Genomic DNA, 144,179 nt, shown 5'->3' on the forward strand with positions numbered 1-144,179 from the left:
AAACACACACCAACACACCAACACACACACACCAACACACACACACCAACACACACACACACCAACACACATCCCAACACACACACACACACCCCAACATACACACACACCAACACACACCAACACACACACGCCACCAACACACACACACAAAGAGAAATATAAATAAATAAGCGGAATAACCTCCCTCCCCCTTCCCACCACCTCCTGCTCCTCCTCCTGCTCCACCTCCTCCACCTCCGCTCCCCATTCACCCCTCGATCCACAGACCCAAGGTCCTCCCGCATATTACAAACGCTGCGCTTTGCTGCAGCCGCTGCTGCTGCTTTGTCGCCTTCTGTCGAGATTAAAACAACAACAACAACAACCGAGAAACCCGACGGATTCAGAGAGAGCATCATAGTTATTAAGGACGTCGTGAGCGTGGTGGTTTTTAATTTGAAAGCAGCTGTTTATAGGACGGCGGACGGAGAGAAAAGTGCCGGGGGGTGCTGGAGGAAAGGGGAAGACCAGAGCCGGCATCTCTCCCGCGAGAGAAAGAGGCAGAGAGAGGGAAGAGAGAGAGAATAAGGCACAAAAACCGGACCCCTCCACCCCCTTTGCGATTCCCAAATTAGCGTAACGTGCCAGCAATAGGACGCTGATGCTATTTTGTGTTGTTTTCTCTATTGACGTGTGTTCTGTAATCCGGCTGCGGTGGAAGGAGGAGGGGTGGGTGGTGGTGGTGGTGGTGGCAAGGGGTGGTGGATGGGGTAGGTGATTGTGTGATGCGGTCGTAATCGTGGTTGTCTGGCATTGGGGATTTAAAATTGTGGAGTATATAAATAATAGCCACCCCGATGCGTGGCCGTCCCAACTGCGTGCGGTGAAGAGATTTCAGATTCTGTCAGTATAGTGCGGTGTTGTGTGTGTGGTGTGTGTATACAACACACACAACACACACGTTGTGTGTGTGGGTTGTGTGTGACCACAAAACGCCACTGCCTCTCCGATCCTGTTGGCTTCTTCCTCTTCACAAGTCTGCGAGATCCAGCTGGTAACAACCATCTGCGTTGGTGGTAAGTCGAACATGAATCGTTTCGCATTCTTCGTGTGTGATTGTAATCCTCATCAGCAGCAGCAGCAGCATCATCAGTCGGAGCAGCAGCAGCAACATTTTAAAGCATTATTTGTGTGTTATAATCAGCATATTTGTCTTTTAGCATTCGTGTTTTCATCATCAGCAGTAACATCTGATCAGCAGCAGTAGTAGCATATTTTTGGAATTTCTGTGTGTGATCAGCATCATCAGCAGTCGCAATCTTTTAGAATTATTTACGTGCGACCATAATCATCATCAGCAGAATCATCATTATCAACATGGGTATATTTTAGCATTGTGTATGGGCGACTATGATCGGCAGCATAATCAACATCAGCAGCATCATCTCTTGCCATTCTCTCAGTGTGATAATCTTCATCAGCATCATCATCAGCAGTATAGCATCATGATTCCCAGCAGCAGCATACTTTTATCATTATTTGTGTGATTGTTATCAGCAGAAGCATCATCAGCAGCATCTTTTCGCATTGTTTATATGCGAGCATTACCATCATCAGCAGCATATTTCCATACTGTGTTAGCATCAGTAGCAGCGTCTTCTTACATCCTTTGTGATAATTCGGCATGATCATCATCAGCAGCTGATCGTGCTACTGATGGGGTACAAGTGATACATGTCACGGTGAACGCACATGGTTTTAGAGCATTACATAAAACATCAAATCCCGACTGCTTGCGTGAGTGAATCATGTGTGGAGGTATCCCCTCCACACTTTGCGTTTAAGAACTTCTACATACATTGTTTTTTTAATACAATTTGAACCTATCTACATGACTTTACCGAAAAACCACCTAAAGAATATACGTACATTCAAGGACGTGTTTGTGTGTATATATATTAGTGTGTGTGTGTATAGGTGCTTGCTAACAGAACTTGCCCTAACAGGGCATCCCCTAGGTCGACTCAGCCTCAAAATAAGTACCTGGTGTAAAAACATCGCCACTGGGAAGACAAAGGCGGCCGGGCGTGGTGCTGGCCACCCACACACGTGTGTGCCGTGCCGGCCTTAATAGGCGCTCGCAAACAGCACTTGGCCCCAAAAGTATGTTACGGCTATATGGGGGGTGGGGGGGTGGATCTTTGTGCCTTTGTTTTTGTATATATGTACGTCTTTATGCGTGGGTGTTCGTATGTGTGTGTGTTTGATTTGTATGAGTGTATGCGCGTGTCTCTGTGTTGTGCCTGTGTGTGTGTTCGTAATTGTGTCCTTATGCGTACGCTTGTGTTTCTCCGTTGTGTCTATGTTCATTTGTGATGTGTGTTTCTATGTATTGTGTACGAGTGCGTATGCGTGTTTCAGTGTCTGCCGATGTGATAATGTGTGTGTGTGGTATGTGTCTCTATGGGTACCGATGTGTAAGTCACTGGTATTGTCCAATCATATTTTGGTAGTGTGTGTACATATGTAGAGTCTACACATAATTGTGCGCATGTGTCTGCGGTGTGTGTGTACCTATGGGTGCGTATTTGCAATGTACTTGTCCTGACAGTTTTTGCTATCCATATGATCTTCGTCTTTGTGTGTGTGTGTTTGTGGCGTGTGTACAAATGTGTACGCGGTGCGTGTAGTTCGTGTCACCCACGTGTAGGGCTGAACGATTAATCGTTTTGAAATCGCAATTTGAAAGGATGCGATGAGCAAATCGGAAAGGTTGCGATTTTTTTGCGATTTGAAAAGTCATATTACTTAATTATTGGAATTGTTTTATTGTTTATTATTATAACTTTATATATTTAACTTAAAAATTGTTCTATGTTTGACTGTTCTATTTCAATTAAAACATTTTAATAAATACATGTTGGAAGCAATTCATATCTTTTAAGTTCTCATCCTTGCATTAGAATATAAGAGTTCATATTTTGAAGGCATCATGTGGTAATGCTCCATCACATGTTTTAAATCTATTACACAGTAAAAATTGAACTGAAGCTTGACTTAAAACAATTTAATTGCAAATCAAATCGCAATATCTGTCAGAAAAATCCCAATTAGATATTTTCCCCCAAATCGTCCACCCCCTACCCACGTGTGCACGTTGTAGCGTGTGCACATCCATGTGCGCGCATGTTCGAAGTGTTGTTGGTACCTGTGTGTGTGTGCGCGCGTGTATGAGTTACATGGCTGTGCTGTTCGTTTCTGCTCCAACCCACCCAACCCCATGCACCCAGCACATCCCATCTTAGCCCGGCTCTTTTGCCCTCTGGGTTTGCCCCCCATTGCCCAAGGGTTCAATGTCAAAGGCGTGTGGGGAGCGGATAATGAAATGATTGACACAGGGCGTTTGACCGGACCTAACGCCTTGAGAGAGATGGAGGTAGAAAGGGTTGTTGGCTATGGATGGATTTGATGGGGGACGAAGGGGTGGTGGGGGTGAGGGGGTTAAGAGTGGTGGGGGGGTTGGTGGTGGTGGTGTTGGGGACCCGGTCAGCTGCAGCACCTGAAAATCAATTCTGAGAATAGCTCTTTAACAACTGCCGCTTGAAATTTTAATGAAGTGCGGCAATTTTGGTGGTTTTGATGGTCTGGCTACCCTGCGCGTGGAATGGCTGAATGTAGGAAAGGCAGTGGGGGTATTGGGAGCTTAGGGCCAGGAAACCAAAGGGGGGTTTGGGGTGGGGTTGGGAGGGGTGGGGTGGAGGCAGCGAGACGCAATGTGTAGTTACATGGCAGTAATTCACATGCATAATACAGAAAACCAGTTTAAATGTTATTTGGATATGTTAAAATAGCATATGTAATGTCATTGTGGGTGGTCTGTAGATATTGTTTGTGGTGCATAGTTTGTTATATACACACACACAGTACGAGGAAGAGTCAGCCAATTTCTCCGGAGGGACTTTTTACTATTGGAGGCCCTTTTACCAGCAGTGGTGTGAAGAAAGCAATTGCAGGGCTGCACCTTTACCACAGCCATAGTACAGGTATGTGGTGCATAGAGTACGTGTGTGTGTATATACTTTTTCACTGCTGTAGGCTTTCCATGTTATCATGCAATGTGTAGAATCTGTGGACGTGCATGAACAATAGGCACAACTACAAGTGTATCAATTTACCAACACAGTACTCTGTGAACACATTTAGCAATATGCTTTCAAATTCGTTTACAGACGGCACAACATGCACTCTTGTATCGTAGTAAATAAATATTGCAGCCTTTCCAAGCATTCCCTGTACACTCTTTTCCCACAAAAGACGTTTATTATTGATGATGACGGTGATTAATTGGGCACGGGTTAGAAGCCATCGCATGTGTGCAGCAATTTAATTTGTTTATAATTTGTAACGTTAAATATTTTAAAACCTTACATTCGATTGTTATATATTGCCACGTTGATTTATTTTTCCCCAGTGTTTTTTATTGAACACAAAAATGTAATTTTTTTTATTCCCAGCCATTATAAACACGTTTTTGTTTGCATAATGTATTATACTGAATTGTAAACAATGCATTTCTGATTTGTAAATGCCACCAAGTGTCCTGGATCTGCATGTTGCGTCGCGGTGTTAATTTTCAACTGGGTTGTGAACCCCCATTTGATAATAAATTAAAACAAAACAAACTGATTTGCTAATGAAAGCACCTAATGGTATTATTTGTCAACCAGCAACAAAGCCCTCGTGGAATTAAACACCAGTCGGTTATTTTTTTTGCAGTTAAAAATCAGGATAGATAATTCCTGGGCCAAGCCTGCCACTTACTTAACCTTGTAAATGTAGGTCTGGCATATTGACATAATTTTAAATGATGCAGTGTTTGTAATGATGTTTAAATAGGGCAGGCTTGACCGATTGTTAACTGACGTAGATGAACTATTATCATTAGAGCGAATGTTAATCAGAAAGCTGCACTTGGCTACTATACAGGGCTACATTTTAACAGACACACATCCAGGATTGTGTGCATTTCTTTTTACACTTACCCCTGTTTAAAGGGCATCTGGTTATGTGCTTCATATAGCTGTGATATTAAACCGGGGTGATGATATTAGCAGGGTACGGGCACCCAATGTATTTCTTGTGTACATTTAATTTGGCCAAGATGGGGAGCATTGAATAGTCGGCTGAAGATTCCTTCCGAAGAGCACATACCATGCGCGGCATTATTCATCGCAGCAGTTATGTTGAGATTCATTGTGAGAAAAATACTCGGGCACATAACAAAAGGCAAGACGTCTGTAAACTTGCATTACATAATGTAGTATATTATGAAGCTCAAAACCAAATTTATCATCCAAGTTTGTGTTTTTTACGGATGCAATTTCCACAGTAAAAAATAACAACCGCGGCTACACGCGTCAACACGAGGCATCGTAAGATATGCTCTTAACAACGTACGTGCATCATTGAAGCGGCCTGCCTTTGCATTAAAGTTTAAGATCTTCCTAAGAAGGTATATGTAGCCCCAATGACTGTAGCCTATAGCAGCACTGTGACTTGCGCTCACTGTGTAAGCGTCCAGAAATTACAAATGGTAAACGGTGGTAATTCGAGTGCCTTCTAGCTTTTCCGGTAGGGAACGCTTGATATTTAATCTTACAATGGGAGGCGCATGAGGGGAGAGGAGTGGATTCCGTGACTGAGAGACTTTGCGGGGGGGTTTGCGTCCGAGATTTTTGTGTTGTTGCTCCTGCTGAAATGAGGCTTAAGCCATGCAGGGCTTTAGTGGGGCTGAAATAAATGTGAACCCTGAATGGAACGAAGCCCCATGGTTATTCGGCACACACTACGAGCCCAATGCAAAGCAAAACGCCAAGGAAATGATGTCAAAGAATTCAGGAGGCTTGCAAGTTAAGAGTTATACACGGGGGTTGGTGATCGCATGTACTGGTGCTAACGTCATTAACACTCTGTTATTATTTTTGTAGGGGGGGGTCATTTTGAAAAAAATGGGGTATGTGAATACTACTTTAAATGTGCTGGACGTTATCGTAAAACAATGTATTAAATCTAGATTTGAAGCTTTCGTGACTGCAAGGATTCATACTATTAATTCTTTCGGTAAATTCATGTAGGTACAAAATGAAATTAAAATTATTTTTATTAATTTTAATTTCATTTTTTACCTTCGTGACTTTACCGAAAGAACTAAGAGAATGTATTAAAAGCAAATCTGTCCCTCTGAAGGTGTTCATTGGCTATAATCGGCTGTGCAGGCTTGCACTGCAAGCTTGCATTCATAATGTAAATATATTCACTACCCACCCACCCACCCCTAGTTTTCTGTGGCTTTATCATATTTTCACCTAATGCAGTGAAATGGAAATTTTTCAGTCATGCTGAAGCTTTTTGTGTGTGTGTGTGTGCGCGAGCTTGCTTTTCTGAAGGTGTGCTGATAAATAGTGCCGAGAGAAATTGCTTGGTTGTTTGAGAACCCGTGTGCTTATCCAAAGGTGATGGGCCTGCGTGGGGGTAGGGGGGGGTGTTCTCGTGTGGAGTTTATGTGAATGGTTGTGCCTCTCTTTCCCTCCTATGTGCATTAACTGGCTCTCATTTTGGACACATCCCAGCCCCTAATTCCCACCCGCCGGGCCACATGCAGGACAGAGGGAGGCTTTGTGTGCACGGCCGGAAAGTACCTGAGCACTCATCTCTTGTGTTTTTTTTTCTAAGTGGGGGGGGCGGAGGGGGGTGAGGGAAATTTCCTCCAAGGAATTTATGGCTTAATAGCTGTCTGCCATTAAGTTCCATTTGTTGTGTAATTTAGCAGATCTGAAGTGGTCCCTTTTATAAAAGGGGCCATTCACATTCTTATTCTTTAAGTCAAGATTCACATTCTTGTTTGTAATTTACAAGCTTACTAAAAAATGTGTTCCATAGCGTTGTAACAAGAAGTAGAATATAAGACTGTTTGCAATTTACTACTTTCGTTTGAAAGATAAATTGCAGTACTTTACATGAAATTGTAGTGGAATTAGGGGATATTTTAGTCATATAAAATTTTAATTATTTATTTTAAATGTTCATGTTAATTTTATTTTTTGACGTTACAATTAATATATTTTTAATTCACGGAATTAAAAGACTTTAAAAGTTTGGAGAAACATTCAAAAATTATCATATGGTCTGTTATCCTAATTGAATTCAGAAAGAGTACCAAAAAAACTGGAACATCGCTTGCATTATTAATGGGAAATGACTGTGTATTTGTGGTAAATGTGGAAATTAGTATATATGTTGAGCGTCTGGTTTTTGCAAAATAGGACATATTTACACGCCTTATAGCGTCCAACCATTTGGGGTCCCTGTTTAAAGTGTGTGTAGCCCAGCCCAGCGCCAGACACGGGAACCAGCGCCTAAGCCCAATAAATGCATCTGGTTTTGAATTTCACTCTTGAGGATATTGGCATTTCTACTGAGCTGTGCATTTTTATATCACAGGGAGCAGTAAAGTTTAACTTAAAAAAGAATGTCTATGAACAATTCTTTATTCGAATACTGTTTGCTCTTTTGTGTCTTGCTTCAACCACTCAAATTTTAGAGCAATTGTTAATACGGTTTCTTTTTTATATCAACACAGCTTCTGTCATTTGTTCTTGTAAATGTACACGATGAAACATTCTGGTATTTTGAGAAACTTAACGTTTCGTAGACGTGGCACAGTTTCCTATTGTTTTCACAACAATGACAAAGGCGTTTGAGTTATCCGCTCCTAAGATATTTTCCCAATACGATATTTTTCTCAATTCAGCTATTTGTGTGCACACCACACACACACACCACAATAGGGTTTTGCTCGTGTGCAATCCTACTTTGGTCATTATTCAGCTTTAGCACAAATCACAGCCGTGAGTGATTATTGGGGTTACGTTGGCGGCAGATCATTTGTGGCAGTTTGCTCTGATTAGAAAGATGCTGCATCTCAAAGGCATTTGAACTGCGCTGGGGAATGGCTGTTTCATGCCTGGAGCCGTTATTGCGCCTTGATGTTTGCCGGGTAATGCATTATAACGTCATTCTAAGGTGAAGATGGCATGACTGATTATTTCCTTCATTTGGCCGCTTCGTCAACACAATATGTTTCGCGTAACAGCTGCAGAAAGCGTGTACGGGTTGACGCTTGGCAGTCTGTGCTTAGCGGCGCAGCGCCTGTGCACGGTGCCCATCCGTTGCAGATCGGTTCGTCTTAAATTAACTGTTCAATATGTTACAGACGTGGCCTGATATACAGCGGCCCTTTCCCCATAGTTTGAACATTCTTGATATTAATGGCCCGTGATTATTGACATTTTCACTTCGGGCCGACTAAGGACAATAGACCTTAATGTGCATGTTCATTTAAAGGACCTCAAGCCTTCCAAATGGATAAATGTGTGCTGTGCATGCCTCTTCTCTGAGGCCGTAAAGAATAGTGTTACTGGAGAAGAAGAAGAAAAATAATGACGCCAAACCGCTCGAGGTAATTTTTCAACAAAAGTGACAATTGGCAACGATAATGGGAGTTCACGTCTATCGCCGCAACACTTTTATAGGTTCACAATTATCACTCGGTAAAAAAATACTCAACTAGGCATTGGCCAAAAATCTCAAATAGAGTACTTTCCTAAACAAATATATGCATCTTTATTGTCAGTAAAACCAAAAGACCTGCAATTGGGCAGAGGACGACAAAAGATCGAGAGCCAATGCTTTCTCGGTATTTTGTGAATGCTGGCTCAAGATTTCTGCTACCTATGTGTTGCCATAAGTAGCTCACATTGCCCACAGGAGGAGTGGAGATCAAGGGAACGGTTGGTGGTGGCACTGGACCATTTGGAGGGTCCTAAATAGAAATTAACATTTTATAAACGTACGTTTAAGAAGCGTTCCATGTGTTTCACCCATGCTGTCTTAGCATTCTGTGACAACGTTGGTCACGTCTAACGATCCACGAGCGTGGACGACTGAGCAGTGCATCTGTGAGCCACAGCATACAGAATAACTCCTTTTCTTCTTGGTTCCTTCGGGAAAGTCACGTAGAAGGGAAATAATAAAATAATAAAAATGAAACCTAGTAAAATACAATTCTCACGACGTTTCGGCCACAACGCAAGCAGCCGTCCTCAGGTGAAGAACAGGTCTGTCGGAAAGACAGCGTCTGAATGTATTAAAAAAAAAATTTATGTTTTATTTTTATTATTTTATTATTTCCCTTCTATGTGACTTTACCGAAAGAACCAAGAAGATTAATCCCTGCAGTCACGAAAGCTTTAAATCGAAAAATAACTCCTCTGTTATCCGCCGTGATGTGAGGGACAAACATAAAGGATCCAGGATCCTATTATCCGTGATGTTCGCTGGGAATTTATTTCACTTGTCTGCAAAACAACCAGGAAGAATAGGGCCGCGGATAATAGGAGTTTTCATGGACCCTACAGCTCCCATAGATTATAGAAGTCGCGGGTAACTGGTTTGTAGATAAGAGGAGTTGTGTATAAAGCTTTCGTGACTGCAGGGATTCATCTTCTTGGTTCTTTCGGTAAAGTCATGTAGAAGGGAAGTAATAAAATAATAAAAATAAAACATAATAAAATAAAATAATTCTCACGACGTTTCGGCCACAACGCAAGCAGCCGTCTTCAGGTGAAGAATGAGACACTGCCAAACTAGGAGCTTATATATAAGCTGCGTTGGAGGTGGAAGAGCGCCTTATGCACATTCTTTTTGTTAAGGCGCTCTTCCACCTCCAACGCAGCTTATATATAAGCTCCTAGTTTGGTAGTGTCTCATTCTTCACCTGAAGACAGCTGCTTGCGTTGTGGCCGAAACGTCATGAGAATTATTTTATTTTATTATGTTTTATTTTTATTATTTTATTACTTCCCTTCTACGTGACTTTTCCGAAAGAACCAAGAAGAAGAGGAGTTGTGTAATTGATAGAAAGAACATAGTTTTGCCAAATGATTAACACTGAGCGTGTGTGAAGCCGGTTGAAAAGCGCAAGCCGATAAAACTGTTGTTGGGTTTCCAGTTCGCTCATTTCCCACCTTTATTTAAACCAGGTGACGGCCCTTAAAGACTCAAAATGCCTGCTCTTCAAGGAGGCCTGGGTAATGGAACATGATAATGCACATGCACGCGAACCATCGAAACGAAAGCACCACGAAACTGAGAACAAAGCTAAATTCTTGACAATTAGCGACAGTGTAGATATGTTTAAAATATACTTTAAGTCACAAAAATATACATTTTATATGTTTAGGGTAGAGTTTCCAATATCGTGTTTTTGTTGTTGCTGTGGTATAGGTATAGGGTACAAGGTAACGAGTAAACATTATTTGGGGCTGCTGCTATTGTTGCATTGGCAGTGGGGCACAAGTATAATCAACACTTTTGTCAATAACATTGTGGCCCTAAAGGGGAAAAAACATAATCGGAGAAGTTTTGGGAAATTGTCCTTCTTCATAGCGGAAAAAAAACAGAGGGCAGAGAGAGCGAGCGAATAATGGGTTGGAGACTGCACCAACAAATACGATTTCCCTTCAAAACCCGAATGGATAGGGAGTCGCCTTTTAAACACAAGATAGATGCAATGTTATCCCATGCACGAAGAACACCGTGACAAAAATATAAATGTCCAGGTTGAGTGTTCGCTCTTGGCATGTAAGATAGGGATTCTGAGGCACATATTAAATTACAAGGGGTTAAAGTCAGCATTCGTACACCAGATGGGCTTTGTGGTAACTTTTTAGTATGGTAGTTTACGCTTTAAAGATAAGCTTAAACCGATGCATAGCTGTTTGTGTTGATAATGGATCCATAGCCAGTTGTACTTTAGAGGTCACAATGATGGCCAAAGTGGTTCTTGCCTGCAACAAAGCAAAACTGAGTATCTTTAGCAAAGCCATATAAGTGGTATTCATTTGATAAAGATAGTTTTTTTCTAAAATCAATAGGATGAACACAAATGTATATGCGCTTCCAGAACAAGGGTACATCCAATGCACTAACAGGTTAAATATATATACGCACCATTTATATTTGTTTTAAATGCACGTAAGGTTACATTGAATGCATATAGTCCAAATAAGCTATGCGCGTGTCAGATTCAGTCCGATTGTAGACGGTTCATAAAACATTTCTGTAAAAACAACACGTAAATCACAGCACACGATGCCAATAGGCGGTGTCAGATGAAGAGACGAAACTATTCCGTTTTGTGAACAGTCCCTTACTCGACTCTGCACTCGCACGTTTTGCTTTGAACCATCCAAGTGTCACAGTCCCGCATTCGTATGGTCGTCTACCCTTCTAATTCCTTGTGCCTCTTAATTGAAACCCGGTACGTGGGAGTGGATGGCAGGTGGTACAATGCAATGGCAATGCATTGGCCCGCATGCGAGTGGAGAGAGAGTTGGTATACACGGTATGCAGTGACAACTACGACTGACTGTCCAGCGCCGCTTTCATCGGGTCGTCTGCCCTTCTATTTCATCGATCCTCTTCAGGAGTTAACTGAAACCCGGTGGAGGCAGCGGGGGGCAGGGGGCAGCTGGTGCAATGCATTGGCACCGCATTGTCCCGCTACGCGAGAGGGGAGAGAGAAGGGCAAGGCGCCGGGTACGACGACAATGACCGAGCGGGTCGGTGATCTTTTTGTCATTGCTGCTGTTGCTGCTTTGTCCTTAACAGGTGCGCGCGGCTGTTGAGCCTGGCGCTGTGATGCCCCAGCGGCGGGCGTTGCTGCCTCCCGGGTGCCAGAGGACGCGCCGCTGAGAGCGCTGTTTGGCGATAGCGGGGTGCTCCGGCCGGCCGGCGGCGTGGGGTGGGCGGGGAGCGGAGGCGGCGGGGGGGGGCGGCGGCCGCGGCGGCGGCGGGAGGAGGAGGAGGGGGGCCGCCCTTCGAGACCCAAGACGGTGCGCGGGATGGCGTACAGCCGGGCCGAGCTTGGCGCCATACAGGCGGGTGACGGCGAGGTGGAGGTGGATGAGTACAGCTCCAACCCGACGCAGGCGTTCACCTACTACAACATCAACCAGAGCCGCTTCCAGCCCCCCAACGTGCACATGTGAGCGACGCGCGCCGCACACGCACGCACCTCCATCTTCGCCGATGCCATCAGAAAGCCGTGCAAAAACGATGGATGTTTTGCAGCATATTGAGGACTTTTTAGATGCCCTCTTGACTGACGGTGCTCAGTTCCCTCCATCTGATCGACATATGGTGCAGAAGAAGTTCAACATGCATACATCTGGCTTTGGGCGCCACGTTAACTACGTCGCCTGGTATACAGGAGGTTGTGGGTTCGATCCCGACCCCCGACACCTGTATATTTGGAGTTTGCATGTTCTCCCTGTGGTCGCGGGGATTTTTCTCCGGCTCCACCGGTTTTTCCCTCCACATTTAGAAACATGTGTTTGGAGTATTTAGCTGCTATAAATTTCCACGTGATAAGCCACTTCGTTGAGAAATCATTTTGTGGCCAGGTTGCTTCTGAAAAAGAGCTATATAGCTCATTGGGCCTTACTTGGTAAAAGGTAAATGTGTTAGTTTAGTTTAAGGTTGATACCATGTGTTGTTCAGTATATGATGTTCGACATTTCGCTTCCACATGCTGGGAGCTTTTTCAAAACATCGATGCTGAACGGCACTCGATGTGGTACAACCCGGAACCACATCCGAGGACGATACCGCACGACCGTTGAAACCTACGCAGCACTATTCCATCTACAGGCTGTGGCCAGGTGCATCAAAATCAAATTGTTAATGCTCTCGCTTCTCTCTCTACATCACAATCTGTTTGCCAGCACTCTCTCGTGTCTGCCACGGAAGTCCATACGCAGAACTCGGGACCTCTTGTTTTATGCTTTAGAAATCCCCATTTCCCTCCTGGCCATCCCATCCAACTTAATCATTCATTCTTTATAAAGAAATCTTTTCAGACACTTTAATCCTTTTCAACTGGCCCATTGTCTCTCTCTCTCTCTCCTTGTCACTCCTTCCTGTTTACCACAGTGCTTAGAATAGCTTTTAAAGCAGCCTTCTTTTTTAAAGTCCCCAAGATTCTTATCTTGAGTTACACAAGGGTGTTGGCAGCTGGCTTCCAGGCTGTATTTTATTCTGATTAACCACATTAGCATTTGATTTTGTCTTGGAACAAGTATGTCTATATCTAGCGCACTTCAGAGCTGAAACAGCAAAGCCATATGAAGTCCATTGCGTTTCAAATGTAATTCAAATGTATATTAGAAACGCACTTTTTGTCTTTTCATTATATGTATATATATATTTACGACTCATGATTCTCTACCACAGCGTGCGATCAGTGTAGAACAGTTTTGCTGTGCTTGTGCTGAATGGGGCTTACACCTTTTTTTGGAGAGCTGGTCTTCTTCTCGAGAATGTCCAGCGATTTCAGCAGGATTTGCTTAATGGGACCGACTCTGCTGATGAGCCACTGGAGGTCGAAACCAGCCCAGAGCTTTCCTGCTTAAAACAAATGCTGCTGAAAAACATTTGTCCAGAAGGCCAACAGGCTGGTGGTCAAAAATACATGTAATGAGATGTTGGCAGACATTACTGCCTGTCTGTTCATTATACTTTGCTAATGGACTTCCTCTCCGTTTACTCTATATCCGTCACACATTTTGGTACGTTCAGGGTGTAAATCTTAACATAACACATTTTAACGTAATTTTTTTAAAGATTTAGCCATGTAGTTTGATTTAAAAAATATATATGTCCGAATTTTCTTGTTAACATTTTACTGGTGTGGTGTTTTTCCCTGGTCCAAGATTGCCTGCTTTGTTTATTTTTTACCACTTATTTTAACATTTCCTGTTGGCACAGTTGTGTACACTGCATGTTTTCACAGATCTGTGTTGGAAAAGGCACAGGCTGTCTCGATGGGCTGTCTGAGTTACAAATAAAGGTTTTCATTCATTCGTATTTATCGCCAGATCTACCGAAGAAATATGTAGAAATATTCTGGGGATTTAGGAAGATATATATTGCCAGCCATTTTATGACATTAATTCTTCGTCAGAACAAGCAAGCGCCTATTATTATGTCCAAATACAGACTGCTATATAAGGCTAAATATAAAAGGCAGGGGCATAGTTATCTGGCATGCGGGCGGCGCAACTTTTCCCCAAGTCCCACAGGCCAGGCGGGCCCAGGCCTGGGCCAGACTACAAAGTGAGATGGAAATAAACTTAACTGAACCATTTTTATTTAACAAGTAGGGCCCACTGAGCAATGTAGCTCTTTTCCAGAAGTGACCTGGCCACAAATTATAGCTCAACAAAGTGGCTTTTCACGTGGCAATTTATAGCAGCCAAATACTCTAAAAGCATGTTTCTAAATGCGGAGGAAAAAAACCAGAGGACCCGGAGAAAAATCCCCGCGACCACGGGGACAACATGCAAACTCCAAAAATACAGCAGGGGTCGGGTTCGAACCCACGACCTCCTCAATTCCAGGCGAGATAGTTAACATCTCACCACTGTGGTGACCTAATAGGACAGGGGGAAGGGCCCCCATTTCATTCCCTGCATCAGGGCCCGTGCCAACCACGCTACGCTACTGCCATAAAAGGGGGCTTGTATTTTGCTCGCACACATTCGTTGTACAGACCCAGAAGTGGAAATTGTGTGATCCTACGCCATGGAAGCAGTGTATCTGCCCCCCTGGCATAGGATTATTCCTTTGTCAAATGTGGTTAGTGGAGGTGTTGCTGGAGCTTGTACGGGGGAGGGGGATGCATTTGAGCGCTTTATTTACGCGAGATTGAAGGTAAAAGAGCGGTCCCGTAACTTCTTGGTCGCACCACTGCTGCCAGAAGGGCCTCCACTAGAGCAACCTCTGGAGAGAGCCCCTTTGAAGGATACATATTTGGGCTACTTTCTACATGCTGGCCAGACGTCTTGGAAAAGGTGGGAGCGCCCGCCCGTTACCCAATCACGCGCGACCTGGTTGATCTATCGACTAATCGTGGCATTACCCATTTATACTGCTCGGGGGGGCGGGGGGGGCTATTTAAGAAACTTGCCCAATGTTCAAACTGCCAGGACATATATACACCAAATATATGTCTAAGTAAAAACAGTTCATGCCATCTGTGTAACATTTCTGAAATCTATATTACAGCTTCTACCATTCCCATATTGGTGTTTTGTAGATGTCTTATGTATAAGTATGTCCTTTGGGATTTCTGGGGATTCAATAATGACTTGTGTCAAAACATCAATGTATTTAGTACGAGGAATATTGTGAATGCAGGTGTTGTTGCATAATAATTAATAAGATTCATGGCTTGGGTATTGTCATTTGTTTAGATATTGGCTGTTTGCTAATCCGTTAAGACTACTGCTGCATGTGTGACGCGTCCGATCCCAATTTTTTTTTTTGGCCGCTACTATTGCTCTGCGAGGTTGTTGTTGTCAACCGTTATATTTTCATGCCGTTGATGCCAGAAAACCCTGCACAAAATAATAATTGTAAGAAAAAAAAACCAGCGTGACAATTTACAGCATAGGGGATAAACATACATTTGTCATGCCACATTCTTTGCAAGTCCCAGACAAATGAGCTTTGAGGTTTCCGCAATAACAACTCCGAGAGCGGAATTTAATCAAGGTGAATGAAGAAACATGTATTTCTTCTTAATTTCCACGTTTGCTTAAAAATCGCAGAGCTGTTTGGTTTAATGAAGATTGATTGGGTGCAGTTTCTGTATGTCCATCTCATTGCAGTTCAGAGCGCAAGTCACTTCCTTTGGCAATACCGACTTGTTTGGTCTGTGCACAGCAAGCACTGCTGGGACTACCTGCCATTACTCACACAGAATATGGAATAGAGTTTTACAAAAGTTACAACCGGCAAAAAAAAAAATCAACTCGCGTCTGTTTTGTCAGTTGTGATTTAATTACTACATTAAATACCTTTTACTTGATTGAAATAATCCATTGCTTTTAAGTTGGAATTGAGCGAGTATGGATTTTGAATGACTGAAAATTTGTGATGGGTTAACTGTGCAAGATGCCAATGTGAGTGCTGTACCCGTTAATTAATTTGTCCTTCCGTAACCTCAAGCCATTTGCAGTTTTCACGATTGTCATTCAGGTTCCCCGGTTGCATGCGTAGCTCGAAACCCAATTGCACCACTCAGCCTTTAACGCACCTAGACTCAATTACTTTTCTGTCAACACGTTGATATAAAATACGGCATATGGTACTTTTTTTTTTGCAACGTTTGAAAAATGTAACATCCCATTGGTCCTAGTCAAGCATATATATATATTTGCAAGGGAAGTAAAGAATTTTGATTCTGCGTACATTTTATTTTTTTTCATAAAGTGTGCTCGCTGGTTGATTCCTGGAGGACGGCACTTCTTTCTTCTCGTGGGTTGTAATTTCGCGCTGCAAGTGATGTTCGCACCCTCCAGAGTCCATGCAGTTTGGACTTTCATTTATATACTTTCAAGTGGCGGTCGCGCACCCGCGATCAGAAGCGTTGCGACAATTTGAATGCAGCACGCGAACCGGAGAGTTTGCGGCAAACATCCCAAACGTTTGGCAGGGATGTGTTCGTGCTGCCGCTCGACAAACGGCATTGCCCCTTCCCCACCATCCATCCGCAGAGCTCTCGTAAAATGTTGGGCTTTGCCCCCCTCCCCGATGAGGCCAGCTCTCCACGTGTCAAGTGTATAATTTGCGCGTAAAAATGCACCGCTAAAGCATTTTGATGTATTCGAATTCTGCCTGCGCTGGCAGTGTACGGGGCGGGTGAGGCATAATTCTGCAGTCTTGGTTGGCGGCGCGGTAACAGATGGCACTGATTAGGCGAATTTGGATTTTTTTTTATCTGCAGGATGTTATGACTGCAGCAGCAGCAGCAAAACGCTTTGCAAGGGTCTTCTTGTGCAGGAGCACAGAGCAAAGCCAAAGGTTCCGCGGACAATATCGAGTAAATGTTTTAGGCTTTATTGGCTGCACCGTTATTGCTATCGTCATCTGTAATAATGTTTAACTGTATGCAAATAACATGTTATAGTAATCAACGGAATCGTGCAACCCGCCAGCATATGCACCCTGTGTAAGCATGACATGTACATCGTTGTTGGTATTCTTTACCTATGTGCAGTAGTTCCGTTGGCAGTTGCATAAAGCGAACATTTTTTTTATTGTTATCGTCTATAATGTTGAACTGTTATGCATAAAATGTCACCATAATTCACGTGAAATAACACACCTATTTTCACAATTTACATGCCGTGTAACAGGCATATTTGGTCGCCTATGTATTTGTGTTGGTGTTTTCGCTGAGAATAATACAACATGAGTAACTGGGATTGTAGCGGAGTACCCTAACCCATTCTACCTCTGCTCAAACACAGTTTACACAAACGTGCACACTAGAAATAAAACTATTAAAGTGTACTATTCCCTTTATAAGTCGATTCCCGAGACTCGAAGACAACACCGGTCACTCCTGCACCCAGGTCAATTTGTTAAACAAATGAAACGTAAACGAAGGACTCAATATTTTCGGGTTTACCGGTAGATTGGGGTATGCCTAGCAGTCAAGACGTGACTCGAAGCCACAGCCATTGCTAGAGCTCACTGGATGTGGTCTTACTGGGTGTGGAAATATTTTCTGGCTCGCTCACCTTCATGGATACGTTAACTTATAGACAATGTTGTTTGTTGTCGTTAGGGTGGCTTGGCACTGAGGGCCATGGACCCATTAGGAGAGAACAGAGGCCTCTCGGGGCCTACAGATGGACATAACCAAAACTAAACTAGCACCCTGCCATCATTTTGTTGTTGGCTAATGACAGTCCAATTCCACTTAGGCTTAGGTGGAGCTTTTCCAGATCTTTATTTAGACTGGATGAATCTGATCAGCTATGGCGCTCTTTTTCACAGATGTCCAGTCGCTGCAATTGCTTTAACCCGTGGTGCTAAGATAGCCCATGGCCTGCGTTCGATTCTTGGCCATGGCCAACGTCGAATGAGATTTGAACCGGTCGCTGGCCCCTCAATCAGCGTGAACCAGCGTGCTCTAAACGAGGTCGTACAATCCCCACGAGTGACACTGCGTGAGCGAGGCCTTCGTTCAGCTACAGTGGTTAGCACGCTGAGTTTTCAATGGTCGAACAGTCATATCTTTATAACTCCTATTGGCGCGGTTGGCTACGTACGGTGCGAAAGAACTTGAACATAATAACTCAACTTTTAATTTTACCAGGTAAGGCCCACTGAACTATATAGCTCGGTGGGCCTTACCTGGTTTGGACACGTATGCAGGATATACAACAGGAAAATTAAAAGTGTGTTATTCAGAAAAATGGAAGGAACCGGAATGAGAGGAAGACCTAACAGGGAATTGCTTGACGACATAAGAGATTAGTGCCTGGAAGATGTGGCACTACTTGAGCGTTTTGGCACAAGACGGAGGAAAATGGAAACAAATGATGAAATGTGCATGTATGTATGTTGAACTTATTTTGCACCGTACATAGCCAACCGTGCTAATTGGAAGTGCGGGGGAAGGACAACAAAACTAAACACAACAAGGAGTACTTGTGGACACCTACGGGCCATCTGCCCATGGATCGTGATGATGATGATCCCACCTCGGCTCAAGATGTTCTGTGGATCTCTAAAAAACAACAACAACCTTCGCCGCTTTCGATGGCGCCGATTTATTTTGCTACCGTTGTCGTCACCATGGCGTGTGGGCGCTGCCGCTGGGCTGTCTCTTTGAATTTTTCTCTTGTGCCCCCCCCCTCCACCCTCGGGGGGTGGAAGTGGGGGGGGGGGACAGCGAGGATTTGTGGCTCGGTTAGCAAAGTTTGCATACGGTAATTGCTTCATCTCTCATTGTACTGTGGCAAGGTAGCGTTAACCCGTTTCTTTTTGCCCGCGGTGTTCCTCGAAGCGAGAGCGTGGCAGGGTAAGGGTCTCCCGAGCTCTGCGGTCGTTGGCGTCACGCAGTTTAGCTCCGTCGCATTCGGGGGTGGATTAGACTTGGGAAGGGCTCCTTCCTTCTCCCCACTCCCGCCTTGCCCCCTCCCCCTACAGCTGATTCTCAGCTCCCCTTTTAAGTTATTGTAATCAAGTCAAACTCTATTGGTTCCTAGTTGTAATGAGCGCTCACACACACCGACTCGACCTGCTGCGGTATCCTTACCGCTGATTTTGCGAGCTTCATTCGTGATGAACAAACTGCCTGCATTTGTTGTAGTAGGTTTTTACCCTTTCAACTGGTACAAAACTGACACCTTTATACAAGGCATCATGTTTGCAATAACCGCAACACAAGCAGTCAAAATTCAAACAAAAACTTCAAGGACAGTGCATATTATTACCATTATCAGAGTTGTTTCTTTTTGTTTGCATTTTGACTGCTTGTGTTGCGGTTATTGCAAACATGATGCCTTGTATAAAGGTGTCAGTTTTGTACCAGCTTTGTACCAGTTTAAAGGGTAAAAACCTACTACTATATTTTGCCACTGGTAAAGGAGGTCTCATAGTGCCTGCATTTGGTTTAACACATAATGTGTTTTCACAACCAATATCCATAATAGAGTTTTTTTGTGGGTTAGATTGGTTAAATATAAATGTGTTGTTAAACCCGCCACCACCCGACAGCCAATTAGTAAGGTTTGCCACGTAAACAAAACATGCTCATTACTAGTCTAACACACCGGTGTGTTGGAGAGTAGACCCACAACATTTACAAATTCGAGTGCGACGTTTCTCCGGTAATTACAACTAACGTCATCAGAATTGTGGAGAAATCCCCCTGTCTCTTCCTTAGTTGGAGGGCGCTGCAGAAAATGGCGGAAAAAAAAAGATCGTACAATTAAACGATGGGTGTTTGGCAACCTCTCCTCGTGTACATAGAGGGGGGGTGAGATCTAGTTCAGAATGTGCGAGAGACAAAGAGCAGATCTTATCGTTACTCAATACGATTAGCGTTTACAAATTTTGTTTAAAGCTCTCGTTACAAGTGGCCGTTATATCCTCCTGAGTTTTTGCATGCCCCTTGCCCCCCCGCCCCCGCTCTAAGCGAGGGCTTGCTAATCTGCGATGCATGCGGCGTCGGGCTCGTCGAACAATTGTGGGAAATTATCGCGAGGAAACCTCTCTCCCCGAGGAGCGTGGCACCACATCGAAAGCTTTTTCTCCCCACTGAGTGGCTTTGACCTTTTCTCAGACCTCGGCTTGCCACCGTGCGGTGCAGGAGCCAGGGTTTCTGGTCCGAAAATCAAGTTCGATTGAGCGGTGTGCGCCAGACGGCAGCCGGGGCCAGCGCTAACTGCCCGCGTGTGGGCTCGGCAGGGTCAGGACCCTGTCATGCGACAGACTTCTGGTTATTTGTACGCTGATTGGATTTCGCTTCAATGATTGCACCAACAATTGTTGACTTCCCTTTTGTTGTGTACGTAGATATATATTTTTTTTCGAGGTGGAGGGATTCTTTTTTCTATCACCAATTATGTCCCATTTGCACTGTTGGTGTCAAGGCGTGAAGTGGAGATGGGTTTTTTTTGGCGTGCAAAGCAGAGCATCGCAAAACGTGGAGAGGACTAATCCTGGACAGGAAACAATTGCAGTTTTGCTTGTCTCTATAAAATACGTATATCTCTGTTGCCAGTCAATTGCCGTGCACGTCGGGACCAGCCGAATAGAGATGAGTAGAAAAAAAGAGAAATTCACGTGAGCGTATGGCAAGCAGTCGTACATTATACGTTCCGGTTTAAGTTTGTGAGCCATGTGTTAGCTTCAGTAGTCGCACGGCAAATGCTGTCCAGCCCACCAAATGAGAGGGCGTCAACTCAGAATCACAATATCTGCTTATGCTGGAGGAGGAATCTGATGGGCTATAAAGCTCTTTTTCACAGATGCGCAGTAGGGGCACGGGGCCAGAACGATACAACAGCAAACAATAAGTATAGGAAAGCTAAACAAATTCCTTTAAAATATATATATAAAAAACTAAACATTTTTTGATCTTACCAGGAAAAGGCCACTGAGCTATTCACTTATTTTTGAGAAGCGACCTGGCAGCAAATAATAGCTGAACACACAGTGGCTTATCGTGAGGAAATGTATCGCAGCAAAATAATCGAAATAATCCAAATGCATCTACTTGGTTCTTTCGGTAAAGTCACGTAGAAGGGAAATAATAAAATAATAAAAATAAAACGTAATAAAATAAAAATTCTCACGACGTTTCGGCCACAACACAAGCAGCCGTCCCTCGGGTGAAGAAACAGGGCTGTCGGAAAGACAGCGTCCCAATGAACTACGCTGAACTACGCTGTCTTTCCGACAGCTCTGTTTCCTCACCTTAGGGACGGCTGCTTGTGTTGTGGCCGAAACGTCGTGAGAATTTTTATTTTATTACGTTTTATTTTTATTATTTTATTATTTCCCTTCTACGTGACTTTAACGAAAGAACCAAGATGATGAATCCCTGCAGTCACGAAAGCTTTAAATCGAAATTTAATCTAAATGCAGTTGTTACCGATGTGGTCCATGGTTTGGTTCGGGTGGCCGCAGCCACTGCGATGTGGGAAGGAGGTGTACGCGGCTGCGACCGGTCACTGAATCGCGGTTGGTGGAACGTTTTCTTGGCAGATCAAAGCCATGGGGCGACTGAGCCGAGGCCGTTGTCGTCATCTTGCTACCACACACGAGGATCTGGTGCAATAATATTACGCGAGAGAATTAGCGGGCTCAAAAAGAGGGTCATCGTTCAGGCGGAACTTTCTTAACACGTTCGAAGATGTTGGCGATCGTTAGCACAATCGTGAGCTGCCTCTTTTGTTACCTACTCGGGTTATCGTATGTCATTCAATTAGCACCGTAATTCGGATTCAAATTATTTCTCCACCTTCCTCGATAACGGAGAACCGCTCATTAAATAATGCGGTGTCAAACGTACCCGAACGAGAGGCGGCTTTTCCCACCTATGCTGGGATGGAGATATGGTGCATTCACAGTTACCGTTGGCTCCTTTGCCATAAATCATTCGTATGATTGCTGCTAACAATAGGTAGCCAACTGCCTTAAAATTTGACATCCCCGTACATAGTATTAAGATGATTTTGAAATTTCGACCGAGGGTTGCCTTTTTGTGAAACTGCTCACAGGGAATCTCATGAATACTGCCTTCGTTGCGCTTAAATGCGTGGATTACAGCCCATGCTACCAGCCCTGCTGACTTTGTAATATTATTATTACCACGTGATTTCTACTCGTATTTCCGATAGTGACTATGGTGTGCAAAACACGGGCGCTTAATTCATCGATCGGAAGTATCCCAAAGGGTTGGCGCAGCCAGCGTTTTTTAAAATACACAAACAAAGGAAATTCCGCTTGGTGAATGTGTTAAAGGCAACACACACACACACAAAACTACGGAGGCATGTATAGTTCATCACTAGCCTGTGACAGTTTCCATTACAGAGACAAAGAGTGTTCCAATGATGCTCTCGGAAAATTCATTTGTTCGACCCCAGTAATTTTACATAATTAGTCACGTACGGATGACTGACCTACACGCTGCCGCCGGAACAATGAAACCTGCCGGTCCATTTTACACCCCCCCACCTCCTTCCTCACCTTCTCCCTTGCTTGTTCCTGGCCACAATTAGATTTTTTTACGACTAAGTACCCCTTTTGCTTTCAGACATCCGAAGGAACGCGCGCGCGGTAAAAACATTTTTTGCAAATATTTACATTGCATTAAACGAGTCGTAAAAGAGGTGTTGTTTATGCGGCGCCACGAATTAATGGGAGAAACCTGTGCAAGAATTTATTTTTTCATGCAGAAATAGTGTTTCTTCGTAATGTACAACATTTTTATTGCTATTTAAAGTTGTTTGTAATTTTCTTCTCAAATTTACACCGTTTGCCGCGCTGTAAATTGCACGTTACATATCACCGAACTGCGCGTGTTAGCACGTTTATTCCGTTGTTGTTTAGTATGGATTTTATACTTTGTACCCTCGCATCTGCATTCACTTTTCCCCCCCCCATGCGGTATCTTTCAGACCTCTCGCAAACACATATCTCTTCATCTCGACGAGTTCTCTCCTGGCCTAAATAAAGTTTACAGACTCTGCACGTACTTGTCCTTAGCACGTGTACGTTTTAGAACAAGAGGGTTTTATCTTTCTCTCTCTCAATGCAATACCAAGCCTGCATATCGCCCCACACTCCTGTGCACACCGTTTCAATCTGTGCTCCATTTTTTTGTTTTCGTAATCTATCTTCAAACCGTTAAGCAAGTGGGCTTGGGGCAGGACACGTCGCTGTGAAGGATGATGCTCAATGCTCAATGCTCAAAAGTAACGTGGGAGTGGTAGCCAACGGAGGGGAATGTATATGTATATTGAACTTCTTTCAGGATACATGCATAGATGTTGAAATTTCTTTCGCAGCGTACTTAGCCAACCGCGCTAATTGGAGGTGCGAGGGAAGGACAACAAAACTAAACACAAAAAACAGTTCTTAAGAAATGAGTTTTCAATCTAGATTTAAAATCGTAAAGCTCCAGTGGCTTCCTAACATCGGAAGAGCGTTCCAGACGGCCGCAGAAGCGCATCTGAAAGCGCGCGATGCGGTCACCATCTTTGTTCGATGGCTGGCCAAAAGCCGCCGTGAGGATGACCGGAGTTTGCGTGACGGCTTATGCTTGACGATACCAGGTTCCGATTTAAAGCTTTCGTGACTGCAGGGATTCATCTTCTTGGTTCTTTCGGTAAAGTCACGTAGAAGGGAGATAATAAAATAAAATAATACAATTATCACGACGTTTCGGCCACAACACAAGCAGTCGTCCTCAGGTGAAGAACAGGTCTGTCGGAAAGACAGCGTCTTCTTCATTCAGACGCTGTCTTACGAGAATTGTATTATTTTATTACGTTTTATTTTTATTATTTTATTATCTCCCTTCTACGTGACTTTACCGAAAGAACCAAGAAGATGATACCAGCTTCGTGTGCCGGTGCGAGGCGGATTGTTACATTGCAGCGTAGTGACGGATAGTGACGGCTTTGAGGCATTTATCCAGCAGTGGATAGATTGTGCCTGCTGCTGCTGATGACGATGGCGATGTCTACCTAAATGTATACCTCACAGAGTTGAGCAGCGGCAGGGGAGAAGGCGGGGGTGGGCTGTGGGGCAGGGTGGTTGGAGGAACCTAATTTGTAATGGCAGGTGTGTTTAAAGTTTAGAAAAAGCTTGAGGGATTCCGCTTGTAATTTGAAACACGGCGCGAGACAGGTCGCTGCACACGCGGACGCGGGAAATGTAGTGTGTGGTGCATGGCCCTCACCTGGCCCCGTCGCTGAGATTTATTGGAAGGATTTTCCGAGATTGTAAAGCAAGGAGAGATACGGCTCAAGCTTCCTACTCTGTCGAGTCAAAGTCCGAAAGTTTTTTCACCTTCTCCTCGGGATCGTTTTGTAATAACAGGCGAGCGGTTGAACATTCTTGGTCGGTGCCTTTTTTTTTTTGTGCGGTTAAGTACACGGATCTCTTTTTTTTGTGTCTTCGGGCCGCTTTTTTTTTTTTGAAACCCCCGATACTTTTTCACTGAACAGTCAAAAGAGCATGACTCAAGTCTACTTGCGAAATGAAAATAGTTGCAGCAGTTTCATTCGGCATTACACTTGGCCTGACGAGTGCACGTCTTCGGGCCCCTTTTTTATTCATGGAAAGCGTTCCTTTTTTCCTTGTGCACAGCTTAGTACAAACGTTTAAATAGTAATAAAAGCATTGCACTCACAATCGCCATCAAAAAATAACTGCTGCTCTCTCTAAACGAAAGCAACATGAAGGGTCCAGCGCGGCCGGCCTTTCAGCTCGTTTCATATCCCGCCCGATCTCGTCGCGGCCACATTTTTTTGCTCGTTAATAAATAAGCGTAAATAAATAATGAAGCTCAAATAAATCAAAACCCGCGTCTATTTCACAACCGACCTATTAGCTCCTGCTCGCCCCGTCGTCCTTTGAAGCCCGCTTCTCTTATCCGCCGCCGCGTTTTAACCAAGGGCCCCTCCCGATGTCTGTAATTATTATGTCTTGCCCCCCCCCCATCCGTCTCCGCGTTCCCCATCCCCGTCTGCCAGGGTGGACCCGATCCCAGTTTGACACGCCCAAGCCCCCGGGTCACACGCGCTTTGTGTGCGTCTCCGACACCCACTCGCGCACCGACGGCCTGCAGATGCCGTACGGCGATGTCCTCCTGCACGCCGGTGACTTCACCGAGCTCGGCCTGCCCAGCGAGCTGCGCAAATTCAACGAGTGGCTCGGTGAGTGCCTCTACCCTGACGGTCCGGCAACAGAGGAGGAGGGGGGGGGTGCCCCTCGCCCACGCCACTGCTGGGGGCGACGGCCTCTCCTCTGCGCCATTGTCGGTCGTGCGACCATACTTCGCCTAATTCGCTCGCTTGCCTATAGAAGGATGGGACGTGCCACTCCACTGCTGGATGAAGGGCTCCTGCACGCGCCGTGATGGTCGTAGGTCACCAACCCGCACCGGCCAGCGTGTTTAGTGCGGGTTTGGCGAAGGGGGTCGCAGGCCCGGGACCGGTTCGGCACTGGCGATAGCCGTGGCCACTGCGCCACCACCCCACCCCAACCATCTTAGCCGTGTACACAATCCATGCGCTGCCCCATTGGAACAGATGCAATGTGTGGCAGAGGCCAGTGATGCCACGTCGCTGAGACCCCTGGGAAGCGAGCGGGCTTGGCCCATGTCCCCATGTCATTCTCACCAGGGTTGGCCTCCGAAAATGACTTTAGATGAGCATGGCCTAACCTGATACTTGCCTACATTCACCTGAAACCATTGGTGGGGGGGGGGGGCGGAGTGGTGGGGGGGGGGAGGTGGTGGGATGTAAAAATGCAGTGTTTACTGCATTAAAACGGTGGATTCTCGTGCGAATGTGAGACGGGAGGTAATCGCTCGTGCTGGCGGGAGAGCACGACGAGACGCACGCCGGATGGGTGAGAAATTCCCTCGTGGTCTGGGACTCCTTTCCTCCAGCAATTCCTGTTGCTATATCCCTGCCCCGGCTCAAGTCCATACCCAAGACCTTTCCTTTTGTTTTCTCTACCCATGGCTGATTGCCCTCTCTTGAAAAATAACAAAGCGAAAAAACAACCCCGATATTTCTGTAGGAAGTCTTCAGATTTGGTTCACATTTCCATGCTACATTATATTAATCCAAATTGCATGGGACTGTATTGTGCTTGAGATGTCGAGTTCAAGTTTATTTTGTTTAACCAGGTCAGAATTCTGGAGACGAGGATACGTCTCATTTACACCGAAAAGACAACATCCAAAAACAAATAGGATGATGTGCAGCAACGAAGAAAGAGAAATCGGTAAAAAAAAACACTCGTGCAAGACGCCCGGTTACCTGTTCCCAACAACTGGTCTCGCGTAGCAAATAAGAGGCAGCTCCTGAGGGGTGGGGGGGGGACACGCAGAGCTTCGTTAGCTCATTGGCTGACTTGTGACCGTCGTTTGCCGTTGCGCAATTGCTTGCAGCACCGCAATGTTGTCGCGGCTGGGCGTTTACGAGCGGCAACGGCATCAAAACCTCCACTCCGCAGAGTGCGCGACTGCGGCGGTGCGGCAACCGGCTCTGCGTGGCCGCCCGCCGGCGGACGTGCGATCGCAAGTCGCGACTCTGTGAGCCAGCAAGAGGATTCGGCGGAATAAGCCGATGGTGTGTGTAGGGGCGCCACGGTGGCGACATGTTAACCGTCTCGCCTGGCATGCAGGAGGTCGTGGGTTCGGTCCCGATCCTGACACCTGCTGTATATTTGTAGTTTGCATGTCTCTCTCCTTGTGGTCGCGTGGGTTTTTCCTCCGGGTCCTCTGGTTTCTCCCTCCAGAAATGTGCGTTTAGAATTTTTGGTTGCTATAAATGCACTTTGTTCAATTATCATTAGTAGGCCTTACCTGGTAAAATAAAAAAAAATTGTTTGTTAATTGTTAGTGGTTAGGTTTTCCCATCCATGAACCATAGCAAAGGACAGTACGAGGGGCCCAAAGTGGCGTTGCGAACGAGTTACAGCGGGTCAGGATTGGCGACTTGGGTGCGGTGCGCTTTCATCGTTGCGGATTGTGACCTGATCACGACTTTGTTATTCGTCATCATCGTCAGCCATGGTCAATCCGCTGCTGAATGAAGGCCTACTCAAGCCGTCACAATCGCTCGCAGTCCTCCGGTGTAATAATCCAACCAGCGGCCACACACGATATTGTTGGCTCGATTTATATATATATATATCTACACACACACACAGGTTGTAGAAGCCGACCTATTTATTTTGTTTGTGCTCGTGAGATCAGGTACGCTGAACGTCGGTAGGGTCCTGTGCTTTTGCCGTGAGAGGCCAGTGAGTGGCAACACGGGTGTGACCGCTTACGATTCAAATATAAATCCAAAATGATCAGGCCCATTACTCGCATGGAGCAGCCGAACAATCGGTAATTGAATTCCCAAGTGTCAATAGCCCAAATTCCACAATTTAAATGGTTTTCAGTAATCAATTGCAATGGTTTTTGAACGAAGCAAAAAATACCCGTTCCATAGCTGGTTGGCTTCAACAGCGGCTTGGGGAAACTCATGATTTACAACTTTTGGCACAGCCCATTCTATTGCAGACTCTGCACCCAACGCACCCTGTGACCTCTCCATGTGCTTTCAGGGATTGTGGTAATCAGATTACTGTGATACATGCCTCACTTAATTTTTATTTGTTGCACTGAAATGATGTAATAAGCTTAGAAAATGCCACCTGTCTCTGTGCTGCAGGGTTTCGGTTTTTTTCCCCACATTGCACACACGATGCAACTTTCAGCAAGTGCTTGATATATTTACTGTACATGACAGTAACAAAAAATATATATAAATGTACGGAGCTAAATAATCCACATCAGCCAAGATTAATCCCGCTGCTGGAGGAAGGCCCCTCCCCACTGCGTCACCATATCTCATGGGTTCTGTGATGCAACAATCCAACAGAGCGATGCCGGATGAGCCGAGTACAGATAAATAAATCAACACGTTATTCCCACGCAGAATTATTGTTCAGTGGTGTTTTGACTGCATTTTAGGTTATAAATCCATGGTGGAAATTCCACGTAACTACATTGAGGTTTTGGTGGTTATGTTGTACAACTCCCCAATGTTTTTTTCGGGTTGTTACCGCATGCTGTCATGCACGATGTCCGATGTTTTGCTCCATCTGCCTAAACAATTCAGTTCAGTTTTGGTAGAATCCCAAAGCACATCGGAGCACTCCACATTACTATATTCGGAACTGGTTTTGAATTGGACAACTGCTGCTGGATTAATTTTGGAACAACCGAGGCCAGATGATGGGATAATGATGAATCTGAGACTGGAGTTTGGGCTCGAAAGCCTTATGGGTTGCCATAAAATGTATTTCTCTGTTGATAATTTATGCACACATTAGGATTATAGGATTTTAAAATAATATTGCCATTGACTCGCTAGAAATCATTACATGGTGTAGTATCGTTACGATCAATGGTTTTTGCTCTAAACTATGATAGTGTTGTTTTAATCAATAATTAAAAATCTATTGTCCGAAATGGTAACTATTAATTGTTTTAATAGCTTTTTTCTCTGTTGCAGCGATGTCTTGTACGTTAGCACAATGCCAAGCATGTACCTATGCGGACACAACGGCTGATTTGGAGGCTATACAATTCAGATTTTAAACTGCAATTCGCATTCATGAATGTTCAAATTATTCTTAAGTACAGCATAGATTTGTTTAATTCAAGAACGTAAAAGAATATTTATTTCGTATTATGAGCGACCCGATTGTAAAGCAGATCGCCCAGGCAAAAGAGGTGATATTTTTGTGCGTCTCAATGGGCCTGCATTTTCATCTCCCAGTTAAATAAAGAAATAAAGGATCAGCATCCTATCCGAACCGTTATTTTTACACGGAGCACAGTAAACAAAGCCTCATCTCGGCTCGCTGAGAACCAAGTTGCAATCGCTCAACATTGCGGAAAGCAAAAACCCACTTATTACAAAAAAAAAGCACCGCATTGTGGTTTACCTTATAAACGGCTGTCACGGAGAAATATTAAAATAAATTGAAGCGTCAAGTTACATGTCAAGTTACATATAGCAAAAGCCCCCAGCTTGGAATTTAGTTTCTTGTGATGTGCACGCCACTTTCCAGACATCCGTCACTGTTTGGAGCACAAGCAGCTGCCTTTAATTTATTTATATTTGTCATATGTGTATATATGTGTGTGTATATATATATTTCTCTCCCCTCCCAATGGCACTCCAGGCATCGTGTGATGATGACAAAGTATTCCTTCAGATCACTCACAGAAGTGGATACTACAGAGCAAGGCCGTAATGATAATATATATTGCTATAAAATATAATTCTGTTTATTTGATTTTGGTTATGGTTGGACTTTATTAATCCCTAATCTCTGCCATTACATACAACGAAACAATAAAAGGTAAAAAAGAAAAAAACAGAGCGATGTAATACAATACACTATTAGACATTATTGTAAAAAATAAATAAAAAGTCCATCCTATGTGTTAGTGAATTTTTTTATATTTTGGGCAGGAAATGGCAGGAAATTCGTTTTAAAATTTTATTTTTTTCTGGGGGGGACCCCGAGACACCCGGGAAGATATTTGTCCCCCCCCCCAATGGCTACGGCCTTGCTGCAGAGAGATCCCTTCAAGTCACCTCCAGTCCGCACGGTAGAGGGCAACACCGTGAGAGTAATGTTCGTCGCTTGACATTCATATGAATGTTTAATCTCTCTCCTAGTTGCAAGTTAGACAACTTACGTTCAGAATTAAAATGAATGTTCAGAGGTTTTTGTTTCGCGTGCAGTCATCCGTGATCGGGCCGAGACCACAAACTCACTACGCTTGAGAACCAGTTTTTTTTTCACAGGCGCCTATCTGGATTTGAACCCATGTCCCTCGGCGTTGCCGGCTCGGCGCTCCGACCTCTGAGCCATCCGGCTGCCTCTGGAGCAGCTGCATTTTAACGGCCACGCTAACGTTCCACGGGGGGGGGGGGGGGGGGTTGGTGTGGGAGGAGAGATTTTGCCGAGATTCTAGCGGCACTCCACTTGTTTGCCGCTGACGGCGTCAGTCGAGATTGCTACTCTCACCACTTGGCATCGGTTCCACTTTGTCATTATCGTTTCACCATCTCAAACACCACTTATCTAAAAAGCAACACTAGATGGTTGATTTCCCCAAAACATGCAAAATTCAAGCGCTCGGGCGTACACACACACACCGATGCCACTGCAACTACGAGGATCAAGGGGCATAAACTATCAAGTAAACCTCGGTTATCCTCGCAGCGGCTTTTGGTTAACCATCGAACAAAGATGGTAACTGCATCGTGCCCTTTCAGATGCGCTTCTGCGGTCGCCTGGAGCGCTCTTCCTTCTGATATTAGGAAGCCACTGGAGCTATGCACTTTTACATCTAGATTGAAACCTCATCTCGAACCCCTTTTTCTGTTTACTGTGTTGTCTTCCACACCTCCGATTAGCACGGTAGGTTACATACGGTGTGAAAGAAGTTCAACGCACATACATCGGCTGTGCGACTTTACCCCACCGCTGCGTTTTTACACGAACAAAACACCTGAACCAGCTGCATTTAACCCCTGCACGTGATGTATGCAAGTATGTATGTTGAACTTCTTTTGCACCATACGTAGCCAACTGTGATAATCGGAGGTGCAGGGTTAGGCCAAAGAATTAAACGCAAAAAACTGTTCTGATGAAATAAATTTTCAATCTAGATGATTTAAAAGTGCTCCAGTGGTTTCTTAATATCGGAAGAAGGCGTTCCAGACGGCCGCAGAAGCGCATCTGAAAGTGCGCGATGCGGTAACCGTCTTTGTTCGATGGTTAACCAAAAGCCGCTGCGAGGATGACCGTAGTTCGTGTGATGGTTTATGCTCCTTGATCAGTTCAGCGATGCCCTGTGTGATGTGGCACTGCCAACACCGTGTACATTTGTCAACGTGGCCTCGAACTATCGTATTGAGTGACGGTAACGCCGGTATATTGCAACCGCTATTAAGGTACGCTTACCGAGGTTAGGATTTCCTAAAGGAAAAAAAAAATATCTTCACAGTGTAATGCAGTTTGCTAAGAAAGATGTTACTCGCTATATATATAAATATATAACTTCCACAGAGATGAAAAGGTTCAATAAAATTCAGGAGGAAAATGTGGCCTTTCGGTGCTGCGAGGGTGATTTGGAGCCGGTCGGGGGGTGTGTCGCGTTATAAATTAAAGCGCGGTTTGGTTGACCGGCTCCGAATTTAAAGGGACACCTGTTGATAATCTCAAATGTTTGTAAAATTGCTCGGATGGAAATGGAACGAAAGCACGGGGTGGAAAAAATAGAAGAAGACAAAATTCACATGCTGCTGATTGGCGCCTTGATGCGGCTCGTTGTAATAATAAAAATGATGATAATATTTGACAGCCCTTTTGTCCACACACACTCTTTGATGAGGGCCTCCTCATGCCGTGTCAGCCATGGGGGTTGTTTGACAATTCTCCACTGCACAGGTCAGTGGTTGGTTGGTGAAGGGGGTGGGGGCTTCAGATAACACCCCCCCCCGCCTCCCCAAGGCTGATGTTGGCCATGGCTGAGAATCGAACCAAGATTTGCCAGCGTTTGTAGTGCAGCACACAAATCCACCACGTACACATTTCTTTAGCTGCAAGATACAAACATGTAACACTAACGATGTTGTTAAAAGGAGCTTTCTTTTTCGTGATATAACAGCTGATTTCTTGAGGATTTCAGGACGTCGGTAATTATACGTGCAGGTGATTCGGTTTCCTCGACAATGTCACGAGAGAGCCTTCTGTGGAAGAAAAAAAACCGCTGCATTTTGGGAAATCGAGCATTGGCCCACGTCTCGTCTGGCCCCCTTAACGCAAAGTGCATCGTTGCATTTGACCGTGCGATGGACGCCGCGTGGCCCGTAACATCCCGGGCACACGACGAACGCAAAGTATCGCAGACGTTGGTTCCGGGAAAGTGCCTACACGGCCATCTCCCACAGTTGGGATTGTTTTTCCTCTCGTCTCTCACTCTGTCCACGTGTTTCTCTCTGCTGCTAAAGTTGTGGCTTGCTGCCCGGAATGTCAATCGTGCCAGTGCTCCGCGGCTCACTGCGGTGGGGACCGCTCGCAAGGGAGAAAAGTTTCCGGTGTCGTTTCTCGGGCAATTTAAAACGTGTCCCACGCTTCCGAGAGTGCGGTTCACCCCAAGCGGGCGACACGGAATTTACGGGGCAACGCTTTTTTTTACACCGGCGGTTTCGGCGGCAGTGCCCCACTCAGGAGGATGCTGCCGCCGTGCCTGCGGCGTTAACGGTTGGCACGCCGGGCTCGGCAATCCGGAGGGCGTCGCTTCCATTCGATCTTCCGGCACGGCAGTTGAAACGCTGGGCAAGTTTCGTCATCCGCACCCCAGGCTCCTGTTCACCCAGCGGTATGAGCGGCTACACCGTGGCCGATCGGCAAAAGTCGTACATGGTGGGGTAAAGCGTGGGCAACTCCCAACTCTTCCAAGACATCTGACCAGTGTGGATGAGTCGGCCAAGTTTTCTCTCCAGGGGCTCTATAGAACTCCCCCGGATAGAGGCCGTTTCACCAGCGGTGGCGTGAGAGCAGGCAATTGAAGGGGGGGGGTGCACCCTTGGCCTTTTATCCCTTTGAAAGGTGTGTGTATTGGAGGGAGTAAAGTGAGTAGGCGGTCTCTGAGCTATCTATGTGCAGTCTGAATGTTCTCCCCTTGGATCTGTGGGTCTTGTCTAGACACTTATTTCCTCTGGGCTGTCCCGACACCGTGACATTGAAAGCTTTGTCAAGTTGAAGGATGAGCAATTTTCAAATCCTGCCACGTGTCTTGGCGTGTATCTGGTGTCGCGGAGTGATGAACCCACCACGTTCGCATCAGTGTCGGGATGTTAGGAGTTGGGCCTTCCCATAGTCCCGTGGATTTGAGATTTTTTTAATGTATTCTTCTCTGGGTTGTTCACTTCCGAGTTTGGGCACTTTGCCGCCACGCATTTCCCATCAAAATATGTGTCGCTCTATAATAGCCACATGACATAACAACCGTTTATATCCACTGCCATCTATGCGGTGCTCGCTTAAAAAAAAACAAGCTCTTACAAGGAATTAATATGGCAAATCTTGCACCGTAATCGCTCAAGGACTGAGTAATGTTGTATGTTGTACCACTGCTTAGGGTTTTTGCGGTCGGGGTCGTACAATGGTGCGGTGGGCGGGTTTTCGGGGTGGTGCCACGTGTGGTTTGGCGTGTGATGACTGGCGTAGGCGACCAAGATACCAAATAAAGCTGGCAAGATGCCGGCAAATTCGAATGCCATGAGTTTGCTTCATTTGGGCCGAACTGAACAAATGTATTCAGTTCCCGTTGAAGCTCTCAGTACGTGAAGCGAAACGTCGGGCATCATGCCGAACGAGGTGCGGGTAACAACCCGAGAAACACATCGGGATGTCTATGTTGCTAGAGATACAGAGCAACGTTTAGTTTAGAGGTTATGTATTGTTTGGGTGCCGTGGCGTGTTGTCCTGCAATTACAGGCGTGGAAAAATGAAAACGTGGCAAGCAGTGCAGACCTCTTAGCGGTGCATTTTCTGTAAAGCTCCTGTTGAGGATTGCAAGGCGGAGACTAAATCACAGCACTTTTCCACCTCTTGTGAACTGTAGTGAGAAAAATAACGGAACACATTTTTAGTTTAGTTTGTTTGTTTGCTGAACTGGCATCCAAATCCCGATTTTTAAGCGAAAGTGATGGGAATCGCTGGCTGTATGAGTCAGCATCCTACCGAGATTTCAAATCAATAATACATTATTATTTTGTGCTGCGGGGGGCAGCTGTTGGTGGGGTCAAGAGGGGGGGTAGAGCTTTGGTCAATACACTTTGTCACGTGGGAAAAAAAAAACCGCTTGCAATTATAGTATTCAACTGTGTGGATATATAAAAACTAAATTACAACCGCTTTGCCAATCCACTGGTGGGTGAAGGCTTCCGTGTCTCAAGATCTTTGACCATACTTCACCAATAATGGACAGCACGAGTTGATATCACTCGCCACTAACTCAGGTTCCAAGCGCTCCTACCCAGTGTGTTTGTGTGAGTAAACTGATATGAATGTGAACTGTGGTTACAAATCAAATGTTTTTTCCAACTTAAAATTAATAAAAAAGTGAAATTGCGATCATAATTGGCTGTATCTTCCATCAATGACTACTGGTCACAGTCATCTAAGCTCTCACAATGCAAGACATTAATATAAACTATATATACACTATCAACAGCATTCACAAAGTAGGAGTTTCCACATTGAGATTGCGTGAAGAAAGCAGTAAAATACAAATCAAAGATAAGGAGTTAGACCAGAAGATATTAACTACTTCGCATGGTATACTGGAGGTTGTGGGTTCGTTTCCGACCCTTGACGCCTGTATATTTGGAGTTTGCATGATCTCCCCGTGGTCGCATAGATTGTATCCAGATCCTCCGCTTTTTACCTCCACATTTAGAATCAATGTGCATTTAGAGCATTTGGCTGCTATATATTTCCACGTGATAAGCCACTTCGTTGGGCTATCATTTGTGGCCAGGTTCCTTCTGAACAAGAGCTAAACAGCTCAGTGGTCCTTACCTGGTAAAATAAACAAAATATAGTTAATAGTTCTCAGCCAAGGGATTTACAGCAACATTAGAAAATTAACTCTGGTGGCTGATAGACAAGAGTGCTTACAGAATAGCGGCCAGGGGAGAGAACGTGTCCTAGAGGACGACCCTACGTGGAGATGGAGCGATGAGATCGGCTCGTGTGCAGGAGCGAGACGGATTGTAGCAGCACTGGACTGTGAGGGAAGTGTGGGGGGAGGCATTCATCCAGCAGTGGATAGAGAATTGTTGACGATCACCATTTCTGTGTGTGTGTGTTCACATAATCCTTCATGTGGCTGGTGCGGTTACACAACTGTGAGCTCTCGCAAGGCCTTTCTCTCAGTGCTTTAGTCATTAAACATGTTGGTGTTTTACACGGCACTTTCCATTTATAAACTGCAGCAGTGGCTTCCGTAACCATTTTGGGACACTGATGAAATGTAAATAGGCTAATGCTTAAATGATGATTGTTATGAAATTCATTTCCACGTCCAATTTACGTTTTGCGGTATAGTTTCCGAGAAGGTTAATCCGCTACACAACACGGCGGATTCAGAGGTGACGGCCTGCGAGCTTTTTCATATATATATTTTTTTAATTGCGGAGCACTTTACTGACAGTGTCCACATATCTGTGAATTTATATTTGCAGTTATTAAGCGAGGGCTCTCTAGAATGGCTCCGTCTTTTTTGCGGGTGTGGGGTGAGATTTTCGTGTTTTTGGCCATTGTTATATTCTGATGACTGCTCAATTTCACGCCTTGAGTGGCTTTCCGCAAATTTACTGGCTGGCCCACTGAGCATGTAATCTAATTTTCTTCTCGATGGTTGCATTTCCTGAACATTGGACGCTACGTTTTCCAATCTTAACAGCTGGGCCCCTCCATTTATCTGCGGACAAATGTTGCCCCACACGATGTCACCCCGACAAGTCCAAAGTATGAGGACGAATTATGCACTGCCATGGGTGGCACGTTGGACTTGCAGTCCAGGAGTTTGCCGGTTCGATTTCCTGGCACGGCAGTTGAAACAACGGTGCAAGTTTTAATAAATGCCTCCCTGCCTCCGTCCGTCCACCGAGCGGTATAAAATGGCTTACGCCACAGTTAGCCGTTCGGCAAGTCGCGTGCATTGAGTGTGGAGTGTGGGTGCTGTCACCTCTTCCAATACGTCTCGACCTGCGTGGAAGAGTAGGCCAATGTACCCTCTACAGGTGGTCTCCAGCGCTCCATCTAGCAGTGGCCCTTCGGCCGCCGGTGGTGCGAGAGGGCCATTTGTAGGAAGGAAAATTCGCTTGCATCCATTTGCTCTTTAGTTTTAACAAAGGGTGTCCGTGCGACGCGATGACGTTCACCGTCACGTGGCTCTTAGTTCTCTCTGCGAGTGCGCCCATGCACGAGCACGCACGCACGCCTTGTACCGGCGGTGCGCAAGCAAGCCCTTTGTATCACTCGGCTCTGGAAAGGAAACTTAATGTTGAAAAAGGCTCGCAAAGAACGGAGCCCAAAAACAGCATTGACGTCACCTTTTTTTCATCGTGCCGACGTACGACGGGGCTTAGTTTTTAATCCGGGAAGGAGATTGGAGTCGCATGTGTTGCTGTCAGGTGATTACGGAGCAACGCGGAGGATTTCCTCGCCCCCGGTGTGCGAGGCCCCACCCCCCTTCCTCCCTTGTCAGCGTGATGCAGTGTCGCCAGGCTACAACACAAAGTGCTCGCCACAAATGAACGGCAATACCTCGCGGATCTCGTCAAGGAGCGTAAACCATCAGGCGAACTCCATTCATCCTCGCAGCAGCAGCAGCAGCAGCAGCTTTTGGCTGATCAACAGACTAAGATGGTCACTGCATCGCGAGATTTCAGATGCGCTTCTGCGGCCGTCTGGAACACTCTTCCTTCCGATGTTAGGAAGCCACTGGAGCATTGCACTTTTAAATCTAGATTGAACACTCATTTCTTTAAAACTGATTTTGTGTTTAGTTTGTTGTCCTTCCCCCGCACCTGTGATTATCAGTTGGCTACGTACTATGCCTCTGCAGAGATCCTGGTCTCCCGATTAGTTATTTCGATTTTGGAAGAAAAAAAACGTTCATCTGTCTAGCTGTCCATCGTGGTTTGGATTGTTGTTCGGCGCGATGTCTGACATTTCGCTCCACGTGCTAGGAGTTACTTCAGGAACTGGATCATTCGGTTAGACCCAAATAAAGCCGACCTATGGCATCCACAGCTTTCGGCTTCGAGGCACCTACTATTTGGGTTGTGATTTCTTCAGCCACTGAGTTGTTCAGTTCCCCCACACTTGCAGTCGTAGTTCCTGAAGAAGGCACGTGGAGCGAAATGTCAGACATCGTGCCCAACAACACGCGCGGTACAATGTCAAAGCGGGGTCGGGGAGCCATAATAACAGCACAACCGCAAAATCCTAACCCAGTCGTCTGTATTTTTTTTCCCAGCATCAAGTGTCAAATTGCGTTGCTGTCTTTAACAGAGATTTTATCTGCAGCAGTGTTGACCTCGTAATTGATGACGACGATGATGACGACGACGATGATGATGATGACGACGATGATGACGACGACGATGATGACGACGACGACGACGATGATGACAACGATGATGACGACGATGATGACGACGACGACGACGACGACGATGACGTCTCACCCCCTCTCCTTAACGCCTTTCGCTGCCCCAGAATTCCGGTTCGCCGTAGAGGGAGAGAGACGGTGGCGCGAGAGTTCACGCCCGCCCTCTTAGCGGCGGCTGTTCGTCGCAAGGCCGACGTGCGTCCTGAGGAGGCGAGGGGGGGGTTGGGGGGGTTGGGGGGGGCGGGGGGGGCGCCGGGGGGGGGGGGCCGCCCTCATCTCGGAGGCGGCTCGAGGAGGGATCCTATTTGACCGCAACGACCCTTCGGTGTGCCGCGCGTTCAGGTTGCGGCGCTGAGCGGGACGGCGTTCCCCCGCCGCCCGTCTTGATCGCTTCCTCGGCGAGGTTTGGAAGCCGTCCTCGGGGTCGGCGGCGGCGAGTGGCCGCGCCCCCACTCCCAGCGGGGGATCGTCTTCGGTGTGCGTCGGAACTTTTCCTCTCAGCATAGCTGTGCCAGGCTGTGAGTGACGTGTCCGGGTGGACGAGTTGCTGCATCAATGTATTCGGCTCCTCCGCACCGTTATATATACATTTTTTTTATACATTAAATTTAATTTATTTAATATATATATTTTTACGTGATTTTTTTTCTATCTGATGAGTCGGAAGCCTGCAGTATACGAGTGTGAATCTCCAGGCGAGATCACCCAGATCACTAGTGGCGAGAGCCTCACAGATGGAATAACGCTCAACGCGCATTCCCAATCAAGAAAACCGCACTTGGGTTATCAGTGGGGTCTTTGTATTTGTTGTTGTTAATCTGGCTGCTGAGCGCAGGCAAGAGGACCCAAAATGCTCAGCAGCGAGCAACAGAGAGAGGGGGGCTATTTTGGTGTAATGGGTAGGAGTGAGTACGTTTCCTGAATCGGGCGAGGTTGTAAGAACTTGGGAACACGGATGATGGGAGGCAGCTCCAAAGTGGAGCAGCGCAGGGAGAGAAGCAGAGGGAGAGAAGCAGAGGTAGAGAAGCGTGGTGGTTGGTGGTGGTGGTGGTTGGACACAGCATAGATGAGTATGGGTTGCGCTTTGTAGTACTTCCTGCAGGGAAATTCTTGTTTATTCACTCGGGGATCTTATTTAAGTGTATTCTTGTATGCCTTTTGGCGTCCTCTGGTCTAGCACCAATTGAGACGAGGCTCAAAAGAAAGCTGTCTCTGGTGTGGAGGACAATGCATATATTATCGGAGTGTGTTTTTTATTTGCATTTTGACCACAAGTATTGTGGTTAATGCACACACGATTCCTTGTAAAAAGGTTTCAGAAAAAAGGGGAAAACCCTTATAATTATTATTCTGGTCTCATTTGTCGACATATTTGATACAAATAGGTATATCGCAAATGGAAACTCCTCGCCGGTATAAACAACCGGAGCATTGTTGCGATTTTAAATTTGAGATTTTACGCAATAGCAAAAAATGAAATGGAGACTCGGCACCATCAAGTGGTGGGGCGTGGGGAGCAGTTGGCGTGAGTCACGTTGACCAGAAACCTGCGAGTGCACTGACAAAGACGCGAGCGAGGACAATGATACCCGCTAAATAGGTATGGGCGAACATAAAAAACACAAGCAGCGTATTTTAATAACTGTGGGTCGCTGCGAGTGGTCCAAATCACACCGGCACACGTTCACGGTGTTTAAGATTCGAGATGAATGCCAGAGGCTCCCAACAGCCAAACGAAAGCAACTTATCGAAGGTTCTTAGAGTCGCGGGAGAAATGTCCCAAAGCTGCCCCGCGCGGCCGCCTCGTTTTTACCGATTGCTGGGACACTTGAACAAACACTCCACGTTGCTTTGAGTGCCGTGTCCTTAGAGAATCCGCTGAAGCGGTGGCGCCAACAGATGCACTTGTGGCGTCTCGTCACGCGCTCGTCAATGGTGGCCGCAACGTGGGCCCCACTCACATTTCAGCCGAGTTCATTTCTGAAGATTCATTAATTTTAGCTGCTCTCACAAACAATAGATTACTTGCTCTACCCTACCTGCCCTTATGGGTGGGGTGGTCCTCAATGTGTTAGAGGTGCATTATAAGTCACCCGCTTTACTGGACATCTGTGAAAAAGAGTTTCAAAGCTCATCGGATTTCTCCAGGATAAATAAAGATTCAGATTCGGATGAACGCAAGCGTTGGACATTCTTGCATTCTTTGTGTGGACTGTGCTTTCCCAGTATGATCACTCCTGCTATTGATGGACTTCTACGTCGCTTGATTAATTGGTTGGAACAGGGACGTGAAATATTGTTTTGCATTTAATTACCCTTCTACTTAATTTCGGACTTTCATTCTTAGACTTTGGGAGGGCTTGTCGCACCGAAACACAAAGTCACGCTCAACATTTCCACTCCCCTTTTTTATCTGGGATGCTGCCACTGTGTAATGGTTGGCGCAGTGGATTTGCAATCCAGGGGTCAGCTGTTCAATCTCCCGGCACGCCAGTTGATAAAATTAACAGATTTCTTAAACCCCTACCCCCTGGCCTCTGTCCACCCCGCAGTATTAATGGGTTCACCACAGTTGGTCAATTGTGTCACGGGGTGGGGTGCAGTGTGGGTATTCCAACCCTTTCCGAGATGTTTGGCCAGTGTGGAAGAGTAGGCCAAACATATCCTCTAAATGAGACCCTTCCTCCAGCAGTGGCATGAGGAAGAAATTGTAGGGCCGCACCTTTTTACCTCTTTAAGCTTTTGACGAAAATCTGCGAACCAAATAATTTCTACGGCGCATTTTAATTTTATTAGGCTTAATCGGGACATGTTATTTTTTATTTTGGCGACTGTCGCACGTGAGCTTTAATTAATCGTGATTTTTAAGGGCGTTTCTTTTTTTTGCTTTGCAACATAATCCGTGTTCATTTCCTTTCGTCGCAGCTTTACTTTCGCTGGCGTGGAGACTGCAGTCACGAGGGGGGGTCGGGCGGGGGAGTTCGGTGTGCTCCGCTCGCTCGCCCTCACTCTCACGCCTTCAGCACACTTTTGACATTTTGTATTTCACGATTAGCTTCGCCGTTTCATTTTCTTTTTTTTTACGTCAAAAAACAGTGCGGAGCGAAAGAAAATCCAATCATTTAAATTTTAGTTTTTTTTACATAACAGGTCTGAGTTATTTTACTTTAATTTAGTCTCCGTACCGCTCGGCTGCCTTCACTGTATGCATAAGTATAATTTTACACTTCATTGGGTATTGTATAATGGCCCTGATGGAGAGCTACAGCCAAAGTGCATAAGCAGATGGAATACTAACAAGTAATGTGCAGAATGCATGATAGTATAGCTATGCAAATAGGACATGGAATAAACACAAACATGATTTAAAAGGTGAGCCAAGAAGGCGAAGTTGCAGCCCTGAAATTTCTTGACTTACTCCGCTGCTGGTGCCAGGGCCTCCACTGAAAGGAGCTCAAAAAAAAAGAGCCCTCCTCGATGGTATTTTGGCCTACTCTTCCACACTGGCCAGAGATTTTGGAAGAGGTGGGGGGGGGGGCACCCACACTTTACTCCAACGTGCACGACCTGCCGATCACAAAACCGCTGGGTGGGCCGAGGCGGCGACATTTAATACGTCCTGCCGACCGCTTCAACTGCCGCGCCGGGGAGAGAGCAGAGGTCGCAAACGGGTTTTGATTCCTTACCCATACCCGGCCCTACCCGTACCCTACCCGTACCCGGCCGGGTACGGGTAGGGTACGGGTATCGGGTACCTGATTGCGACCTCTGGGATGAAGCCATGGTGCAGGCACGGGTGGGTTGATTCTAGGAACTTGAATTGTGAGAAGAGACAAGACGTTGGGAAATGAGTGACAAACGGTTACTCACAATAACTCACGGTCTACCCGTACCCGGCCGCACCAGGGTCGCAAACGGGTATGGGGTACCTGGTTACGACCTCTGGGAGAGAGAGACAGAGAGAAAAAGTTAACGGCTAATGCAGTCGCGGGAATTTATTCAGTTTGCCCTGATCTTCTGTAACAAGCTGATGTTTACAAAAAAAAGGTGTTGAGTGGGTGTTGAAGGATAATACATTACTGGGGGGGGGGGGGGGGGTAGACACTTTAATGGGCAGGTTTGGAAGCGCATGCTTGTAATCCTACTGCTTGGGTGTGTGACCTCAGAGGATCCTGCAGGGCAAGTAGGATAGCAAATAGATCTTCGACCCACCTACCTATTTACACAGTGTGTTGATTTACGTGCGATGAAAGAGGGCCGTTGCCTGAAACGTTGCCTGTTAAATATTTTTTTGTTCCCATTTCAAGGCAGCGTTATTGACAAACGTGTTGAAATTATAAAAATGTTGATTGTGCTTGTTCCCTACTGCAAACACGGTAGCACCACAAAATAATTTATACACGAGCACACACGGTGCGTGTTAGCCCCTTGATTGCTTTCACATTTCCCAACCACTCCGATTTCCGACAACACGGCAAACAGCAATTATTAATTTATTTATGTTTTAATGCATCTGGACAAACCGTCCAAAGTGGGTTGTCAAACCCACATTCATCGTGGGAATCATCCTTCAGCCACGATTTATCCACTGCTGGCTTAAGGCCTGTCCAAAGCCATCACCATTTCTCACGGTACCACAATGCAACATTGTTTTAACTGCAGGAGCTCCTGAAAGCAAACATCGCGATGGCCGCCGGTGGTGTGTTAAACCTTTCGGGCCCCTGCCCAGGGCATGAATTAATTGCACAAGAAAGTGAAAGCAGCCTGAGTGCGATGGTGATTTTTTTCCACACTGGCTTTGTACAGTTATTCCCCCGTCGTTCACAAACTTGCTTTCCGCGATTTTGGCTTTTCCACCAATCGCATCTGGAACTCTCTACACGACTGCATTGAGAGAGCGGGAGAGAAAAAGTGATGACAGAGAATGTGATGTGAGAAAGTGATGAGATAAAGTGATGAGACACATGATCACCATAGTTTATATACGTATTTATTTCAGTTAATTCATTCCAAAGATAGGTTCTCGTAGGCCATTATTATTGTCCAGAACGTATCCCTCGCAAATAATGAGGGAATCCTGTATTGTGAACACAACAATGGACTCGCGCGCGACCTTTGCTTGCAACGCGCGCCGCTAAATGGCGGCTCCACCTTTCCCAGGTGGACGTCCGCCCGGTTGCGCTCCCTCCTATGGCGCACGCCCTCTTACCATCGCTCCTCTCGTCTTTACCGCCCGAACTCGTGATGGCGTCCTGCCCCAAATCCCACTTACTTTCCTCAACTGTCGATGGGTGAGACACCGCAGTAGATCCAGCGACCGTATGGCCTGTGGTGGAACCGCCCCCCTTTCGTCTGCTCTGTTTGCCCACCGCAGGCAGCTTGCCGTACGAGTACAAGGTGGTGATCGCTGGCAACCACGAGCTGACCTTCGACAAGAACTTCATGGCCGACCTCATCAAGCAGGACTACTACCGCTTCCCGTCGGTGACCAAGCTGAAGCCGGAAGACTACGACAACGTGCAGGGGCTGCTCACCAACTGCATCTACCTGCAGGATTCGGAGGTCACGGTCAAGGGCTTCCGCATCTACGGCTCGCCCTGGTGAGTACCTCGCCCTCGCCCCAAAGGCACGTGCCATGCCCACTGTGGCTCTAATGTGTCAAAGCAGCCCAGTTTTTACGAAAGTCAAAGGACTAGAGTGAGCCCTTTAATCTAATGCACGATGTGAATGTATGTAAAAAAAGCAAGTTTGGCTGGAAATTCATAGATTGTTACTGGAAGCTTTTAAGTTGAATTAACCTCTTAGTAATTACTGGTATGCTGCCATCGAGGGTGTTGTAGTAAGTGCACGAGACTTGTAATCCAGAGTCACCGCCTTTGACCTCCCAGTGTTACGTTTGAAATCATGTGGCAAGTCTCTTAAATCCCCCCCCCCCGCACCCCCCGTCGTCTCTGTCCACCCAGCAAGTGTAAATGGCTACACCACAGTTGGATCGATCGGCAGATGGCGTGTGGTGGGGTGAAGCGTGGGGACTTTCACCTCTTCCAGGATCCCCAGCCGGTGCAGAAAGGCGGGTCAAAATGTCGTCTCGCGGGGCTCTCTGGAACTTATTTTAGTTGGGGCCCATCTATCAGCAGTGGCGTGAGCAATACATTGCAGAGATTTACCTCTGATAAACTCTTGAGCAATAATATTAATAATATGATTGTCTTTTTTGGATTCATATTCTATATCTTTTAGATCCTTGGCAGATCTGTAGGGAGTTAACTTTTTGTTCGAATGATGCTCGGGAACAATATAGTAGAGATGATCCAGATTTGCGCAGCACGAATACTTACATCGTAAATTCAAATACAAGGCACATTCATATGTCTGTCTACTTTTCTTGAGGGAGAATGAATGCAAACGTTTCAGTGTTCAAAATCCGGTGACTGTCAGGTAGATTTTAGAATATATTTTTGTTAATATTTTCAATAATTGCTAATTCTTCTTGCTTCTATTAGCCCTTTTTAATGGGAAAAAATATTTACTATAATTCGTTGTTTTTTCTGCTTCATGAACTCAATTGCCTATAATTCTAATTATTCTTGTAATGGTTTAATTATCATGAAGGTACCCTGGTAATACACTTATCCACCTTTTGTGGCAGTAATCCCGGAGAAAGGTAAAATCAAACATCATCGCGACTAATATTATTCATAATAAAGATTTTTGGGTTAAATCGCGTAAGCAGAAATGTGTCGTAACAGCAATGACATCATCTTGCTCCGTTTAAGACCGGCAGCAGGTGGGTGGCTTCACTATTCTGCCAAATCTCCCGATGGTGCTGGTTGATGTAATTACCAGCGAAACGTCGTACTACTCAAATTGTAAATATTGTGGATTTACTCTCCAACACACGTCAGACGCTGTCTCCCCGACAGACCTGGTCTTCACCTGAGGACGGCTGCTTGCGTTGTGGCCGAAACGTCGTGAGAATTATTTTATTATGTTTTATTTTTATTATTTTATTACTTCCCTTCTACGTGACTTTACCGAAAGAACCAAGAAGATGAATCCCTGCAGTCACGAAAGCTTTAAATCGAAATTTAATTGACGTTTTGTTTACGTGACAAATCCCTTACTAATTGGCTGTGTTGGGTGGTGGAGGGTTACGACACATTTATACTGATGCGATCTAACCCAAAAAAATCTTAACTCCCGGTCAATTGCATTTGAAAACCTTCAGAGTTTATAAAAAAAATTCATTTCGTACAAAAACGTAGCCACGACTGTGAATAGTTGCTTTTGCAAACTTGCTCGAAATGTAAAGCGCACACTTTAAACACATTAAAATGTTAATTGAGACATTATACCGGGAGCACAGCAGTAGATTTGTGCTTCATTCGCACGGTTTGCAGATGCCGCTAAATGGCAGTTGGCAAGATTGTTATCGCAGTTAGCAACTAATAATGCTTATTATCATTGTTATTCTATGCGGTGTGCGATTGGCTCGCAGAAACCCTTTCGCCACAACAGATAGATTTGACTTTCCCCGCAATGGCAAAAAATGAATGATTATTGAATCGAATTATTGTGACCATGAATCCTGAAAGTTCCATGACTCCCAGAGGGAGTGAATCACTGCCTGCCCAATGCACGCACGGATGCACGCATGCTTCTGTCCTTTAACTCGTACGTTTTATAACGCTTGAAAATAATACATCCAGGACTTTCGACGCGGGCTTAACCTAAAGAAATTGCCGTGGCTCAATTAAAACGTGGACCACGGCTTTCCTTCTATAAATTTGAATCTGTCATGAGGTGACCCACATTATCGAGGGGTTACCACAATTGCTCACGCCACTGCAGCCCTACGGATCATCGTCAAGACCGACTCCTCTGGGGTGGGGCTCTCTAATTGACCCCCGCATCGCCACGTGGCCCGCTTTATTATGGCTGGAAATAGATTTTACTAGATTTCGGGCGAAGTGTCGCTACTGAAGTTTTCCCCCGTGCTCAGCATTCCGCCGTTCTACCCTGGAAAGCGAACCCTACCAAGGAGGGCAAAAAAACTGGCACTGGGTCGGTTAACGCGGCTCGCAGCTGGCAGGCGGCATTTCCTCTGTATTTTAGGCCCAAAGCCAAACACGTGGGAGCATGTGTTTTACGTAACACATCTCCGGAGCGTTCGCTGCTTTAGCGTGGAGATTTTTTTTTAGAAGCCCTTGTGATGTGCCCCCCCCCCCCTATTACTACGAAAGCCTCTCTCTCTTTTTTTTTCCTTTTACCTGCAGGCTCCAATAATTAGCACCGTGAGCGAGCGGGGCCAGAAGGCATTGGGAGGGCTATATTATCACAGACCCAGTTTTGGAACCTTCCACCAGATGAGTGGATTCTGCTTTGTGAAAATCAGCAGATTGGTTTATTATTTATATATATAATACAATGCATACAAAATATATAGTGCAGTGTGTCCTTCAGACAACTGCTTTGTGTATTTTTTTCCTCTCCAGATCATTTCAATGAATGTCTCCTGCTTTAAGGAAAAATGTACAATTGATTCTGTAATGTAGCAAGTAACCTTGTCTGATTTCCAAAGTGTACACATACATACAAACATACTCGCATATATACACACACTGCTATGCACTTGTACATTCACAAGTCAAAGGTCACCCAGACATGTAGAATGTGCAAGCAATTGCCATTCCCGTACAGCTCCGTCTCTATCTCTTTCATGGACACATGCAACACAATATACATGTAATGGTAAGGGCATTCATTCGTGGACTAAACAAACAACATAAATAAACCCGCTTGTCCTCTTGCAATCATTCGCACAAAACATGTTCTTCGCATGAAAGACTAAAATTAGTCGAGTATTTAGCCGAGCTTCTTAAACAAAGGCGAGCGTGAAAGCAACGTTCGCTTGCCTCTCCACCTCGAGCCCGTCGCGAAGGGGCCCCACCTAACTGCTGAGCGGTCGGTAATGAGCGTCTGCTTGACTAATTGCCGCGGAGGATACGATGCAGCGTGCTGCGGCCACTGCCGCTGTTTTAGGTGCACGACCATCTGTTCGCGGTACAAACACCCAGCGCTTCTCCTGAGCGGGGCCCCCGCCATACAAATGAGCTCACCGTTGTCTATCTGGACGGCAATGAAGTGTGTACAAAGCAGCTTCTGTCCCGTAAACCCGCCTCGGGAGAGCAGTAAAACTCCCATTTACCGAGCGTCCGTCTTTGTCTCCGTGACAGAATGATCAAAGCGCTCTGTTCAATTAGCTCCCACAGCAGTCGTTCAGGTTTCATGTTGGGAGAAAGTGATAAATCACCGGGTCATTTTTCTTCGGTCAGAGACACCCAAGCCTGTGCGTGCGTGCGTGCACACGCAAGTTGCACGCGCGACTTCGGCAAAACTTGCCGCGTTATTGCACGAGTCCGAAACGATTGCCGTGCCTTGAAAGGTTATAGAGTGACGAGCGGTTCTGTTGCCTGACGACTGCTGCCAGCCTTTGTCTAGGCTGTGTTTTTGGAAACAGATCCCCGGTGGCGACTGCTCGGATATTAAATCTGCAATCGGCGTAAATTGAGCGTCGTCTCTGTCGCTGCGTCGCACGAAACACTGCACAACGGGAACGGGTTTGGAATGAAAGAATGAATGGGTGTGAATTTGAATGAATCGGACGCGTCCTGGTTGCCGCACTTGTTCTTCAAACAATAGCGGGCTGCAAGGAATGTCGTGCAAAAAAAGAGCATTTCGCCAAAACACAAATGAGAAGGAAATCTACGGTAACCATAGAACAACAGCAGCAGCAGTCTGGTATGGATGTGCATACCTGGAAACTGGGTCCAAAACACGCCATTCGAGTTAGATTCCTGGCCATGGGTAACATCAGTGGTGAGTGCCCTCCCTGCCCCCTCACCAACCTGCACTGACCAGTGCGGTGAAGTACGGCAAAATTAAAATAAAAACTCACACGACCTGGAGAGGCCTTAATCCATTGGTGAATTGATATTGGCCGGATTTTTACTATTTTTTACATATATTTAGACAATGCATTGTAAAATGGCCTGCTCATAACTGAGCATTGTATGGACCAACACACGGATAAAATATATATTTATATATATTTCTTATGAAGCTGATATTGTTCGCACGTTGCCATGATTAACGCCGAAGTTAATATACCGATAGTCACCTTAACCTTGGCAGGCCTAAACGCGCGTCGTCAACCTGACAGCACGGATGGCTTCCGACGGCCTCGTATCGACGCCGTCGCTCAGAGCCATTTGAGGCGGGGGGGGGGGGGGGGTGGTGGTGGTGGGGGTGAACCGCGGCGGCGAGAGATGGGCCAAGTTTCCATCGGGCGGCCGTCAACCAGCGAGCGAAGCGACCGGTCGTGCCGCCCTTATCGCCGCGACTCTCTCTCTCCAAGCTGCACGGTCGGTCGCCCCGGTGGTGGCGGCGGCGGTTGCTGCTGCCCGTGTCGAAATGCGAAGGGGCCGTTCGACCGAGATCGACGCGCTCTCAAACGTCGCTTCGGTGGTTCGCTCGCCACGGTGGCAGTTGCGAATGTGCAAAAATAACGGGGGGGGGGGGGGCAGGGGGGGGGCGGAAGGGTTGGGCAAAAGAATCTTCAAGAGGCGTTTTTAGCAACGCAGGCCCCTGCGGAGATGGGCAGCGTGGCAACGCCGCGCAACAAGCAGGCGGCACTCATTAACGGAACACCCCAAAAATAAACGTGGGTGCCAAATGCATTAGTAACACATTTTACAATAATTAAAGTCACGCAAACGTTAATGATGATGATTTTTGGCTCCAAAATAATGGGAGAAGAGCCAAAGGAGGAAAACGTGCAACGGCGTGCAAACAAGAAGGCAGAATGCTAATCGAGCTCTTCTTGAATCTGCTCAAAGGAAATGGCCAACGGGTGGCACTGGAACATTCGTTTTCATCATCATCAATCATCTTTTGTCGTCATCTATGATGAATCCACTGCTGGATAACCCAAGCCGTCAACAATCCATCCAGCTCCTGCACATGTAGCCAATTTGGAGTGATACAGTGGCGAGATGTTAACTATCTCGCCTAGGTATGGAGGAGGTCGTGGGTTCGATCACCGACCCTGACCACTGTATATTTGTTCTCCCTGCGGTCGCGTGGATTTTTCTCTGGGTCCTCCGGTTTTTCCCCTCCACATTTAGAAACGTGTGTCTGGAGTATTTGGCTGCTATAAATTTCCACACGGCGACAAGCCACTTTGTTGAGCCGTCATTTGTGATAGCCAGCTCAGTGTGCCTATTCCTGGTAAAATAAAAACAAATTTAAGTTTAGTTTAGATTTTCATCGCTCCGTCTTCATAGTTGTTTTAACAGTGCTTAGGGCACATGCTTAGATATTGTTCCTCTGCAATTATGGGTCTCAAGTATTGATGGATAGTATCAGTGGCTAGGACATGCCATCCGTGATCGTGCAAATAGCATTGTCGTTCCAAAATAAAAAATACTTTATGTATACTTTTTTTGCACCTTCTGAGAAATGTTAATACGGTACAGTATTGAAATTTTATTTCTGCAGATTGAATGCATCCATTCCGTCATGATGTACGGATGTCCCTGTTGTAACTCACCCGGTAGGGCATGTACTCTGCAAATTTACATCGCCAAACTTAAAATATGAATCTTAGTGAGTCATGGCAATCCGGTGTGCATGCAAATTGATTCGTGTTTTTTTCACTCCGGGCCGAGTCTACGGTTTTTGGTTTGCAGAACTTTCCCTTGTGCGGGCAAGTAGGTTGATAGATATATAGTCGGTGTTTAAAGCGCAGCGCATGAAACGAATAATTAAATAAAGCCATTTGCTTTGTCGCACCCTGCCATATGTGGTTTAGAAGTCCATGAAAGGTTCTGTCAATATTTGCGTTCTTTGTTTTCAAAAATAATTGCTTGCCCAATTTAACAATTTTTATTGTGGGCTAATTCTTGGTTTTATCCTGCGTTTTATTTTCCCAGAACATGGTTTTAACTTCAGTTGGGAAAAAAAAATTTGCGGATTAATATAATAACGGTGCATAAACTGTACATATACCTTTACTATGTTTATTGTTTACTGTTAACACTTTTACTGTGACCTTTGAACCAGAGGCATGTACTGCATGGCTCTGCTGGTTATCTGTGAACAGAATGATTTATATGCTAAAAGAGCTCTTCACACACACAAACTGTGGGAATAAATAAGCCTTTGAGTGGACATGAAAGCCCAAAAATAATCTGTAAAATTCACATTCAAAGATAATGTGCAGACAGCATAAATTTTAAACTCATTTAATATTTCGTATGCGGTTTATTATCCGTTGTATTCCTTGCGTGCGGCACATACATGGCTATTAATATATATGCAAGCAACGTGTTATATCCACAATGCTACCGAACTGTGAATTTTAATGCACATTATTATAGAATGACTGCAGCATGCTCAAATGTATGTAAATGAACGGCTCAGTACGGGCACCAGAGAAAGAGAGGGAAGAGAGAGAGAAAAACAAAATGCAAGCGTGTTATTATTCAACGTGCTTAACCTAGTAATGTTTGGGGTTGGGGGGGTCACGGCTCTTAGCCTTGAACATGCCAGTTGGGAGAAGACTAAATAGTGAAGGGGTTAGAGCTGGGGGTAGGATGGGTGGGCTGCTGGCGGTGGGAGATTTAATCCGGGTTAATTACCAGGGCCTTGCCCCCCCCCCCCAAAAAAAAGCCCTCACGGGAAGTGTCAGCCCCCACCGCCAGATGTCACGCGAGGTCTCAAATCCCAGTAGAGATTATTAATTTGCCTTGGAATACCGCTGCCCAGAGGCGGTGTGGCGGCAGCGAAACAGCCTGCTTTAATGGGCTGCATTTGTCCTTGTCGAGCGGGGGGGGGGGGGGGGCGGTTGAGGCTGCTGTGCCGTGCAGAACACCGTGCTCGGTTTCTGTCGCGTCAAAAATATACAAGCTCCGCCGGGTGGCGTGGCGTGGTGCGGGCTTGACCCCGGTGCGGGCTTGACCCCGGTGCGGGCCCGACACCGGCGCGGCACGAACCCCGTCCGCACGATCGCCGCCTTCCTCCAACGCGGCGCGCCGCGGGGTCGTTAAGAAGTGTGTTGACCGATTCTCTGTGTCGTTTTACATAACATTTCGATACTTTGCTAGGTTATTTAATTTTAGTGTGTCTCTTTCTCCCCCTAAGCCTGCTCACTCCTTTTTGTTGTACTCATTGACATGTAAATTTTGTCTCTAACCCCTCCCTCTCGCTGCCTCCGCCCCCCTCTGTCTATTTAAGGCCACCCCACAGAGACGATCACCCCTCTCTGTACCTGTGTTGCCTGCTGTGTGTATCTTGGTGATATCTGTCTGCTTATATGTCTGTCTATATTTTTTTCTGGTTAGATTTTATGTCGCTATTTCATTATACCTGATGATGATTGCTTGTGTTGCAATCGAAACGTCGTACGTTATTATTTCATTTGTTATTTTTTCTTTATACGTGACTTTACCGAAAGAACCAAAGAATCGTTAAGAAGTATTGCGAAAAAATTCAAGCGCCTATATTGAGTGTCCTTGCGGGGTGGCTCGCAGTGGATTGATTTGGAAATCGTCATTGTCTTTTTTTATTCCCCAAGGTGACGAAGTGGCGTTGTCCTCTTACACAGTCACACCGCTCTGCTCTCTCTCCGAACGTGGGCACTTTTGTGGGAACGATGGCACTGTTATGTTTTCGCTTGCGTCTCCTTGAGGAATACATAGAATATGACTCGGTAATTTATGATCTGGCTATGTTTTAAATATGTGTGTATATACGGGGTGTTTTAAAAAGATGGACCTAATTTCAAAGCAGTATATTTCGCGATGGCAACATGTTACAATTACACGAAAAGTTACAAACGGTTTCATGAGTTATCACATTTTACAAAACCATTTTATAAATGCTCTGTGTGCCCTCCACCTACTGTACGGACAACATCGAGACGATAGTTGAATTCGTTCCAAACGCCTCTCAAAGTGTCTTCTTCCACTGAAGTCACCGCTGCCGTGATTCTGTTTTTGAGGTCATCCAGATTATAGTCGCTAATGGTGGCACAAAAACACCATGGTCTTTGACGTATCCCCACAATAAAAAAGTCGCAGGGTGTGATGTGTGGGGATCTTGGGGGCCAAGAGTGTAGCGTCAAGTCTTGGGGTCCCGTGCGACCTATCCAACGTTGAGGCAGTGTGTCTTGCGAATGACTGAGGCTCGGGGCTGTTTGTGCGCTGGGAGAGGCATCTAGCGGTAATCATTTGAAACTCTCTCTATGCCCCGCCCTTTCAAGCGGTAAGAGTTTCATTCATGGGCGGTTCGTGGTTGCAGAGATACAGCGATTTCACATCGGGTCCATCCTTTTCAAACACCTTCTATATGTATAGTTTTAAACATCCGTTGCTGAGCACAGGCAACAACAACAAATTGTCAAGTGGCCAGCAACAAACAGCACCATCAGTTAACGCATTAATTGCATTGAGCCTGATTATAACAGCTGGGGGGGGGGGGGGGGAAGGCGATGGGAGAGAGTTCCAAAGTTGAGCGGTGTGATGAAAGATGCAGAAAGAGAAGTGCTGAGACCTGCATTGTGGTGGTTGAACGCAGTTGGAATGAGACGAAACAATGAGTCTGGTAGACCAAGTCTTCAACATAGGTGGAGGAATAAAGTAATGAAAGTCAACCGAAACAGTGACCATGATAGTATCGATAGAAGAGTGATGAGTAGGCAACTGACCGCCGGTGACCGAGTGATTGGAGTGAGTAATATAATTACAGTAGAACTTCTCTCTTAACGAGCACCCCTGTTCACGACAAATCGCTTAACGACGGGCCTCCATCGAGCCCAATGTGTAGTGTATAGTGTAGTGTATAGTAGCGTAGTGTATAGTGTAGTGTACAGTAGTGTACTGTCTCCATAGAGCCAAATGTGTAGTGTATAGTAGTGTATAGTTTAGTGTATAGTAGTGTAGTGTATAGTGTAGTGTAGAGTGTAGACTATAGTAGTGTAGTGTATAGTAGTGTAGTGTATAGTGTAGTGTACAGTAGTGTACTGTCTCCATAGAGCCAAATGTGTAGTGTATAGTAGTGTAGTGTATAGTAGTGTATAGTTTAGTGTGTATAGTGTAGTGTACAGTAGTGTCCTGTCTCCATATAGCCCAAGGTGTAGTGTATAGTAGTGTAGTGTATAGTAGTGTAGTGTCTCCATAGAGCCCAATGTGTCGTCTATAGTAGTGTAGTGTATAGTAGTATAGTGTATAGTAGTGTAGTGTCTCCATAGTGCCCAATGTGTTCGCTTATCGACCATTCACCTGTTAACGACGGGCTTTGTAGGTCCAGTAAAATTTAGCAATGCATGGCTTAACCATGTTTATTTTAATATTATGTGTTTATAATGTCGTTATTATCTTTATGTATTAATATACATTGTTTAAATATTATAAAGTCCTATACTCACTGAACGACCAAATCACCAAACGGCCAGTTTCGTGTAACCAATTACTATATCTGTATTTAAAAAAGAAAAGTAACATTCATTAACCCATATGAGGTTGACTCCATGTTGAAAAATAAAAAGTTCTGTGCGCGTAACAACAAAAAATACTTTCCCATGATTCACTCGATCACGTGACGCGCATGAGTCTATAATTCTTAGCTGAAGAGGGGATTGGCATCCTCAGATTTGTAATTTGGCAGATGCGGTCAGGCGCTTTCAAATTTATGCGAATACATTTTTCAGGGGGCGCTTCGTCGACGCTACAAATAATACACGTTTAGGGAAAAAAAATATGGAAATGGATCTGTAGCCTGGGAGACAATGATTCGCTGCTGCCACTGCCGGATGTGGTGAAACTCTACTCTGTGTGGCATTGAGATCAGCTTTGTCTTCTTGTTACTCCAGTTTAGCAACTAGTGGGAAACGTTCGTTCAAAAGTATGGCTATCAAATCAAGAGTACTTATCGTATTTTGCACCGTGACGTGCTCGCCACAAATGAACCACAATGCTTTGCTGATCTCGTCAAGGAGCATAAATGATCACGCGAACTCTGGTCATCCTTGCAGCAGCATCGGCTATTGGTTATCCATCGAATAAAGACGGTCACCGAATCGCGGCGCTTTCAGATGCGCTTCTGTGGCTCTGGAACCGTCTTCCTTCCGATATTAGGAAGCCACTGGAGCTATGCATTTTAAAATCTCGATTTAAAACTCACTTCTTTCGGACTGCTTTTTGTGCTTAGTTTGTTGTCCTACCTCCTAACCTCCGATATTAGCACGGTTGGCTCCGTACGGTGCGGAAGAAGTTCAACATACATATTGATTTCTTGAAAGATGTTTGTCATTGCGCTTATAACTGGGAAACCAAAACGAGAACGAGGATGAGTAATATGCCACACGTCAGCAAATATTTCCCTTTTCAAAACCAAGTTTTTTTTTTAATGGCATAGCCTGACCCGGACAGCAGGCAACAAACATCGGAGTGATTGGTTGTTTGCGATTGCTCGCTGGAGACTCATATTGATGGACGGCTAAATTACAGGATTTTTTAACTCATCACTGCACTGCTTTATTTATTGAACGGTACCGCCGTTCGTGCGTTGAAAAAAAAAAATGTTTGTTTGTCCATCTGTCATTCTGCTTTTAAACTCGAGAGTAACAAAACAAATACACAACATCCTTCCTGAGCACGTGGCCTGGAGCAGTGAGACACTGCCAAAGCTGCTCGCGCCACATAAAATATCAAGCATTGCGTAACAATCACCTCACACCCGACATATGTATTATTTGTGAAGATTATATTGTTTTTACTCAGGGCAGATATGCTTATCTTGCAGATACGTATGGTCCCCATCCACACTCCCTCCCCCCCAAGTCTATCCGACACAAGTTAAATTCAAATAAAAAAAAACTTGAATATCACAATAAGGCATTCCATGATAGCACTCTGGTGACATCGGCCATGCAATGTGGCTAAAACTTAACGGGGAAAGACGCTATGATCTTATCGCAGCGATTCCACTCGCGCCTTCTCGCCGATGCGATTAGCTGTGACTGGACGATTTTTCGTTGCTATCTCATTTACAACGCCTTCAATCTCGAGGTAAGACAGCGCAGGACGCAACAGTCTGTGAACGGATCTGCTGGTTAAGAGGAGAAGAGCCTTTGTTTCAAACTCCACCCCCCACCTTGAGGAAGGTAGCAAAAGGTGTTGCAGCCTTTTAGCCAAAACTGCTTTGGATGAGAAAATTACGAGGCTGGAATTTTCTGCCTCCGCTTCGCCGCAGAAGGATGCGTGGCCGTGTGAGCTCGTCGTGAGAAGTCGTCGTGTGTTTGGGCTCTCCAATTTACATGGCAGGAGAGAGAGGGCCTGGGCAGGTTCCAATGCCTAAATGTAACTGTACTTGAGAGAAACGAGACCGTAATCCATATTTCTCAGTTGCCGCCTTGTGTCTTTTTTTTTGCTCCCAAGCGTTTTAAGTTGCCTGGCACGCGCGTGTGTGGGTGCGCTTGCCCGCCGCGTTTCTTCGTTGCAGCATAAATAAGGAAATTGTGGTGTAAGGACCTTATTGAATTTTTTTTCCCCTTGCAAAAACATCACATTCCAACCTGGCCGTATATATATGACTTATGAACGGCGGTGTGACCTGTGTTATTACAGGGTTGCCCTTGTGGTGATTTCCCGGAAGAGTATGCCCATGTGAGCAGTATCGTGCTATATCCATTTACTTTGAGGTTTATAAAGTACATATAAAAAGGGTCAGGTCCTGCGTCCGTGTGTGTGTGTGTGGGGAGCGGTCGTGTCGTCGTGGTTAGTGCACTATACAAATCCGGCGACCCATGTTCAAATCCCTCTCGCTGTAAAAATCAGCGCTGAAGGTCTGAACTGGTTCTGAGCCTCCCCGAGGTCAACTCTGCCTGAAACGGGTACTTGATTTGGTGGGTAAACAGCAGCACTGGGGAGACAAAGGCGGACGGGCGTGGCATTGGCCGTGCCGGCCTTGAAGAAGTGCTCACTCAGAGCACAGTGCCCCAACAGTCTATCAAAGGCTGAATGGGGGGGGGGGCATCTTTATCTCGGTGTGTGCATGCACACAACACGTTTGCAGTGCCGCGAGCCACAACCGGTCACTGTGCTTTGAGCAGAGACCAGATTCACGGAGAGCCTGGGGGGGGGGGGGGGGGGGTGTACAGCGTAGAGAGACATGCGGCACAATTTCTCCCACGATCACATCGCATTGTTAAAAGGAGACACTTGATTTTCCCGAATGGTTTTTTCTTTTTTTTGCGTCATTATTAAAAGTACATTTACGAACCTGACCCGGATTAGGAGTTGTTGCTTCCACGGAAGAGGTGGGATGTGTTGAGCCATTCTGGCACCGGTGCTGTGGTAAATATCCTGAGCTGTCTCTCCGCAGAGAACCCAGCGAGTCATAAATGTAATGCCTTGATTTATTATTAAAATTCTCTGTACTCTACAGTATACGTACGTTTGCTGTTTCAGCGACTATACAGGGGGAAAATACATTTAGTAAATAAAATATAAGAACCAATATTTTTTGCTGGCTGGTTAAAAAAAAAAAATCCAACATATTTCCCCATGGGCTTAAACGAAATAATTGGAAGAATAGATTTTTTTTTTTTCAGAGCCAGGCCAATTGCTCTTCCAGAGTCGCAGTTCAAGTGTTAAACGTGATAATTACTGAAATTAATGTAGGTTTTTTTTTTAATACAAAACATCGTTCTTCAGTTCCACGGGTCACAGGTCCTCCCATGCAATAAGCGGGCATTGAATCTCAACGGGCTCTCTGCGAGGCCCCTCAAAAAAGAAAAAGCACGGCAGGTGGACCAATGCCGCATGAGCACGGAGCCGACACGGCCAAGATCCTGGGTGTGAATCTGGGTTTCTGACGGGAGTGATTGTCAACCGGATTGTTGAGCGTGGCAAGTCAATGGGCTCAACCCGGGCTGTCAATGATTGCACGAAACGCTCCTCCCATCTACCCCCTCCATTTTCTGAAACGTTGTTTGTCAAATCTCAGCTTTGATAACTTTAATAACTTTGGCTTGATTGACATGCGATGAAAACACTTTGCTGGGCACAGATGAGGCATCCCCTTAAGTGTGGTTAAAGAGGCCTGTCGAAGGGTAGTTCTGTGACCTCATCTTCGCGAGTCCGCTCTCTGGGAGATAATCAACGTGGTCCTCTGGAGTTCTTAATGGGAGTATATTCCCTGTGCACCGTGATGCCGATTTGACTAATAGAATGTAATTTGCAAAAGAAAAGCAAGCTGCATAATTCTGAATGCTTGATGGGTAAACAACACCCCTGGGTACGGGATTGAGCTGTAGGAGATAGGAGATGGTGTAATGAGACCCTCCTGGGCTAAACTGCTGCAGGGTAATACTATGCATGTTGACATTGATGAGCTTAAAAAAATAAATGAAATGTGTGTGCTCAGTATCTTGCAGTAATGCCATTGTATTTAAGTCACATTTTTAATATTTTTTTCTCAATTTTATTCGAATCCCATTATTGACAACCTGTCGTGGGACAAAATATCCATTGGGAGCTCTGGCAGAGTAATGCGTCAAGCCCGTTAGAGAATGCCCTGCGGAAGGTGATATCGCAAAACTACATCTGAGACCCCTCCCAGTGACCTCCATAAGCCAAACTTGGGGGGCACTGCCCTGTAGCACACACCCTGCAAACGTAGAAACGTTCCGCGCATGGCAAGGGAAACGGATATTTTTTTCTTTTAATTCTCAACCGAAATTCAATATCGTAATTTTTGTGTGTGTGTGTGCTAACCGAGCTGAGACCATTAACTCTGCTACGCTTGACAGCCCCGATTTAAACGTGGCAAGCTGAAAGCTGGATTCGTACTCGGCATCTCAGCATTTGCTGGCCCTACCCTGACCCTGAGGACACCGTTAGATCTCTACGTATTACAATACAAAAATATATATACTGCATTCCTATGGCCAAATCACTAAAGGTTCTGCTCAATTTGCTTTGATGTCCGAAGCAAAGTAAGCTTGAGCCTGGGCCGTGCTTTAAATGGGTGACCAGCGTGCCGAGCAGTTTATCGGCTGCGGAAAGGCTGCTATTTTGTGGGCAGCAGAGGGCGGTGCAACATGATCCATTGTTCCACTGCACTTCTATGCTTCCTGCTTTCACCAACCCGCACTGATCAGCGTGGTGAAGTACAGTCAAATAATTCCCACGACCAGCGCAGTGTTGGATGGACAAAGGGCGGCTGCACATGTCCACGCATGTCTGCTGCACTGAAAGGCGTGCACAGGCAAATGATTGCGGGTACTTGCAGCCTGCAGATAATGAACTTGACGATGGTAATAGTGATGATACTAAAGGTAATTATTGATAGTGATGGTGATTGATGGTGATGATGATGATGATGGAGATGATGGATGGTGATGATGATGATGTATGATGATGATGATGATTGATGATGACAGTGGTGTTGTTTGTGATGGTCCCCACCCAGGACCCCGTGGTATTATGGCTGGGGCTTTAACCTGCAGCGGGGACAGCCGCTCCTCGACAAGTGGAACCTGATCCCCGAGGGAATCGATGTGCTCATGACGCACGGTCCTCCCCTGGGTACGGAGAATACTGCACTCCTCACCTCCGGCGCCACCACCACCACGATCCTCCAGAACCACAACTACCACCACCCATTCTCCACCACCACCTTCCAGCACTACCACCGCCACCACGATCCCCCAAAACTACCACCACCACCACCACCGCCACCACCGACTCTCCACCACCACCTTCCAGCACTACCACAATCTCAACTCTCCACCACCACTACTAGCCTCCAGTGCCGCCACCACCACTTTCCAGCACTATAATTTCTTCCACCACTCACTCTCCACCACCACCACGACCACCACCACAACCACGATCCCCCAGAACCACCACTACCACCACCCACTCTCCACCACCACCACCACCACCACCACCTTCCAGCACTACTACCACCACCACCACGATCCCCCAAAACCACCACCACGATCCCCCAGAACCACCACTACCACCACCCACTCTCCACCACCACCTTCCAGCACTATCATTTCTTCCACCACTCACTCTCCACCACCACCACGACCACCACCACCACGATCCCCCAGAACCACCACTACCACCACTCACTCTCCACCACCACCACGATCCCCCAGAACAACCACCACTACCACCACCCACTCTCCACCACCACCACGATCCCCCAGAACCACCACCACGATCCCCCAGAACCACCACTACCACCCACTCTCCACCACCACCACGATCCCCCAGAACCACCACCACGATCCCCCAGAACCACCACTACCACCACTCACTCTCCACCACCACCACGATCCCCCAGAACTACCATTACCACCACCCACTCTCCACCACCACCACCTTCCAGCACCACGGGGTGCTACGGTGGCGAGATGTTAACGACCTCGCCTGGTATTCAGGAGGTCGTAGGTTTGATCCCGACCCTGATGCCTGCTGCACATTTGGAGTTTGCGTATCTCTCTCCCCGTGGTCGCGTGCATTATTCTCCGGGTCTTCCGGTTTTTCCCTCCACATTTAGAAACATTTCACGGCTATAAATTTCCACATGATAAGCCACTTCATTGAGCTATCATTTGCGGCCAGGTCGCTTATGAAAAATAGCTATATAGCTCCGTGGGCCTTAACTGGTAAAATAAAAAAAAGTTTAATTTACAGTTTAGTTTTACCACCACCCTCCACTCTTGCCACTATAATCACCACTACCCCCAATATCTCACCACCACAACCGTCACCTCCTTTCTACCACCGCTTCCACCACCTATCGCACATGGCCACCACAACCACCACCACCACCTCCATCACCCACCTGCTCACCACCACCACCACCTCCTTCACTCACCACCACCATTACCACCACCATCACCCACTCACCACCACCACCTCCATCACCCACTCACCACCACCACCTCCATCACCCACTCACCATCACCACCCACTCACCACCACCACCACCCACTCACCACCACCACCTCCACCACCACCCACTCACCACCACCATCACCCACTCACCACCACCATCACCCACTCACCACCACCATCACCCACTCACCACCACCACCATCACCCACTCTCCACCACCCCCACCATCACCCACTCACCACCACCATCACCCACTCACCCCCCCCACCCACTCTCCACCCCCCTCCCACTCTGCTCCACCGCTTTCCGTCTCACACTGCCTGGATACAGCAGTTACAAAACAAACCCCTAATGAATGAATGCGTCCACTACCCCCGGCTTCATGCTGGCTGCATTGAGGACTTGTAAAACAACACAAAAAATTGCCCTTACTATGTGGTCCTCTTTTGTTTGCCACTTCCTCGACACAGAACGACCAATGCCACTTTGTGCCCTTAATGGTGGCCGGCGCCCCCAGTGCCTTCATTCATTCATTCTTGCAATTGTTGCTTTCAATCCCTGCTCCCCCATCCGATTCCTTGACCACGGCATTATTCGACTCGTTTTGCGTCTTTGTTGTTTCTTTGCGCGCTCATTATATTGAGCGGTTTTGCGCAGCGACCGCTCCGTCGTTCAGCAGACCGCCGGGTCTGGAAACTGTTGGGAGAATGGTGACATCTTCTTGGTTCTTTCGGTAAAGTCACGTAGAATGGAAATAATAAAATCATAAAAATAAAACATAATAAAATAATTCTCACGACGTTTTGGCCACAACGCAAGCAGCCGTCCTCAGGTGGAGAACAGGTCTGTCGAGAAGTCAGACTCTGTCAGACTCTGTCTTCTCGACAGACCTGTAAAGTCACGTAGAATGAAAATAATAAAATAATAAAAATAAAACATAATAAAATAATTCTCACGACGTTTCGGCCACAACGCAAGCAGCCGTCCTCAGGTGGAGAACAGGTCTGTCGAGAAGACAGTCTGACAGAAGACAGTCTGACAGTCTGTCTTCTCGACAGACCTGTTCTCCACCTGAGGACGGCTGCTTGCGTTGTGGCCGAAACGTCGTGAGAATTATTTTAGAATGTTTTATTTTTATTATTTTATTATTTTCATTTTACGTGACTTTACCGAAAGAACCAAGAAGATGAATCCCTGCAGTCACGAAAGCTTTAAATCGAAAAAAGAATGCTGACACTTTGTTGATGCACGTACATCCGTCCGTGTCTAACGGAGAGGGGGAATCAACACGAGGGTGGTTATTGATTAATTGAAATGCAGTGCGATGGCATATGCCTCCGGGGACTGGAGGCATAGGCAGATATGTAAATAGGTCAGATATGTGAACGGCTATAGAAAATTATTAGTGTTCCCGTATCGAGATGAAGGGCAAACTGCTTTGAAGATGAGCAACTGCTCGACTGTGCTTTAGTAGTGAGCGAATGTATGGGAGATTAACATTCGTTACTGGATGTGAAAAGATCGGATTTGTGTGAACATCGATACAAAAATGCCCTGGGTGTTTGGCAGTTAATTGGCCAGGGCAGACATGTTACAGTCAGGTATGCCACATACTGGAGAATGAGTGTTTGCACAACAGTACTCCAGCGACACAGATTTGATTCTTGGCTACAATGAACATCATTGGTTATCGGCACTTTAACCTCGTCAGAGGACTCTACCCGAGGTCGACTCAGCCTAAGATGAGTAGCTTTTGCAGTGTGAGTATCAGAACGGTGGCCTGCAATAGTTGCCACATCACCAGAGCATTTCACACTAGCCCGTGCGAGTGAATTTTTCTCAAATTTCTTGAAATTAATATCCAGTGAAATTCCATGCCGGAGCTGTCAGTTTGGACTTTTTTTACCGCGTTCAATTTCATTAAAAGTGAGCATTATTAACATAGCTGCACGCTGCTATCGCAACCCCTTTCTTGTGCACTTGCGCAGTTTTCAATCCTGTAGTTTGCAAAGAATGAATGTATATCCTTGTGAAATATACGCAGGCAATTTTTTTCGCTGGATTTTTTTTTTTTAAGTTCGCATTTTAATTCGATAGCTGCTTTAACCTAATCCCGCGCTCCGTCCCTGTACGTGCGAGCATGGCTTTAGCGAGTGCCGCGTGGGTGCGTGCTCGGTTATCGTATTAAATAATAAATGCTTGAACATTACTCAAGCGCAGAGAGAGAGATATAAGCCCCCTAACTCTTCCTCCGGCAATGTGGAGAAGTCCCCCAGTATGAAGCTGCTCAATCTGCGGGACCACCCAGTGCGAGCCGTGCGCGCCCTCTCGCAGGACGGGGGAGAAAGGCTGCAAGTGTTTAGCGTAATAGCCCGGATCGTGTTGCGTCTGCCTCGTTGCAGGGTTCCGGGACTGGGTCCCGAAGGTGCTGCAGAGGGCGGGGTGCGTGGAGCTGCTCAACACTGTGCAGAAGCGCGTACAGCCCAAGCTGCACGTCTTCGGGCACATACACGAGGGTCGGTGTCGCACGCACGCACGCACGCACGTTGAACTTCTTTTGCACCGTACGTAGCCAACCGTGCCAATCGGGAGGTGCGGGGGAAGGACAACAAACGAAACTGTTCTAACGGAATGAGTTTTAATTCTAGATTTAAAAGTGCACTGCTCCAGTGGCTTACTAATACGCGCGCACGACGCACGCACCAGATGCACGGGACGTACACTCACACGTGCACGGATGTGCCATGCGTTGCACTAATGCAAGTGCGCGCATGCAAATCGGTTATACTCACGCACGCACGCCCATCCGTATGTACGCATACACACAAAAGATCCCCCAGTATAGCCTTAATAGACTGTAGGGGCAAGTGCTGTTAGCGGGCACTTATAAAGGTCGGCACTGCACACGAGGGGGTGGGTGGCCAACACCACGCCCGGCCGCCTTTGAGTACCTGGTGCAATGTTTACACATCGCACCAGGCACTCATTTGAGGCTGAGTCGACCTAGGGGAGGCCCAGGACCGGTACAGATAATCGTCACTGGTGTTGGGCGTGAGCGGGAATCGAACCCGGGTCACCAGGTTCGTAGCGAAGCGCACTAACCACTACATCACCGCTTCCCACACTTAGACACACACACACATACACACACCCGCACTTCACGCACGCCCACACGCACGCACAAAGACACACACTTCTTACGTACAAAGCATAGAGACAGATCCCGGGTGTAGCGCAGTGCACGAACCACTTCAGCACCCACCCCAAGGTGTTTTATCAACCCAACGACCTCAGTTCAATTTCCGACCACGGCGAGCATCCGTGGCGAGGGTTATCTGAACTGGTCCTGGGTCATAACGGTAACCGTGGAGCGATCCTTGCAACACCAGGACACGCACAAAACAAGGCACCACGAGAAACCGGTGCAGTTCTGAATCATCTGGCCTGGGTCTCCTGTGGGTGGCCTGAGCCAGAAATGAGTATTTGATGTCACGTGTAAATCATCGGCACTGGGGGGGGGGGGGGGGGAGATAAATGTTGCCGGGCTCGGTGCTGGCTACACCACCTCCCCCAAGTACCTCGTCGGCCTAAATAGGTGTTCTTAGGTTTTTTCGGTAAAGTCACCAAATAGATAAAAAATTAAAATTAATAAAAATAAAATAAAAATCACGACGTTTCGGAAGCAACACAAGCCTCCGTCTTCAGGTGGAACAGTCACAGCACGATTGCTGCATCACTTGATTGAAGGCGGAGGCTTGTGTTGCTTCCGAAACGTCGTGATTTGTATTTTATTTTAATTTTACTTCTATTAATTTTAATTTTGTACCTACGTGACTTTACCGAAAAAACCTAATAATATGAATCCTTGCAGTCACCAAATCTTCAAATCTAGAATAAATGGGTGTTCACTAAAAGGACTTTCCACAACAGTCCGTGAACGGCTCTCGTGGGATGCCTGTCATTAGCACTTGTATACACAGACACACACGCAATGCCACACGGCTCGTCACTGGATATTTCTATTGTAGCACCAATTAAAATTGGACTTGCACTTGCTCATCCGCCGCACTTGACCACCCAACAATAATAATAGTGGTCATACAAATAATAATGCACTGCCCGTTTCTGCCTCTTCCCCTTATCCCCCCCCCCTCGTAGGTTACGGCATCATGACGGACAGTTGTACGACATACGTGAACGCATCGCTGTGCACAGTGAGCTTCCAGCCAACGAATCCGCCGATAGTCATAGACCTGCCAAATCCCAGCAGGTCTTAGTCCCCCCACCCTCGCTGCTGCCCCGGGACATTAAACAGCTGAATGGGGTTGCGCAGGACATCGTGTTCATTCGATCCTCAATTTTTCCACCATTTGCCCCCTGAAGGGCAATGCCAAGGCCCTGCCAACACTTGCTGCAAAGGGGATGTTTATTGTCGAAGCGACGGGTCTGTTCAGAAATGTTTTCTCGACTACCAAGAGCTTTTTTTTTATTGTGAACTTTTTTTCTCTGTCTCTCTCTCTCTCCCGTGCCCCCCCTCCCACCATCCCTGCAAATTTCAATGCTTTGTCGTCGCATTTTTTTTCAAATATGCATAGTGATAAGAGTAAATGGATTCGTGCACAATTTGTGATTGTACAGTGCTTAAGTCGTGAAAAGAAATATTTTAGAATTAAAAAAGGGGGAGCGCGTGGCGAGGGATGGTGAGAGATGAGGGTTGCCGTTTTTGTATTTTCTATTCGATGTGGATGAACTTATTGGAGCGAAGCGTCAGCAGTGGACGAAGACAAATCTCTCGCACTGAATACATTTTTAAATATACATATTTTGCAAATAGCTTTTTTTCTCGTTTTAGATAACGTGATAGTGTTAGAGGCCTTGGAGTTTTAAGTGCAGCTGCCAACATTGATTTTTCGTGAAAGTTTTAGTGGTAACATTTTACCTTTACGATTTTGATTCAAGTTAACCTCGTAGATTTTTGTCTGGGGGAATATTTTGTGTGCAAGGCTTCGCTGAAAGGATTTAAGCGGTTGAGATCCAGTGCCAATAGAACTTAGCTGTTTTTTTTCTTCACCCTCCCCCCCTTGTCTGTGCTCTTGGTGCTATTATTGTTATTATGTGCATTCTGGATTTATCCACGCTGGGGTATTTTTTTTTAACAGGGGTCTCACTGGTTGAAAAGAAACATCCGTAGCAATTCAATTCAGCAGCACAACTCCATGGAATCTCTCAGCCTTGCCGATACCCCTCTGACGCGCGTCTTGACGTCGTACCGTGTGCCCTTTGGCACGATGTCCGACGTTTCATTCCACATGCTGGTGGAAACCTCCCAACGAACGCTGCTGCCCAGCACGTTGGAGCGATAAAATTTAACATCACGCGGCGCGCCTGGCGAAACGCGTCGGAGCGCTGAGCAGCAGAGAACGCTTTGAAAGATTTAAATGTATGCATCGCATTTAGATTGTGGGTGGGGGGAAGCCATGTCACATTAATCAATTACATTTTTATGGTACAGGGGAATCGATACAGGCAGAGTATCGATAATTTAATTGTGGGCGTCCCTGTGCAGTTTGGTTGTGCGTCGCATGTAACAAAAATTATTTAGAAAATCCCAAACAGGGTGGATTAGATTCATTATTCTAATTAAATTTTGCATTAAAACAACGTCAGTGTGTGACCCCCCCCCCCCCCCCGCGACTCGAATGAAAGGTAGTTGTACTATTTATATACTGTAAAGGTCTGAGGTATGGTTTAGTTGTGAGCAAACAATCATAGTGTGTGAAACATTTTTATAAGGATGATTTTTGTTTTGCACTGTTCATGGCAACAATCTGCTCTTATACCAGATGTAATTTACGTAAAAAAAAATATTCAGTGTCAACCAAGTTATAGGTCGTAAATACTCGCGCTATATATACACTTGTTTCAAACACCGTGTGTGGCATCGCAGATACATGTACATAAAATTTGGTTTTCAATTAAATATTGTGCATTTTTGTAGCATTTTACCTGCGTGTGGAGGCAACGCTAAAGTTTGGCAATATTGTACTTTGTGCCAGCAAAATTTAAGGTGTTGAGCAATTAAAAAATTACAATACCCTACTGCCTAAACATGACTAAAATAATCATTTTTTAAAAGCATTTGGAATTAATTTGACAGTGTGGCTGCTGTTTGTATTTTTTTTAAACTATTGATCGCTGTTCCTGTTTGTGAAACTTACATTGCTTGTAAGGCCACTTGTAATACGTCCTAATTTAATCAAACCAATTGCTTTGTTGTTATTTTTGTTTTAACTTATTTCATTTTTTTCATTTTGTTATTTATCTTCATATGAATACCAATAAAGCAAGTTTATTCTATCAGCAGCGTGACAAGTGTTAATCCTGTTTTACTCATGCAGCACATCGCTCTAAATTGACCAGCTGGCTGAACGGTTGAGCGAGTTGAAATCCTGGTTGCGGGGAGGAGGGAGGGTTTACTTAGCCCATCATCCATCCAGGCTCGATAAAATAGGTACCACTTTGTGACTGTCACCAGCGGTTGTCCTATGGACTGACTCCCTCCCACCATAGGAATGTGGAATTTCCACCACTGGCTCAGGGCTCTGAATATGAAATTAAAAGTCTTATTGCTCGATTGAGCATGAAGTCACTTGGAATTTTTGGCAACGTTAGTTTTTGTATCGTGTTAAATGGGTTAAACAATTGAGTAATTGTGCAGTTCCATACGCGCAACACAGCTTTGACACATCCTTAGAGAATAAATGTCACTATTCACATTGTACACTTCAAGTACAGAGAGCTCACAAAACAGAATAATTCATTTGCTACACAAATATTTTTTATACGTGACCCAATTGAAGGTATACTTATTTCTGTGCACCTACTAAAGCGATGAACAATGGTATTCGATGGGTTAAAACATGTAATCGTATATATATATATAAGTATGCTCGTGGTCAATGGTAACTGGTGAAATAATTCACCATCATAGAAAATGTATTGAAAAACTCAATCAAAGCTACAAAGTGGAGTAAAAGATAACATATTAATAAGCAAAACTAAAATCACGTGCATCTTGTTCCTGTTCGATGGGCTTTTCTTGTAATTTACAGAATCTATTTCATTTCGTTAAACAAAAGAAAATATTTTTTCCTGTAAATACACCGACTCCCACCATTGGAATGTGGAATTGACACTTGTTCAACATAGTATATATATACACGGAGCAATTACTGAAGGCAGACCAGGATGAACATGATTAAAAAATTATAGATTTGAAGCTTTCGTGACTGCAAGGATTCATATTCTTAGGTTTTTTTCGGTAAAGTCACGTAGGTAAAAAATTCAAATTAATAAAAGTAAAATAAAATAAAAATAAAATAATAAAAATCACGACGTTTCGGAGGCAACACAAGCTTCCGTCTTCAGGAGGAACCATCACAGCGACTTTACCGAAAAAACCTAAGAATATGATTTTAAAAAGCGGAAGCTGGGTGGAATTCTCTTTTGTAAAAAAAAAAATTGCTTAAAGCAGTATACCAACATTAACATACATCAAAGGCTGAAAGGTATGCAAAGATACATGGATAGATGCACACTGTTATGCACACTGAGATAGGGGACCATGCATCAAAGTACAACACAAATTAGAGGTATATTGAATTAAAACGAAGGTGAGTTTTGGCAGTACACCGCTCAAAGGGACGGCAGCTGATCTGCGAGACTGCTGACCGAATTGCAGCCAATGGACGTAATGGCTGAGAGGGCTTGACCACGGTGGAGATGGAGCAATGGACATCAGCTAATTCGCAAGAGCCAGATTTACTCTGGCCGTTTGACAATACTTCACGTTCAACAGCACGGGTTGGTGAAGGAGTGATACGAAGGACTAGTTCAGACGTCACGTGCCACCGATGTTAGCCCGAGCCAGGAATCAAGTCATCACCAGCGCAACGTGGCAACCCACCGTGCCACCAATTCACCTGCATGGTTAGTAATGGACAGGGGGACAAATGCTAACATTTTTGTTTTGTTACAACCAAGTGTAAGAGTTTGCACGTGTACATGCCTCGAAGGTATACAAAAGTTTCCACCACAAACGGTATTCTGTTTATTGCACCAGCCATTTTATTAGGAGACAATTTCACCTTGTAATACACCGTAAAAACTACAAATCACAGGAACACATTTACACTGGTTAATGGCAATCTGGTGTCCACAACGCTGTAACCGACCATATGTTACATTGAATTTCCATCACTGGTTTTGCCACACACAGGCGCATTAATAAACAAAGGGTAAAACCAGTGATATTTTACATGTCGTTTTTGGTACGGTCCCTGCAACCCACCCCCCACTGCCAGCAACATGGAAAAAAAACCGATGTGGTTTTTATTTGAAGGGGGGGGGGGGGGGGGCTTGAAACGGAGATATGTTACGTGATAGATATTGTACCCTCTCCTAATACCAGTTAGGTTTCCATGAAATAAAATAAATGTACCAGTGAGACAGTGAGGAATTAAAGAAGCACGGCTACCGCTCAAGTTTCATCCACAAAGTTGTGCAACGACAAAGAGCTTCAGGAAATATCTACAATTCCATTCTGGAAAGAGTTTAGGCAAAAATACAGGCTTTGTGTTAGAAAAGCATCGTTTTTTTGTAATCAACATCAAAAACCTAATCGCTCAAGAGGCAAATTACAAGCTGAGTTTCCAAACCACATCTTGCAGAGTAATATATTAACATCTATTACGAGCAAAATGCTACAACCCAACGAAAACATGTATACTGTACACACAACCTTTGCAATTGGACACGATAAAAACCTATTGCGTTGTGACTTCACTACTTACTTGTAAGCACGGTGCGCACATCTCCACGGCACGCTTGTGTGTACGCATCGCGCACCTGATGAAAGTGGCGAGAGATGATGGAGTTTCTAGAATTTAAAGTAGACGGAGAGCATATAAAAAACCCTCTAAAACTTGTAGTGTTAGACCGAACAGAAGCTCTCCTTCACCGGTCTTAACATAAAGGAGACAGGGTCACTGCAGAGATCACGTTGGGTGCACCGAGAATTGCTGGGGCAGCATTTTGAACTCTGGGAGTTGTTCACAGAGGTCTGCAGGTGTGTATAATTGGGTGAATTGGTAGCACAAGGAGGAAAGATGATGAGGGCGGTGGTGGTGGAGGGAGCAGTAACGTCAATCAGGCACACCACAATGGTCGAAACTTAAGCAACTGCTCGTGGTTCCAGTGCAAATTTGGCCATAATGCCACTCATATATTAACGAAACTCATTGAGTGACTGTGTCAACAAGGTCTTGAGTTTTAACACGCACGCACAGGGTTAGAGGTTCGATACATTTTAAGCATCATCAGGTTTGGTAAATCAAATAAAATTTTACCGATTTGCATGTTTACATTGTGGTCGAATTTGGATGGAAAAAAATTCACCCGGTTGAATATTTCCAGTTTTTGGGATACACACATTCCCTTTTCAAGGTCTATCAATCACCATTCAGATGAAAGTTACCCAAGATTCCATATAACTGTTTGGTGGTAGACATGCGAACGATATTCCAGGCAGGGGTGCCAGTATGACAGGTGCAGTTTGGGACCCTTTTAAGTGAAAACATTCAATATGGAAGGGTCATAATTACGCAACCTGTGATTTACCCACACAATCTGGTAGAAGCTTCCAAAACAATGCACTGAAGGCAATTATTAAAAGTCTGGATTATAAATAAAAGGCAGTGTGTGCAGCCCTAAATCATTTTCACACGTTCACATTTTTTCCCTGAATGGGTACATAATTAGGCCCACCTGTGGACAGTCACGTTCCTAACATAAAATCTGTATTTTCCAAAAGCATTACCACCCTGTAATTTGGAAATATATTTAATCACCAGCCATGGTCTATCCACTGCTGGATGAAGGGGCTTCTGCTCAGCTGCTGCGATCCCACCAGGTAAGAATGCACACCTCACACCTGCGAACGAGGCGATTTCATCACTCCACCTAGTTGGTGGATATCTTCTCGGGAAGCGTGGCCCGTACATTTATCTCCATTTGTTTTTGGTTTCGTGAAAAGTTGTGTGGATCCCGAAAGCCACAATTTTAACCATGCCGCCCCACGAGCATCCCTTTTTGAGGTCTGAAACAGGCGCAGGTTGGGCAATAAGATGGCCCGAGAATCCTTGAAAGCCGTCCTTGAGGATCTGTCAAACAATTCTATGGGTCCACACATTCAACAATATAAACATCGACTTCTCTACACCACCGGCGCCATAGTAAGTGGTACACTTGTGTTCGCACCCACGGCGGTTAAACGCAGCAGGCACCTTGCCTCGCGTACCGAAACCTGGGGAGAATACGGTCAAATGTCAGGGTCGTTTAAACACATTGCAGCCATTTAGACGGCATTGTGGGCGAGGGTGGAACCATCATGGGCAGAGAATTATCCAAAGCCAACACAAAAGGACATTAAGGCTGGGGTGAACGTAAAGATTACACGTAAAAGGTTATTTTAACTGCAAGCTCATAAGCTCGAGGTTATCACGAGATGTTTATTTAACTAAAACACATGTTTTAAAATCACAGTAAAACCCGCATTCAGGTTGAATTTACCACAACCTCACGGCTCAATTGTATGACGGTACTCACAAAAAAACCCACGCCCGTATTATTTTGGGCAATGCATTTTACAACTGGGATCTTGACAGTTTTATACAAACTTGGTCTATTACTCCTCAATATAGTTTGTAAAAAATCATCTGTAGAGTAGTACGCAACACTGCACGGTCTCATATCTTCACGCACGAGTTTTGCAAATTTCTGCAGTGCACACGGGCAAATCCACTGCTGGATGAAGGCCTCCCCAATCCACAGGCTGAATTTTAGCCTTGTGTGGTTTGCAACCACTCCACAGAAAGCACGTTTATTATAACATGCTCATTTAAAACGCAGCCACCCACAAACGCACTTACGCGCACGCTACGATGGAATTAATCGTTTGTTTTGAAACAGAACGGAAAGCTTTCCCTGCTATAGTTACACGTGCATAATGGGGCTTGCACTGTACAAACACAAAGGACAATGCTGGAAAAATATTGAAACATTTAACTGCAATCAAGTGAAATCGTAACTGTTTGCTTTTAAACCCGTGGAAGTCGGGCTTGAGTGACAGGCAAGTTAAACACAGCTATTGTGCATCATTTTTTAGCGAGACGTGGCACTTTTTAAACATCGGGTGTCTCTGGGCACTCGTGTTGTTTTAGCGCTTATTTAAATTCCATTTCGGTTTCGGGGCGAAATTACTGGGAAATTTCAGTCGCGGATAAATTCCCCCAGCAGCAGCAGAAACAACAAAAAAACGACACTGCAACGTGTTTCGTGTCCGTCCGTACAAACACGCACGCCAGCGTAGAGGAGGCCAAATAACTCACGAGTAGAGGAGGCCTTTCCACCAGCAGTAATGTGAGCAAGCACTTGCAGGGGCTACACCTTTGCCTAAGACAAACACACTAAAGTTGAATTACCCATGTCTGACAAACACGTATTTTGTGCTGGATGTGATAATGTTAACACATCATGCAGTGTACAATTACATCAACATATAAGATGTGCATGGGTGAACAAGCACAAGTTATAAGGGTTAGAAACTTGAAACTGTGACCAGAGCTGTAGTCCAGGGACGTGCGGTCAGGGGAGGTAGGGGAGGCAGAGCCTCACATGTCATACTCCAATGAAAATAGCTGTTACGAAAATAAAAAAAAAGAATAATCAAATAAAATAAATATGAAGATTTTTCCACTGATCTGTGTTATAAATGTCATTTCTGTACGATTCCAATCATTTTTATAGTCAAAATCGCCAAATTTGTGGAGCTCCACTGCAAACACAGGAAGAGACGAGAGGTGAGGCAGCGACGAGCTCAGCCTCCCCTCTGATTGCGCAACCCCTCAGTAACTGGAGCGTGGGCAATAAGCGCGTGCCTGTTACTATCTCAGTATGTCACCAATGTAATGTTTGTAGACCCCTTCATTTCATGTCCTCGCCTTCCAGGTAACTTATTTCACGTATGTTTATAAAGATATTTAGGCTCGCTGGTCTCGTCATGAAGCTGCAATGAAAAAGCACCAGGGGAGGCAGATATCACATCTGCCTCACTGAGGCGGACGTGTCTAACACGCCCTCCTCAGTGAGACCACGCCCCCCTCCATGAGACCACACCCCCCTCAAAGACTGAATCTGGATCTGACACGAACCAGTGTCTCCCCCAGCCATTGACCTCACCGCACCTCACTGCTGTAGTCACACGTGTAGTCAAACATGCGTAGCCACACATGCGTGACATTGCTGTAAACCCGAGTCTGGTTGAGAACTACCTGCCAAAAACTGGAGCCTTGGCGACGAAAATGAACGTGCAATATACCAAAGCAACGTTAACACAAACACTTATGAATACGAAAATTTAAATAAGAATTCTGAAAACAAGAATAATCTTCTGCCCTGGAAAATCCACCGCTGCACGAAGGCCCCTCCGAGCCACCACCATCTCTCACGATCCTGCCACGTAATAATCCGCCTAACACCAGCATACGAGCCGATTTCCTTGCGCCATCTCCCCAGAAGCATTTGCATGCAAAATTAAACCTGAAAAATTCCCCAGAGATATAAATGCCGAATGATGCCAACAGATTCGCAGTTACCAATGCGTAGTGGTGTGGGAAAACTATTGGTTCTATTACAACTATCGATGTGCATCCTGCATTGACATGCTGGATATATATCGCAACTGATGCACTTGGCTATTTTCAAGAGCCATGTTGTGTATGGGAAATTACATTGGGTTGTCAAGAACATCCCAAAACGGAGCTTGCCTACTCAATTTTGTTCTAATCTGACCGCAGCTTCTATTGCATTTTGGGCTCGGTGACGCCATAAATTAAACGCACCTAAAACAAACGATGCCAGATAGAGGCAACGTGCCTGACATATGGTGAAAAAAAATACTATTTATATATATGAGAAACTGTGTTGAGATGAGCATCTCGCATAATATCTCATACATATAATGGGTAAAAAAAAATCATTAACTACGCCTGGAGCCGCTATATCAGGTGATAGGGATGTTTAATTAATGGTGTGCAGAAATTCAAAGCAATTTTGGCAAAGATCAGATAAGGCCCATCCCCGTGAATGGATCCGCTATGCTTTATGCTGTCTTACGGTCACGTTAACATCCTCACGTAGCATTTTCTGCTGTCCATTTAATTTCCTGTCATGATGAAACATAAACCTGCTTAACATGTTTGTGTGTTGATATTTGCATTTTTTTTCAATTTCCATTTGAAATATGCTTGAAGGGAATATGTAAACAGTGACCTTGGTGAAGCGCATTCACATAACAGTTGCATCGTCTGCTACACAAATGTGTTTTGTACATCCATCTGTCGCGTGAAACTACAATAACGAGACTCGGTTGTAGTATTACATTGGTCGACAGAGATAATGCTCCTCCATATTCCGTTGTTAAAGAACGTTGTTCCACGGTGCCAAAAAATGCATCGTCAGCCCAACAGATCTTTCAGGGCGTCTCCTCCGGTGTTGCTACTTTGATTGACGGTGGCCCCTTGCTGAAAGCCCTGGGGGGGAGGCAACATAAACGGGTTCCCCTGATACATGGGGACTCCAACATTCTGGGGGGGGGCCATCATGGGAACGCCTGCACGGGGGGGGGCACCCACAAACCCCTGCGCACCGGGCTGAGAAGCAAACTGGTTGAGCCACGGGCTCGGTGCTGCGGGCTGCTGCATCGGCGGTCTAATCTGATTGAGGCTGACCTTGGGCTTCTGCGGACCAAAGAGGTCATCGAAAGATGCCAAGTTCACCGGCTTCTGTTGGGCACCAGCTCCCGACTGCTGGTGAAGTCCCCCGCCACCGCCGCCACCGCCGCCGAAAGGCGCAGCAGGAAAGTTGGGAATGCTGCCGGACTGCGGCATCCTGGGGACGCCGTTGCCAAACGCGCCCTGGCCGAACGTAGCGCTGCCGCCGCCGCCCGCGAACGAGGTGCCGCTGTTCATGGGCGACGAGACGAACGCGCTCGGAGCTGCGCTGGCGTTGAATCCCGCGGGGTTGCCCATGGTGGCGCCGACGCCAAAGCCGCCGCTGCTCATGGAGGTGGACGCGGCAATGGGAAACCCTCCCGAGCTTCCTGTGAAGCCCCCGCCAGAAGGGTTGCCGTAGCCGGCGGTCTGCGTGGACGGCATGGCTGGTTTTTGTTGACCGATGGCCAGGCTTCCCATGGACGGCGGACCAGCGATCAGTGTCGCTGTGAGGTTCTTAGCCTGGAGAGATGACAAAACGAATTGCAAATCCACCAAGCGGAAGCTCCGATGTAAAGATAAAATGTGAAATGTGACACCTGAACAGACGACCAATAAAAATTACATTAGCCTTTTGAGTTCCTGACCTTGCGTTCCGCCGATTTGATTCAAGCCGGCTTGTTATTGGCCCACAGAAGATTTTGGTCTTTAATCAAAATGTTCAGACGGGTAAAAAAAAAAGCCTGTCCAGTCTGTAATTTTACATTTAAAAAACATACGAGCACAAACACGAGAATAATACATAATGAAGGCAGTAGGCAGCAAGGCACAAGACAATGTAGTTTATTCAGTGTTCTTCCAACAAGAATTGTGGTAATTTATAGAAAATATCCATTAAATAAAATTGCACTAACTGGCATTAGCATGGTTCATTGTCTTGTTATTGCTTCTCTGCAGGGATATAGAACTGCAGTGCTCATTCTTTGCGTCCAAGCTTAGAGACAAATTATTCTTCTGGAATTAATAAAATCTGTGAATGTGTACATGCGAGTGGTCCCCCCATTATTTATGTATGCGGCGAATTTCAGCATTCGCAGATATGCATATGCTTTGTATTCACTCACACACACACACACGCTTTCCTCCTGCAACGTGCACGTAATGCCACCAGAACCATCGTCACAGCGACTGTACTCGGTGCCCTCGGGTGCAGACAGTCGCTGGGCTCTCGTCGGCTTTATTATCAACAGAGGACAAGCAGGACGCACGCCGTTGCCCTACCTGTGGCTTGGCGGCAGTTGCGGCAGACGGCTTGGGATTAAGCGTTGGTTGACTCCTCAGCTTGTGCGCTTGCTCCTGATCCTTCGCCAGTTTCTGCTTCTCCTCCAGCGACAGCGAGACCTGCGGTGGTAAAAAAAAAAACCCACCAAGGGTGGCCCCTTAAACAAGAGCAACGCGAGCGGCGCGAAATAAATAACGCATAGGCGATATAAATAAATAATAGGCTGCATTCCGCACTCAAGTTCGCCGTCAACGCTGCCAGCGATGGGAAAAACTTTCGCGTCTGCACTCGACCGACCCGAAAACACTGAATCATCCCCGAGCAGCCTCCGTGCCCCCCTTCTGAACCGCAACGCAAACTGCCGAGTGCATCGCACAATGGTTACCAACGCACCCACGAACTCGGGACACCGAATGCGCATGTCGAATTCATGCCACGCCAATGCAATTTATAAGAGCACAGGCGCGCATTCATCTGTTGTCTTAAAAACACGTCCGTCATGTTTATGAATGCGCTCATTACGACAACGCATCATTTCCCGCTTCCATTTGTCCACCCGGTGGTAATCCGCCATCTCTGCGCCAGCGCATTTATTGCAGGTATTTAACGTGGAAATAAATCAATTTCCACATCAGCCGCACGATCTGCTGAGGAAGGGTCAGACCTTGCTCTGCTGTGACGAGGCTGGGCCATTCTCTCTGCTGTTGGCTCCGTTGGGTGGTTGAGAGGGTGACGAGGATGACTCCAGACCTAAACTCTTAAAGATGCTATCCACCTGCTTTGGAGACAAATATTACACAGCCGTGAAACCCGGTCCATCGCTTTCAATGCGAATGCTTCGCGTTACGGATGGAGTGTACGTGCAATACATGCACAACAGCTTGGATACATACCTGATTTTTTTCACTGGGTTGCCGACTGTCATCCGATTTAGAAAGCTGTGCTGGAAGATTGAGGCTCCTAACACAGGAAAACAATATTTTAAAAAAGAATACCCTCCAAAACATTTTACTATTTTTCATGGCATTTCACTGAAATATATATGATTGCCTCAAAGATCTGTGCTGTATAACATCTAGAAGAGGTTTTCTGGGTTAGAGCGCGTAATATTAATGTCGTTAAATCCACCACCACCCGACACAGCCAATTAGTAAGGTTTGTAATGTAAACCAAATATGCCAATTAGTTACTGGTTCAGCACACCGGTGCGATGGAGAGTAAAACCACAACATTTACAATTCGAGTACGACGTTTCGCCGGTAATTACAACTAGCGTCATCAGGTGACAGCCATAATTGTGGAGAAATCCACAGCCTGTGTTAAACTATATGACGTCTGTATAACACGTGCACCATGAAAGAGCCTAATAGCTCAATGGGCCCTTCCTGCTGAAATAAATATAATTTAAAACCAAAATATTGTATTGGATAAACATTAACCTACATTTAAATTATAAACTAAGAATGCAAAAAACAGTAAGGGAACAAATGAAGCTACAAAAAAACAAGACAATGGTAGATTATTTTACGCAAAGATTCTTACATGATAGCATTTTTTTTTGCACCTCATATTTTCTTACTCGAAATAGCACACGCAGTCGTTTTCACAAAGTCTTGGAAATGCGATGAACGGAAGGCTGTATATGTATGCATGTTGAACTTCTTTGCACCGTACGTAGCCAACCGTGCTAATCGGAGGTGTTAAGTGTCGAATAGAATCTCACTTTTGCTGGTCCTGCATGGCATTGATCTGCTCCAGTTTTGTGCGATGCTCCGATTCCACCTTGGACAGCATCTCCCGAATCATGCCCATGTAGGAATTGAACTGCAGCATGCACGAAAACGAGACCCGCATTGCAAGGAAATGTATTTTTTTTTTGGTTCTAAATGCTTCCTTTCCAACATCAAACTGCACCGTGTTAATATCAATTACTGTTTATTCAACCGTGAATGGTCAAACGGCTGGGAGAGTGAAGCCAACTGTTGTGCGCATATGGAGAGACCGTCATAAATACTTGGGAGTGCCATTAGAAGACTACATTTGAACTGCAGTCTGAAAATGAATGGAGGCCTTTAGGCGTCTGAAAATGGAAATGTGCACTGGTTAATTTTGCAATTCGCCACGATCACTGGTGAACGTGGCGTGCACATACCTCCTGCACGTCCAAACGATTAACATTGACAAGTGGCCACATCACCATTTAAATATACATTTGCAAGCCACTCACCAGAGAGGGGTTCAAAATCTCAGCATACGGTGTTAGTTTTTGGCAAATACCATGCAGGGAGAGGCTTTGCCTAAGAAAGCGTAGTTTTTGGCAAATACCATGCAGGGAGAGGCTTTGCCTAAGAAAGCGTGGTGTTGGCAAATACCATGCAGGGAGAGGCTTTGCCTAAGAAAGCGTGGTTTTGGCAAATACCATGCAGGGAGAGGCTTTGCCTAAGAAAGCGTGGTGTTGGCAAATACCATGCAGGGAGAGGCTTTGCCTAAGAAAGCGTAGTTTTTGGCAAATACCATGCAGGGAGAGGCTTTGCCTAAGAAAGCGTAGTTTTTGGCAAATACCATGCAGGGAGAGGCTTTGCCTAAGAAAGCGTGGTGTTGGCAAATACCATGCAGGGAGAGGCTTTGCCTAAGAAAGCGTGGTTTTGGCAAATACCATGCAGGGAGAGGCTTTGCCTAAGAAAGCGTGGTGTTGGCAAATACCATGCAGGGAGAGGCTTTGCCTAAGAAAGCGTGGTGTTGGCAAATACCATGCAGGGAGAGGCTTTGCCTAAGAAAGCGTGGTGTTGGCAAATACCATGCAGGGAGAGGCTTTGCCTAAGAAAGCGTAGTTTTTGGCAAATACCATGCAGGGAGAGGCTTTGCCTAAGAAAGCGTAGTTTTTGGCAAATACCATGCAGGGAGAGGCTTTGCCTAAGAAAGCGTGGTGTTGGCAAATACCATGCAGGGAGAGGCTTTGCCTAAGAAAGCGTGGTTTTGGCAAATACCATGCAGGGAGAGGCTTTGCCTAAGAAAGCGTGGTGTTGGCAAATACCATGCAGGGAGAGGCTTTGCCTAAGAAAGCGTGGTTTTGGCAAATACCATGCAGGGAGAGGCTTTGCCTAAGAAAGCGTGGTGTTGGCAAATACCATGCAGGGAGAGGCTTTGCCTAAGAAAGCGTGGTGTTGGCAAATACCATGCAGGGAGAGGCTTTGCCTAAGAAAGCGTGGTGTTGGCAAATACCATGCAGGGAGAGGCTTTGCCTAAGAAAGCGTAGTTTTTGGCAAATACCATGCAGGGAGAGGCTTTGCCTAAGAAAGCGTAGTTTTTGGCAAATACCATGCAGGGAGAGGCTTTGCCTAAGAAAGCGTGGTGTTGGCAAATACCATGCAGGGAGAGGCTTTGCCTAAGAAAGCGTGGTTTTGGCAAATACCATGCAGGGAGAGGCTTTGCCTAAGAAAGCGTGGTGTTGGCAAATACCATGCAGGGAGAGGCTTTGCCTAAGAAAGCGTGGTGTTGGCAAATACCATGCAGGGAGAGGCTTTGCCTAAGAAAGCGTGGTGTTGGCAAATACCATGCAGGGAGAGGCTTTGCCTAAGAAAGCGTGGTTTTGGCAAATACCATGCAGGGAGAGGCTTTGCCTAAGAAAGCGTGGTTTTGGCAAATACCATGCAGGGAGAGGCTTTGCCTAAGAAAGCGTGGTTTTGGCAAATACCATGCAGGGAGAGGCTATGCCTAAGAAAGCGTGGTTTTGGCAAATACCATACAGGGAGAGGCTTTGCCTAAGAAAGCGTGGTTGCAAAGTTATTTAAAAATCGGAAGTAGTAACATTTGGCTCCATATAACAGAGCAATCCTGTTTTATTTTATGGAGCTGAATTACTGCGGGTATGTGCACATATTCATATTAAATCATCTATCCTGCAGTGTTGGTGGTACTTTAATGCACACAATCAAGCAAATGGAACACAGGTATAAGTACCCGCTTGAGGTTTTTACTTTGGTATATCCTATTTTTTTAAGTGGCAGCAGCTTATTACATCAAGTGTGTGTACTGCCAAGATTTTCTCAATTCACACTGGCCCAATATACAGATATGCCCATTTTAATTTGCAGCTGAGGTCCCCCATTAATATGATTTTAACTGGGGCCACTGTAGAACCATGTGATTGTCAGCCTGCAACAGCTGGGCTTTGATTCTTTCTTTGAGCAGGCCTGGAATAAACCCCCCCCCCCCCCCCGCAATAATTTGGCCGTGTATGTGTGGCATGCAGGCATAAACGCATTGAGACTTTTCAATACAACCGGCCTTGACCAAACCTAAATATCACATTACGTCATCGCTGACCTGGTTGAGATTGAGGTTGTTGTCGATGCACAGAGGGATGAGATGGGGAAGGGCCTTCCCAGCCAGAATCTCTTTCGTGATTCCAAGCTTCTTATGGCTGAAAGTGCACTTGTAGATTCCTGTGGAAACAAAGGCCAGAAATGTAACTCATCTCACATAGCTCTCATCCGCATTGGTCAAACTGGGAGAGTTGATTTCAAAGGGCTGATCTTCTTGGTTCTTTCGGTAAAGTCACGTAGAAGGGAAGTAAAACAAAAAAAAACATAAAAGAATTCTCACGACGTTTCGGCCACAACGCAAGCAGCCGTCATCAGGTGAAGACCAGGTCTGTCGGGGAGACTTCCCTTCTACGTGACTTTACCGAAAGAACCAAGAAGATGAATCCCTGCAGTCACGAAAGCTTTAAATCGAAATTCAAAGGGCTGCTTTAAAATGTACACGGTGTGGCAAAAGTAAAAAACTATAGCAACTTTACCGCACATCTTTGAAAAAGACCTTCATAAGCGCATTGCATTCCTCCAATATAAATAACGATTCTGATTCTGAACTTCAAGACCACGATATGTATGTTGTTTGGTGTGCACAGAGAAGAGGCGGCCTCAACATTAAACCTCTACGAGACTGGAATTGAGCAACGTGTATGGGAAAGGGATTGAGACATATGCCCAAGCAAAGGGTCAAGCGAACGTTTGCCAATATTTAGCAGACAGACGTAAGGTTCCTGACTTTTGCCTCAAACCCATTTGCTATACACATGCACTTGCTATGTGATGATGCGTTTATGTATTGTGTTTTTTTGCGTTTGAATGTGCTACCAATGGAATGTGTCATGCAGCGAATTATACAAAATGCATGTGTGGATGAGAGGCATGAACAAGTCCACCTGGGTCTGAACTGCACAACGCACCGTCCCATTAGAAGCTGAATGGCTGAAATAGGAAAACGAATTGCCAAATGTTCTCACTCAACGACACGTCCACTGAAAGCTTTACAATCTCCTTCAAGTCACTTGTTAATTTTTACAACTTCAATCTGGCTGACGGCATGCTTACTAAAGGGGTCACTCACTCTGCTAAACTGGAGCCACTGGAGCTTTGCATTTGTAACTCGAAATTGAAAACTCATTTCTTGAGAACCGCTTTTTGTGTTAAGTTTGTTCCCTCCCACCCACCCGCACCTCCGGTTAATAAGTTTGGCTATGTACACTGCTAAAGAAGTTCAACATACATACGTAGAAATGTCAATATAAGAACAAAAAGCTCAAGGAACAACAATCTTACCTTTTACTCACAGCCCTCAAAAGCGTGAATTTAATTTGACAATATAAAATTATTTCAGCTTAGGGAGTGCAAACGTTGTTGCACTGGAAATCCTCAGTGCTGTGTAAACATTTCTATGTGTAAACATCTAACTCTCATGGGTCGAATCAGCATTTATTTTAGTTTAACATACTTAGCAAGTCAAGGCCAGACATTTTTTTCAGTCCATTTCAGCTACCAAGTCAATTTCACTTTGGGTCCTGTGCTGGGCTAGTTAAGCCATGCCCACCACGTTGGTCACGGTCTAGTGAACATTGTCATCACGCTCGGTTTATTAAGGAATTGATTTCAGTCCCTGCCCCTTATTCAACCACGTACACTTACATTGCAAAAACATGCATAGACATATTTAAACGGGGAAAAATAGACCTTCCAGACACGAAACTAGTCCGACAAATACATGTTATGAAAAAAATAATTACGCCCTTTTAAGTAACATTTTATGTGCATTCTTTGTCTAATCTTCATATTATTTAACATACGGCATTTGGATTGTTCCCCACCCCCGCATGTTGCAAAACATCCAAGTATAACAACGTACAACGCAGGTTCTTCTTGCAGAAAAGAGTCCATGGATGCACAGCGGCCTCCTGGGTAATTACGTAATTCATTAATCTACGTGCTCACATTTCTCATTTCAATTGTGATTTAGATTTTTCTTTAGGTTGGGCAGATGCAACAAATAATGTCAGCCATAAGCTCGTCAGCCGTAATTAAGTTCAACGATGCGACACAGGCGACACGGCGCACGCGATCGCTTTGTGGTGCGTGCAACGGATGTCCTCTGCATGTACGTACCTAGGATGCCCATGAGTACAGCAGGCTCCTTGGACGGGATCTGCTGCAGGAAGGGCAGGATTTCGTCCAGCACGTACCACTTGTCCATGTGCTCCAGCAGCTTCCCCAGGCAGACCAGGGCATTCACGCGCACCTGACAGAACGGCGTGTGCACATGTTGACAATTCACTCGTTCGATGTAAATTTTTACGTTCCAATATCGCCCTCAACAAAGTATGCATCAGCGCACATTACGAGGGAACGGGAACGGTGCAGGGGGCACGGAGCAACAGGAATGAAAAAAGAAACCCGTAACACCGTCAGCGGCGAACACCGGCTGAGCAAAAGTAAATTGCAACCGAGCGCAAAATAAAGTGCAGCCGTGCGCAACGAATAGCGTAAGAAAGTTAAGTAGTAAATAAAATAAATGAAAAACAGAGACAGTTTTTGTTTAAAATTTTACATTCTATGGGAAGGCAAGTCTGAATAGGTGTCTTGTACGGACCACGGATTTGAGAGACAATACAATTGTTATTGACAAGGTCAATATTGCATCCCTCCCCCCAACCAATCTCCCCCACTGGAGTGTAAATTGGATAACGAGCACTGAGTGTGCATGCTAACGGCGAGCTACAGTGCCTGGCGCTGCGTTGAAGTCCACTTGTGGCGCAGGGTTATTTTCACTTAACGCGCTTGCAAAAAACAAAGAGGAACTCTTGTAAAGAACTTTGGCAGGACCTTTTAATGCGCTGGAATAAACACGGCATTAACCCATAAACTGGAACGACGGCAAGCACGGTGATGATAAACGCACGGTACAGTGAGCTGTGCGCAGGTGTTTGCCTGTACGCTGATCTAACTTGAACGTTGCAGAAAGGAAACTTCCTATGAAAAACATTCTACCGTGCTCCTTGCTTTGAAAAAATAAATACATCGGCAGGCTTAAGCATGCAGCGGCACCTCGACACAATAGGGCCTTTCAGTAGCTATTCACAGAGGAGGAAAGACTCACCGCTAAAGACGTGGTTTGCAAACAGGAGTTTTTGATTCTAGGAATCAAGGCGTTCTTCATCGACGGGTACTCAATGAGGTTGGCGAACGTAGGGATGATTCCCAAGCAGAGTTCCTAGGGAAACACAAGTGGCAAGCGTGAAACATCACAGGAGCCTGTGTGTCGACCAACATCAAACACACCACACTGAGCCACTGTATGGCTAAAATGAATGAGGTCCGTCTTTCAGTTAAAAATGTTTGCGTCTGCTTAAGATGTCCATGCATTGATTATTTGACGACTAATTAAATTAGATAACATCAGTTATTGGGCTCATTTAGACTTTGCAAATGCTGCTTATATTACTGTGCAATACAAGTTGGACTTATTCATCAGCATCTCATTGCAAGCACATCTCAAGATGCTGTAGAGAACAGCAGGACAAGGGCATCCTGGAGGTATATTTATGTATGTATTAATACAGCGAGAGAGAAAGCCATGTGTACAGGATGGTCTTGAGGCAAGACTTGAAGAGCAGCAGGAAGTTGACAACATGGCTGACTGGGGGAAGGGAGTTCCAGATTATAGGGGCAGCAGAGGAGAAATAGCAACCTCCCACTGACAGCAGGCTTATACAGAAGGCTTTGATTGCTGGAGCAGAGAGCACGTTGAGGAGAGTAGAGTGAAATGAGAGGAAAAAAACAGGCAGGAGTTCATGGAGCATGTTTAAGACACCGACTGTGATTTCGAAACTTATCTGGCATTGGATAGAGAGCCAGTGGAGGAGCCTTGAGTATTGGGGTGATGTGGCCACGCTTATGGGTGCGGGTGAAAAGACTGGCAGCATTATTCGGCATCATCAGAGATTATGTTGTACTCTAGACCAGGGGTCGGCAACCAAAATAACAAGAAGAGCCATTTATTTCCAATTCGGTACAAAATTCAGTATTTCAAGAGCCGCAATGCATCTGAGTACATACGTACTCATCGTCAAGAAGCAGCCCGTAAAGAGCCGCATGCGGCTCCGGAGCCGTAGGTTGCCGACCCCTGCTCTAGACGAATGACGGGTACCAGTGGAATACAGCTCGCCTTGCTTGAACAAGGTGGTGCCATTTCGATTTACGACGTAGAATTGTAATGTATTACTTGCTGTTAGTAACTCAGCTTATTGTAGAGTATAGTAAGTATACTGATGGTGCTATGCAATTTATACTTTAGTTTTTTATGTAGTTTATACTTTAGTTTTCTACGTGGTTGTTGAGTAACTGCAGCTACATATCATTAACATTCCTTTCCTTTGTTACTGCTAATCCCTGCACCCCCCCTTGGTGCTGCTGATCCTGCATAATGCATGGGCATAATATGACTTTGAAACCCCCCCGCCCACCTCCTACGCATTTTCCATGAATATGCTAAATTCCTCTTCATATGCACATTCTTTTGTTAAGGCGCTCTTCTTCCACCTCCAACGCAGCTTATATATAAGCTCCTAGCTTGGCAGTGTCTCATTCTTCACCTGAAGATGGCTGCTTGCGTTGTAGCCGAAACGTCGTGAGAATTATTTTATTTTATTATGTTTTATTTTTATTATTTTATTACTTCCCTTCTACGTGACTTTACCGAAAGAACCAAGAAGAAGGTGGTGCCATTTCACAATACGCACTGCCCCCACCTGGATCTGTGTGGATGGAGCCTCCAAGGCTCGAAAGATCATGGGAAGAACGTGCTGCTTGATGTCTTCTGCCGGCGTTTTCGTCAACAGCAGGTCCATTTTTTGCAAAAATATCAGCAGAACCTGCGGTAAGTGAAAATGTACAAATTACAAGTTTGTATTTTGGACGATAGCCAAGGCAACATAAATAGACCCCACAATTTCATAATTGTAGTGTTCACATTGACAGTCTGGAACATGCCACAATAAAATAACAAGCGGTTGCAAAAGACACAAGACTCACCATGTTGCTAGCCTTCATGCAAGCAGAGGTGCAAGTACAACGATACATATAATTAATGGCGAGCATACCACTTACACATCACATACACTGTCACAGCACGTTGTCCGGCAAATTTACGCAACCCTATTTTCATTATGGTTAAATTTACAGTAAGGATTATTGCACAAACACCTCACTGCTCTCAAAACACTAGATAATTGTGGGCAGACGCATCAAAGTCCGACGCTGTCCAGCCTAGATCAACACCAGTAGCAACTGGAAACTTGATATAATTGTGGAAGAACGCGAGCGACTCCATTCATTTCATGAGGCTCTCAGAGCATAAGGTGAAACGTTGGACATTATGCCGTACAAAAACAAAGATTCACATGGAGCCTTAACAGATTGTTGGGGCAAGTGCTGTTAAGCAAGCGCCTATGAAGGCCTACACGACAAACGAGGGGGTGGTGCGGCCAGCGTCACGCCTGATCGCCTTTGCCTCCGCAGTGCTCATGTTTTGTTTTTTTACACACCGCACCAGGTACTCATTTGAGGCCGATTCAACGTCGGGGGAGGGGCCCAGGACCGCTTCAACTAATCGTCACTGTGTTGTTGGCCAGGTGTGGTACCGCGGCGTGCTTACCGCTGCGTCACCGGCTCCCCCCCCTACTTCCCGGGGCACCGCACGCGGTGGCACAACCTCAAAGTGCGGTGAAGGAGCAGCGTCGCACACAGCGCGAAAAACCGACAGCAGCAGGACTACGGCATCGTTGACCGTGCCTGGATGGGCTCCTGCAGCTTGAAGACGGGGATGAGGTCGGGCAGCACCATCCGCACGTACTCCTCCTTGGTGCAGTCCTCGGCAATGAGCAGCACGTTTGGCAGCACGAAGGGAACCATGTCGGGGTTCACAAATTCCGTGGTGAGGCTGGGGAGCACGCGCTGCTGTACCACCCTCTGAAATGAATGCCACAAGGTGGTGGTGGTCATGGTTAAGCTCTTGCACCTCCAACAGATAAACCACTGACATAATTTATAGTATTCAGGCTCAAGATCTTCCTCTTTAATCCTGCCTATTTTGCCATACGAATTCGATCAATTATTATTATTTGGCCAGGATCCCCATGTCCCACTGTTCTGTACGACATCTTGATTGCTAATATTGTATGATACTTTGTAAATCCAACTTGTATTGTACAGTAACACAAGCAGGATTTGTGAAGTCGACATGCCTCTCCAGTGATAGATTTATTCTGATTTAAGTAGTTGTTCAACAATTATAATCAATGCAGAGACATATGTACATCATCACTAAGTGAGTAACATGTCACTCCGCTGCCAATCCAAAGAAATGTCACTAATTTGGATCACAATTCAATTAAAGAATCAGTTATTTTAGTTGATTGGCTTTAACTGTTGATTGTTTTTTTTTGACTAATTTTTAGTTTTGTTTTGATCATTAGCCTAAAAATAACATTAGCATATCATCGTCAGCCAAGACAGTACGATGCTGAACAAAGGCCTCTCCAAGCAGTTACCCTCTTACCATGAAGATGAAGCAATGAAATCGGCTAGTATGACAACATTTTCAACAACATTTTTAAAATTGTTATTATCACATGCATGATGTGACGCCTTTATCAAAAGCATTATAATCTATTTTAATCAATGTTTTAATGCATCGTTAAATACCTATCGGTTAACACATGCATTGCAACCGGCATGCCAATGTCCACCCCTGTTTTAACATCGCCATTATATGGATATTGTTGAGAAGAAACTATTTTTAAACGGAGCTACGTCGCTCTTTTTCAGAAGCGACCTGGCCACAAATGCGAGCTCAACAAAGTGGCTTATCATACGGAAATTGACAGCAGGTTCTGCAGGTTCTGAAGACTTTGCAGTTTTTTACTGAATTTTTCTGTTTGCGCATAGTCACTTTATGATGTTTTCTTGTTCATGTTTTTATTTTTTGTTTGTTGCGGTTGCACCCGATTCAAGAGCCGAATGGCTCACAGGGCGATACTAAAGAAATTAGACTGAAGCTGGAGATAAAACCCGGAGGGACTCGGAGAAAAATCCACGCAACCACGAGGAGAACATGCAAATTCTAAATATACAGGCATCAGGGTCAGGATTGAACCCACATCCTCATGTATCCTAGGCTAGGCAGTTAACATCTCGCCATTGTGGCGCACTTAGGTTACGAACAGCGAAGTTGTTTGCAAAGCAGTGACAAGTCTAGGCCGTAGCTACCATCAATATACCAATTAGTCTCTTTCAGTGGTCTGGCTGTAGGGAAGTAAACTCACCAGCTTAAAAAATATAATTTCCAGCCCTTTGTCCGTCCACTGCTGTTCGAGATCCTCCCCACACCATATCAGTTGTGTGAGCATACGTCCCCAAGGTGGTTAGTACTGGTTGGTCAAAGGGGGTGTGCCTCAGGACCAGTTCAGATATCAGTTGCCACTGTTAGCTACGGTTAGAACTATAACTTAAGTTAAATCTTGACTTAAAGCTTTCGTGACTGCAGGAATTCATATTATTTGGGTCTTACGGTAAAGTCACGTAAATAGGTTGAACCTACTTACGTGACTTTACCGAAAGACCCAAAGAATATAACTTAAGTTGCCAGTATAGGCGGCGTTTGACTTCTATATTTGGCGGGGCAGGGGTTCGCTTTGTCCCTCACATTAGGAATCGTGGGTGCATATAATTAATTACTTTCTTTTGAATCTTAATTGTAGACTCCTGGAAATAAATTAATAAAGGTGGCCAGTTTGGGGGGGGGGAGGGGTGGTTGCCAGATTAGTAGCACAGAGCGTGAACCAATGTGTCACTACTCCACCCCCCACCAGCTATACACAAAGGGCATGTCCTCAAAAGCAGATGGAGTGGTGCACACACACTACAGCAGTGGTTCTTAACCTGGGGTGCACGCACCCCCTGGGGGTGCGAGATGCCCTTTCTGAGAACCAAAGGGGTGCAAGGCTGCGGTAAAGGTTAAGAGCCACTGCACTGAAAGCAAGCGATGTACAAAGAGGTACCCCCTACCATGCCAATAAAGATTAATGGTGAAGTAAATTCTAATTACATTACCTATGATAAAAACTAAATCTGCGCCTACGATACTGCGCTGTAAGCAAAGGGCACAAGTACCTTTGGGAGCTTCGACAGGACTTTGGATAAGCCTTTGAAGAACTGCGATTTCTGCAGATTGTCGCGCTGAAACAGAGTGTCCAGGTATTGCAGCGTCATGGCCCCTACGTCATCAAAGTAGGGAATCTGCAATGAAACGTCAGAACAAAAGTGAATTAGGTTATACCAACACCACTATATTTTTTACGTCGTTTTAGTTAGCAGATGAGAATACAAACAATTCATGGAAATCTAGCATTGATAATGGAAACTAATTTGGATTTACCTTTATTGAGCACTGAAAATGGTGAGATACAGACTAATGATGGGTGTCCTGGAAAAAAACCTGATAACGTACAATAGCGAATTGTCCATACTGTGAAATGTGTTAAACAAAGTGAATTATGCAGTTCATTGTGTGCTCATCCATTGGGAGGTTCCAAAATCAAAAGTGGACCATCAAATGTGTTTGAATGAAGAAAATGTGGATGAAAGAATAAAAATATATATATATACAACTACGTTTTTTCAAGATACCTTTAACATGTAATAGTTCTTACAGTTAAATAACATTAACTTTATGCTCCAATAATGCCTAATTTGAGAGCCTTGCCTATTCCCACTTCAATTATGAATTGATCAAGATAAATACCCTTTATACAGGGAAGGCTCAATGGGTCCGAATACTTTTATCAGGAGGGTCCCGCATTGGGATGTTTGACCAATTCCATGAAGCCTTTCCTGTTCCGAGACATCTGCAAGTTGCTGGGTGGGTCCCGTTGACCTCCGAATCTTGGAATGTACAAGCGGCTCAGCGTTAATTTTATTTAGAGGCATAGCGCCGTTGTTTTTAAAGACATGGTACTCACCGCAGAGAACTATAGCAACACAACGATAGCTGGCGCCAAACTGTGCCACACGCCATCCCGCCTGCATGGCCTTGTGGGAGCAACGGTACCGATAATGATTTAAAATTTTAGTTTTTCTTCCGGTTTCGTTTTTATGATGTACAAGTACGTCATCGGAACGGGAAATGGTTAATGAGCTGCAGGAAACCGGATTACGTGGAAAACCCATGTATAAGAGAGGATAATGCTTATAGCACTACATGCATAAAAATCCATAGCTGTATTTTCCATCTCTTGACCATCTCATATTGATAGTCCTAGCCCGATTAAAGATAGCTGTTCATTATTTATGTCCATGGTGCACTGTACCAACATTCATCTGTTCTTCATGTCTGTATATCACATTGAGTATCAGCTAACATTAGAGATGATTTAGCCAACATTCACTTTATTATCCGCATTCATATGAACATAGTAACATATTTGAAGCTATTTTTTAATGTTTCCCTGCCACTCATAATAGGCGTGCCATCATATTTTACATGTAAAAGAAATACCATTGGCACTGCAGCTAATAAATGAGAATGACTTTTTTAAAAAGTCTAATCCCTAAACATTGTGCACCAGTATTGCACTTGAGGATGTGTTCTTTCATGAACAGAATGTCAATGCTAATCTGCCTGAAAATATAATTACCTAACAAAGATCATCCTTTGTGGAGCACAGTTCTGGTTCAAAATTTATTCAGCTTCATTCCACATTAAGGGCAAAGATTAGCTTGTGAGTGCTTTAAGCCAACCCAAGTCATCTCGGTTACGAAACTGCTCTGTGGAAGGGCAGACGGGCATAAATAATTACACACACAGAATAATGCCTCCAATAAAGCTTGATTCATTGCACCAGAGAGATTACAAGGATTTTTTTATACTGAATACACTAACGCCGCATTTCCACCATCGCTGGGAAGTGAGCCGGCTCGGTAAATTTAACTGTGCTCGCGGGCTCGGCAGAAGTGCCCACAGCAGCCTTACCGAGTCCCTACTCGGCATTGTATGGGCCTCCTTAAAAGCAGGCCTTGTGGCTACCTCTCAGAAGATAGCCACACGCTCTCACAAGGACTACCAGCGACATGCTGCACATGTATAAACACACACAGCGGACGATTGTAGCGATATTTTATTTTTGCTTCCTAACCTAGGCCCCATCAGTAGCGTGTGGGCTTCTTGCATTCTTTTTTTTTGTCCCGCTGTTTTTGGACTGCGTCTTGAGATGCTGTCACACTTAGATGCTCTATAAATGTAAAATTGTCGTTGTTATTCAAACTATTGTTTCATGATCATTCCCCTTCAGCTGCAGAAGATAGGAAAGATAGTTAAGCGGAGAGGGTGGGGAATACGTAGCATTGAGGGTTGGAGCCTACGAGATCACGTCACTTGGGAAGCATGTGGACATGATCCAAATTGTCCATTTCTGGTTGTGGAAATGTAGGATTGGTGTACATGTATCTCTTAGCAGTGGGGGGTACCTTGGCCAGCTGATCAGCATCGGGCCGTACAGTTGGTGTGACATTTAGGAGCATCTTTAGGTGGTCACGAACATCCTCTGGCACCTTCTGCATTACCGATGGTCCCAAGTTACTTAACTGCACACAAGAGTACAAAAAGCAATGAATGAACAATTAAATTCAGTTCGGGAAAACATGAAAAAATTCAGATTTGCTTTATACTGCAGGCCGATCAGACTGGTGCAGCGCTAAACCCAGTGTCCTCCACATTTTTTCTCATCACCCTAATGGTGGCTATCTGGAAAACATCACCTTTCTGCTTTTATCACTCTCCTACATCTCCAATGTCACCCTGTTTACCAATACAGGGCACAGTTAAGGCTGAGTCCCTTTAACATCAAGGTCAACAGCACAATGTGAAACACACAATCTAGCACACACACATTCCATGGCCACTTTAAAATATTTGTTCAACATAAAGCGTTCGCAAAAACTCACCCCCACACGTAAAAAAAAGACATTACTTAACTACCAATGAAACATCCCGACAAAGGTTAAGAGGGAAATAATAAACATAAATTACGGTAACAACAAAACAGGGAGCTTGCAAATAGAAGCGTTGACCTTATAAAACACCGGCACACACGTGGACAGAATACCGCATACAGAATCCAGACACACGAGATGGGGGATCCATAATGCCGCGCTGCTACAAAGTCGGGAGGCTGCGGTGGCATTTCCCCTGTCCAGGGCTGACCTTGTCCAGGTGGCGACTGAAGCTTTTGAACATGTCGTGAGTTCCGTCCATCTGAAATATGGGCTGCCCCTTGTTGAACACGGCATACATGAGCATGCCCAGCGAGTACATGTCGCTGGCCACGTCGCAGCTCACGGACAGGATGTACTCGGGAGCAAGGAACTCAATCCGGGGCTGACACATGGGCGGCAGATCCGGCACCCACTCTTTGCATGTGAAAGTCACCTGCAAAAGCCACGGACGCCAACGCGTAAGCTTGAAGCAAGATGCAACTAAAAAACATGTGATTGCCTACCGTGTAGAGAGATATATGTAGTTAGATAGCTAAGACGGTGGGTGGTGGATTGGGGGGGCCTAAATTCAGCAGTAGATTGACCACTGTTGATGACGATGCAGACGAAGACAATGATGTTAGCTCAGAAATATGCCTCAAGCTTTGCGGGTGAGTAAAAGACTTCGAATTGACTTTCACATGTACTCCGGTGAAATCACAGCGACGTCAACTCTCGTACTTTTTAATACGTCACCGCAGTAAGGTCACTGCAGTGCTCCCGACTGTAATTTAAAGTCGTTTTATCAATCATAACATTTAAAACTTGAATCGGATGACCTGTGAAGCACAGCCCGTGTGCTTATTATGCATCTGCAAGATTAGAGCTATTTGTTATTTACCCAGTTGTGGTTTCTTTAAATTCATCCATGACTGTATATACAGGACAAGAGAGTAAAAAAACTATGATATAGAATAATGACATCAACAAAAATTACGATGTTAATGTTTCTACCGGTTGGCCTTTATTAAAAACATCAATTGTAATGTTGACCCAAACTGTGTTTTTCTACTCTCAGTGTCACTATAATTGCCCAGTGTTTTGGACTAAAATGTTGACAAATGCTGCCGATGCTGCAGCAGCAGCAAAACGCAGCATTCCTTTACTCTTTAATTTGCATTGATATTAAAATGCACGTGCACGCTGCCGTGCCTGCGAACACACGAACAAATGTGCAGTGTCTACAGATATCACCTCTCGCTCGGACGGGTTGCTGGAGGAGATGCAGAAATCAAACCCCATGATCTTCCATGCCCCATTTTTGTTCAGGACAATGTTCTCCGGCGTTAGGTTACCATGCACCATCTTAACGCCATTGTGTAGAAAGGACAGGCCTTCTGCGAGCTGTTTAGAAACAGAGAAAAAAAAACGTGAGGTAAAAGCAGAAATCAAAATTGCACATCGCTTTCAAACTATATTTTAAAAAAATTATTGCTGTGGTTTTCCCACCTAATGATGATTCCTTGTGTTGCAATCAAAACGTCGTGATTTTATTTATTTCATTTTATGCCTATGTGACATTACCAAAAGAACCAAAGAGTATGGATCCCTGCAGTCACAAAAACTTCAAATCTAGATTATATTCACTCATCAAAAACACTCCAGACACAACACACTCTGACTATTGAAGAGGTCGCATACATTAGCCAATGATGACATGCAAGCTTTTTTGTTAGGTGCAATTTTCAATGCATTGACGGGAGCAGGGAGAAAAAAAACGACACTCAAATTAGGCACTTGTGTTCGGAAGCACACAGCGAGCGCCGTATTTATGGGAGGAATTTAAGTGAAATGTGCAAAATAAATAATCAATGTGTAGCCGACAGGTCCTTTTCCCGAAATGTCTCTGAAAGGGTCTCTGTCAAAATTGTTGTTTTATTCTTTGCCATTCAATGGGAAAGGGCTTTTTTTACATTTCATTGACACATTCACAATCGATGTGGAATAACAACATATCTTTATAAATGTGCATATATTTCACCAATGCCCATAATTCAAGTATTGTATAAGGGCAGTGTTGCTGGCAGCAAAACTCATCCCTTGCAGGAATTTACAATGTGACAATCTGGAAATATTTTCAACTGCCTATAATTCGCAAAAATTATGTAATTTTACTAATACAGACAATTTCTCATTGCAAACGACACATTGTCTCAGAATGCTCCGAAGCCGGTGAATGGGTGTACAATGTCCCACTATAAATAAAGGTGCATCGACATGCAGAGGGACATTTTCCATTTACAAGTATCTAATGTATACATTGCTCAGGAATAAATACAGTGTGTGTTGTCAAGTGCAAAAGGTCAGATTAGAAAGAACAAATATTTAATCCAGACACAAGCACTATCATCTTAGACTACCCATTAGGGACTAATTCACTGGCAGCAATTCATATATTCATCAGGCTACCCCTGAAGCCGCCATCCGCTGGCTCACTCACCAACCTCGTCGACTTTGAACAAATACACGTCGCGGCTGGTCGACCCCTGCACACCATACGGGGAAAAATAAGGCAGTCAGAGGCCCGAGTGTGCATTCTCCCTGGGTCCGCTTACCTGCAGTAGCCCGTATTTGGTCTCCACGTCGTGCAATTGGTGGTCGCGAATCTCCAGCGGCACGGGACACGGGAGATTTTCGTGCTGGCCAAGGACATTTGACAGACTCGCAAACACGGGCTCCGTGCAGAACGCCAGACAGTCCCTGCCAAACCAAAGTCGATGCTATGAAAGACAGCAATTATTGGGCATGGTCATACTCATTGCTGTATTGTCTAATGCAAGAAACTCAAGGCCCTGGTAGTTTGTGTTTCATGCAGAGCAATGCAGCATTCTATTATTAACCAACAATATCTCCAAGTCTTGACTTAAAGCTTTCGTGACTGCATGAATAAATATTCTTTGGGTCTTTCGGCGGAAGAAAGAGTTTCTGATGGCGATTGCTTGCGTTGCGATCAAAACGTCGTGATATTTTTTTCTTTCAATCTATGTGACTTTACCGAAAGACCCAAAGAATATGAATATCTCCAAGTTTATGGACAATGGTGTACACGACAACTACATCAGAAGAAATAAATATGAATATATATACACACACACCGCACTTTGTCAATCCACTGCCATGACGGTCATGGGGGACGCATGACCATATTTCACCAAGATGGTCAGTGCAGGTTGGCGAAGGCAGGAGTGCCCAGGACCAGTTCATATATCACTCACCACTCATCAGAGGTCGCAACCGGGTACCCGATACCCGTACCCTACCCGATACCCGGCTACCCGTACCCAGCCAGGTACGGGTACCCGTTTGCGACCCTGGTGCGGCCGGGTACGGGTACGGGTAGGCCGTGAGTCACTAGTGAGTAACCGTTTGTCACTCATTTCGGGTAGGGTACAGGTACGGGTAGGGTACGGGTACCCATTTGCGACCCTGGTGCGGCCGGGTACGGGTAAGGAATCAAAACCCGTTTGCGACCTCTGCCACTCATGTGAGCTCTAGCCATGGATTCAACTCGAGGTCATTGGGTTCTTAGCACAGGGAGCAAACCATTGTTCTCCATCACACCATCCCATTCATGTAAATTAAATTGATAACGCACGCAACGATGTGATAATTACTCAAATAAAACAGATTCTTACACTCAAGACACAAGCATTGAATTGCAGAGTATCGATTATTTCTGATTAATTCAAATTATATGCATATTATATGCTAACACCATTTAGATTAAAGTAGATATAATACAAATGGGATGGCAAAAAATTTACAAAAATTATCAATTCTCGCATCGAGTCAAGATGCAAAAATCGTCATTTCTAAACAATTCTAGGTGTCGAAATAAATTTCGATTTAAAGCTTTCGTGACTGCAGGGATTCATCTTCTTGGTTCTTTCGGTAAAGTCACGTAGAAGGGAAGTAATAAAATAATAAAAAATAAAACATAATAGAATAAATTCTCATGACGTTTCGGCCACAACGCAAGTAACCGTCCTCAGGTGAAAACCAGGTCTGTCGAGGCGACAGCATCCGAGCTGTTTCATTCAGACGCTGTCGCCTCGACAGACCTGGTTTTCACCTGAGGACGGCTACTTGCGTTGTGGCCGAAACGTCGTGAGAATTATTTTATGTTTTATTTTTATTATTTTATTACTTCCCTTCTACGTGACTTTACCGAAAGAACCAAGAAGGTGTCGAAATAGTTACATTTTGTCATTGGTAACAGGACAACTTACAATACCCTCAAAATACCAGGATAATTCAGGGGTGCGAATCACCACTATACATTTGTTTTCTCAACATAACCTCGTTATTTTCATTTTTACATCCTGTAATGTTATTCTTATGGCTTTTTTACATCATATATATCAAGAAGAGATATAAAAGGTACAAATATAGCAATGGATCAACAAAACTAAAACTCAAGCCAGTTCTGGAATGCACAAAAATCCAATGCCGCAGGAGTTACTGTACGGTACACGACAAACCTGTGACTGTCTGATGCATGACACTCCGGCTGAACATGGAGATACTGCCAACAACAAGCCAGCGTTGCTGTGAAAATGTATATTTTAAAAAATCCTTTATATTAAGTTCACTTGCTTGCTTGCTTGCGTGCTTACGACCGTGCAAATCTTTCGGTCGTTTTTTAACCCACTTCCCGTGATCCAATCGAGCTGACATTTTGCACACAGACTCGTTGTGCGTGACAATTTATTTTCGTGAAATTTTTTTCCCAAAATTTTCCACTTTTTAGGAAAAAAAAATGTCATATTTATTTTAAATACCAATGTGATAAAAATGAAACTCTTACTCAAGAAAAACAGAAATGAATAATAAAATAAAACCAATTGCCACGCATATAAAGATTTATAGTGAAAAACTTTGTTTTTACGGGTTAATTTTTTAGCTTTCGTGAACACAACTTTCCATTTTTTACTTTCAATTTCACGAGTACCCCCTCCAAAAAAAAACCCTCATTATACGCAGGAGACAGTATGCATTATTATTTGAAAGATACATTGACTTTCATCATTAATTGTTATATCGTGTCACACACGAAGCATTAAAAACCAGTCCCACAGCCGGCCGAGGAGGGGTCTGACCTGGACTCCTCGATGGGATGCTGCACGGTGAGCAGGCGCGGGTGACGCAGCCTTGTGAGTTGCTGCACGCCACGCTTCAGAACCTCCACCGCGTGCTCGCGCTCGGTCCTCCCGAGGCGATCCACTTGCTTCTTTTCGAATACAAACACTGCCACCTCCTGGAATGGAGACGCGACACAGATTTTGTGGAGGAGAAAAAAAAACATTCGAGTTACTACTGAGACTACCGCTGGTACTACAGCTGCTACTGATACTACAGCTGGTACTACTGCTACTACTGATACTACAGCTACTACTGATACTACAGCTACTACTGATACTACCGCTGGTACTGCAGCTACTACTGACACTGGGCCACTACATTTTTTCACATCCGGGCTGCGTAATCGGTGCAATTGTTCCCGCAAGGTCTTGCCATGGGGGAAAATTAACCAATGTTCATCAATCATGAGTACACTGGGTGACTATTGTACAACCTTAAAGATTTTGACTCTTCATTCATTGTCCTGCTGGACAGTTTGTCTTCAATAAATAACTTTTTCTTGTTCAGCAACTTTTTAAGATATCAAGCTTGTGCCCATCACCTTATCACAGCATGTAGTATCATAAACTTTGCATTACGATGGGAATGATTGTGCGTAACCTTGTAGTTGTCATTGATTTTGACCTGTAGTTCTCTACATACAAAGCTTAATTCTGCAGAAGCCCCCAACATCGATCTGTGCAACTTTGTTGCCCCAGCTGCCGCTGAGACCCTCATGCATGCCTTCATCATATATCGACTCGGCTAACACAACTCTCTCCTTTATGGCCTCCTGAAATCCCTCAACTCCAAATGCCAGGTGATCCATAATGCCAGTGGCAGACTCCTCACACACATCCATAAACAACAACACATCACCGCAATAATACAAACCATTCGCTGGCTACCAATCCACTCTTGGATTAACTTCAAGATCACCCTCGCCAATGTCAAGATCTGATAATTGTTTTTTTACCCTTTTATCTGGCAACAAAACTGACACCTTTTTTTACGAGGAGTCATGTTTGCAGTCGTAATGCAAACAAAAAACATAACTATGATAATGTATGCACTGTCCTTGAAGTTGATTGGTCCACCCATGTGAGACTAGGCTCTAAGGAAAGCTGTCTCGGGTGTGGACCAATCAACTTCAAGGACAGTGCATACATGATCAGAGTTATGTTTTTGTTTGCATTATGACTGCAGGTATTGTGGTCTATGCAAACATGACTCCTCGTAAAAAAGGTGTCAGTTTTGTTGGCAGATAAAAGGGTAAAAAAACAATTATCATATTTTTTACTGGCAAATGAGGTACCAATAATGTCAAGATCATCCATGCACTCGTCCACTCCAGCAACCAAGGATGTCTGGCAAAACCCCAGTCAATTATTATCCTATGGTGCCACTATGTCTGAAGTTCCCCTCCTTCAAAAAAAAAATCAGCAGACTACCTGCTGGATCTCCTCACTGTTTCGAAGAACAAATGTGACCTAAGGTCCTCGCTCATTAACGCCCATCTCTAAACCTTTATAAACAGTTTGCCTTCAGCGGCTAACCCCGCTTTTCCTGATAACGACCGCTTGTGTTGCGATCGAAACGTCGTGGTTTTGGGGTTTATTTAAATTTTATTACTGAAAGAACCAGAATAAGTCTACATTTTTTACTGCCAGTACGCTCATTCAGGTTCAGTTTAATAATCATTTCTACAGTCTACATTAGACTACCAATACCCTCACCAGCTTAAAAACCAGGCTACGGTCTGCCAGGCTACAGTCTATATTATTGACTGCCAGTATGCTCAATTTTTTTTCTATCTAGGTGACTTTACCGAAAGAACCAAAGAATATGAATTCCTGCAGTCACGAAAGTTAAGTAAAAAAATGCTGTATGAATCCAAATTGTGTTGTTCCTAAATGTTTCTGCTGTATAAAATTCGAATCAATTTAAATCAGTGTACCCCATTGTCCCGAAAATACAAAAAATACACCCTCTCGTTAAACATAAACAAAATTTTCACTTTCAAATAAATTTAATTATTCATATTCATCACACACATGAAACAGCCATCAGGATTTTAAATAATACATAAGCACTTTCAAGAGGCTCTTCAACCACAACAGGATGGGATGTTTACACTATTAATCATTAAGCATAACGAGAGCAAAGCTAATGTGACAAATACAAACAATCAAGGGGTACGTAAACAAAAATACCTGTTTACATAGTAATGATCTCTTTAATGGATGAAAACCCCATCAGCTGCTACGAATTGTATATAAGGCAACATAAAAAAAAACAGGCCGAGGGTAAATGGCCCAAAATGTGTTCATGAATTTTACACGCCTAAGTATTGCTTGACAGAGATGTAAAATGTATGCCCTCAGCATGTGATGATTAACCACCCCACTGAGACTCAATTAATTGTAACGATTGTGCCATGTTCAATTATTTTTTTGTCTCATTCGTAATGTCACGTATGTTCTGCCTCTTTAGTTTCATCAGCCTAGAAAAAAAAACATTTGCACGTAATGTGCATATATTGTAAAAGATAAAATCCTTGACATTATAATTTCATCAATGTATCATGAGTGCAAGAATTAATATGAATCTACAAACCACGATGTGCATATTATGCTCCCAAAGTATCAGCCAATTTTATCCATATTACTACTGCGATGTACAATGAAACTATTGCCTCAAAGAATAACTTTCAATTAATTTATAAAAGTTTAAAAAGCTGTACAATGACATGTGATTTATAGTAAACACAGGTAATTGAAACTTTCTCTTTGCGTTTTACTTCACGCTATAGTAACAAGAGCTGTAGGAGGCTTTCATAACATATGCATTGCTAAGAGAGCCATCAAATTAATTCAATGATATGTTTCATAGAAGAAGACCTGATGCAGGGAGTTATGAGAAGGCAACTGGCACTATTTGCGTACATATGCAGGATAAACAATGGGAAAATAAAAAAGTGTGTTGTACAGGAAAAATGAAAGGAACTAGAAATAGAGGAATACCTAACGGAGAATGGGCTCGTCAACGCAAGAAGATGTCCACACCTGTTTGGTAGACTTCTTGAAGCCATGGTAAATGTACATGAAAAATGAAAGGAACTAGAAAGAGAGGAATACCTAACGGAGAATGGGCTCGTCAACGCAAGAAGATGTCCACACCTGTTTGGTAGACTTCTTGAAGCCATGGTAAATCTTCCAGGAGAGTGCTGGCCCTCCACTGGCGACATGGCGGGTGATTTCAAACTCGCGTGTGACCGGGTTGCCCAGCACCACCGACACAGCACTCGTCACATCTGCTGTCACTTTGGTGACGGTGCTCTTCAGCTTGTTCAGCATTGACTCCATGGCAGTCTGCAATGTCCTCCACCCACCGGGACAACGGGCACAAGACAAGGGACAAATGCTGTTTCCTGCCATAACACCAAGTAACCCAGCAGCATTTGTGAAATAAGCCGTTTAACAATCTGGATAATTTTGATTTAAAGCTTTCGTGACTGCAGGGATTCATATTCTTGGTTCTTTTGGTAAAGTCATGAAACGTCGTGAGAATTTATTGTTTTATAATTTTATTATCTTATTGTTTCCCTTCTACGTGACTTTACCGAAAGAACCAAGAATATGAATCTGGATAATATTGATATAACTGATTTGGATAGCCAATAGATCGATAGACCGAAACATGATCATGTACATGTCTAGACACAGACCAGAGTTCTGCTTATACATATATATTACGAGAGGCAATTAGTTTACTGACTCTACACCATGTGGACAACCTAATATAATAATTACACATTCATCCAGGAAAGCCACACTGATTTTCAAGATTTGTTTTCTGAAGAGTCCTGCTTTGAAATGCCTGAACAACAATAATTTCAATGTATGACATTTGCTATGGGAGGAAAACAGAGAACCCGAAAAGGCTCCATGTGAAATAAGGGGAGAACGTACAAACTCCACATATCAAGAGTCAGGATTCAAACCCAATGTTACCAATGAAAAACCAGGACTTCAATTTTTGGAGAATACAAAAAAAGTTTCTATTGACACGTCCGCCTAATTGGTTAACGTGCCAGGGCGAATACGCTGTTGGTATGTAATTATACTCATTTCAAAATATTCAGTTGCACTATGTATGAGTGCATCATTAAAAGAGTTGAAATCTCCAGCAGCAAACAAGGGGATGGTATGCAACTGTAATACAATACTGCAGTAATGTGCAACTTTAAAGAGACATACGAATCATTTACCCTGACAGTTGTTGTTACATTTTCATAAGCGGACTAAAGGAAATGTGTTTTTTTCCATCTCGTTTTTTACCGTTACATGTGTGTCGTCTTGTGCCAATGGAGATTTATCTCTCCCAATTGCAAAAAAAAATACATTTGCACCTTAGCATATCATTTGGATACATCGTAAATCATACATTGCCACGTAAACAATTAATGCATTGTGAGTGGAGGAATGGATTTCCATTGTTAAAACGATGCAATGTTGTATGCCTATCCTTAACGCATGGCAGTCTTCTTCGTAAATCATACATTGCCACGTAAACAATTAATGCATTGTGAGTGGAGGAATGGATTTCCATTGTTAAAACGATGCAATGTTCTATGCCAATCCTTAACAAATGGCAGTCTTCTTCAATTTTGCATTGCAATGGTTGATGATTAGCCAATGCATTTCGCATAAAGGTCAAACCAGATGATACCGATGGACGTGGCGCTTCCGTTGACATTTGCAATGGGGTTATAACAACACTGACGTTGACCATGCACGAATTGCATTATTACGAAATGGGAAAGCCGGTGTAAATAACAAGTACAGTAAAGGAATTATACCCAGCAAAATCAGCTTTTACTGTATAATGTATACGTCAATAAAGTGTTATCAGGATCATTCCGGACATACACTCCTCGGGCGTGACCGTATATCGACAGAATTCTTACGAAGTATAGGATTACTGATCATCGTTGCCAGTTTCACGTACTTTAACATTTACATCGCTATACCACGTGAAAATGTTTACAACTGATATTCGTATTGCTGCGTTTACTTAAACGTAACATAGCAGAGATGTTGTGCGCGTCATTGCACTGATAAAAAGCATTGTTGTTCGATACCCGAGTACAATACAGCTCTAGCATCAGTGGTGAGTGATACACCAACTAGTCCCGAGTAATACATCTAGCAATAACCATCGTGGTGAAGTGCTGTACAGACAAAAAAAAACAGTCGTGGAACGGCAAAGGACCATACTTGTTACGTGTTAATTTAAAACACAATATTCCGTATAGATGTGTTTTTATCACTTAGAATTGCAAGTTAGAGACCTTCATTAAGAACTCACGAGAGGGTGGTTTGACCAGCACTGAGCGGCCTTGAGTCTCCCCACAATGCTAACGTTTGCACATCGCAACAGATTCAGTAATCGTTTAAGACCGAGGCAACCTAAGGGAGATTCAAGCCAGGTTCAGATACCGTGGCCGGCAATCGACCACAGGTTCGTAGCGCAGAGCACTGCGACAATCAAAGGCATGCTACAATTACGAAGTGATCATCATCACGAGTCATGATCAGTCCACTGCTGGACTAAGTCTTCTCTAAGCTGTCGCCATCCCTCGCGATCATAGGAAGCAACAATCCGCCTAGCACCTGCACACGAGCCGATGGTGATGATGATGATAACGACTTCATTCAATCGCAATCAAAATTACACACTTGTAATGAAAGCTCGCCCCTGCTCCCGAGTGCAGCCCCCGCAAGGCCTAGGAACTTCTACCGAGCAGGAGCGAAGGAACCCGGCGGGCAAACTAGCCGAGGACGGCGTGTCATTCAGGGTGGCGTCGAAGCGCAAAACACCGCGTACGCGAGACGCTGAAAGGAAGGCCACAGTTTGCATTCGTCTTGGCAGAGACTCGTACCTGGCGTCGGGTTGTAAAGGACAATCGTTCCGATCTCCCCCGTAGAGCGCCCAATATTCATTTAAATCATCACGGCCCCACGTTTACGTAGCTTCTTCCGGGGAAAGATGTACGTGATGACGTCACGTCGGCGACGTCATGACGTTGCAAGACGGGTTGTCGTCGGGCCGGAATTGTACGTAATTACGTCACAGCCTAAACGTCTTGCGCGATGACGTCAAAAGACCTACTTCATGCCGTGCTGCGATGACGTCTACAAATGGCAGGTGATTACGTCACTCACCCGCTGTGTGCCACGCGATGACGTCATCGCGTCGCATATGACGGCTGTGAGGACGTGAGGTGCTACGTGATTACGTCATCGCGTCGCATTTGACGGCTGTGAGGACGTGGGGTGCTACGTGATTACGTCATCGCGTCGCATTTGATGGCTGTGAGGACGTGAGGTGCTACGTGATTACGTCATCGCCGGCCATCAATTTTTTTAGTTTCATTTCTACGTAATGACGGCTTCGTCACCAAAGGCATTCTGGTTTAGCAGAATTTATGCAACAACCAAAAAACTAGGCCGTTCGCAATCGCGCGCGCTTGTAAAAAAAACATATATAAAAACGTCACGCATGCAACTGTTACCTTTTAGGGGCCGTCCATAAATGACGTCACGCACCTAGGGGGGTGGGGGTCAGATATTTGTGACGATGTGTGACGGGGTGGGCGGGGTTTGAGAAATATGACGTCACATAAAATTGCGCAACTTTAAATAAATATAGACAACACGTTCTACTTAATGAAATATATATTTTTTATAAATGTTTTCTCCTACATCAGAGTGCAGCGCCACATTAAATACGCACTACAATTAGTTTAAAGCGATTTAAAGCATTTTTGGGGGGGGGCAGTGCTTTGTGACGTCACATTTCAGAGGGGGGGAGGGGTCTGACTTTGTGACGCCGCGTGACGAGAGGAGGGGGGGGGTCAAAAATCGTCCAAAATTACGTGACGTCATTCACGGACGTCTCCCTGAAACGTTTTGCATCGCACCTCTGCATTCTGACGTCACCGCCTCGTGCGCGACATGACGTCATCGCCGCCGCGAGTCAGCTGATCCCGCGCGTGTCAAGCAGCAACAGCAGCAACGCGAGGCTTGCTCTGCTCTAGCAGCAAGCCCCTCGCACGACATTAACGCCACCGCGGCTGCTGCAACAACAACAATCACAATAACAATCGTTGTCGCTCATTCTTTCCTCGTCAACATTAACCGCACCACCAAAGCTCGTACGATGCTCGCCGCCGCGCCAGAATGCTCCCATCGCGTCCGCGGGAACGCGCGGTCCCGTTAGAGCGACGCGTTCGCCCCACCGCCACCACCGCCACCACCACCACCGACAACGACTCCGACTCTCCGCACCGCCTGGCCATGCTGCAGCCGGTGTCCGACGACGGCCGCGGCCCCACGGGTCTCGCCCAGCGCTCGGTCCGCATCGCGTTGGTGGTGGCTCTCTACTGGCTCGTGTCCGTCAGCATGGTGTTCCTCAACAAGCACCTCCTGGGCGGCGCGGGAGCCTCGGAGGGTCTCGACGCGCCGCTCTTCGTCACCTTCTACCAGTGCGCGGTCACCGTGGCGCTGTGCTGGGCCATGCGCTCGCTCGCGGGTCTCTTCCCGGGCCGCGTGCGCTTCCCCGAGCTTGGCTGCGACACGCAGATCCTGCTGCAGGTGCGGTAGTCGCTGGGAGGATGGTTAAGGCCACCATCACACCACCATCCCACCACCAACCCACCACTGCACCACCACCACCAACCCACCACCACCACCAACCCACCACCACCACCAACCCACCACTGCACCACCACCACCAACCCACACCACCAACCCACCACCACCACCAACCCACCACCACCAACCCACCACCACCAACCCACCACTGCACCACCACCACCAACCCACCACCACCACCACCACCACCACCACCCACCACCAACCCACCACTGCACCACCACCACCAACCCACCACCACCACCAACCACCACCAACCCAACCCACCACCACCACCACCACCACCACCACCACCACCAACCCACCACCACCACCACCACCACCAACCCACCACCACCACCACCACCACCACCACCACCACCACCAACCCACCACCACCACCACCACCACCACCACCACCACCACCAACCCACCACCACCAACCCACCACCACCACCAACCCACCACCCCACCAACCCACCACCCCACCACCCCACCACCCCACCACCACCCCACCACCCACCACCCCACCACCCCACCAACCCACCACCCCACCAACCCACCACCCCACCAACCCACCACCCACCAACCCACCACCCCACCACCACCACCCCACCACCACCACCCCACCCCACCACCACCACCCCATCACCACCACCACCCCATCACCACCACCACCCCACCACCACCACCCCACCACCACCACCCCACCCCACCACCCACCACCACCACCCCACCACCACCAACCCACCACCAACCCACCACCACCATCCCACCACCACCCCACCACCACCCCACCACCACCACCACCCCACCACCACCACCACCCCACCACCACCACCACCCCACCCCACCACCACCCCACCACCACCACCAACCCACCACCACCCCACCACACCTCCACCACCACCCCACCACCACCCCACCACCACCCCACCACCACCACCACCCCACCACCACCACCACCACCCCACCACCCCACCACCACCCCACCACCACCACCACCCCACCACCACCACCACCCCACCACCACCCCACCACCACCAACCCACCACCAACCCACCACCACCATCCCACCACCACCACCACCCCACCACCACCCACCACCACCACCACCCCACCACCACCACCACCCCACCACCACCACCACCCCACCACCACCACCAACCCACCACCACCCCACCACACCTCCACCCCACCACCCCACCACCACCCCACCACCACCCCACCACCACCCCACCACCACCACCCCACCACCACCCCACCACCCCACCACCACCCCACCACCACCCCACCACCACCACCACCACCACCACCACCCCACCACCACCACCCACCACCAACCCACCACCAACCCACCACCACCACCACCACCACCACCCACCACCACCACCACCCCACCACCACCCCACCACCACCACCACCCACCACCACCACCCCACCACCACCACCACCCCACCACCACCACCCACCACCACCACCACCCCACCACCCACCAACCCACCACCACCCCACCACACCTCCACCCCACCACCACCACCCCACCACCACCCCACCACCACCCCACCACCACCACCACCCCACCACCACCACCACCCCACCACCCCACCACCACCCCACCACCACCACCACCCCACCACCACACCACCCCACCACCACCCCACCACCACCACCAACCCACCACCAACCCACCACCACCATCCCACCACCACCACCACCCCACCACCACCCCACCACCACCACCACCCCACCACCACCACCACCCCACCACCACCACCACCCCACCACCACCACCACCCCACCACCACCACCACCCCACCACCACCACCACCCCACCACCAACCCACCACCACCCCACCACACCTCCACCCCACCACCACCACCCCACCACCACCCCACCACCACCACCACCCCACCACCCCACCACCACCCCACCACCACCACCACCCCACCACCACCACCACCACCCCACCACCCCACCGTTGTGTAATGGTTTCGATGAAGCGATATCTGTACGTGCCGTATACGTGTGGAGAACGCGTTGTTCTGCAACGGAACATGAGGCGGCTGTCATTTTTCACAACTCGCACGTGTTGTGAACATCTGTTGGAATTATGTAATTGGCAAAACTGCACAGATACTGCCAATAAGTGAGGTGGGTGGGGAGGGCGAATAGTTGGTCAGGGCTGATAGGCGACGTTCGGATATGTGGCGTTGTAGATCAAGCGAGTTACATCATTGTTACTACTGTACCTGCACATCATGACAGAGTTGATGCTCTACAACTGCTGCCCCCCCGGGGCAAAGGCGACGACGACGCTGAAAGTCCAGGGGTGTGGAACTTTTTTTCAGCCAAGGGCCATTTGGATATTTGTAATATCATTCGCGGGCCATGCAAAATGATCAACTTAAAAATTATCCCGTGATATTTGGTCAAACATTTCATTAACTCACCCCTAATGCGATGGCTGGAACTGCTTCTCTTTGGCGAGGCGTGTGATGATGTTAGCTGGTATTGATGATGTTGTTGCTACTCGCAACTACTTTTCCAGGTTTGCTCCTAAATGTATTGAATTTCGAGTCCCGCCGGTAGTTGCCTTGGCAGGGCCAGACACCAAATGATTTCATGGGCCTCGTACGGCCCATCGGGTCTCATACGTTCCCCACCCCTGGCTTAAAGAGTCACAGAACCAGAGGTCGCAACCGGGTACCCGATACCCGTACCCTACCCGATACCCGGCTACCCGTACCTGGCCGGGTACGGGTAGCCGTTTGCGACCCTGGTGCGGCCGGGTACGGGTAGGCCGTGAGTCACTGGTGAGTAACCGTTTGTCACTCATTTCGGGTACGGGTAGGGAACGGGTACCTGTACCCGACTGTACCCGACCGGGTACGGGTACCCATTTGCGACCCTGGTACGGGCGGGTACGGGTAAGGAATCAAAACCCGTTTGCGACCTCTGCACAAAACCCACAACAACCTCCTCGTCACGGCGCCCCGCTTAGCGATGTCTACCTTGTACGGGTCAGGCTGCACACACACGAGGTTAGGGTGGGGAGAGTTCAGGATGCCGGCAGTGGTTGAGAGGGGCTTTGCGTGGTTGGTTGGCACGCAGGTGGCCGGTACCCCGGAGTTGTTGGAGGTAGTTGGAGGGTGTTGTGTTAGGAGGTGCTGGAGGGTAGTTGGAAGGGTGTTCTATTTGGAGGTGATGGGGGGTAGTTGAAGGGTGTTCTATTTGGAGGTGATGGGGGGTAGTTGAAGGGTGTTCTATTTGGAGGTGATGGGGGTAGTTGGAGGGTGTTGTATTTGGAGGTGATGGGGGTAGTTGAAGGGTGTTGTATTTGGAGGTGCTGGAGGGTAGTTGGAAGGGTGTTCTATTTGGAGGTGATGGGGGTAGTTGAAGGGTGTTGTATTTGGAGGTGATGGGGGTAGTTGAAGGGTGTTCTATTTGGAGGTGATGGGGGTAGTTGAAGGGTGTTGTATTTGGAGGTGTTGTAGACTTGAGACAATAACCAAATCGCCCGGAATGCGCAAAATCTAATCGCATGTCGCCAGCTTAAAGGTTTGGGTCTGTGTCGTGATCACCATTCATAAAGAGCGTAGCTTTATCCAAGGCTGCGTGACGGGCAGCAGAGTCGTAGTGCAGCAACATGAACTGTTGTACAATAATTCTATGCCCCTTCACGTCCATGCTCCCTCACCTTCACAAATGTAAATGTCCGCGTGGTGAAGTATGGTCAGTTTTAACCTACTGGACCCGCAAGGGTGTAGGGGAGGCGTTGTTCTGGCACTGGGAAGCATAAGGATGTGTTGCTTTTCTTGTGTAACTGCCTTTTCAAGTAGTGTCACAGCAGATATCCAGGGGAAGAGTGAAACTTCCACCACTGGCTCACATGATTACTACCACATTGATCATTTAAGCAGTTTTTTTGTTCGATTTAAAGCTTTCGTGACTGCAGGGATTCATATTCTGATGATGATTGCTTGTGTTGCAATCGAAACGTCGTGAGAATGTTATAGTTATTTGTATTATTTTATTATTTCCCTTCTACGTGACTTTAACGAAAGAAGCAAGAACATGCTTTAACAAGTTATTTGACCTGTAGATCCGAAACGAGTGAGACCTGTTGCAGCTCTCAGTGATAAAGAGCAGTCGCCCCCTGCTTTTAGCCATGACCGGGACTCAAACTTTGGCCCGCCTTGTTTTTATAGCGTGGTGCACTAACCACTGTACCGCCATACATATCATAGACTCCTTAAATTGTCATTAAAACTTGTACACATCGATGGTGCCCTATGATTTCCATTGCAGGTTACTTATGGGTGTAGATCACACTTCACTTATCCCATTCCAATATAGTATGTCATCTTGTGATCATTTGAAAAGGTTAGCTAAAATAATATGTAGTGATCCACTCATTGCTCATGACCCTACACTCCCTTACCGAATACATTGCTAACATTTAAAACGTAGACCTTTTTTTTAAATGACATTTCAAAATAGGACACGTTTTTCTCAATCACTCAGTCTGTTTCCACCCAGTTGTATAAATGAGTATACCACAGTTGATGGGAAGGTCATGTGTGGAATATGAGGCCAAAATATTCTCTCTAGAGCTCCCTCTTTTAGGGGTTCTTCTGACGGTAGTGGTGTGAGCAAAGAATTGCAGGGCTGCACCTTTATGATGGACAGGACACAGTGGCTTGACCATTGCTTTTGTATGGTATTACCTGTCGAACAAGTTTATCATTTATCCATACAAAGGAGAGCCGACATGCTATTGTGAACAGTAGGTACTGAATATCCTATTGTAATATTTAACCAAAGGATTTATTCTGAGCGTCTGGTGAACCAACAGTTGGATGCCCATTGGTGCAAGACTGTAACGCTTCTGAATTCTTTACGAATGTATTCTTACTGTCCTGACTTTTTGGAAAACAACGCCACTGTTTTTCGTTGAGGCTGTTTGAGTTACTGCTCTGTTTCCAATACAGTTGGACCCTGGCATATGTATACTACAGCCTCGCAGCTCATTTGACTTAGACCTCAATGTTCATTGTTTAAGGAAATGTTATGCTGGGAATGATGTGCCCAAAAAGATATAGTGCTGAAAATGCCATTATTTCATACTTTCCTTTATGACTTTGGGGATTGTGTGGAGATAATGATTCATATTTCATGCTCTGTGGAATAAATCACTTAAAGTTAACACTTTACATGTCTAGACATTGTGTAAAACATTTTGAAAAAACACAATTTAAATGTGGTATATATGTAGAGGCAGATCAATTCATTAGGTACTGTTTGAACAAGAAGCAACTCAGAAAATGACTAAAATATAAGTACTGTAACTGTTATATTACGAAAAAAAGTGATGCCATAAAAAAGTCTGTCTTATGGGTGAAAGTTACTCATTTACTCTGAGGGTATACAGTGATGTAGTTTAGGAAGAAGTCCTCATTTGGGGACACGTTGCATAACTAGCCATGGAGAGGTGCATGTTTGTCAATGCACTGAGACAGAACGAGAAACACATGAATACAATAACATAATGCAAGTTAAAAGACACGATCTTGGTTAACGATGGAGCCTCAGTTTGTGTCTCTGTTATAAGAAAGTGCGCACTGACACATTTCTAATTTCGTTGAGCAGGTACTGCCACTGTCGCTGGTCTTCACGGGCATGATTACCTTCAACAACCTCTGTCTCAAGTTCGTCGGCATCTCCTTCTACAACGTGGGCCGCTCCCTCACCACCGTCTTCAACGTACTCATGTCCTACATGATCCTGGGCCAGGGCACATCCCTCCGGGCGCTCTTGTGCTGCGGAATGATCATCGGTACTCGCCGCGAATAGTCACGCACCGCTTCTGCCAGGCATCAACATTTTCCGGGTCTCGTACATGTACGTGTACAGGTCTTTTTATTGCCACTCCACTGCTTGATGAGGGTCGCCTGACGCCGTGCAGATCGTAAAGCTTTTTTTGACCATAATTCACAACGCTGGTCAGTGGGGGTATATGAAGGAAAGAGGGTTTGAGGGTATATATTATTAGGTTTTTTAGGTAAAGTCACGTAGGTTAAAAAATTTAAATTAATAAAAGTAAAATAAAAATAAAATAATGATGTTTCGGAGGCAACACAAGCTTCTGTCTTCAGGTGGAACAGTCACAGCACGATAGCTGTATCAAGTGAGAGAAATTCCAAGAAAACCCTATTTGTATATATACTGGTTGAGGGTGGGAGGAGCCAAGGTAGGCTCTGTGACTGTTCCACCTGAAGACGGAAACTTGTGTTGCCTCCGAAACGTCGTGATTTTTATTTTATTTTTATTAATTTAAATTTTTTACCTACGTGACTTTACTGAAAAAACCTAAGAATATGAATCCTTGCAGTCACGAAAGCTTCAAATCTAGAATTTGGGGGTATAGCCATACAGTTTAAGTAATAGATGTCACTGCACTGTCTTATGCTTGCCACCACGTTGCTCTGCAACCTATAGCAACGTGCTGTGCATTGTGGTCACACATCCAGGCTCAAACAGGCTTAGCTTCCAGATCTAACTAGAGTGGGCACATTCCCGGATATTTGGTCAAAAGCAGCGTAGATCTTAGCTACACGGTAAAGTTACAACAACAATAATATGCAGGACAAACCAGTTTAAAATCCAAACCCTCTTGGAACTGATAAGCTGTATACATTCATCTAAATATTTTTCTCACATTCAAGGGCAACCCCATGGCTCAGCTGCATTTAGACACTATTTAAATTAAAAATGTTTTGTATTTGTAGTTTCAACTTTCTCGCCCTATATTTGTAGTATGGTGGTGAAGCAGTGGCACAGTGGTTAGCAAACTAGGCTATAAACCCGGCAACCTCAGTTCGATTCCTGGCCATGACTGACAATCAATGGCGATTGATATGTTAACCGTTCCTGGGCCACCAGCCTGGTGAAATATGGTCAAACAACCCTCACGACCAACACGTCATGGGGGAGAGGCCTTCATCTGACAAAAAAGCTGCGAATTATAATGAATATGTAGCATTGCTTAATCAATATGGTTAGAATTAATGACACTTATTGTTCATACATTTACTCGGTGTCATGTGACTGGGTGGTATTGATTGTGGTTTCCCATTTCCATGAGCGCAGGTGGATTCTGGCTCGGCGTGGACCAGGAGGATATGAGCGGCACGCTCTCCGTGGCCGGCGTGGTGTTCGGCGTCGTGGCCAGCCTCTGCGTCTCCCTCAACGCGATCTACACCAAGAAGGTGCTGCCCTTGGTTGGCGGGAGCCTGTGGCGTCTCGCCTACTACAACAACATTAACGCGTGCCTCCTCTTCATGCCGATCATCCTGCTCGTCGGCGAGGTGCCCAAGCTGTTGGCGTTCGAGCACGTCTTCTCGCCGCACTTCTGGATGATCATGACGGTGGGCGGCGTGCTGGGCTTTGGCATCGGCTATGTGACGGGGCTGCAGATCCAGGCGACGAGCCCGCTCACGCACAACGTGTCCGGCACGGCGAAAGCGTGCGTTCAGACCGTCGTCGCCGTGTCCTACTTTGGCGAGTTCAAGACCGTGCTCTGGTGGGCCAGCAACGTGCTGGTCCTCACCGGATCGTTTTTCTACACATGGGTGAAAGGACACGAGATGAAAAAGGCACAGCAGGACTTCATGAAGGACCTCCAGAAGGCTTGAACTAAAGTGTTGTCATTGCAGTAATGAACGCTATACATTCGTTCAGCTGTAACGGTGCAATGTTTTCTGGCTTTTGTTAAGAGTTGCATAACGAAAATGAAAGGTTTTGCAAGTGACCATGAAGAATTTTTGTATGTTATTTGTAGAAAAAAATATGAATAATCAAATGTTTAAATTCTTGTAGTAAGTGTGAAAAATGTATTTGCGTTTGATCTGATTTGTTTTATATCTTAATTTAATGGTAAAACCATTCGTAATTATAAATTAGAATTCATGATATGTTACAGAATGATTGTTTCCCATCGTACTCTGTGAAGAAGAGCCAACTTATGTTATTATAACTCATTTACTTTTAGGTAAGAAAACACAACAGGTGTGTTTGTTTGTCCTTGTTACTATAATGTAATTTATTTTATTTTATGCAATTAAAAACAGTTATTGAGTTGTATCTTTTCACATTTCCAACGTGCTATTTTATGAGCGACTGTTTTGGCACAGTCTGTGTGTTCAGACCTCTGCCGTTTTGACTATCGCTGATATTACCACAACCCCAATTCGTTGTCAGAAAATATCGCTGAGATTTACATCTGCTGAAAACATTTCCTAGCCACGTTTGACTGCTGCTAACAGCCACAATTCATGTTGCCCTGTATTAAGTGGTATCCATGTCCTGCTCTTTGTACATCACTTTGAGATGCAGCCACATTTTATATTGCGATATAAATCCAAAATCGTATATTGCAAAACGCAGCAGTCAACAGTGCTTTACACCTCTGTAAATTACCCAACTGTCCCATTATGCACTGGTTGTGAACCCAATACACGTTCCAAGCATCACGATGACCTCAAGATGACACGGGGGACATCCCAATGCTTGAGTGGCCTCAGATATATACTTGGTGGCTGGTGTGTCTTGCCCTATCGCACACTTGAGTGTCAGTATTGTTAAAGTGCAATGTAAGAATATTTGACCTTGTGTATAATTAAACGCGTATCTAAGGTTCTGCTGTATTAAGAATATATTAACAAAGCCCACTGAATGGCTTTGGATATAATGAGGTGATTATACTATAGTGGTTTCTGGAACTATTTAAATTTGTACTATGATAACCTCTCTCACCCAGATTCACCAAATGAGAACACACCTGTCAAATTTAATTCCGTAACATACTGTGTAGATATGATGAGTTTTGATATCTAAAAAATATATGAATAACGTTACAGGACTACAATATTAAATTTTACTTGATGACATCTATGTTTTGCGAAGCTTATGGGCAACCTTAAACCGCATCCGCACAAACCAGGGCAGCAGATGCGGATACCTGATGCACAAATGGGAAATTAAAACATCTCCTGTGTACGACTGTCGTCACCCAGAACAGACCGCGGAACATCTGACGGCTCAATGCCCAATTGACAAATACGAAGGCGACACCTTCACAGCGATACAATCTCCCCCCCCCCCCCCCCCCCTGATGCAATTATCTTGACTCCACCAGCTCAATGTAATATAATAAGTTGTTGTTCGACATCAACATCAGCCACGCGAACAATGTGTAGTAAAAGAGGAAGGCTTCACGGATATACAATTTTTATTTAAATGCGAGATTTGGATGGAATGTGCAGCTGAGCCTTCTCGTGCCCCTTGTGGTGATGCATGACCAGCTTGCACTGGCAATACCTTTGGACTGTCACCATGACTGCTATCACGGTTTCATTTACAGTCTCATGGCGGCTAAACATCAACACCTTAAAGTGGGTTGTCTGACCAGTGAACACCGAATTGCTCTTTACAAGAGCTGGTAAATGTTTATTTTTTTTATACAACTCAAAGTACCGCGGATGCATTTACAATGCACACAACTTTCCAAAGACGTCTTTAAAGTTGTGAGCATTAGAACATAATATACTACTGCATTTGCGTTTCAAGGTTTTTAACGTTAGTAAATGGAATGCATTTTAAATGCGAATGTTGAGCATAATTATGACGATGGCACACATTTAATATATTATATTGCATCCGTAGGTCAGTAAGATTTTGTTATCCAAAACCTGATGAACCATAACTGCGATCTCAGGCACTGAATTCCTGAAGTATGTGAGTGTATATGTGAATTTTATCTCCATATCAGTTTTTTCGTGAATAAGAAGTCGGTTCATCGTGATGGTGGCCACTGAATGCATCCATTGGTGTTTAAACGGAGTTTTTGGGTAGGATTGCGAAAGTATAAATGCCATAAAACCCACCACCACCTGACAGCGAATTAGTAAGGTTTTTCACATAAACAGAACATGCCAATTCGTTACCAGTTCAGCACACCGGGTTTTTGGAGAGCAAACCCACAACAATTACCATTTAAATTGAGGTACATGAGAAATTAATCCTATTGTCTGCGTTTTTCCACAAATTATCTTGCAGTTAAGAGGAGCTATTATCACAGATATCCGGATGAGAACACTAATCTGCCAAAAGTACACCTTCAAGTGAATGCACATGTGCTTCACCGCATTTAATATAAAAAAAACTATAAAAATTTTAATGTTACCAGTTAAGGCCGCCTGAACTATTTCGTGCTTTTCGAGAAGTGACCTGGCCACAAATGATAGCTCAACGAAGTGGCTTATCACGTGTAAATTTACCACAACCAAATATTCTAAACGCTTGTTTCTAAGTGTGGAGGGGAAAACTGGAGGACGTGGAGAAAAATCTACACGACCACAGGGAAAACATTCAAACTCTATGGATACAGGCGTCAGGGTCGGGGATTGAACCCACGATCTCCTGCAAGCCAGGCGAAGTAGTTAACATCTCGCCACCGTGGCGCCCCAATATCGTGCAAGCGTCATGCAGTGACACATACTCTCTAAACATAGCTGACATATGTGAGTACACACGTAGTTATGCAGGAAATACAATGGGGTACCTGAGTCTGTTTAGATGACGATGGCCTAACCCAGGGTTCGGGAATCTGCGGCTGGGGGAGCCGTATGCGGCCTTTTTAAGGAATGCGTTTTGATGTTATTTATTAAGCACCTCCTCATATTCTCTTGAAATAGAGTGGTTTTTTTTAATCGAATTCGAACAAAATGTCTCCGCTTATATTTCGGTTGCCGACCCCTGGCCTAACCTGTATTGCCAGAGAGCGAGGTAGAGAGCAAATGTGTGGAACATAGCTGCAAGTCCTCACCGAAGGTCAGCGCAAGGAAGCAATGCAAATGTAGAACATAATATGGCCAGCTTCGAGTTGGGCCCTCCACAGAGGTCGCAAACGGGTTTTTATTCCTTACCCGTACCCGTACCCGGCCGCACCAGGGTCGCAAATGGGTACCCGGCCGGGTACGGGTTCCTGTTCCCTACCCGTACCCTACCCGAAATGAGTGACAAACGGCTACTCACCAGTGACTCACGGCCTACCCGTACCCGGCCGCACCAGGGTCGCAAACGGCTACCCGTACCCGGCCGGGTACGGGTAGCCGGGTATCGGGTAGGGTATTGGGCAGAGGTGGGACAAAGTCATTGTTATGCAAGTCCAAGTCGAGTCTGAAGTCATCAAATTCATGACTCGAGTCTGACTCGAGTCCAAGTCACATGACTCGAGTCCACACCTCAGAGGTGGGACAAAGTCATTGTTATGCAAGTCCAAGTCGAGTCTGAAGTCATCAAATTCATGACTCGAGTCTGACTCGAGTCCAAGTCACATGACTCGAGTCCACACCTCAGGTATCGGGTACCCGGTTGCGACCTCTGGCCCTCCATCGACAACTGCCATGAGATGCGTTTTTCAACAACAGTGTAAAAGAACAAAGACGTAGGCAAGAGGCGCCGCGATATGTAGCCCAGGTGTGAACCGTGCAAGGCAAATCAAATATTGGGATCCCCATACTCTTAGGTTTTTTCGGTAAAGTCACGTAGGGGAAAAAATGAATAATAAAAATAAATAATAAAAGCAATCGAAAATAATAGATTTATTTTATTTCTATTTTTTCTATTTTTATTATTATTTTTCCTACGTGACTTTACCGAAAAAACCTAAGAGTATGAATTCTTGCAGTCACGAAAGCTTCAAATCTAGAATTGGGATCACCCTCTCCCCACCTGACGGATTGCAGCGCCCCTTGAGCTGATGATGTCGTAACGCCACCGACGGCAACACAGGTGGGAACAACCTGCCAGGATTGTGCCGCCCCCCCCTCCCCCCAACCTTTGCGATTTGATCGATCAAGAACTCTTCTCCCTTCGAGCTCCGACAGTGGATTTTCTGGGCGAGCACGTTCACGTGGACTCATCGACAGCGCGCGCGGGGACGTGATCATCGCTCCCCTTGCCAACGAGCGCAGCGGGCGTGCGTAAAGGTCGCGGGGGTCAAAGTTAGCTAGGGGACTGTTCGCGTCGGGCCCTTTGGGGTAACTGTTACCATTTTTGTATTTTTATATTGTATATTATAGCTATTTTATATTTTACTTTATTCAAAATTTTTACATACTTTAGCTCCTTTAGTATTAGTTAGACGTTGTACCTTTAGTATAGTTAAGACTTGTACACCACTTATTTAAGATTTAAGATTCCTATATGTTGAATGTATGCACCTTCCTGCCAAAGTAAATTCCTTGTCTGTGCGAACTTTCATGGCGAATAAACCCCTTTCTGATTATGATTTGCTCGAGACGATGTTGCCGTCAAAACGAGCGCCGTCAAAACGATCGCTGGCGGTGGCGCTTTTGCCGAAACGTGGGGCCCACGCGTCGCGCGGACATTCCAAGCTCAAGAACACGCGCATCCTCGGATTCCCGACCACTTCGAGGGCCAAGGACCTTGCGCGGTCATTCTCATGGAGGCAGCGTGGCAGGAGACGGCAATGCGCATCAGAGATTATTTCAGCGCGATTTTTGCATTTCGTGAATTGCGATGCAAATCACGGTCCGTTTTTTGAAGTCGCGCTCTTCCGAAGCGCTCGCTCGTCACCGTGGCGTGCGCGATGACCACCAGAACCACCACGTGGCTTTTCTTTCGTGTTGTGCGTGGTGCTTTTAGCGCCACAGCGCGTGGATTTGTAGCGTGTATTTTCATTTGTTTGCTGGTGACTTTGTGTATTTCATATTGAAATCGCCTCCCGTGCTTTTGCTGCTGGCAGCAATAAAAGTTGTTTGAAAGTCAAAGTCTGTAGCTTTCCGGTGCATTTTCCCGGTTACACGGCGAAATCCAACTCTAACAAGTATAACCCGTAAAAACAAAGTTTTTCACTCTAAATCCTTTATATGCGTGGCGGCTAGAGTCCTCTCGTCCTCTGGCTTGAGATGGCTGCTACCTATGGGTCAGATGATTGTCTGCCAGTATTAAGCAATTGGTAATTAAATATTTCATTTGTTTTCCCTAAACAGTGTAAAATTTATGAATTTTTTTTTCACGAACATTAATTGTCTCGCACAACGAGTCTGTGTGCAAAATGTCAGCTCGATTGGATCACGGGAAGTGGGTTAAAAAACGACCGAAAGATTTGCACGGTCGTAAGCAAGCAAGCAAGCGAACTTAATATAAAGGATTTAAAAACACACCGAAGAGCTTAGAAACCGTTCACTCATTTGCACTCACTCGCAAGATGCGTTAACAGCCCAATGACAATGTCAAGTGGAGCAGACATTTTAAGTACTCGTTCACTACGGTTCCATAATATAAAAGTAAAAATGAGATAAATAATTTTGTATAGATTTTATTGTTCAAAAATATTCTATTATCGTTTTCAGAAATGGATTTTGTTTCGGTTTTGTTTTTGTGGTACCTCAGTGGTTATAGATAAAGGTGCAGGGCTGCAATGTCTTCTTCATGTTGCTGTTAATGGAAGGGCCCCCCTGGATTGAGTGCTTTAGAGAGCCCCTCCGGAGGATACATTGGTCTACTCTTCCACGCTCTTCCCAAGAATGATACGGTTTTCAGAAGAGCGTATACATTGTATCTATATTGTACTGTACCTTTTAAATAGTTTTTTTTATTATAATAAACAACACGAACTTGAATATAAAGATTAATTTGAAAAAATGGTAATTAATGTGTCACCAGTACAGGGGTACTTTGCCCGTATCAGATACATTTTAAATAAAGCGTTGCCCTGTACACACAGGGTGTGAAAAGTGGTACATTCTTGTGCATACAATTTTTTTTTAACATTGAACTCGGAACCTAGCTACCTTTCCGGTATTATTTTTGGGGAGGTTCCAGTTGGCAAAAGCCAGTTGGCAGAAATGAAAACACACAAACATATTACAAACGACCAAGTTAAAAGTGCAGCCATGCAGTTATTTCCTCATGCCACTGCTGACAAAAGGGCTTTTACTCAAGGGAGCACTTGAATTCCCCTCCAGAGGGCATTTGGCCTACTCTTCCCCACACTGCCCAGATAACTTGGAAGAGGTGGGAGTTAACCCACACTTTATTCCATCATACGCTGCCGCGGTGAAGTGATGTTAACTACCTCGACTGGTGTCCATGAGGGCTTGGGTTCCATCCCGACCCTGACGCCTGCATATTTGGAGTTTGCATGTTCTCTCTCCCATTGGTCGCGTGGATTTTTTTCTCGGTCCTCCGGTTTTTTTCCCCTCCACATTTAGAAACATGCATTTAGAGTACTTGGCTGTAATAAATGTCCACATATGCTATCATTTGTCACCAGGTCGCTTCTGGAAAATAGCTCTATAGTTCAGTGGGCCTTACCTGGTAAATAACAAAAAATTGTTAAGTTATAGTTCATAGCTTTTTTTCTATGGATGTTTTTGTTTAACTATGGTTGTGTACCCGTTTATATTTCTGGGTGGGCAAAAAGAGGCGTGTGGTGGTGGAGAGTTAAGCAACTTCCACCTTTGTTTCAGCTGCCGCACTGGGAGAGTGCGATTCGAGCCGGCGGCTTTTGGTGGCAAGTCCAATGTGTGCTGACCATTCCACCGTGGCAGCTTGCCTTCAACAAAGGGCATGACACATACAGTACAGTATAAACAAAGTAAAGTTGCACAAGAACTGGGATAGGCAGGGCAGCTGCCCTCCACTGCAAGGGGGCCTGTGTGGTCTATAAATCTAGATAAGAAAACTACATTTTCATTAATTTATGGATTAAATTGGGGTTGTTGCTGTTTTATCTATGTCCATGATTTTTACACTTCGTTTCAGAATATATATTTTTTATTTAGGCTTTGGTTTGTGACATCTTGGATAATTATCAATATAATTGTAATTGCATCGATTTTTACAGTGAAATGCTTGTTCATAGTTTACAAAGGTTAGAAATAATGATATTTCATATATACATGAGTGTATTCCAGAATCTGTATGCTCGTGTGATTGGTTCGCTTCAAAATTGAAAATGCTTCTGCTTCTAGTGAGCGTTGTAAGCGGATTACGTACACGTGATGGGACACGAATGATCGTACACGTTTTCAAGTCAGTTTTTTCTCCATTTTTGAATATAGGAATGATTCGGGCATTGTTCAGTAATTGACATATTAAAGTTTTAGGAAATAGCTCTGCTAGAACTCGTTCCAACTGCTTGTGCCAACACCTAGGTTACTCTTGCAATTGAGAATAACCTAGTTAAACAAAATATCACTGGTCCTGCTTCTTTGCTCATGTCCTAAGTTACTCCGTTTGGTCGTGGAGCTTTTCATATTTCCATCCTGCGAAAGGTAGTGTTTGCATCTTTAAAAGTGACCTGCAGTACATTGTCCAATTCATTTAAAGACATGGTTCAATGCCTGGTATGTATTATATTTGTTCCTATATTCCCGCACACATTTCCTCGACGAGTTTGAAGACTGTCACTCTCAGTAAATAATGACCTTATCTCAGATTTGCTGATGGCAGTCGTTTATAACAACCAATGGATATAAATGAAAAGAATGATTCAATAAGTTAATAAAGGAGGCTGCAAAGTTGGGCTCAAGATAGATATCAGTAAAACACGAGTACTCTACAACAAGTTGACTAAACAAATGAAGATGTTTGATGGAGGAATACAACTGGAAATGTATCACAGTGCGCACACCTTATGCAATTATTGAAGGGGGTGATGATATAAAGATGCCAGCGAGAGTGACTTGGAGAGATTTTGGAGCTTAACCTGATAGCACTGTTGGCTACGTACGGTGCCAAAGAAGTTCAACATATCTCGCATACAAAAGCAAACGTAACGTGCCTAAGGAGGAATCTTTCAAATAGGGCATATCACCCACGATGACGTGGGTTCATTCGAAACACAGACATTGGCAAAGCTACTGGAACAAAACTGTAAAAGTTCACCAAGAAGCCTTGAGTGGTCCCTGCTTGAAATTACATTTAGAGACAGTACAACGGGCACATGTGGATTGGGGAACAAACACGTACGTGTGGATGTACGTTGAACTTCTTTCGCACCGTACGTAACCAACCGCGCTAATCGGAGGTTCGGGGGAAGGACAACAAACTAAAACAGTTAAGTTTCGATTTAAAGCTTTCGTGACTGCAGGGATTCATCTTCTTGGTTCTTTCGGTAAAGTCACGTAGAAGGGAAATAATAAAAATAATAAAATTAAAATAAAACATAATAAAATACAATTCTCACGACGTTTCGGCCACAACGCAAGCAGCCGTCCTCAGGTGGAGAACAGGGCTGTCGGAAAGACAGCGTCTGAATGTCTGAATGCAGCCTCCTTTATTAACTGAATGACATTCAGACGCCGTCTTTCCGACAGCCCTGTTCTTCACCTGAAGACGGCTGCTTGCGTTGTGGCCGAAACGTCGTGAGAATTGTATTTTATTATGTTTTATTTTTATTATTTTATTATTTCCCTTCTACGTGACTTCACCGAAAGAACCAAGAAGATGAACTAAAACAGCATTCAGTTCTAAAGAAATGAGTATATGCTCCCTCGTAAGGCAACAACACAGTGGCGGTTCACGACGCCGACTGTTGTTGTTGCTGATGTTCCTGTTTGGCATCGACATATTTGTGACCATCGAGAAAAGTAAGTGGCACTGAGGCACGACTCGTCGAGAGAAGGGACGACGGCTGATGGTCGAGGGTGGCGACGCAGCGGCAGTCGAAGGAGGGAAACACTGCGACAGGACGACCACCGAGCTAGCGAAGGAATAATGAGGTCAGCTGATCGTCTAGTCACGAGACCCACGAGGGACAATGACAACTTGGGGAGGCCTTCGTCCAGCAGCGGGTGGAGCATGGCTGTCGACGGTGAATGAGCGGGTGGTTTCGTTTCGTTTCCTGTGAGAGGACAAGCAGAGTTGTGAGCATTGTGTAATGGATCAACGCAAGTCAACGGCAATGTTATTGTAGAGACAAGAAGGTGACATTTACTCTAGATGGCAGTATTGCACTATGCTACAGGACATATTTTTACCCTTTGCCCCAAATTGCAAAAGAACATTTTCATACCAAAAAAATCATGTTTAATTAACCTTTGGATATGACAGCAGTTTTTTTAATTTAAAGATAGCCTGACTGAATCTCAGGATTATTTGAACAGGCTCATGAATGTGATGTTTTGATATTTTTAAATGAAGGAGGAAGCTGACATTTGCCAATAAAACCCACATCCATCACAGCGGGAATCCCAATTATTCTGCACTACGTTGGTTTGTCATCATCAGCAATGGTCAAACCACATTTGGATGAAGGTTCCCTCAAGCTGCCACCATCTCTCATGATCCTGCAATGGAACGATCCACGTAGCACCTGCACAAGCTGATCGCTCCATCTCCCCTGTGGATGCCCTCTCCGATGCGTTCCATTCTTTCATCAGTCTTCACCACCGGCCATCATTCCTTCTAGCGCAGTGTTCTCCATCGCAAGGCCCGCAGGCCACTGGCGGCCCTTGATGGCCTTTAGTGTGGCCTCTGACCTGTGACCCCCGACAATACACAGCATGTGAAAACACCCACATCGTGCTGTCAAACCCAATAGCTTCAAATTCGTGGCGGCCCTCACGCTGATGTCTTATCGGAAAAAGTGCCCCCTCCCCCCGACCCTCTGAAAATGAGTGAAGAACACTGCTATGTAATGTTAAACTGTACTGGAAGCAAACTGAGCAACTGTTTCACAAATATGTTCGGAAAGTGGTGTATAATTTACTTTTTATTTTAACATTCATGAACATTAGTGAAGAATACTTTTCTAACGGCCTGTTCTCTGCAAGGCCACTTAGTCTTTATCTGGTGCATGTTCTATATAATCCACGTTTTCTCTATTTTCCTCATTGTAATTACACGCATTCGTCATATCTACTTAAGTTGTGATTTTAGTTTAAATTAATAATCAACATTTGGCTGAATTTACACATTTTTGTGCACGCCTGGAATCCAGCAGTTTAGAAGCATGGACTCGGTGGCTCGTGCAGCGGAAAATCCCAAAGTCACTGGGGCTGTAAAACGGCCAACAGATGGCATTACGCTGAATGTGTTTGTGAACCTGTACGGACGGAGCTTTGAAGATTATCCTCACACGTGCATGGTGTTTTCAGTGCAATACCCCAGTGAGGGACCCTCCTCCTGGAAGAGTCATGGATTCACAAAATGACACGTAAATTGTAAAGTTATATGGGCGAATCAGGGAAGAGGGAATGGGGGGGGAGACCTAGGGTGAGATGGAAGAGCACGGTGGAAAGAGATATGGAGACAGTGGACGTGTCTAGAGAAGAACCAGGGAATATCAGCACTTGGAGACAGAAAATCCGAACAACAATATTACACGTAAATTTTAAAGTTATATGGGCGAATCAGGGAAGAGGGAATAGGGGGGGGGGGACCTAGGGTGAGATGGAAGAACACGGTGGAAAGAGATTTGGGGACAGTGGACGTGTCTAGAGAAGAGCCAGGGAATAGCAGCACTTGTAGACAGAAAATCCGAACAACAATATGACACGTAATTTGAAAAGTTATATGGGCGAATCAGGGAAGAGGGAATAGGGGGGAGACCTCGAGTGAGATGGAAGAGCACGGTGGAAAGAGATATGGGGACAGTGGACGCGTCTAGAGAAGAACCAGGGAATATCAGCACTTGGAGACAGAAAATCCGAACAGTCAACCCTGTACAGTATTGGGACTTATGGCCTTAAAGAATACGACGATAGACTCTAAACCTTTGGCCTTGCCATTGAGAGAACAACAAAAAAACGCATTGAGTTGTGCAGCTGTGTCAATCCTCTGTGGGGGGAAAATCCTGCAATTCTGTAACTGACATAATAGGCAATTGTACATCATGGCCACATTAACCACACAATGGGAAATAAACGCCTCAACTTCTCTTGCATGCTGTTCTGCCCTCAGTGGTGACATTGGATCCGATCTGCTATTGTTGGAAATTCGTATTCGTGAGCAGTGACTTCAGCCGCTTGTGACCCAGGCGCCCATGTACGCGGCATATCAGTTCGAGAGAGCCCACGTGGACAAGAGGGCTTTAACTTTACAACGGAACAAGTTCAAGGTCACAGTAGCTTACGCGACACGGTGCAGCGTGCCTCTCTTGCAGTTACAATACAATTTAGATTCATAAAGCTTCTAACCGAGAGAGCTGTGGCTCAAGTAGTTGGCACCCTGCACTATAAACCCAGCGAACTGAGTTTGACTCCCCCGACAGGTCGAACATCAGCAGCGAGAGACATCTGAACCGTTCCTGGGACCCCCCTTTCTTCACCAGCGCACACTCACTAGCATGGTGAAGTATGGGCAAACAGCACCCATATGACAGAAAGGGTCTGCATTGTTTTCCCCTCCTGATAGTGTCTAAATGAGACCACATTTCAAGATGTTGGACAGAAACAGTGGGTAACTTCATTAGATATAGAGAGAGCGGCTCAGTCATGGGCAGTGGAATAAATTAAGATCTCGAGTCTGGCTGGAACACTGCACCAACATTAGTACTCTTAGGTTTTTTCGGTAAAGTCACGTAGGTAAAAAAATAATACAATTAAAATTAATGAAAGTAATAATAAAAATAAAATAATAAATCACGACGTTTCGGAGGCAACACAAGTCTCCGTCATCAGGTGGGACCGTCACAGCCAGATTTACTGTATCTAACAGTATGAATCCTTGCAGTCACAAAAGCTTCAAATCTAGAATTAGATTTTGCAAGTGTCACAACGTGGGTTGCCATCGTCCAAGGTTATGTAATCCATCAGGTGGCTTTAAGTCTATCTCTGACATCTGTGAAAAAGAGCTTTAACCTGCTCTGTACGTACGTACCTTGAACTTGTTTTGCACCGTCCGTAGCGAACCGCGCTAATCGGAGGTGCGGTGGAAGGACTACAGACAGAACACCAAAAAAACGCTGCAACTTTCTGTCGGTGATTACATCTACAACTTTCTTTCCACGTTCCATTTCCAAACTTCCAAGATTATTTGCCGTGAGATGCCAAGCATCCTCCGCGTGCACCTTAATCAAAGGCGATACGTGACTTTTTTTTTAAATAGTTACTTTGTTAAAGTTTAACGGTCTGACTTGCACAGTAACGCAGTGTACAAATATTACATTATGGGAACCTCATTTGCCAGTAAAAATATGATAATTGTTTTTTTACCCTTCTATCTGGCAACAAAACTGACACCTTTTTTTACAAGGAGTCATGTTTGCATAGACCGCAATAGTCTCACAACTAGGCTCTAAGGAAAAGCTGTCTCGGCTGTGGACCAATCAACTTCAAGGACAGTGCACATTATCAGAGTTATGTCTTTTGTTTGCATTATGACCGCAGGTATTGCGGTCTATGTGAAGTACCCGTCGAGGACGCTTGACAACGGAGTTGAGGCACACGTATATTTATTTAACAAGTTGCCAGTACAGGACAGCACTAGAGGGGGTAGCGGCCCCCTCACCCGTATAACTCAGGGAATACCCCTAGCTATCCATAGCCTATCCCCTGAGTCCTCCACTAAAGAGCTAGGGGAGGCTGTCTGGCCCGACACTGGTAATCGGGCTACGGTACCCGGAGTCCCAGAGCACTGGCTCTGGTTCACGGGACCACGCCGCTGGCTCGAGCCTGATCCCGTGGGGCCCTGATAAGGGCGGCGATCAGGGGGAGTCCAGGGCTCTAGCTACGACGTCTTCCGACTTCTTAGCTTAACTATAACATAACTGACTAAGCCCATATAACGACCCCTTTTTATACCCAACCCTCCTTGAGGGGTGGGGCCCCGGGGGATCGTAACGCCGAACCAGCCCCCCCCCAGGGTGTCTGGCTCGGACGTCGCAGAGGGCATCTCCCTGTGCACACACGTAGCCCCGCCCACTGTGTTTCTTTCCCATAGGCTGCCATGCATAACGGCCCTCTCTCTAACATCCCTACATCACTCCCCCCCGCATAGCTCGCAGCCGTCCCGGCTGCAACAATTTCAACAAATGAATCTTTACCCCTTGACTCCCCCCGTGTGTGCCCCATTTTTTCATTTAACAGAACGAGAATTGAACAACAACACTAACAATGCCCCTAAAGGGAGAACAAACCGACGCGCCCCCCCCCCCGAATAAATACGAAATCCGTAGAGGCAAGATATGTACATTTCCCGGAACCCTCAGCGCACACACAACACGCACACAAGACGCACACACACACACAGCCATAATACAACAACGCGCCAAGAGCGCCACACGAACGCAGCGTCCAGTAACAATAGCACACGAAAGTGTACCAGAAAACGCAAAAAAAAAAAAAAAAAATTTTCTTATTTTCGTTTCGTTTTCACTTCTTGTTCGCGTTCCAGTGTTTTTATAAGAGTCTGCGCATTTTAGCGCGCGTCCTTGCCGCAGGCCCGTCACAAGGGCCAACCTCAGATGGCGGACCATTCGGTGGCCGCTGTCCCATCCGAGGCGAGTCCGCAATTGGAGTGGCGGGACCCTCGGCATCCCCCGTGAGGGATGTGCGCGAGCCCGTCATTCCGGGAGAACCTGGGGGCGGGGCAACCGGCAAGACGTCAGGTGAGATCAACAGAGGCGGACCCTCCGGGTCGGTCGACCCCTCACATGCTTGGCCCTGCGCGTGTGGAGCAGAGCCCCGCACCGCAACGAAGGGTTTTAGTCTAGAGGGGTGAACGAACCACCGGCGCCTCCCCCACTTGATACGAACGCACTGCGGTCGCAAAACCTCGACCACCTCGACGGGGCCCCGCCATGGCCGTACCAGTTTCGAGGAGGTCGCAAGCGGTACCTGGGGACAGTGCAGCCATGCCCTGTCCCCTGGCTTCCACTGCAGCACGTGCGCGCGCGCGAGTCTGAGGCGCTCATTCGCCTTTTGGCGCATGCGGGAATTGAGCATGGCAGCATCCCGCGCCTCAGTTAGCTTTTGAAGGTTAAATTTAACGTGCTCGTCCAATTTTATTTTACCTAGAGGCGCGGGGATCTGCAGCTGTGCCCGAACAGGTGGGTCATGTTCGCGACCATACATGAGAAAGAAGGGTGAAAATCCCGTGGCAGCATGGGGGGCCAATCGATATGCTGCCAGGACCCCTTGAATTTGCAAGTCCCAATTGGTCTGTGACTCCGAAACCAGGTGCGACAACATAGACGTGATGGTACGATGCAGACGCTCGACCATCCCGTCAGTTTGTGGGTGATAGGGAGAGGTACGAATCTTCTTTGTACCTAGGAGATCACAGACTTGTTTGAGGAGGTTCCCGGAAAAATTTTTACCCTGGTCGGTCAGCAGCCGCTCCGGAGCACCTTTGTCCATGACGTAGCCTTGGACAAAGGCGTCCACGATGGCTGCTGCCGACTGATTTGCCAGGGGCCAGGCCATAGGCCAGCGTGTGAAGTATTCGACCCCTGTTAGCAAATATCTATTGCCCCTAGGGGTGGCGGGAAACGGCCCCAGGATATCCAACGCTACGAGTTCGTTCACCCTGGAGACTGTGATGGACTGCAACGGCGGGTTCGACTCCCGAGCTGGTGGTTTGCGTTGCGCACACCGGGGGCATGCTGCCAGCAGATCCGTGACATCCCGTGTCATGCCCGGCCAAAAAAAATCCAGCTGGAGCGAGGCGAGGGTCTTTTGGGTACCCAGGTGGAGGAGGCGCTCATGAGCAGCCCACACCACCTTACCCCGTAACCCCGCAGGAACTACCAGCCGGTGACGGTGGGATTTACCGTCCCAATGCATGAGCAAGCCTGCGTGTATTTCCCAATTGTCGGCATCACCCGTCCCACACCCCCTCTCCCTGGCGCGACGACGCAGCGCGAGGAGGGAGGCGTCCTCCATCTGGAGGCGTCCCCACTCAATCACAGGCAACCCAAGCAGGGAATCCCTTCCCTGTTTCCCGATCTCATCGGGGAGCGATGTGTCAACATCGGCGGCGGCCGCCAGGACTGGAACCGTCATGTCCCCAGCTGGCTTGCAACGCCCCGACCCCAGGAGGCATGCGCATTCGGAGGTGGTTGGCATGCGCGACAGAGCGTCCGCATTTGTGTGGCGAATGCCCTTACGATAGGTGGTGTCAAAATCGAATTCCTGGAGGACCTCCAGCCATCGGGACAATTGTCCCGATGGCTGTTGAACCTTCAGGGCGTACTGCAGTGCCGCATGATCCGTACGGACAGTGAAATGCTGACCGTACAGATATGGGCGGTACTGTTGGATGAAGAAAACAATTGCCAACAGTTCTCTACGGGTGACACAATATTTTTGCTCCGCTGGAGACAACACCCGACTGCCGTACGCAACCACCCGTTCCACGCCATCAACCACCTGGGAAAGCACGCCTCCGATACCTGTGTTGCTCGCGTCGGTGTCGAGCAAAAACGGCCTCGAAAAATCGGGGTAAGTCAAAGGAGGAGCCTTCACCAATGCATCCCGAAGGGAGCAGAAAGCTACTTCCTCATCCCGACCCCAGTGGAACCGAACCCCTTTTGATGTCAAAGCATGTAGGGGTTTGGCAATTGTAGCAAAATTAGCGACGAACCGTCGGTAATATGAAGCAAAGCCAATAAAACTCCTCACCTCCCCCACCGAGGTCGGAATTGGCCAGGAGCTGACACACTGCGTTTTGGCGGGATCGGTAGCAATACCCGAGCGCCCCACGATGTGCCCCAAATAACGCACTGACTCGCGAAACAAATAGCATTTTTGGGGCTTAAATTTCAAATTAGCAGCCCGCATCCTTTGGAAAACCGCCCGCAGCCTCTGGAGATGTTCGTCAAAGGTTCTTCCAAAAACAATTACGTCATCCAAATAAATCAGGCACGATTCCCATTGCAATCCAGCCAAAACCAATTCCATCAACCGCTGGAAGGTTGCCGGCGCTGAGTGTAAGCCCATCGGTAACCGGTTGAATTGGAACAGGCCGTGCGGTGTACGGAAAGCGGTTTTAGGCTTCGAGTCATCGTCCAGAGGAAGCTGCCAGAATCCCGAAAGTAAATCTAGTGTGGAGAAGAATCGCGCTCCCGCCAAGGCGTCCAGCGATTCGTCCATCCGTGGGAGCGGGTATGCGTCGGCAACCGAAACCTTATTAAGGCGACGGAAATCTACGCAAAACCGCAACGAGCCATCCTGTTTCTTAACCAGGACAATCGGTGCTCCCCAAGGGCTGGTAGAGGGAGAGATAATGTCGGCGGCTAACATGTCATCGACAGCCGATTTGACATGGTCCTTTTCGGCGGGACTCAACCGAAAAGGATTTTGGCGAATAGGCGCGCTGTCACCCGTGTCAATATGGTGACGCAGCAGGTGAGTACAACCCAAATCGTATTTATTCCGACTGAAAACGTCGGAAAATTCCTTTAGCAGCGATCTAAGCCGTTGGCGCTCTAAATTGGACAGGTTCGTCGATCCCGCACAAAGCGCGTCGAGCCACCCTTCATCGCCGTCCGAATGCGGGTGCGTCCGAGCAGCAGTGTCAATGTGGTTCACGGCAGGTTCCTCGCAGGGCACCGGCGTCGCGTGAGCGAGCACAGTCCCTTGGGGAACCACTACTGTCTGCGACCCGACATTGAGGACCGCGATGAAGGGATCCTCGTCCCCCCTTACGATGGTCTGGGCCGGAATTAAATGAGGCCCATTAACCCCGGCCCTAGACGGACCCAGCACAACACCCTGATCCCCAACACCCTTAGCGAAGGGCCTACGAAGTTTAAGAGGTACCAGCATTTGTGCCCCCGGCGGCACACGCACTGTTTTTACGACGAACGCCGGTACCGTCGCGAACGCCGTCCGAGTCGCTACAGGGGAAGGCAGGAACGCCATACGTCGCCCCGACGGAAGCTCAATGCATCCTTGGTCGATCAAAATACGAATTGGCATCCTGCCCAAGAAGTCCGTCCCCAGCAGGCACGGAACTGCCAGTGAGGAGGAGACAAAAATCGGCCCCGACAATTTGATGTCCCCGATAGAAATTTGCGCTCGAATCTGTCCCACGATGCCGAGAGAGCCCCCGTTAGCGGCATAGAAAGGGACATTAACCGGTAGCAAAGGACGGCTCTGCACCGGTAGAATATTGTAAATTAGTTCCGAAATAATTGTCGCCGATGCCCCTGTATCGACTATGATGCGTACCTCCACCCCATCAACGTAACCGACCACGGCCGACGATCCCGACGCCGCGGCCACCACGCGATGGGCCAACACGGACCACCGCTCGGGCTCGATTTGAGTCCCCGCAGTGATCCGCGCCGGTCCATCGCAGCGCCCCACCGGCCCCCCGTTCGTTACGGTGCGAGAGTGTGCGACAGGTGGGTGCGTTGGCCAAACATGTGAGGTGCCGCGACTCGCCGGATCATGGTGCTGGAGCTTGGGAGGAGGAAGAGGAGGGCCGGCGTCCTGTCGAGGCGTCGTCCCCCGCTGTCGAGGAGAACGGCACCCCGAGGCGACATGGCCCCGGATGCCGCAGTTGAAGCACCGCGGGAGCGCCGATGGAGACGATGGACGGTCGAAACGCCTCGACCCGTCCCGACCCGGCCGCGCCCCCGTCGTCTGTTGCCGTCGATGGTCGACGGCATAAAGTTCTTCTGACGGAAGGGTGGCTGCAGCCACCGCACGCCCAGCCGATGCCCTGTTTGCCTTTCGCCGCTGCTGCAGAAGGTTGGCGTGGAGGAGTCGCGCAGCCTGGAGGGAGGTCATTTCTGCATCCCCTTGTGCGATGACGACGATGTCGAGGTCGTCCGCCAAGAGGAGGATCTTCTCCGCGACCATTGCGTCCACGCCGTCGTCGTCCATGCGGGGAAAGGCTGTTTTTGCCAGCGCCAGAAGACTTGTCCGGAAAGCCAGAGGCGACTCTTTTTCACCCCGCCTGCGATCGTAGAACTGCTGACGGCATTCGGCTGAAGGTCCATAGACCCCGGCCAGCAGCTGTAGCGCCATTGGTAGTGTAGCCCGCTTCTCTTTTGGCGCCGACGTGAGTGCGGCGAGCGCGTCCCCATCGAGGAGCGCCGGCAGCGCGCAAAGGGCCTCCTCGTCGGACCACCGCGCCATCTCCTGATGGGCGAGGAAGCGTCGCCGGAAGCCGCCCCAGTCACCCTCCGCACCGATGAATTCTTTCAGCGGGGGCAGTCTTTGGTGAAGCGCAGCGGTCGATGTGGACTCCCGCAGGTTGCTTTCACCTCCCTTTGGCGGTGCCTCGGCGCGACTGGCCGATGGCATCGCCTGTCGCGGCAGCGATGACGCATCCTTCGGCTGCGATGACGCTGCAGCCCCGGCGACGGCGATGTCGGAGCCGATGTCTAAGCTGGCCACGCCCCGAACAGCCGCGGCGTCCATGGCGGGAAATTCAAATTTTGAAGTCGCTGAAATGGCGGGAAAGTGCTCCGGCCGCCGGTTCTCCTCGCCCTGCGGTGGACCACCAGCCCCCAACCGCGTAATGCCTTCCAGTGTGGCGGCAGCGGCATAAAGTAGCTCCGCCAGCCGTTCGTGAGCCAGTCGTAGTGCATCTGGCTGCGGCCCCTCTCCATGCTGACGTCCCGGTGAGAAGGCGCCAGGCTCCGGCTGCACCCCATCTTGTTGCTCTGTCTCGGGCTCGGCGATTTCCGCGGCGTCCTCCTCTCGTGGTACCCTGGTCCGAGCTGTATGGCGCGTTTCCATTTTTACCACTTCTGACGCCAGATGAAGTACCCGTCGAGGACGCTTGACAACGGAGTTGAGGCACACGTATATTTATTTAACAAGTTGCCAGTACAGGACAGCACTAGAGGGGGTAGCGGCCCCCTCACCCGTATAACTCAGGGAATACCCCTAGCTATCCATAGCCTATCCCCTGAGTCCTCCACTAAAGAGCTAGGGGAGGCTGTCTGGCCCGACACTGGTAATCGGGCTACGGTACCCGGAGTCCCAGAGCACTGGCTCTGGTTCACGGGACCACGCCGCTGGCTCGAGCCTGATCCCGTGGGGCCCTGATAAGGGCGGCGATCAGGGGGAGTCCAGGGCTCTAGCTACGACGTCTTCCGACTTCTTAGCTTAACTATAACATAACTGACTAAGCCCATATAACGACCCCTTTTTATACCCAACCCTCCTTGAGGGGTGGGGCCCCGGGGGATCGTAACGCCGAACCAGCCCCCCCCCAGGGTGTCTGGCTCGGACGTCGCAGAGGGCATCTCCCTGTGCACACACGTAGCCCCGCCCACTGTGTTTCTTTCCCATAGGCTGCCATGCATAACGGCCCTCTCTCTAACATCCCTACATATGCAAACATGACTCCTTGTAAAAAAGGTGTCAGTTTTGTTGCCAGATAGAAGGGTAAAGAACCAATTATCAAATATTACATTGACTGGAATTAATTTACGCTTTACTGATATTACAATTCTGAAAGCCAAAGACTGGGGGCGGTATTGCACGATGTTACGTCTGTCGCCCAATGAGAATAAGATGAACAGGATAGAGTACTCTCTTGCAGATGAAAAAATAAAACAGGTTTTTGTTTTAACATTTTATGAACGGAGAAGATGCATTGTGTGGTAAATGCTGTGTATTACCTAAAATATAACCATTCAAAAAGCAAAAACATATCTTAAATGTACCCACTCTCGTTTGATTACAAAGCGTCAGTGGATTTCAGTCTGGTTAGTACCTGGATGGGTAACGCCCGGGGCTTTCATGTGTTGTCGGGCTCGTGCTGCGATGTGAGTAGGAGATAGCATTGCTATGTTTCACCCCTCCGTATGCGTATTTGATTCTCTCCAGACATCTGTTCGGCCAGACATCCCAAAAGTCAGACCCTCCTGAAATAGTCATGTGACTCGATGAGGGTTTCACGAGTAAATTATTAGAATGATTATTACATGGTCAAACATCCTAAGAAGGGATTATATGAACAATCATTTACGGGTTTACATTCAGTCAATCAGATGGCTGGAGAATGAGCAGATAATATCAGTACACACTTTAAATTAGTGAATGCAGTTTTGCCAGGGAACAATTCTCGATGAATAGAATTCTACTAAACATCGGGCAGAAATGAATCTTGCGCCTTGAACGGCGTGTAACATGCATCGGGTGAATGAATAAATAACGAAAATAAGTGCTGCTGGTATCGGACCTGTTACCTGCATGCACGACACCTGCACATAACAGCGTGGAAGAAATGTGCCCTTTGATGTTGCAGTATTATCGCTTCTGCTGCTTCTACTGCCGCTGCGGCGGAGAGCAGTTGCACAATATGTGGGTGCTTCAGATATCCTAGCAGTGAAGAGCCATCTGCCCTCAACAGGTGCATGCTCCCACGACGTTCTCACCTCCTTCTGGGTTTTGATGTTTCATGGCAAGAGATTGATCGTCAGTGGTTAAAATCATGAGGATTGACGGTAAATGCCTCTAACTTATTTTTTTGGGCAATTTTGTTCGTTGTTGTCGTTGTAAAATCGTACCGTGCAATGCGTTGCAATTTTGTGCTTTTACAGTATAAACATCGGAACTCATCTGTAACGATGTGTGGGACATGTCGCTGATCCTATTTATCAGCGGGGGTTAACCTATGGTATTACATCCACTTATCCGTGGGGATAAATATTGCGGATAATAGGATGAAGAGGCCCATGTAAAATACGGGTTTTCAGGGACCCTATGGCTCCCATGAATAATAGGAGTTGCGGGTAATAGGGTCACGGATAAGAGGAGTTCGACCATAACCGGAGTGGAATGGTGCTGCAGTGGTTAATGGACTGCGCTGTGAAACCTCCGAGCTGAGTTCGATTCCCAGCTCATGGCTAACGTCAGTGGAGACTGATGTCTGAATCGGTCTTGGGCTCTCTCTTTTGACAACCTGCACTGGCCAGCAAGGTGAAGTATGATAAAAAAAAAAATAACCAACGTGGTTGACACAGCATAGAGATGGCTTTAATCCAGCAGTGGATCGTTAAGAGCTTTAATTATGTAATGCAATATCCTGGTAGTGCAGCATTTGATTTTTAATTATGTATACACTACGGTACCGGGTAAAGGTATGAGGGCTGGGTGAAGACATTTAACAGGGCCATACTCAAACGATATTACATTCTTATTGTTAAGCTCTGCCTTTGGTAATTGTGCGTGCGATAATGTACTGGACCAATTCTTTGTGGCATTACAAAGCTACAATATGTGTGTGTGTGTGCGTAGATTTCATCCTGCGTGTTGTTCAGAAATGTTTTTGACTACCCCTTGTTGGCCTTGGCCAATTTTACGGAGCATTTACATCGCTATTTCACAGTGGCCATGTTGAGCATATCAAAGGACTGCCTGTGGTAAGGGTAAATGTGGGTACAGCAAATTGGCATACGCATACACAGTAAAGAAGTAAACATAGGGGCAGATCAATGGCGCAATGGTGAGCATAATGCGCTACGAACCCAGAGACTTGAGTTCAATTTCCGGTCAAGGCCAACATCAGTGGCGAGTGACATATGAACTGTTCCTTGGCCAAACCTTCTACCAGCCCACACTGACCAGCGTGGTGAAGTATAGTTGAACATGACTGACAGTGTGGGGAGGCCTTCATGCACTGATGGATTGATAAAGGGCTAAAGAGTATTGTTAGTTTTGTTATGGCCATGACTACATCATTGGTGAGTGAAATTTGAACCGGTCCTGGGCCACCCCTTTCCCCAACCCCCACTAGCCAGCGTGAGGCCTTCATCCAGCAGTGGATCAACAAATGACTTTGAAAAATAAACAGACAGACAACATTCCCTTCTTTCTATTCTCCACTTATAAAATACGATTTTTTTTACCCCATCACTCAATTGCCCTCCCAGAAATGTTAGGTCATCCAGACCCATGGCTAAGCAAGACAACTTTTTTTACTGGTTTAAATTTTTTTGTGGACTCACCAGTAGTGAGGCTTGCAAAAAAAACCTTGCTGGGTTGCTCAAAATGTTATTGGCAAGAGCACTCCCTCTTCACGAAGGGGCCAGTTTAATGCGAACACATCTGTATTGTATAAACACATTAACTTGTCTTGTGAAGCATTACGGGTACAAAAAAATAAATACTCTCACATACAGTGCAGTGTCCCATATGCCTCTCGCTAGGGAATGGGTAAAGGCAGATCTGTGAAAAGGTGGGATATGTAAACATCCATTGAGGAAAATAAACCCCGAACTGCTTTAAACACGCCTCACTGTTTAAAAGCGAGCGAACGTACGCTAGATGAAGGCTTCATTTCCCAACGTGCAAAGGTCGGATTGTAAGCAACGACAGAAAACGACACAAACACCCCGTGGGGCTCCGAAAGTCGAGAGTTGATTTTATTTGTCACACGGATGATGATCCCCGCTTCGCCAGTCGCCCGGCTGGTTTACACGGGAGATCCGTGATGCGAGTGCATAGTAACAACACAAGGGGCGCTACGGTGGCAAGGTGTTAACTACCTCGCCTGGTGTACAGGAGGTCGTGGGTTCGATCCCGATCCTGACCCCCGACCCCTGACCCCTGACGGTTGCTGCTGTATATTTGGAGTTTGCGTGTTTCTCTCCCAGTGGTCGTGGATTGATCTCCGAGTTTCCCCTCCACATTTAGAAACGTGCGTTTGGAGTATGTGGCTGCATTATATTTCCACGTGATAAGCCACTTGGTTGTGCTGTCATTTGTGGCCAGCTCGCTTCTGAAACAGAACTATGAAGCTCAGTGGGCCTTACCTAATAAAATACAAATATTTTGTAGCTTTTTTATGTAGTTTAAAAGTAAAAAAAAAATCTATATTGTAGAGTACATGGGTCCTTCTGGGATATCGCACAAATAACAAAAAAACGAGGTATTTGCTCGTTAATTCGTCAGGGCACACACGAGACCGGTCGGATATACGACGCTGCAAATATGCTTTCATTTGGGCGAAGAGAGGGAAAAAAACCAACCTCACGAGTACTAACACGTGCAGAGCCAGGCACACACACTGAGCACGAATATAACAACAAGCGAAACGAGACGTAATTCATTTGCTCAGAGCTTTTTTTTCCAAGACACCCCAGCCATTTACAATAGTTGGATTATTCCGTGAAAACTGATCATCCGCGTATGTGTTGTCCACGCTACTCTCATGAAGCCCACACACACACACACACTGACTGGAAATTGCCTATTCCTTGCCTCTCACTTTCTGGGGCTTGATGCAGCAATCGGCTCTTAGCAATGCTTTTGCTGCAAGCAGTTCACAAACAAAAAAAAACGAAATGCAAGCCCGTTCGGATTTGCCGTGCGCTGATCGTTATCAGTGGCTGAGAAGTAGGGGGCGATTGAGTAGCTTTGTGAGCAGCCCACAAGGGTTGCATGCCCTTATTGCAATGAATGTCGCGCCACAGCGCGGATTCGATACGTGATTGTTCTGACGAGGAGCTTTCGTGGGACACGACATTTGCCTTCTGCTCCGGGTTAAAGTAATTGGGTATCGGTGTGATTGGTTCACTTTAATTGATGTTGCAGGTGAACCGAATTTCCTGATCATTGCTCAAAATTGCTGGAAATATTAGGCGGAGTGGGGTGGGGGTGAATAAACATTGTATTTTTCATTTTATTGCTGTGTTGAACAAAGAGTCAGCTAGTCGAGACGCATGCATTGTGTGATATTTTATTTGCTACGATTTATTGTTTGGTCGTGGTGGCATTTTCTGCACAAACACCAAGCAAAGGTTATTAGGTAAAGCTTTGAAGGTCAAACTATGTGCTCCTTTGTTAACATATCACTGCTTTTGATCATAAAACGAGAGCGTTTGTGGGTCGCGCTATTTCTCCGGCATTGAAATTATAAATGTTGCCAAGATCTACGGAATTTAACAAATAATTCGGTGGTGCTACTGCTGCTGCTGCATTTGGCAGTGGTGCACAAACACTATTAATCAAAACACTCCACACATTCATCAATATTGTGGCCTTAAAATGGAAAAAAATGTAAAACAGGAAAGATTTCGGGTAATGACCTTCTGCATAACACATAGCAGAGAGGCCAGATCCGTGCAAGTGTTCTTATTAAGAGTCTTAATACACCTACAATATTAAGACAATTAAAATAACAGGCCCCCCCCCCCCAAACCCACAAATGTAAGATCAGCATGTTTTAGCTAACTCACCACTTTCACGAACTATTAATGCGTACAGAGAGACTGTAACAGCCTCGGAAGGCCAAGGTGGGTAGTAATGGGTGCCGTACCCACGGCGGTGCGATGAATGATCAGCAATGGAATTGGTGTGTATTGCACATTTCCTTGCTACTTCAAAATATACATTGAGCTTGATAACAAGGCAACAACAGAGAGAGAGAGAAAAGAAAAACCTTTAACCTCTGTGCAATGCGTGTCGCAATATCCCATGTTAATATATCCGCCAAGGCACTTGGTTCGAAAAGAAAAAGGAAGATAGCGCTGTTTGAACACTGTGTGACTTTTGTAACTTTGTATGTGGTGCCCTGAGAGTGAAGGATGCAAGGGAGAGGTGGGAAGGTGGGGGGCTCGTGGGTGGGCGGGGGGAGCCTATGGGGGGTTGGGTGCTATGGGTCGCTATGGGGTGGGGGGCTGTGGGGTGGAGAGGGGCTAGGGGAGGCTGTTTCTGTTTATTCACAAATACTCCCACCAATACAAATAGCAAATTACACACGTGCGTGGTCACGCAGGCCCAGTGTGACGTTAGCAGCTGCGGGTTATTAACTTCTGAGAATCCCATTTGTACAGAGGCCCCAGATGCAGCACGCGCATGCTGAATACGGCAATTACAAGCCTATTAAACACACCGTGTGGAGAGTGCGCGTTTCTCGTTACTCCGTGCGGATGCCTCTCGCAGCTGATCTCTCATTCTGTGCAATTTTTCACGTCGCCAGATTGAGGCGGCGTTTACCCCCCCCCCCCTTTTTTTTTAAAGAAATGTGGCCATCTGAATCTTGATTTTTTGATTGTTGTTCCGAATTAATTCAATTGTCCGACAAGCGAGTGATGTACTAAACACGACATTCACAATTAGTGAGCGCTGTCTGTATTCCGCTATTTATTCTTTTTTTCACGCCTAAAACACAAAAGACCCTCGCTAAAATGTTACAGGCAACAGACGAGGTTTGCCACCTGTCCTGGCTTTCACAGGATCATCCTCCTCGTGAAGGTATCCGTCTTGGGAAATCTGTTCTTCCTCCCAGGGCATGCGCGTCTTCTGCATAACAATGCATAACTCAAGACGATGTATTTGCACGTAATTATCCGTTCTTTCTGACATTGTGATTTTCTTCTTGCCATGAGATGTGTCCCAGGATTTTTTTCTAACTCCCAGACCGTGGCAACCCTAGCCACAGGCAGTGCCGGATTAAGCTAGTGCGGCGCCTGTAGCATATGTTATAAAGGGGCCCTAAATGAAAACACGTAAATATTAAAATACAATGTTTTTACTTGCATAGTAAAGTAATTGTATTTTTTCATTTACTATACAGCCACATAATACGACAAATTGCTAACCTTGAAAGTGCAGGCAACGTAGCATATGTAGCTACTTTTGCTTCTAGGATAATCCGGCACTGCCCACAGGTGCTATGCAAGTGGAGTAAGTGTGGCGCATTGCGAGTTGGGGGTGCGAGCTTAGCAATTTAATAAAAACACGCCGTCTCAACTCTGTCTGCGGAGGACGGCAGATGCAGTAAGGCCGAGGATTATTGTCGAGTGTTATGCTTAGGCTGCTGGTGTCTGTCATTTAATCTTGTTTTACGTTGTACTTTCTGAACAATTCCAACCTGAATGCCATTGGTGTCACGTGACAGGACAAAGTTGTTTGTTCAGATCGCTCGCAGAGGAGTACAACCCCTTTTTAAATCCTTTATTAAATCCTTTATATTAAGTTCGCTTGCTTGCTTGCGTGCTTGCTTGCTTAGGACCGTGCAAATCTTTCGGTCGTTTTTTAACCCACTTCCCGTGATCCAATCGAGCTGACATTTTCCACACAGACTCGTTGTGCATGACAATTAATGTTTTCCAAAATTTTACACTTTTTAGGACAAAAATATTATATTTAATTACCAATTGCTTAATGGTGCAATGCAATAATCTGACCCATAGGTGGCAGTCATCTCAAGCCAGAGGACGAGAGGACTCAAGCCGCCACGCATATAAAGGATTTATAGTGAAAAACTTTGTTTTTACTGGTTTTATACTTATATTAAGTTCTCTTGCTTGCTTGCGTGCTTGCGTGCTTGCTTGCTTACGACCGTGCAAATCTTTCGGTCGTTTTTTAACCCACTTCCCGTGATCCAATCGAACTGACATTTTGCACACAGACTCGTTGTGCGAGACAATTAATGTTCCTGAAATTTTTTTCCAAAATTTTACACTGTTTAGGGAAATCAAATTTAATATTTAATTACCAATTGCTTAATACTGGCACACAATCATCTGACCCATAGGTGGCAGCCATCTCAAGCCAGAGGACGAGAGGACTCTAGCCGCCACGCATATAAAGGATTTATAGTGAAAAACTTTGTTTTTACGGGTTATACTTATCCTTTATATTAAGTTCGCTTGCTTGCTTAGGACCGTGCAAATCTTTCGGTCGTTTTTTAACCCACTTCCCGTGATCCAATCGAGCTAACATTTTGCACACAGACTCGTTGTGCGTGACAATGAATTTTCGTGAAAGAAAATTTCCAAAATTTTACACTGTTTAGGGGAGAGAAAAAAATAAATATTGAATTACCAATTGTTTAATGCTGCCAGACAATCATCTGACCCATAGGTGGCAGCCATCTCAAGCCAGAGGACGAGATGACTCTAGCCGCTCCGATGCCACGCATATAAAGGATTTATAGTGGAAAACTTTGTTTTTACGGGTTAATTTTTGTTGTTAGAATATCCCACGGAAGTGGGCATCCTCGAGCTACCGCCTCCATATCCCTTCCAAGTAGGCAGAATTTTCCCACCCACTCTGCACATGAGAGTCACGGAGATCGTCCTAAATCTAGTAGTAGGTTTTTACCCTTTTAAACTGGTACAAAACTGACACCTTTATTCAAGGCATCATGTTTGCAATAACCACAACACAAGTAGTCAAAAATGCAAACAAAAAGAAGCAACTCTGATAATGATAATAATATGCACTGTCCTTGAAGTTGATTGGTCCACACCATCATTATCAGAGTTGATTCTTTTTGTTTGCTTTTTTGACTACTTGTGTTGTGGTTATTGCAAACATGATGCCTTGAATAAAGGTGTCAGTTTTGTACCAGTTTAAAAGGGTAAAAACCTACTACTATATTTTGCCACTGGTAAAAGAGATCTCACAGTGTAAATGCTCGTCCTAAATCTGTCTTGCAAACAGCAGCTTGCGGTGCATGTAGAGAGAGAGCAGATGATTCTGGCTGGGTGCTGTGCTCTGCGATCAATGCCTGGAATGAATCTCAACATTAGTAATCGCAATGCCAGAAGGTATGAAGGGAATGGAGCGAGGGAGTTTCATTTACTAATTTACTGCACAAATAAAACCGCGGCGAATGACTCGCACATGTTGTGACAACATCGCCAAATGCGCTCGTTGGACACTCGAGAGTGTGATTGCTAGGAACGTGGATGCACGTTGTAGCTCGTAGGCAATTTTTGACGTCTCTTGGTGTGGAACGATGCTATTTGAATGAGCGTAAAAAAAAAACAAGAAAATTTTCTCCAGTTGTTTTTTTTTACTCTTCCTGAAATACAGGCTGCTTGCATTTAATGCTACTGGAGACCACGGGTGCTATTTGCGCATTGGCCCGAGAGCAATTCACTCACTGTGACACGCTTCGTGTATCCGTTATTACCATTGCCATACTGCCGTGCTGCGATGAATGTTGAACATACCGGATTTGCAAATCCAGAGGTGACCCACCGGGCGAGGCAGTTGAAAACAATGGGCGACTTTCTTAAATGCGAACCCAATGACCCCCCCCCCCCCCCCGCGGCATCTGCCCACCCAGTTGAATGAATAGGGCACACCACATGTCACCAGTGGAGGGGTAAAGAGTGGGTACTGCCCTGTGCCCTCCCAAGACATATTGCCAGCGGTGTAATCGGTACCCTCTAGAGGGGCTGCCCTGGAGCTTCCTTCTGTGGACTCACTTCTGCCAGCTCAGCCAAAGTTCGGATAAAGCCCATGCCATGAACCGATACGTACCTTTTTCAATCCTTTATATTAAGTTCGCTTGCTTGCGTGCTTGCTTGCTTACGACCGTGCAAACCTTTCGGTCGTTTTTAACCCACTTCCCGTGATCCAATCGAGCTGACATTTTGCACACATACTCGTTGTGCCAGACAATTAATGTTCGTGAAAAAAAATTCCCAAAATTTTCCACTTTTTCTGAAAAAATTTTTATATTTAATTTAAAATACCAATGTGATAAAAATGAAACTCTTACTCAAGAAAAACAGAAATGAATAATAAAATAAAACCGATGCCACGCATATAAAGGATTTATAGTGAAAAACTTTGTTTTTACGGGTTAATTTTTTATTGGGTTTAGATAAGGGATGATTGTGTATCTTGTTGCATACACAATGAAGCGCACGCGCTCATATTATTACCACATCTTGTACAAATGTTTTATTTTTAAGTCCGAGAGAATACAGCGATGTTCTAACTCACATTGCTGATGAGCTCCATGTAATGCAACCAGTCCAGAGTTTCTGTATATAAACAAACGCTGCTGATTAATGCAAGCTTGGAAATTCAAAATGCCGCTTGGAAATCCAACATGCCGATTGGCCACCAGATATTTTATCGTCGATTTACAGGAAAAGGTGATTAAATTATACATCGCTAAATCAATTCCCCAATCTCTATTCAGAGCACTCCTCCTTGATTAGCCTTCCCATGTTTACCAATCTTCTATGGTCACGAGCAAGTGAAGATTGTATGCTTTGCGTGCACCTGATATTTATGTAAAAAAAAAGTAATCCTGCCCTAAGCAGACTGCTAGTGGGATGATAGAAGAGACACAAATTTCGATTTAAAGCTTTCGTGACTGCAGGGATTCATCTTCTTGGTTCTTTCGGTAAAGTAACGTAGAAGGGAAATAATAAAATAATAAAAATAAAACATAATAAAATACTATTTTATTTAATAATAATATGTTTAATAATAAAAATAAAACATAATAAAATATAATTTTATTATGTAAAATTTTTTATTATTTTATTATAAAAATGAAACATAATAAAATAATATTTTATTATTTTTATTTTTATTATTTAATTATAAAAAGTAAACATAATAAAATTATATTTTATAATGTTGTATTTTTATTATTTTATTATTTCCCTTCTAAAATAATATAATATTTTATTATGTTTTATTTTTATTATTTTATTATTTCCCTTCTACGTGACTTTCCCGAAATAACCAAGAAGAAGAAACACAGGCAAGAGATTAAGATGCCGGCTATGTGGGCAACACGATACAGCGGCGATGAGTTGAGAAGGAGAGAAACACACATTTTAACAGATATAGTGAAATGAGAGAATAACGTCGAGTTGGCTAAGCGAAGAGATACGGAGCCGATAGGAAATGATAGAGATTAGCTTGGTTATATTTCGATTTAAATCTTTCGTGACTGCAGGGATTCATCTTCTTGGTTCTTTCGGTAAAGTCACGTAGAAGGGAAATAATAAAATAACAAAAATAAAACATAATAAAATAATTCTCACGACGTTTCGGCCACAACGCAAGCAGCTGTCCTCGGCTGCTTGCGTCCTCGGCTGCTTGCGTTGTGGCCGAAACGTCATGAGAATAATTTTATTATGTTTTGTTTTTATTATTTTATTATTTCCCTTCTATGTGACTTTACCGAAAGAACCAAGAAGAAAGCTTGGTTATGTTAATCAGCGATATCATGTTTGATTAGGATTTGAGTTCAAGCTGATGTTTGGTTCACCCTTGCATTTTTCTCATATCTGGGGACCCATGAGTTTATTGGGACCTTGCACGGCTGCTTGTGGGTTACTTATTTAGAAAGCCTTAACATAATGTCACAAACGAATTCAACATTGAATTCTGCCTATTGCCTGCCACGTTTCTCACTTTCATTTAAATTGACTTTGCGATTGTGTGTGCATGGAAATATGTATTGCTTAATGAGGCCATGGAGACGCATGTATTGGTCTGTTTGCCTTAACGCGATCTTGCTGTGACCTTTATGCATATCTACCACATTTTAATTAGTTGGGGTATATGATTTATCGTGTGACCTATTACAGACACAACCAAAAGCAAAAATGTGTTTTGGGAATGCAGCACACGTTAAAATATCCGATAAAAAAGCAAATGCATTCAGGAAAACTTGAAGACACTGAAAACGATTTCGCTTAAGTGCAAAGTGTGACTGTGTAATTTGATGGATGAACGTAGCCTTAAAAAGGAAAAATAGTTTTAAACTGTACGAGGACGGGCGTTATCTTTACATTCAGAATTGTGTTAAACTGCAAGTAAAACTTTTTTTATGACGTTTTGAATTGTATATTGTGCTTTTTTTACTCTTTGCATTTCATTCTTACAATATGTTAAAGCTAAATATTGCAGACGAATCAAATAGCAAGGACACGTTTAATAAATACAAATTCTGCATTATTTTGCACGTATATGATACCGCCGTGCCGTACGCTCGACTTGCAATCCAAAGGTCGCCGGTTTTATTCGATTTCCCGGCACGGCAGTTTAATCGATGATGGCGAGTTTCTCAACATCTCCCAACTGCCTCTGCCCCCCAAACCCTCGTTCACCGCAGTTCGTCGATCAGCAGGTCGCGTGCGGTGCATGAAGGAAACAGGTATCCCCCCCCCCCCCCACCTCTTTCGAGACATCCGGCGAGTGTGGAAGAGTAGGCCGATATACCCTCGAGCAGCGCTTGGAGCTGTCCCTGATTGAAGCCCCAACCGCCGGCAGTGGCATGAGAAAGACATTGCAAGGCTGCACCATTCCCCTATTTTTACTCTTCAGCTTTAGAGGTCACAGCATATTTGTTTCGTGCAGTGTTGTATCTTTACCCCCCCCACCCCCTCCAATGTCATTTTACCGACTGCTTCGCGACCGTTATGTAACGCTTTGTTTTCCCATCAAAAAGTCTGCAGGCAAAACGTATTATTCTTTTTGGTTATGTCACTTCACATTTCGTTTCACTGTTTGAGCCGTGCACACACAATGCAACACGAATATCTGGTGCAAAATTGAGTGTTTTTTTCCTTCTCCTTTTGAGTTTGAGGTTTGATGGAGGAGAAAATATGTGATGTGAGTTGAACGGACAGACGATTGTGAGGCAGTGAGGCTTACACTTGATGATAAAAATATATAACAGTTATTGTGCGCACATGTGAAATTGACGAAAAATATAAAACTGGAAGCAGGGCTGAACATACACATTGTGATTTGTATTTTGTCATGTCTGTGTACGAGTGTCCAATGTGACTTTGATCTGTGCACATGTTACGTAGTAAAGGCATGGATTTACACGTTTTTGTTTTGTACAATGTCGCATCATAAAGTTTGAAGGACCATTGCATATTTGCAGGCCTCTGCTATATTGATTGCAAAGTGCACCTTGTGTACCATGTCATTTATAAACATAAAATAATCGAACTTGTAGACTACTAAAAAGATTATGCGCCACTGCCAATGCATCATCACCCAATAATTTATTTGAAATAAACTGTTTTTTTAAATCTACTTAATCGTTTGATCTACCTGAAAAGCCGTTGGCTCAATAGCCGATATGGACTTATAGTATCGAACAGCATTTATTTCAACATTGAGTCTCATCGGCAGAAATAAGCTTGTTAAAAATGTACTGCATTTGCTAGATTGTATTGGAAGTGCATTCCCTCCCATTAGATAAGATACTGTACACATGCATGCAGTTTTAATGGCATAACATTGCTAAACAAGTACGAAAACGCATTGGCGTACACTTTTCTTCTGTTGGTACCGCTTATTGTTCAACACCCATGTCCGACGTTTTGTTCTGCATGCTGGGAGTTTTTTCAGGAACATTTTTTTAGCTTTTTTTATCCGTGACGATTTTAGTATAAGCTCGCAGCAAGTGCAGTGAAACATCAGACACCCCTTGCCAAACAACATGCAGTGCAACCTGAAAACACATTGGTGAGCTTGTACAGCTCAACCGCGAAAACCTACTCCATTGCATAATTGTCGTACTCTTCTGGCTAAACATGACAGATCATGCAGTGAATTATGGTCGACGATGTCTCTGCCAACAGGGACCCTACAAGTGTGTGGTTTGTATGCAACTGTGTGCTGTACCACGTATCCATCTGTCTATTTTTTCACGAGCCACAAGGGTGTTGCAACGAGGCATGAAACATTATGACAATCGTAAACTACAGAAACAATAAAAAAAAACATTGGAATAGGTCTGGTTTTTAAAATGTTTTTTTTTTCATAAACGCGACACATTCATCAACAACATTACCCCGAAGATGGAAAACAAATATATATGTATACAGGGAAGTCCACAAAGTCCCTTGTCATGGGATAAAAAATAATGTAACCTCTTCAAACAGCTCCGTGTATAGCCTGCCATTATCGGCACACAGCTGGATTCGTGCCCTAGTCCTCCTTGACATATTCTTGCGATGGTGCGATGGTGTCAGGCACAGGCACCTTGGTGCCTGTGCCTGACACCATCGCAATCATTGAAGACTTGGTTCATCAAGGACTGAATGCTGGGGTACCCCCCCTGGTGAGACACTGCTTAACCAATACATACTTCACCTGGAATGGAACCTTCTACAAGCAAATTGAGGGCACCCCAATGGGCTCCCCCCTATCTCCGGTTGTAGCCAACATCTTCATGGAGAAATTTGAGACGGACGCCATCCAGACTGCCACTCTACGCCCGACCTTATGGAAGAGGTACGTAGACGACACTTTTGTCATCTGGCCACATGGCCGGCCTGCTCTAGACCAATTTCTCGACCACATCAATTCCATACACCCAGCCATCAGATTCACCATGGAAGTCGAAAATGATGGCAAGCTACCCTTTTTGGATGTCCTAATCAAAAGGAGACCTGATGGTTCAATGAGCCACTCTGTCTACAGGAAAGCCACCCACACGGATGCTTATCTAAAACCGGATTCCCACCACCATCCATCCCAGAAGAATTCCCTCATCAAGACTCTATATCATAGAGCCCAATGCATCTCCGACCATGAACACATTTCCAGTGAACTCAAACACGTACGCCAAGCTCTTAAGGCTAATGGTTACTCCGACTACACAATCCGCAAAGCCATCACTCCAACCATCAAGAAGGATCCTGTTGAGGAGCCTTTCAAGACCATCACCTTACCCTACATTGCT

The 144,179-nt window shown here is 45.7% G+C and overlaps 3 protein-coding genes across 5 annotated transcripts; 2 read left to right on the forward strand and 1 right to left on the reverse strand.

Moving 5' to 3' along the window:
* The first annotated feature begins 11,918 nt into the window (after positions 1-11,918).
* On the forward strand, positions 11,919-65,754 carry LOC133351541 (metallophosphoesterase MPPED2-like). Its single transcript, XM_061566838.1, is given in 7 exon segments — positions 11,919-12,088; positions 25,173-25,185; positions 25,187-25,355; positions 42,798-43,023; positions 57,959-58,074; positions 61,803-61,916; positions 63,559-65,754. Coding segments are annotated over 7 exon segments (900 nt in total). The 5' UTR covers positions 11,919-11,945; the 3' UTR covers positions 63,678-65,754.
* Positions 65,755-67,805: 2,051 nt separating this feature from the next.
* Positions 67,806-101,129, reverse strand: SCYL2 (SCY1 like pseudokinase 2). 3 transcript variants are annotated; one of them, XM_061566827.1, is made up of 19 exons: positions 101,002-101,129; positions 98,237-98,428; positions 95,036-95,193; positions 92,492-92,636; positions 91,131-91,280; positions 90,106-90,330; positions 89,370-89,486; positions 87,018-87,143; positions 84,639-84,815; positions 83,880-83,891; positions 83,597-83,719; positions 81,946-82,059; positions 80,955-81,087; positions 78,838-78,956; positions 76,235-76,335; positions 75,405-75,471; positions 75,176-75,289; positions 74,511-74,630; positions 67,806-73,751 (listed from the first exon to the last, which is right to left on the reverse strand). In XM_061566827.1, exons 2-19 carry the CDS (start codon positions 98,420-98,422, stop codon positions 72,975-72,977), a joined length of 2,964 nt encoding a protein of 987 aa, XP_061422811.1. In that variant the 5' UTR covers positions 98,423-98,428; positions 101,002-101,129; the 3' UTR covers positions 67,806-72,974. The 3 variants fall into 3 exon arrangements, with proteins under 3 accessions (XP_061422811.1, XP_061422812.1, XP_061422813.1); XM_061566828.1 differs by lacking the exon at positions 83,880-83,891; XM_061566829.1 differs by lacking the exons at positions 98,237-98,428; positions 101,002-101,129 and adding an exon at positions 98,123-98,149.
* Positions 101,130-102,082: 953 nt separating this feature from the next.
* Positions 102,083-110,905, forward strand: SLC35C1 (solute carrier family 35 member C1). Its single transcript, XM_061566834.1, has 3 exons — positions 102,083-102,715; positions 108,408-108,594; positions 109,908-110,905. The coding sequence occupies exons 1-3, from the start codon at positions 102,302-102,304 to the stop codon at positions 110,450-110,452; spliced, it is 1,146 nt and encodes a 381-aa protein (XP_061422818.1). The 5' UTR covers positions 102,083-102,301; the 3' UTR covers positions 110,453-110,905.
* The last annotated feature ends 33,274 nt before the right edge of the window (positions 110,906-144,179 follow it).

The sequence above is a fragment of the Lethenteron reissneri genome, chromosome 37 (assembly GCF_015708825.2).
Source record: "Lethenteron reissneri isolate LAM-NWPU_2019-01 chromosome 37, ASM1570882v1, whole genome shotgun sequence".
In the NCBI taxonomy this organism is placed as follows: domain Eukaryota; kingdom Metazoa; phylum Chordata; class Hyperoartia; order Petromyzontiformes; family Petromyzontidae; genus Lethenteron; species Lethenteron reissneri.

What these genes read in the sequence shown, in the direction of transcription:
- SLC35C1 (XM_061566834.1), top strand. Translation starts at nt 102,302, where the DNA reads ATGCTCCCATCGCGTCCGCGGGAACGCGCGGTCCCGTTAGAGCGACGC. An exon ending in ACACGCAGATCCTGCTGCAG is followed by an intron (nt 102,716 to 108,407) that starts GTGCGGTAGTCG and finishes TTCGTTGAGCAG; the next exon opens with GTACTGCCACTGTCGCTGGT. An exon ending in GTGCTGCGGAATGATCATCG is followed by an intron (nt 108,595 to 109,907) that starts GTACTCGCCGCG and finishes CCATGAGCGCAG; the next exon opens with GTGGATTCTGGCTCGGCGTG.
- SCYL2 (XM_061566827.1), bottom strand. Translation starts at nt 98,422, where the DNA reads ATGGAGTCAATGCTGAACAAGCTGAAGAGCACCGTCACCAAAGTGACA. An exon ending in TGCAAACCACGTCTTTAGCG is followed by an intron (nt 81,088 to 81,945) that starts GTGAGTCTTTCC and finishes CCGTTCTGTCAG; the next exon opens with GTGCGCGTGAATGCCCTGGT. An exon ending in AACCCAGTGAAAAAAATCAG is followed by an intron (nt 75,290 to 75,404) that starts GTATGTATCCAA and finishes TTGTCTCCAAAG; the next exon opens with CAGGTGGATAGCATCTTTAA.